Raw genomic sequence first — 144,179 nt, 5'->3', positions numbered from 1 at the left:
TGAAACCCCGTTTCTGAACGTGTGGTGAAGTATGTGGAAAATTTGAAGGCAGAGGATTATCGTATTCAAAAGTCTAGAGCGGGCTTCTACTCCAGGAGAACATGGGAGAGTCTGTGTTGTGTCTGTACAGACGAGTTAAAGGGGAGTAAGGATTGGAATGACAGGAAGATGAACTGTACCTAAGTTTCGGTGGTATTTGTAATTAAGGAGGCTCAGATAGATGAGAGAGACTGTCTGAGTTAGATCCCTTAAGGTTTTCCAACAAACTGGAAAGTGGAGAATAAGGACAAGGAAGCTCAAGGAGATTTAGTCCTTCTCCAAAGGCATAGAGCTGGTAAATGTCATTTCTGAGGACTCGGTATTGAGGTGTGCGGTCAGCCGAAGGTCATCTCATTTCAGGGCTAAAAGGGTACAGTAAAGGCCTAATCGAGAAGACCAGCTCACAGCTTCTCTTTCACACAGGTCCAATGGCTGAAAAAGCCCCTAAGGAAACTGCAAGGGTGAGTGTATACTGACCAATCACAATGTACATACACACACAGAGTCTCTGGGAGTATGATGGTCTGGGACTCGGTCTGATGTTCTTCAGGTCCTTTGGCTTGGGAAACTCTAAGCCCAGGGACCTCAATTTGGTTTAGGATTTTTATACAATAGTTTGAATGTCTAGCATTCAAAAAACCAAATTATTCTAAGCACAGGAAAGATTATTCTAGCCACAGGAAGCATTGTGTCCAAATACGTTCTTAAAGTATTAATTGGGGGTGAACTACAGATGTTCTTAGATGTTCTTTATTTCTGTTCATCAGGAGAATGAGTCAGACTTTGAATGGCAGCCTGTGAAGTGAGATGGTTTTCCGGAGGTGATGGGAGCAGAGAAATAGGAACAAGGTTCCCACTGGCTGCTGTATAGAGAGCAGATTTGGGAGGGGTAAAGGAGGAGGCAGAACGATCAGTGATTAGGCTGCAGCAATAGTCCATGTTTAGTATTAGTAAAAACTAGATCAGCACGGCGGTCAATGGAAGTGGGAGAAGTGGTTTTGTTATCTAAAACTGACTGGATTTTCTAATGTTGAGGAAGAGAGAGAAAAAAGTAGAAGTAGGAATTATCCCCAAGGTTTTAGAAAAAATGAAGGAAAACTATCAATAATTAAAATTATTTAATTTTATTAAATTAAAATTTTAATTTAATTTTAATTTAAAATATTGATAATTTGGGGCTGGAGTGATAGCACAGCGGGTAGGGCATTTGCCTTGCACACAGCCAACCCGGGTTTGAATTCCAGCATCCCATATGGTCCCCTGAGCACTGCCAGGAGTAATTCCTGAGTGAAGAGCCAGGAGTAACCCCTGTGCATCGCTGGGTGTGACCCAAAAAGCAAAATAAAATAAAATATCAATAATTTAATAGGACTCTCAGGAGCTTTGAGCAACATTAAGACTCTGAAATGTTTCAGAGAACACTGAGTGAAAGCACCAAGTAGACTGCTGTACTAATTATGGTCTGGATCTCTGGAGAGTGTTTCAGGGAAGAAATAGCCAAAAGGTGGTGGTTTCATCTACAGTCACATTTAGATCTTCAGATGATGGGGATAATGCTATTACACCAGGAAGGAAAGAAGTTCAACATTGGGTCTTTTGCTTTGTCTACTGCTTAGAGGGTATGATACTCATAAACACAGTAGAGCTAGGGAACTTTCCATGAAAGGAAGTGAGGGGAGAAGTTAGCCAGAGCTTCCAGTGGACATCAAGAGAATATTCAGGCACACTGTGCAATTGAGGAAATAATGACACTGAGACTAGGACTGGTTTATGTGAATATCCCAACAGAGTCACCAGGTTTTCTTAGTGATCGTGGAGAGTTCCAGTCAGATTTGTAGATTCACTCAGGGGAAAGTATTTAGTTGAATTGTTTGCTAAATTGAGGGAGAGAAGCCCTGGGGGTGGGCTTTGAAATAAAGGTTTGAGATAGGATGATTATGATTTTATGAGAGAACACTGAGTGACTACAGAAGGAAAAGAGGACCATTGAGAGTTAACACGGTTTTGAATAGGTACGGTTAACACCAATAACAGAATCAGTCTTTGAAACTTTTTTTTTTTTGGTTTTTGGGTCACACCTGGCCATGCACAGGGGTTACTCCTGGCTCTTCACTCAGGAATTACCCCGGTGGTGCTCAGGGGACCATATGGGATGCTGGGATTAGAACCCGGGTCGGCCACGTGCAAAGCAAACGCCCTACCCGCTGTGCTATCGCTCCAGCCCCAGTCTTTGAAACTTTCTTTGCAGGCTGGAGGCTGCCCCTGGTAGTGAGAATTGAATATCTAGAGGAATATGGAATCCTGTTATTTGAATTTACTAAATACAGTCTTTTGGTGCAATTGTGCCACATCTGGCAATTCTCAGGGCTTAGTCCTGGCTCTATGTTCAGGGATAACTCCTGGTGGGGTTGGGCGACCAACTGGATACCCAAGATCAAACATAGGTCAGCCAGTGCAAGGCAAGTGCTCTACCCACTGTGCTATCGCTCTGGCTCCTAAACATGTTCTTAAAATCATGTGGATAACAAATAAGGAATCTAGGGAGAGACTTCGGCATTGGGCAGGGAGATAGGTGGTAGGTGGCTGCAGGCCTGGAGATAATGAGAGAAGCACAATATAAACAGTGTCATAGGGAGTGAATATGAGAACTGAGGTTACCAGAGCCCTGTTGAGGGGACTTAAGGATGAAGAATAGTCAAAATTGGATTGTGTTTGGAAAATATTGCCTAGAAAACACTGGAAACTGCCTGATAGAATGGGTGAAGCCCTAATGGTGGGCCCAGAGTTAAATTGGCATCTTTGTGTCTACTGGTCTAGTGTTGCAGAAGGCCAGACAGTAACAGAGTCATGAGGAGGAAACAGGCACAAATGACACCAGAATCTGATGTTTAATATAAGTAGTAGAGGGGCTGGAGCGATAGCACAGTGGGGAGGGCGTTTGCCTTGCATGCGGCCGACCCGGGTTCAATTCCCAGCATCCCATATGGTCCTTTGAGCACTGCACAGGAGTAATTCTTGAGGGCAGAGCCAGGAGTAACCCCTGTGCATCGCCGGGTGTGACCCAAAAAGCAAAAAAAAAAACAGTAGACATGGAGAATAATAACAATGCATTGTATTGTGAGGAAATGGATTGGAAGCCCATGGTAAGAGACTGTTCATGGTTTCATCTCTGCATGACAGGGCATTGTGACCTTTGATGATGTGGCCATATACTTCTCCTGGGAGGAATGGGCCCTCCTTAGTGATGATCAGAAACATCTGTACTGCGATGTGATGCTGGAGAACTTTGCACTTATGGCCTCTCTAGGTAAGACTCTAACAGTAATTGTCTTTGGCCTCTCCCTGTGCTAGGAACTGCATGCATTGGCACAGTCATTACTCTTGTGACCTGTTGGCTGTTCTTTCAAGATCTTCCTCTGAGGGTTTTTGGGGTTTTTTTGGCTGGGGTTGCTCTTTGGGTTTTTGTTGTTTGTTTGTTTGTTTGTTTGGGGGAATTGCAGATTTTTTATTTCCATTCCTATCGTCTGTTTCTGAGTTCCTCTGTGCCAATTCTGATCAGGTCTTTTCCTTGGAACTTTCCTCATCCAGAGAACTTGTTCTTTCCCTCATCCAGGATGGGAGAAATAAATTTATGTGCTTTAAGGGTAAACATGACTCCAACTCTGACTCCCAACTACATACAGGTCTCAGAAGAGCCCTGGGCTTATTGAGTAGTATGTTAAAGAATGTGACATTAAGATTTTTTTCAAACCATACTATGAATTTGTTCTGTGTCAAGTTATTTTAGTACCAATAACTATGACTCATTTCTCACTTTTCTTATTTTTAAAACTTTCAACTTGTAATTTTGATTCCAATATTCATTTCAGGAAGAATCCTTAATTCTCTAGATTCCACATCTCTTCTGTTCCCCACATTTCACTTTCACAGTGTTCTCCAACATTTACTGTCATTGTCACTGTCACTGTCATCCCATTGCTTATCGATTTGCTCGAGCAGGCACCAGTAACATCTCCATTGTGAGACTATTTATTACTGTTTTTGGCATATCAAATATGCCCTGGGTAACTTGTCAGGCTCTCCACCATTGCCCCATATAAATTGTGTTTGTAAATGTGCACCTATCCCTAATGGTATTTGAATACAAACTACTTTGATGTATTATGTTCTCTTGAGCCTGCACATAATCTTTTGCACAATACTCAGGTATCATTCAACTAACAAGTACTAGAAATCATTCAGAGTGAGTTGTAGAACCTGTCTCATCTCTTGTACTTCACCCTTCTTTTTGTCTTTCACCTGGTCCTTTGCTGTGCCCTTCATATCACCCATGCTTTAATCCTTAGAGAACCATTAATTCACAGCACCTACTTCATGAACTGTAAGCTGTAGGACTCCAGCAACCTACTCATTGGAATCTGATGGATTCACATAGGTTCATTAATTTATATAGCAGATGCATATTTGTGAAGAAGCTGTCAATTCCCATTTCACCCATTTCAAGTCATTTCACCTGCATTTCTTTGCTTTTAGGTTACTGGCGTGGAACAAAAAATGAGACATCCTCTGAGAAGAGTGTTTCTGTAGAAGGCATGTCACAGGTCAGGACTCCCCAAGCTGGTCCCTTTAACCAGAAATTGCATTCTAATGCAAGTTTTTCAATATTAAAACCAAGTATAGGGACCAGAGTGATACTACAGCAGGTATGGCACTTGCCTTCAGTAAATGTGGAAAATTTTCAGTTAAATGTTCAGCCTAATTTATCACTAATAGCTTGTCAGAAGTTAATATGGGAAATCCTTCAGCCAAAGGTTTCATTTAGTATGAGAAAAGGCCCAGTGGAGAAAGGTGTTTGTAAATGTGCATCTATCCCTAAGTCCGCAGGGTGTGGGAGAACTTTCAGTCAAAAGACTTCTGTGATTAAACACTAAATATTCACCTAATAGGCTTTATGAGTACAGAGAATGAAGTTTTCAACAAAAGTCTGGTTTTATTTGACACCAGCAAGTGTCGTACTTCAGAAAACTTTATGGAAGATCATCTTTGCTCATTCAGTACAACAAAATAAGTATCGTAGAATTGTCACATATATAATGAGTGTGAAATCTTGTTCTGTAATAACATTGGTGGAGAGTCTTTCTCAAGAATGCATCTGCCTGAAGTTGAGCCTTATGGAGACAGCCATATGAGAAGATTCTCCATGAGTTATGACTTTTTGGCAGATCTTCAGGAGCTATCTGTACTTTCTAATTTTCCCAGGGTCATTGTCAAGTTTATGTTGCTGCAAGTTTCTGTTGTAGAGCCAGGACATCTTTACACTTTAGAAGTTCCCACTTTGAATGCCATCTGGTCCAGTCTTTCTCAAAAACAATATGGACAGTCCTTCAAAAACTAGAAATTGAGCTTCCATATGACCCCACAATACCACTTCTGAGAATATATCCCGAGGATGGAAAAAAAGCACAGTAGATATGACATCTGTACCAATATATTCATTGCAGCACTGTTCACAATAGCCAAAATATGGAAACAACCCGAGTGCCCTAAAACAGATGACTGGTTAAAGAAACTTTGGTATATCTACACAATGGAATACTATGCAGCTGTTAGGAGAAATGAAGTCATGAAATGCTTATAAATGGATAAACATGGAGAGTATCATGCTAAGTGAAATGAGTCAGAAAGAGAGGGACAGACATAGAGGGACTGCACTTATTTGTGGAGTATAAAATAACATCACATGAGGCTGACACCCAAGGACAGTAAATACAAGGGCCAGGGGGATATCCCTATAGCTGGAAGACTGCTTCATGAGTGGAGGGGAGAAAGCAGATGGAATAGAGAAGGGATCACTAAGAAAATGATGGCTGGAGGAACCAGATGGGATGGGAGATGCATGCCGAAAGTAGATAATGGACCAAACATGATGACCTCTCAGTGTCTGTGTTGCAAGCAATAATGCCCAAAAGTAGAGAGAGAGTATGCGGAATATTGTCTGCCATAGAGGCAGGGGGAGGGTGGGAAAGCGGGGGGTTATGCCTGGGATATTGGTGGTAGGGAATGTGCAGTGGTGGAGGGATGGGTCTTTGATCATTGTGTGATTGTAACCCAAACATGAAAGCTTGTAACTATCTCACAGTGATTCAATAAAATTTAAAAAATAAATAAATAAAATTTAAAAATAAAAATAAAAAAAGAAGTTCCCACTTGGCCCATTTTAAGATACCAGCGTGATCTCACTGAACAAGGAATGAAAACGGATGCAGGATAGCACATAATTTTTTTCACCATAATTATTGACATAAATAAACCCAAGAACACAGATAATAGTAAATAATTAGAAAGGAGAAGTTTTGAATAATTCTGATTTTTTTCATGGGCCTTCCAACCAGTGCTTAGGGGATCCAAGAGCCACTCCTGGCAATACTCAACCCACTCAAATACTCAAGCCAGGTGATTCAATGCTAGTAACTAGAGATGCAGTGACACGTGAGTCCATTATCCTGGAAGCTTCTGGGGCACCACAGTAGTGCTCAGAGGCTTCCACAGATATGCCCAGTGAGACTCTGGGCATCAAACTTGGGGACCTGTCCTTGAAGGCTTGCACTCCTTCCCATGAGCTATCTTACCAGCCCTTCATTTGGAGGGTGGGGAGATGCTAGTGGTGCTCAGGGCTTACTCTTGACTCTGTGCTCAAGAATCACTCCTGGCAGTGCTCAGGGGACAATAGTTGGTGCTGGGGATTGAACCCAGGTTGGCTGCATGCAAAGCAAACACCTTACCCATTGTACTATGTCTCCGACTCCGCCCCTGATTTTTTTTTTTTAAAAAAAGGTTATTGGGCTGAAACTATAGTACTTCGGGTAGGGCATTTGCCTTGCATGGGGTCTACCTGTATTCCCACATGGTCCCCTGAACACCACCAGGTGTGGTTCCTTAGTGCAGAGCCACAATTAACCCCTGAGCATTACCAGGTGTGGTCCAAAAAACAAAACAAAAAACACCCCAACTTACTGAGCTATAATTGGCTCTGGATAAATTTCACAAAGTGTACAATTTGATACTTTTGGTACATGCTTATATCCTGGGACCAAAACATCTAACTGGAAAGGACTGTGTTAAGAGCCCTGTGAAGTGAAACTTCCATCATTTATTGTGTCATGGCCATTCTTTTTTTTTTTTTTTTGCTTTTTGGGTCACACCCAGCAATGCTCAGGGGTTACTCCTGGCTCTGCACTCAGGAATTACTCCTGGCGGTGCTCAGGGGACCATATGGGATGCTGGGAATTGAACCCGGGTCGGCCGCATGCAAGGCAAACGCCCTACCCACTGTGCTATCGCTCCAACCTCTCATGGCCGTTCTCGATTCATCTATCTCCATATTCATCAGTGAGTTATTTATAATTATATGTACATTATATTTCATTCATAACCTCAATGCATTTTTAAATCCAAAGACTCTTTCTCACAGAAAATAAGATACATTAAAATATCATAAAAGAAGGGCAGAGAGATAGTATAGTGGGTAATGCGCTTATCTTACATGCGGGTTCTATCCTCAGCATCTCACATATTTCCAGAGTCCTGCCAAGAGTAATCCCTGAGCACTGCTGGGTGTGCCCCCCGCCCCTGGCAAAAAGAAAAAATACCATAAAATAATGTTGTCACAGTTTTTCTCAGTAGTTTCTACATATGCTTATTCTTTAAGGTAGATTAGCAGACACCAGTAACGTCTCCATTGTGAGACTTGTTACTGTTTTTGGCATATCAAATACACCATGGGTGCTTGCCAGGCTCTGCTGTGTGGGCGGGATACTCTCGGTAGCTTGCCAGACTCTCTGATAGGGACCGAGGAATTCAACCCGGGTCGGCTGCATGTAAGACAGGTGCCCTACCCACGGTGCTCTTTTGACATATTTTTTAAAATTTGGGCGTGATGCTCAGGGTTTCCTGTCAGGCTTGGGAAACCATTTAGGGTGCCAGAGGTCAAACCCAGATCAGAGGCATGCAAGGCAGATGCCCTACCTGCTGTATTATCTCTCCAGCCCCACCACCACCAAGTAGATTTTGAGCTACTTTGGTGAAATTGCTTGGTCACTTGACCCTTAGAATTTATTGCATTCTAGATTTGGCTTCTCGTACCTTTCTGATCCTTACCCTTTATCCCTATTTCTTGTAAACTTTATATTGATGTGATGGATAATTAACTTCTGCTTCTGGCTGACAGGTATGTAAAGATAATGCTTGAAGTTACATAAATATGACAGTGTGTGATGGTGACACACACACCTGGAAATACATGATGTTATTAGGGATTATCCCTAATAGAAACAATCCAAAAACATTATAAATGTTTTATTTATCATATTTATGGGCGTTAAGAGGCTAAGTGGAGGAGGGAGGAATGTGCCACCGAATAATAATTAGAGGGCTCTTGACACATAAGTGAAGGGATTAGCAGCAGCATTGTAGGTATAAAACAACTTTTTCATTTAGAAGACAGTCCACTGACTCATTTGGGTGCTCAGGTCTTGGAGATAGAGCTGTAGAGAAAATAAAACTAATATCAAAATTAGATAAAATGATTTTGCAGCTATAAATAATGATGCCTCAGTAAAAATATTAAAAAGTTATGGGGTTGGGGCTGGAGCAATAGCACAGCGGGTAGGGCATTTGCCTTGCATGCGGCCGACCCGGGTTCGATTCCCAGTATCCCATATGGTCCCCTGAGCACCGCCAGGGGTGATTCCTGAGTGCAGAGCCAGGAGTAGCCCCTGTGCATCGCTGGGTGTGACCCAAAAAGCAAAAAAAAAAAAAAAAAAAAAAAGTTATGGGGTAAAGACATCTACACTAGCACTAATCAAAAGAGAATGGGAGTAGCTATATTCATAACAAATTTTCAAGTGATAAAGAATGTTCCTAGTAAAGCACAAGTATATGAAGTAATGGGTAAAAATGTATTACCAATAAGGATACAGATGACTCCACTAAAAAATTGTGAAGTGAGCTGAACACAGGGAAAATAAGAATAAGAAAATAGGCATAATGTATCATTGGGAAATTACAAACTAAGATGTTAGTGAGTTAGTCCTACACATCCATTTGATAAACCAAACTTTTAAAACCTGCTGAGCATGTGTCACAACAGAAAATCTCAGTTGTTCCTGGAAATGCAAAAGTGATAGCCATGTAAACACATTGCAAGAAAAAATGTTAAATGACTATCTGAAATCAATATAGAGAACTTTTCACAAGAAAATGTTGTGGCATTTTGGATCTTGAATTTCTATTCTTCAGAAATATGAACTATAAAGAAGAACTTCATATTTGTTGCTTTAACTGTGATATTTTGTTGTGGCAGCCTTAGCAGACTAATATAGTCACTTGTGAGACTGTTGAACAGTTTTTTTAAAAGCTAAACATAGTATTACTGTATGATCCAGCAGTCATGCTCCTATGTTTTGACCTAATGAGATAAAAACTTATTTCTCCAAGCTGAAAGCAATCAAAATGCCATTCTGGATGTTAACAAGAAATAAAAACTGTGGTACATATATATTATGGAATTTAGTGACTTAAAGAAACAAGCTACCAAGGCACAAAGGACATAGAAGAATCATATGAATCAAGTGCCAAGTCAAAGAAATCAGCCTAAAAAGGCAACTGTTATTATTTCAATCATGCGACATTCAGAAATAAAACTATAAAGTAAAATCAGTGGTTGCAGGAAACTGGAGGTAATTTAGAAGGAAGAAATGTGTAAAGCAGGGTGGTTTGTGGCTGGAAAAATAGTCTTGGGACTGGAGAGATAGTACAGCGAGTAAGTCACTTATCTTGTATGTGCCCAACTCAGTTTCAGTCCCCAGCACCCCATATGATCCCGCAAGCACCACCAGGAGTAATTCCTCAGTGCAGAGCCAGGAGAAACTCCTGAGCATCGCTGGGTGTGACCCAAAAAACTAAAAGAAAAAAAAGTGTTAATTAGGCATTTATCAACTCCTGTAAATGATACAAGTGTACTTTAATGAACAAGGGTTAAAACAACAGACTAGGGCACAGAAACGCAGAAAACAATTCAGAAAAGAGACTCAAACAGTTGTGAATAGATGAAAGAAATAATGTCACATAGGGCTGGAGCGATAGCACAGCGATAGGGTGTTCGCCTTTCACGCGGCGGGAACTATGATCTATTCCTCGGCCCCTCTCAGAGAGCCTGGCAAGCTACCGAGAGTATCTGGCCCCACGACAGAATCTAGCAAGCTACCCATGGTGTGTTCGATATGCCAAAAACAGTAACAATAAGTCTCACAATGAGAGACGTTACTGGTGCCCCGCTTGAAAAATCTATGAGCAACGGCATGACAGTGACAGTGACAGGGAGCTGAGTGGAAAGGTGTTGACTAAGTCACTTAGGAAATGAATGAAGTCTAAAGACTGAAGTTACTTTTTTAAAGACAAACACGCATTTTACTTGAGATGATAAAAGTTGTTCCTGCAGCAATGCAGCTTGACAGCTCTGACAGTTTATATGTTAACTAGAATTACACTATTGATGGCAGCTAGGTGGTCGGAGACAAATTTATAAAGTCCCAGTCCCCAGCACCACTGGGTTAGAATGGCACTAACCCGGTGCTACCGGGCCCAGGCACTGAACTCTCAGGTCCACAGAGCCAGGGTGCATATTACCAGGACTATTCTAGAGGACTTCTGCGCCCTCCTTTAGAGGACCCCTCCAAAAAAATAAATAAACAAAACCAGACATTTTTCTAACATTTTTTACAACTGTATGAACTATTGTCTATATGGAGAAGTTGAGGCTCAAAGAAATTATTTGCTCCAGGTCATATGTTTGGTTGGCAAGGTTTGAATTCCTAGAGATGAAAAGTTTGAATATCTGAGTCCAAAACTGGAACTCCTGTGCACTGGTGGAGGGATGGGTGTTTGATCATTGTGTGATTGTAACCCAAACATGAAAGCTTGTAACTATCTCATGGTGATTCAAAAAATTTAAAAAAAAACCTGGAACTTCCACACTGTAACACCATGTGGAACCCCTTATCGGGGTGCCCTTGGGCACGGTGTTCCAATAGCAAGACTCTGGTGTGGCTGCTGTTCCTACTGGAATCTTGGTCACTTGCTTTTTCACTCGAACACGGAGCCCTTCATGTCTTCATTTTACAGTGCTTGTGGGCTTGTCCTGACACTTTCCAATGACTTCTGTTAACAGCATTTCTCTCTCACACAATTGCTTTATGTCTTAGCGTGTCCTGTGTCTCCAGACTGAGCGCAGCACAGAACCCAGGACACTAAATGTGTTTGGTGATTCAGGCCATATAGATCTAATGGCACCTTCCACTGTGACCAAGAATGGAGTCATCCAGCAGTCCTGGGGCTAATGCAGCTGTTTCCATTTGATTTTCCAGGTGTCCAAAACCTTTAGGTACTTGGCCACAACCTTCGATTGGGAGGAGTGGGGAAAAATGGACATGGCCCAGAAAAACCTGTATCGGGAAATAATGCTGGAGATCTGTGGGCTCCTGGTCTCACTTGGTAAGGCACGGCTCCCTCCCATTGGCCCGCATCCACTTCTTTCAGTTCTTCCTCTCGCTCCAAACCTGACTGATAGAAAAGGCTCCTGGAGCTGCCACTTCCCTTCATACCTTCACCTTCTGATGTGTTCTGATGCCAACCTCTCCTCTCCTGGCCTGCCTGAGGGGCAAAAACAAACAGTACCACTGAAAAGCAATCAGAATGAAATCAAGATCTAAGCCTAGGTTTAATTACCAACCTGCACTCTTTTCTCCATTACTTAGACTGATGTCAGTCTGATGTCTATAATTCAGATTCACAACACAAGGAAACAATGGTCAAACTTCATTGGGTTAGATGTCCCTGTAATCTATTAAAGGGAGCTGTAAAAGAGGGGCCATTCTCCAAGTGAGAAACCTGAATTAGGCATCTTTCACAGCATCATTGAAATAATAGTCACTTAGAAGCTATTTTTCATATGAGTAGCCCATGACTATAGCACAGGGAAGGTCACATAACTTGATAGAATTTGCAGCATTGTTTTCATTGCTGTGGGATTTTTGGTTTTGGGGGCAGGATTGGATTTTGGTTGGGGTTTGGGGGTTTTAGGTCACAGCTGGGACTGGTCCAGGCGTATTCCTGGATCTGAGCTCAGGGATCACTTCTGGTGATCTGAGGGGACCATATGGGGTACCAGAGATTGAACCCAGTTGGCTAGGTACAAGATTAGCACCTTCCAGGCTGTACTATCACTCCAGACCCCATTGTTGTGTTTCAATGTTAACCTATCTGTGAAATTAATTTTACCATTTACAAGGGACAATATTCCCTTTCTAAAGAAATTAGCTAAAGTATGCAAAATGTAGATTGTTTCTTTTTTAACTTACAATCTTTTTTTTTTTTTTGGTTTTTTGGTCACACCTGGCAATGCACAGGGGTTACTCCTGGCTCTGCACTCAGGAATTACTCCTGGCGGTGCTCAGGGGACCATATGGGATGCTGGGAATCGAACCCGGGTCAGCCGCGTGCAAGGCAAACGCCCTACCACTGTGCTATTGCTTCAGTCCCACAATCTTTTTGTAGTAGTCAAGCTAACGTCCCCTGAGCATTTATTCCCTGCCAGACCTTTTTCCATGCACTCTGCTAATATACTCATTTAGTATCTCAACCTGTCTTATGAGTCATAGAATTTTCAAGTGCTTTTCCCTTTGGAAAGAAGCTTCCCAAAGATAGTGTAATATTTTTGTTTGGTTGTTTTGTTGTTGTTTAACTTTTTTGGGGTCATGCCTGGTAATGCTCAGGGGTTAGTTCTGGCTCTGAACTCAGGAATTACTCCTGGTAGTGCTCAGGGAACCATATGGGATGCCAGGAATCGAACCAGGACAACTGCATGTAAGGCAAGTGCCTACCTGCTGCACTATCACTCAGGCTTCAACAATGTGATATTTTTGTGCATGACTCATTTTAATCTTGTTAATTTAAGATACAACATCTCCTGTGTCAATTAAATTAAATGGACAGCCCTCAGTGTCCAGCTTGATCCACAAGTTTTTGTTGTTTTGGTTTTGGTTTTTGGGCTACAGCCAGCTGGCAGTGCTCAGGGATTGCTCCTGGCTTTGCACTCAGGAATCACTCCTGGTGAGTTTGGGGGACCATTTAAAGTGCTGGGGATCAAACCTGAGTCTTCCTCATGCAAGATAAGCACCCTACCCCCCATACTATCTCTCCAGCCCCTCCAAAGTTTTCTTTGGAGCTTTTCATATGATTTATATTAACTTATATCTGATCAAGTTATGAAGTTTTGTCCACACCTTGCCCAGCTAGTTCCCTACACATCAGCACTCCAGGCACTACTCAGCTTACTTTCATCCTAAGACACTAAATTGGTATGGGGTTTGTGTGTGTGTGTGTGTGTGTGTGTGTGTGTGTGTGGTGTGTAGTATGTATGTGGTTTTCACACAGCATCTTGTTTGTGAGTTATATGACATAGCATTAATTTTTGTCATGAAGCTGTTGATGTCTCTTGATTCATGCAGATTCCCCTTTACTCTGCACCCTTCACAATCATGCCTCTCAAAAGAGCAGAGACACCTAACATTTCCAAAATAACATACAAAGGTCAGAAATATAGGCATTATTTGGTTTGGACAAGCAATTTTCAGTCCTCATTTGGGATCTGAATCACTCAGACAGCTTTTAGAGTTATTCCTATTCTGTTCTCCTTCCCATGAGATTTGGTTCCATTTGATTCATTGTCAAAACCAGACATCCCCAGGTCTGTTAAATGAGCCTGAGACACTGATTCTCATTAATTAGAAAATACCTTATAGAATAAGGGTGTTACTTTTCTGGGTACCATGACAATGTACAAAGTGAGGGTCTTTGTGTACTGTGTTGGATTTTATAGGAAGATCTAGAGGAATGAGTTTTAAGTAGACTATTTCCCCACCCCTTGCTTATTCCTGCTATCTGGTGACCAATGCCTGATCAGATCGTGTATGTATGTGCTGGAATAACTGGAATTCCCTACCACTGTAGCTTCCTCTCCTGTACAGTGGCCTGAGATGGCCTCTTCATTTTCTTTTTTTTTTTTTTTTTTTTTTTTGCTTTTTGGGTCACACCCAGCGATGCTCAGGGGTTACTCCTGGCTTTGCACTCAGGAATTACTCCTGGCGGTGCTTGGGGGACCATATGGGATGCCGGGGATCGAACCCGGGTCGGCCGCGTGCAAGGCAAACGCCCTACCCGCTGTGCTATCGCTCCGGCCCCTTCATTTTCTTTTTATTTTCTCCCTCCCTCTTTGCTTCCTTCTTGCCCCTCTTTCATGGTTTCCTTCTTATCGGGTCTCACCCTCCTTATTGACCCTGTAACATGAACAGCCACACTCCAAGATTTCATTCTTGCGTTGAAAGCCTTACTAAGTATATTTATAATTAATATTGTGTATTTATCCCTAATCAGGGATAAATATTCCAAAACCAGAATATATTTACCTGCTGGAGAATGAGCAAGATCTGAGCACAGAGAAGAGAGTTATCTCCTAAAGTTCCTGTGCAGGTGAGTTTCAAAACCGAGAAGAGATGGGTCACTATTCCCAGAGGGACCACTAGAAAGCCTCTTATGACCTCCGTGGGGCCTGAGTGTCCACTGAGCTCCTTTAACAGGTCTCCCCACCTACTTACATTCCTTCCACTTGGGTTCTATTAAGTAAATCCCAGGCTGTCAGCTTCCTGTCTTTGGGCTTAACACCATGTTCTGTGCTTCACCAGTCTTGTGACCCTGAGACTATTGCATGGTCTCAGGACTGTTAAAACATGAATTACATTAATATTGATATTTTATCAAAGCAGCTGTAAGTTCAGCACCTCAACACAGGAAGGGTTTTGTTCTTACATTTTTTATTCTTACTCATGCCAAGATTCACATTGCTCAGTGAGGAGTTTTGTGCCCCACAGTTATTCAGGGAACAAGATGCATCTGTTGTCAGCGTAAGTCTTAATTTAAGGCTTTTCTGCATCATCTGTTTAGCAACAGAGAAAAGAGAAAGGAATAAAATACTCATCATTGCCTTTGTTACTCCTTTTATATTCCATTAAATACAATTGGCCTTTTGGCCATACCCGAATTTGTAGAACTCTAAAATGGTTTGGCCATGTGCCCAGGAAGAGGTTTGGTAAAACAGTAAGAGTTTCCGACACCTAGCTTATATGTAGAAAATGATTATAACTGTTTTCTTTGGGGCAAGGGAGGCTTGTTTTTCAGGCCACACCCAGCAATGCTCAGGTGTTATTCATGGCTCTTTACTCAGGAATTACTCCTGGCAGGGAATTGAGGACCATATGGGATGCTAGGGATCAAACCCAGGTTGACCGGGGCAAGGCAAGTGCCCTAACCAATATCCTATCTCTCTGGCCCCTGACCATAACTGTTTTTATGTCATTGAATTGTTTGAGGATGTAATTTGATGGTATGTAGAACTGTATAGGACAGTTTCTGACAGTGGCTTAAAACAATTAAGCTATATTTACTGGTATTGTATATGCAATAACATTAATCATAAATAATAATGGCAATATTGTATGTTTCTGTCTGGGCTCAGATGAAAAGAATCTTTACTCCTCTCTCAATACTCTCTCCGTGGACTCTGAATCCCATCATTTCCCCATTTTTATCCATCTGCTTATTCACATGTCCATGCATTGTTCTGTTTGTCAGATACCGAGATGCAGTCCTTCCCACATGTCCTCCTGCCTGCCCTGCCCTGTATTGTCAAACTTATAGGCATCTGTCAGCAGTATCTGTTATACATGGGTCCTACTGAGGGCACCTGAAGCCGTCACTGTGTTGAGTGGTGCTGCAAGAGAGTGATGGTAAGCATCTCCCTTGCTGTGCAGCTGGATGCGTATTTCTTACCCAACCTCTCTTTAGCTTCTTAAAATTTCTTCCAGAATTATACTTTTCCTCAATCCCTTGTCTCTGTGTGAATTTCTCAAAGGCACCTAAGACTTCAAAGCACTTAAAGGCACTCATCTTGCCTTAAATGGAACTCTTGATTTTACCCATTCCTTCTACCTTCCCAGTTGTAGTGAATGATGCCACCATCCATGAAGTTTAAAAGGAAGGAAACAACCACAAACAACAGTTCAACACCTCTATCACCACCATCAAATCCAAAACTAGCCGTCCCCAAGTCCTATTTATTTTACATCTTACATACTTCTTGAATCTACTTCCATCAATTCAGCTAGTTCTATCACCAACACCGTAGTCCTGGCTGACAACTATTATGTGGTGACATTAATAGGATCTACCTGTAAGTGGGCACTAGTGGAGGGATGGTCACTCAACCATTATATGACTGAAACGCAAGCACAAAAGTTTGTAAGTCTGTAACTGTACCTCATGGTGATTCATTAATAAAAAAATTTTAATAATAATAATAGGATCTAACTGATTTATAAACACATTCTATATTTCTTGTCAGCTCTTTCTACTACATCAGGTCCCCCAGCCAACTTATTTCTTCTCCAGTATCAGTGGAGTCATCCTGGAGTGAAGCTCTGTGAATGCAATGAGTATGAGAAAACCTTTCTGGAGAGGGCACACCCCCCTTAGAATATAGTCTTAACACTAGGGAGAAATTATATGAAGGAGGTCTTCCTCCAGATCACATGTCACAAAGAACCAGCATGTTCACATTGTACGAGAAGCCTCTGGAGGCAGTGAATAATAGTAATACCTTCACAGACCACTCTGATTTTATTCAGTGTGAATAAACTATATAAAGAATACAGTAAAACCTTGTCTATATCTTATAAATCTCTTCCTTCTGTGGATACATGCTGGAAGTAGTCCTACCAATATAAATATCATTCTGATTTTTATCTTGAATCATAGGACTCATATAAGAAATTATCTTGAGCATAAAGAACGTGGAAAAACTTTTTGTGACCATCTATCCTTTACTTGCAAAGTACACATTGGGGAGAAACCTGAGTCAATGAATAGGGGAGAAAATGTAATTTGTAGCTCATCAATTATTAGTCTTCATAATGGAGAGAAACCACAAAGTATACACAATATGGGTAGATTTTTCACGCATGGGCAAACCTCAGTCTACTTGTGAGAACTATTAGGGAATGATCTTTTACAAATAAGCACTGTGGCAGGTCGCTCTGAAAGAATCAACTTATTTAACATCAGAGAATTTATACTGAAGAGAATCCCTGTCCTTCTTCAGGTACAAAATCTTTACTGTAGACACGAATTTACCTGCACATGAACACCTACATTGCAGAAGTAGAGACCCTCTTTCTCGCACAACATGTCTTGATTATTAGTGCCCACACAGAAACCTGAGCCTCAATTTTTTCACAGGATGAATAATGTGCAGACTAGATGAAGGAAGACCCAAGGTCCAGTTCATTCCTTCATTGTTCAGTTCTCCCATTCAGTCTTCTATAACCAGATGTCTACTATGCCTACTTATAAGCAAAGGGTATAAGTCATCCTTAACCCATATTATCACATGTAGTATCCTTTAAACATCACTGATAGGAAAGACATGGGTGGTGAAGATATGCACTTGAACAGGAAAACAACTCACCAGATCACATGGGAAACATGTGAAAACACATGACATTTTTATGGCAAAGGCTATTATCCAGGAGTGTGCTGGTTGTTCAGTATGACAGTATTAAGCTGGTAGGAAGAGTAGCATGTTAGGAAACATGAAAAGAGCATGTATGAATTGAACCCCAAGGAATAACATTTTTTTTGTTTTATTGGGTCATACCCAGCAATGGTCAGGGGTTACTCCTGGCTCTGCACTCAGGAATTACTCTTGGTGGTGTTCAGGAGACCATGTGGAATGCCAGTGATCGAACCTGGGTCAACCACATGCAAGGCAAATGCCCTTGGTAGCTGAGGATGCCATGTAATTCATTGTGTTTTAAATAAAAATTTTAATTCACTGATGAAAATTAAATCCCTGGTGGAAGAGCAATAATATCATGGGTAGCATGTTTTCCTTGCATGCAGCCAACCCAAGTTCAACCCCTGGCACCCTATCTGGTACCCCAAGCCCTGTCTGGAGAGCAGAACCAGGAGTAAGCCCTGAGCACCATTGGGTGTGACTAAGAAGCAAATAAAAAGAAACCTTTAAATCCCTCTGAAAATATTTGAGGTCAAGATCACTGCTAACTTGAACACTTAACTCATACACATATAGTGTAATACCCAATTTATTTACTGGCACTGTCATCCCATTGCTCATCGATTTGTTCGAGCAGGCACCTGTAACGTCTCTCATTGTGAGACTTATTGTTACTGTTTTTGGCATATCCAATACACCACGGGTAGCTTTCCGGGCTCTCCGAGAGGGGCGAAGGAATCAAACACGGGTCAGCCACATGAAAGGCGAACGCCCTACCACTGTGCTATTGCTCCAGCCCCAATTTATTTAGTTTTTAAATATACTCTTTTATGTTATAAATTATACTGCCCCACTTGTCATTTAGGTGTTATTTTTTGTTTGAGGGGATGCAAGTGATTTGCGCTCATGGGTGGTGCTGAAGACTTACTCCTGGTCCTGAACTCAGGGATCACATCTGGCAGTTCTCAGAGACCATATGGTGCCCAGGGAGGCCAAGGCAAGCATCTATCAGGTGCTTGTACTATCATGCTGGCCTTATTTTTTATTTGTTTTGGTGATACAAGATATCAAACCTAAGGCTTCATACATGCAAGGCAAAGGCTCGACCACTGAGGTACATCTCCTGCCCCTTTTAATTTTTTCTTTTTATTGTTAACAGACTGGACGGGAGCAATAGCACAGCGGGTAGAGTGTTTGCCTTGCACGCGGCCAACCCGGGTTCAATTCCTCTGTCCCTCAGAGAGCCCGGCAGAGCTTGGAAAGCTACCCATGGCTTATTCAGTATGCCAAAAACAGTAACAAGTCTCACAATGGAGACGTTACTGGTGCCTACTCGAATAAATCAATGAGCAATGGGATGACAGTGATACAGTGATTGTTAACAGACCACAATTTCTTCTAATTTGAAAATGTATACTCTAACTGGTTAATATTGCTAAAATCACTAACATTTAATAGAACAGTTTTTAATTCTTTTGAACAAATTAAAATATTTTAGACCATTAATTTGTCCCATCTCAATAAGTATGTTATGGCTGCTTTGATGATGATGATGATGATGATGATGATGATGATGATGATGATGATGATGATGATGGCTGCTTTCATAGTAATTTCATTATAACTTCACAATGCATATATATTTTCATCTTACACATAATGAACATTGTTTTTTAATCCACAGGCACATCTCTCCTCGATCCTCATTTCTTCTTTCACTGAAGCTTTCACCTGGGACCACTTTTCATCATTCATCAAGGCATACTTGCATAATAATATCATCTTATGCAGGTCAAAGTTACATTAAATTTCTCATTTTTTTTACTTGACGTGTGCTTAAGGCAGTACTGCTTTGTGTATAGTTAGGTTAGCAGCTATTTCTTCCGCAGTTTAAAGTAGGCCGCCTGTGTCTGTATGTTGGCATGAATTGCAACAGATAACTGATCTTTCTATTCACGGCCTCTGTTTCTGAGATTAAATTAAGAACAGAAATTCTAACACTGAAGTGTAGGAAGTGATAGTATTGGGTTTGGGATTGTTGCATAAAAAGGGGATATAATGGAATCAACGAGTGGATCTGGCTTCAAACTAACGGCGCTCAGCAGTTCCTTTACTCTTTCTGGACATCTAGCATGGATTCCCTTTCATTTCATTTGGTGCTCACTTGCTTGCTTACTGCTTCCTTCAGTGGTGAGCTGATTAAGTCTGGATCGGGCAGTCCCTGCTGCAGGTTGTGCTGTCATGTCAGGGTCAGACATTTGTATCTGGGCATGGCTGCCCTCAGGGTTAGTTAGAAAGAGAGAGGGAGATGAAGTTTCTGAGAGAGAGATAGACAGTGACTTGCCAGCTTCCATAATACACTTGAAATTTTATAAATACACTTCCCCTTCGGCATAAAGGCATTTAAGATGATCTCAGGTGTTGAATCATATGCCTTTAGGAATTCATTAAGAAAAAAAGATCTACCTACAGTTATGAAACCCTCATTAGGAGCCAAGTAACACAAGGTTCTTTGGGTCATGTTGAGTCTAATGATTTAGAGACATCTCCAAGTAAGGTTACAAATAGGCAGAACTAGGTATACAGTTCTGGTGTGATAGGAGGCTATGACTTGGGGGGGGGGATTCAGATTATAAACATCAAAGATGGGTTACCCAGTGTTTAGATGGGTGTGGACAGACATATGGGTTATAATCAGGACACAGAATTTTCTAGTCATGGGGGCAATGTCAGAAAAAAGAGGGTGCGATCCAACTACTGATTATGTTGCAGGAGCTTTCACCCACTGCTCTTTTATCCAGCATAATATGACCCACACTAAAGAAAAGTATTTAAAACTGGTGGGATAACCGTTTTCTGCAGCTTATCCTTATATGATTCATATATGTCAAATCTCAATTATTTCAGTGACTAGTAACTCAATTATTTCCATGGTTGTAGAAAGGCCTTCACTCACCACTCCACTTTTGTTCAGCATAATACCCATACAGGAAAAAGGGTTTCTGTGCAAAATATATGGAAAACCTTTTAGACTCAACTCATCCTCCATTCAACTCATTCAATCACACTGGAGAGATACTGTAAGTGCAGCGAATGTGGAAAGGTCTTTCCTTATCACTCCATGTTTCTCCTGCGTAAGAGGATCCATACTAGATAGAAACACTTTGGGAGCAAAGAATGTGGGAAAACTTTATGGTAGAGGTACAAGAGGATTCACTCTTGTAAGAAGCCCTGTGGATGCAGTGAATGTGGAAAGGCTTTTACACACTTTTTATCTGACATAATAGAATCCACAGTAGAGAAAAATTCAGAGTGTAATAGAATGTGCTAAAACTTTTTATTATAGGGGTCAGAGCCATGATACAGCATACAGGGCATTTGCTTTGCACATGGCCATGCCAGCCTCAATCCCCAGCATCCCATATGGGCCCCTGAATCTGCCAGGAGTGAAAAACAAATTAAAACCTTTTACTTATAACTCTCCTTTGTGCGACACATGGGGATTCATACAGGAGGATCATCCTATGTATTCCAAGAATATGCAAAGGCCTTTACTCAACCTGAAAGTTTTGTGTGACCTAATTGGATACACACTGGGGAGAAAACACCTATGAATGCAAAGAACATGAGATCTATTTTGACAAATGTGCCTTAACAATGAGAACTCATGCCTTGAATATAGTGAAATGTCCTCCAGTCCAACTGTTCTTTCACTCACCATTGAAAGATTCATACAGAGTTTAAAAGGCATGGGAATACATTTTACAAGTGTGCACCCCTCCGTTTAGTGAACTCATACTGGTTAAACACCTTTCCTTTTTTTGTTGTTTTTTTTTTAATTTATTTTATTAAATCACCATGTGGAAAGTTACAAAGTTCTCAGGCTTGGGGCTGGAGTGATAGCATAGTGGGTAGGGCGTTTGCCTTGCATGCGGCCAACCGGGTTCAAATCCCAGCATCCCATATGGTACCCTGAGCATCGCCAGGAGTAATTCCTGACTGCAGAGCCAGGAGTAACCCCTGTGCATCGCCAGGTGTGACCCAAAAACCAAAAAAACAAAACAAAACAAAGTTCTCAGGCTTGTGTCTCAGTTATACAATACTCAAATACCCATCCCTTCACCAGTGCCCAAATTCCACCACCAAAAACCCCAGTATACCTCCCACCCCTGCCCGCATAACTGATAAATTTCACTTCGTTTTCTCTTTACCTTGATTACATTCCATATTTCAACACAAAACTCACTATCGTTCCAGAAACTGCTTGCAGACATGGCTCTAGACTGTGAACTAAGCCATAGCCCCACGCCGGCTGAGGACGGGAAATACCCTTTTTTTCTCATCGGGTGGCATGGCATCAGCCATATTATGAGTACTATTTATTAAGCAGGCATGAACTTGGTGATGCAGGAAGGAGGGAAAAAATTTATGTACCTGAAACAGCAGGACTTCATATCTCTCCATTCTCAGCAATGGAAAACTAATTATCAAATGCTTCCTTGGCAGTAGGGCTGTCTCTCCTGGGGGGAAACTCCAACAATAGTGATTTTTGTGTTGAAATATGGAATGTAATCAAGGTAAAGAGAAAATGAAGTGAAATTTATCAATTACGCAGGTGGGGATGGGGGGGCGGGGGTTGGGAGGTATACTGGGGTTTTTGGTGGTGGAATATGGGCACTGGTGAAGCGATGGGTGTTTGAGTATTGTATAACTGAGACATAAGCCTGAGAACTTTGTAACTTTCCACATGGTGATTCAATAAAATAAACACATTTTTTTAAAAAAGATACTGGGGAGGGGCCGGAGCGATAGCACAGCGGGTAGGGCGTTTGCCTTGCATGCGGCCGACCCGGGTTTGATCCCCGGCATCCCATATGGTCCCCCAAGCACTGCCAGGAGTAATTCCTGAGTGCAAAGCCAGGAGTAACCCCTGAGCATCGCTGGGTGTGACCCAAAAAGAAAAAAAAAATAAAAAAGATACTGGGGAGAACATTGAATTCCGGACCTATGGACACTCTCTTGAACATTTCAGTTCCTCGCATCCTCTTGGAGCGAACAGGAGTGGGGCAGCGTGCTCAGTGCTCGGTGCCCGTGTGCCCGCAGCCCAGCCTGCCTCCCTGCCGGCCCCCACGCTCACCTGAACCCGCGCGGGGTGGGGGGGAGGGGCTCCCTTCCCACCAGGAGCCCGCCAGGGCCCTCTCAGAGCCCCACTGTGGACTGCAGAGCCAGAGTCGCCAGAGCCAACACTGGGCCCCGCCCTCACTGCTCACAGCTCTCTCAGATTCCCAGACCCAGAATCCCCACGCCAGGCCCGAGCCCGCGGCGGTCTGGACCGCCAGCACCGTGCACCTTTTTCTCCCACTGGAGCTCAAGGGTCCCGGCACCTTGCCCAAGCGCGTCCCGAGCGTAGGTTGGGGGGAGGACTACATTTCCCAGCAGCCCCCGCGGCCGCGCGAGAGTCCGGCACATCGCGCGAGACTCGGCCTCGCGCCGCCGTTCCGCAGCGGCGAGTCTCGAGAAAGCAACGGTGGGTCCTGGCCAAATGGACTTGCCAGAACCGACGGCAGCCCCCGCTAACGCTGTGGAGGCCGTGGCGGACGAGCCCCGACACCGCGTCTCGCAGGAAAGCATGCGGCTGCCGAGCCTCTACCGACTGCTCCTCGCGCCCCGCGGAGCCGGGTGGGATCGGGCGTGTGCCGGCGCCCGGTCTCCGGTGGTCCGCAGCCCCTCCGAGGCCGTCCGGCTCTCTTGGGCCTCCGTGTGGGCGCCCCCTCGCCCCGGCCGCGCCGGCGGCTCTCCGGGCCCTCCCCGGCCGCCCCTCCTGGCGCTGTGCGCGGCCCTGGCGGTGCTCGGGCACCCGCTGCCGTGGTGAGCGCGGCGGCGTCCCGGGAGCGCACCGACGGCCCCCGCCCCCGGGCTTGGGGAAGAAGCGCTCCGGGGGACCCGCCCAGCCCGAGCGCTCTGGGTCGGCTCCAGCCACTTGGACGACGGCCCCTTTACTGTTGAAGTTAATTTTAAAAATTAAAAAAAAAATAGTATGAGTGAATCATCTGGTATATGACAAGTGCTTCTGCGCGTAAAAACCACTAGCCAATGCTTCCACCCCAGTTTATCTTGTGACGGGTATTTAATTTCTACAGCAACAAGTTTGGGGTGGGTTTTCCCATGGGGGGGGGAGGGGAGAAGGGGATCACTGCCAGTGATAGCTCAGGGGTTAGTGCAGACTCTGCACTCAGAGATCCCGCCGATCCCGCCTGGTGGTGCAGGAGATGGAACCCTGCAATATTATTTATCTCTCTGATGCTTTTTTTTTGTGGGGGGGGGGATAGGTAACACCCAGCGATGCACAGGAGTTACTCCTGGCTCTGCACTCAGGAATTACCCCTGTCAGTGCTCAGGGGACCATATGGGATGCTGGGAATCCCAAGACGGCCCTATACGGACGTTTCTCAAAAGAAACTAGAAATTGAGCTCTCATTTGACCCAGCAATACCACTTCTGGGAATATTTCCCAGAGATGCAAAAAATACAGTATAAATGACATCTGCATTTGTATGTCTATTGAAGCACTATTTACAATAGCCAGATTTGGGGAAAAAAATAAGTGCCTGAGAACAGATGACTGGTTAAAGAAACTTTGGGATATCTACACAATGGAATACTATGCAGCTGTTAGAAAAAAACATGAAATCATGAAATTTGCATATAAGTGGATGGACATGCTAAGTGAAATGAGTCAGAGAGGGACAGACATAGAAGGACTGCACTCATTTGTGGAGTATAAAATAACAATAAGAGACTAACACCTAAGGATAGTAGAGATAAGGGCCAGGAGGATCCCTCCATGGTTTGGAAGCCGGTCTCATATGCTGGGGGAAAAGGCAGCTGGGATAGAGAAGGGACCACTAAGTAAATGATGGTTGGAAGGCTGGCTATGGGATAGGAGATGCTTGCTGAAAGTAGGCTATGGACCAAACATGATGGCTGCTTAGTACCTGTAATGCAAACCGTAATACCTGAGAGACAGAGTAAAAGGGAATGTGCCTGCTATAGAGGCAGTGGGTGGGAAGGGGTGGGGGTGGCAGGAGGGATACTGGGAACATTGGTGGTGGAGAATGGGCACTGGTGAAGGGATGGGTACTCAAACATTGTATGACTAAAATGCAATCACAAGAGTTTGTAAGTCTGTAAAAAAATTTAAATAAAATTTAAAATATAATATTTACTCCTGGGCATCCATATTTACTTGACTTAAGCCTCAGTTGCCCTTAGTTCCTAGCACTTCAAAAACAGGGTCCTGACAAAGGGATTGGATGGACCCAGGGCAAGCTGTCAAAAGGAGACAAGCTAATAAGTATAATATGCCATAAGTATAATAAGTTGAGAGCATGGTCATGGGACAAATTGTCATGATCCAAAGAAGTAATTGAATAAGGACCCTGCTGGGGTTAGGAAAGACCAACCTGGCCTAAGGACTGTGGTCTGGAATATATAGTGAGATGTCCCCAGGAAGAGCCAAACTTTAAGCTTAATATATATATCTTACTGTGCTCAGACAAAATGACGTTAGAAATATTGTAATAAATATTTTTAATAAATAAATTTATGGGCTGGAGTGATAGTACAGTGGGTAGGGCATTTGCCTTGCATGTAGCCGACCCAGGTTCAATTTCCAGCATCCCATAGGTCCCCCGAGCACCGCCAGGAGTAACTCCTGAGTGCATGAGCCAGGAGTAACCCCTGAGCATCGCCGGGTGTGACCCAAAAAAGAAAAGGAAAAGAAAGAAATTTACTATGATTGTTTAAATGGACTACTAGCTGAGGAAAGGAGAAAGCAATACACTCTGGATGGAATTCCGCCCTTGAGCGGATTTCCTAATAATCTGGAGTGCTGAACCCTCAGATGAGATTTTGTCCTTGAGTTAATCTCCTAAAGGTGTGGCTTTACATCTGTTTGTTGTTATGATAAACTCAACCCCACCTTCGTGTATCCCCACCCTTCACGATTTTATAGAGCTATGCTGTAAGGGCTAAGAAGGGACTAGAAAGTCAACAACTAGAGAATGAGAACTGAAACTTTGGGACTTGGAATACTAGAAAGAGGACTAGATGACAACGATGACTGGAAATAGAGGACTTTGAGGTCTATGAGGAGACTAGGATGATGGAACTCTGATGACTGGAACTATGACCAAAACTACAACTACGATTGCGCCATAAAGGGAGAGATACAAAGACACGGGGGAGGAGAGAGAAATAAACAGTCTACCCAGTCTACCGAACAGCCTGGGGCCCAGTTCCTGTTCCTCCGTTTTCCCGTCCTTCATCCCACCATCCTTCCCTGTCCTCTGGCCTGGGGAGGCCATTCTCGGCCATCAAACACTTGCCAGTCCACACGTGCCCATGCACTTTTTTTCTTGAAACTCACAAGGTCCCAAGCAGTGCTAGGGAGCAAACAAGTCTTTTCATGCGCACACTTCTGACCCCTGAATATCTTCCTGCCCCCTAAATTTTTTTAATTGAATTACCATGTGGAAAGTTACAAAGCTTTCAGGCTTAAGTCTCAGTTATATAATGCTCAAACACCCATCCCTTCACCAGTGCACATATTCCACCACCAAGAACCCCAGTTTACCTCCCCGCCACCTCCCCAAACCCCCCACCCTGCCTGTGTAGCTGATAAATTTCACTTTACTTTCTCTTTACATTGATTACATTCAATATTTCAACAAAAAACTCACTATTATTGTTTGGAGTTTCCCCTCCCCCTCCCAAAGTTGAACCTGCTGAAAAGGAAGCACTTGGTAATTTGTTTTCCATTGCTGAGAATGAAGAGATATGAGGTCGTATGGCCGCAATAATGGCCACGCGGTTTTGAATTTCTGTATTTTAGTATTTTAGTAACTAAGTCCAGAGAAATTTCTGCCAGAAGTTGCATCATTGCAACCTCGTACCTCTCTACTACTTTATATTCCACGTATGAGTGCAATCTTTCTATGTGTCTCTTTCTTTCTGACTCATTTCATTCAACATGATACTTTCCATGTTGATCCACTTATATGCAAATTTCATGACTTCATCTTTTCTAACAGCTGCATAGTATTCAATTGTGTAGATGTACCAAAGTTTCTTTAATCAGTCATCTGTATTTGCTGCCCCCTAAGTTTGATTATTCTGACTTGCTTCTTTTAAATATTTTTGTTTTGAGGTTTCTATGAAGTTTATATAACATAATCAAAGATTCATAAATAAATCTCGAAGGAGATCAACAAGCTGCAGAGATGCCTTCAGACTCCATGCCAGGCTGAGTCTCATCCAGTGCACCCCGGAGGGTGTCCCCAAACATAGCCCCGACAGTCGAAAACCTCCATAACCCAATCTCCAGGGTCTCACAGAGTCAGGGATGGGCAACCTCCCGCCAGTCCCCTGTTCTTCTGGGAGCCTATCAGTCATGCCCATGAACTGCCCGTGGGTGGCATATAAACTCATTAACAAACCATGATCCAGAGACGCATAAATAAATCTCAGAAGAGATCAACAAGCTGCAGAGATGCTTCCAGACCCCAAAGTCACCATCCAGTTAAAAATTGAACTCTAGCTGTATCACCCCATTCGAACTTTAGTATCTCATACTCTACACCGCTGATATACCAGGAGTAGCACACCACATTGTAGGGGATATAAAGTAGAAGGCAACCAATCTTGATTAAGAAAATATTAACACACAAACATGAAAGCTTATAACTATCTCACGGTGATTCAATAAAATTTAAAAAAAATATTAACACACAAGGCTTAACCTGTAACAATATGTTAGTAATCTCTTACATAAGGACTTCATTACTCCTGGGTGAGATACATCAGTCTTCACAAACTTTCTTGCAATGTAATCTTTTTTGATTGCTTTTTAGGAAATTATTCATAACAAGCAATACAAAATAAATTATTTAGGGCCTGCCATTGGGGCAGGTTTGGGTGGTTGTCGGGAAAATTGGAAATAATGGTGGTGGGAAAGTGTAATGGTGATGGAATTGGTGTTGGAATATTGAATGTAATAAATTATCATGAACAACTTTATAAAAATTAAAAGTAATAAATAATAAAGGTAATAATAAACAACCAAAGCTGATAACCTTTTTTAAATTAAAGGCAAGTTAATACTGAGGCCCCAGTCAGTGGCTTAGAAAAACTGTTTTCCAAATATCAGGTCGAGAGACTCATTATAAATCTCTTGGAAGAGAGTATAAAACAACTCGCCATCGCCATGCCGCCAGACCCCACTCCAGGCTGTTTCATTCAGGGCAACCCAGAGAGGGGTGGGTGAGGCCCCTCCCTGCCCCAAGGAGCCAGCTATGGAATCTGAAAACCTCCATAACTCACTGAGGCTCTCCACATGCTCCATCTGAGCCTCACCCACAAGTGAACCTATTCCTGGACCACACAGCTGCATTTGCAGTCTCGAGACATCTCATACCTCACATCACTAATATTCCAAGAGTAGAGCACCACATTTGATGGGATTTAAAGTAGAAAGCAACCAATCTTAGAGGGAAATATATTTTCACACAAGGCTCAACCTTTAACAACATGTTAGCAATCTCTTATAGAAAGGCTTAATGGCCCCTGGATGAAACACAACAATCTTCACACACTTTCCTGTAAGAAAATGTTTGGGATCATTTTCAGTGGTTTATTCGTAACAAACAATACAAGATAAATTATTTCGGTTCCATTTTGGGTCAGGGGTTGGAATTTGGGTTGGAAACATCTGAAATATGGTGGTGGGAAGGTATAATGGTGGTGGGATTGATGTTTGAATATTAAAGGTAATCAGATATTGCGAACTACTTTATAAAAATAAAATTAAAGGGGCTGGAGTGATAGCACAGTGGGTAGGGCGTTTGCCTTGCATGCAGCTGACCCAGTTCAGTTCCCAGTATCCCATACGGTCCCCCAAGCACCGCCAGGAGTGAAGTGCAGACCCAGGAGTAACCCCTTAGCATCACCAGGTGTGGCCCAAAAAGCAAAAAAAAAAAAAAAAGCTTTATTGCCAGACTCACTCTGCAGACAGGAACTAAGGTCTAATAAGACTCTAAGACTCTGGGGCTGGAGCGATAGCACAGCAGGTAGGGCATTTGCCTTGCACACGGCCGACCCAGGTTCAATTCCCAGCATCCCATATGGTCCCCTGAGCACCGCCAGGGGTAATTCCTGAGTGTAGAGCCAGGAGTAACCTCTGTGCATCACCTAATGTGACCCAAAAGCAAAAAAAATAAAATAATAATAATAACCTCTCTCTGGTGCCAATACAGACCCTGAGAAGTCTGAATCCCCAAAGGAGAACCACGAAAAGTTTCGAAGTCTTCATGCAACAGACAGTGCTATGCAACAGACTCTTTTCTAGGTAGAAAGCCCCCTGTGTGAAAAAAACCTATAAAATCAACTTCTCAAAGTCGAGCAGCAGGCCTTCCCATACTTGGATGGGGTGTGTCTCCACCTGAGTGGTGTACTCTTAGCTCTTTCCACCTCTGGAGAAGCCCCTCCCCCTCGCTCTTTCTCTCAGTCTCCAAATAAAGCTTGCTTTCCTCCCCTGTTCAAGTCCTCCTCCAATTCTTTTCTTTGAGGACAGGACAAGAGACTCAAAACACCAGAGTAAGATCTAGGACTTACTTCCCTTTTCTGCAAAGAGCAATTCCTCCCTCCAGCTCGAGTGCACGGCTCCCTGGGAAATCGAGTGGTAGGGAAGGATCACCTCTCACACAGTGCAGAGCAAGTGGGCTTTAGGTGCAGCTTGTTGGCTGCCTCGTGGGGCGGGTGAGACGTGAGGTCTGTACTGTGCAGGGGCTCATCACGGGCTCGCATCAGTCCTAGATTTCACCCAGGTACTTCCTGCGTGACTGTGTGGGTAGATACTCCCTTCTCGAGGCTGCCATTGCTCCCTTCTCCTACTTCACATAAGGCTCCTGCAACAATTTTATTGAAACTTGAGAGTCTTTTTTTTCTGGCAGGAAGGAACATCTTTATATTCTGGAAGAAGCAGGCAAGGGCTTTTAAAGTGCTAGTAGGGTTCTGTTTCTGATGTGTTTTGAAACCTCAAGAGTCTGCTTGGAAATCTTCCCCAGGCAATTTAGAAATTTCTGGTGTGTTCATCTTAGTGCACCAACAGCCCTGGTCCAGAGACACAGCAGCGGATCCTGGAAGATACCACAGTGCCAGAGATCTCTCCGGGTCCCATACCAAGCCAATTTCACTGGGCACCCCAGGTACGCTCCCCCCCACCCACTCCAGATGGAATCACAGCAACCAAAAGCTTCTACAAGCAAGGCCCAGATATATGGGTTCCAGGACTAAATCTCCAGGCCGTATGGTGGCAGAGGACCTGGGCTATCCCTCCCCGGGTCCCCGCCCGCTAGGAACCCTGACTGTCACACCCACAATCTGCCTCCGGGCACCATCTTAGCGCACCAACAGCCCTGGCCCACAGACTCCCAACTGAATCCAAAAATGGATTAGTGCCCTACAGAGATGTCTCTGGAACCCAACCATTTACAATCTTAGAATTCCAGAAGCGTGTGGCCACTTCATAATATTCAAAATGAGCAATGGAAAATAAATTATTTAACATCTGCCCCTGGCAGGCAGGCTTGAATGGTGGTGGGAAAATTCAAGCAAAATATAATGCCCAAAAGGAGAGAGAGAGAGTATTGGGGAAGTTGTCTGCCATAGAGGCAGGGTGAGGACTGGGATGGGGGGGGCGGATATTGGGGACATTGGTGGTGGAAAATGTGCACTGGTGAAGGGACGGGTGTTCGATCATTGTATGGCTGAATCTCAAACATGAAAACTTTGTAACTGTATCTCACGGTGATTCAATTTAAAAAAAAAAAAGAAATTCCTGGTGTGTTTGGGGGCCTTTTGAACATTTGCCCCATCTATTGATGAGAATGAATTCCTCTGTTTTTTCTTTGTTTGTTTTTTTCACTAGGACTGCTGGTATGTAAGAGGGAGGTGTTGGCTGCTCGTGGATAGGGAGAATCAATGTTGTCAAAATGGCAATACTCCCTAAAGCATTATACAGATTCAATGCGATCCCTATAAGTATACCCATGACATTCTTCAAAGAAATGGATCAAGCAATCCTAAATTTCATATGGAATAACAAACGTCCAAGGATAGCTAAAACAATTCTTGGGAAAAAGATGATGGGAGGCATCACCCTCCCCAACCTCAATCTTTACTACAAAGCAGTAACAATTAAAACAGCATGGTACTGGAACAAAGGCAGAGCCGTAGACCAATGGAACAGGGTGGAATATCCCTACACACAACCCCAAATGTATGATCATCTAATCTTTGATAAGGGAGCAAGAGATGTGAAGTGGAGCAAAGAAAGCCTCTTTAACAAATGGTGCTGGCACAACTGGACAACCACATGCAAAAAAATGGGTTTAGACCTTGACCTGACACCATGCACAAAAGTCAGATCAAAATGGATTAAAGACCTCAACATTAGACCACAAACCATAAGGTACATTGAAGACAAAGTCGGCAAAACCCTCCACGATATTGAAGATAAACGTATCTTCAAAGGTGACACGGAACTAAGCAATCTAGTAAAAACAGAGATCAACAAATGGGACTACATTAAACTAAAAAGCTTCTGCACCGCAAGAGATACAGTGACCAGAATACAAAGACTATCCACAGAATGGGAAAGGATATTTACACAATACCCATCAGATAAGGGGTTGATATCAATGGTATATAAAGCACTGGTTGAACTCTACAAGAAGAAAACATCCAACCCCATCAAAAAATGGGGCGAAGAAATGAACAGAAACTTTACCAAGGAAGAAATATGAATGGCCAAAAGGCACATGAAAAAGTGCTCTGCATCACTAATCATCAGAGAGATGCAGATCAAAACAACCATGAGATACCACCTCACACCACAGAGATTAGCACACATCCAAAAGAACAAAAGCAACCGCTGTTGGAGAGGATGTGGGGAGAAAGGGACCCTTCTTCACTGCTGGTGGGAATGCCGACTGGTTCAGCCCTTCTGGAAAACAATTTGGACGATTCTCAAAAAATTAGATATTGAATTCCCATTTGACCCAGCAATACCACTGCTGGGAATATATCCCAGAGAGGCAAAAAAGTACAATCGAAACAACATCTGCACATGTATTTTCATCGCAGCACTGTTTACAATAGCCAGAATCTGGAAAAAACCCGAATGCCCCAAAACGGATGACTGGTTGAGGAAACTTTGGTACATCTATACAATGGAATACTATGCAGCTGTTAGAAAAAAGGAAGTCAAGAATTTTGTAGTTAAGTGGATGGGCATGAAAAGTTTCATGCTGAGTGAAATGAGTCAGAAAGAGAGAGACAGACATAGAAAGACTGCACTCATCTATGGTATATAGAATATCAGAGTGGGAGACTAAAACCCAAGAACTGTAGAAATAAGTACCAGGAGGTTGACCCCATGGCTTCGAGGCTGGCCTCACGTTCCGGGGAAAGGGCAACTCAGAGAAGCGATCACCAACTACATTGTAGTCGAAGGCCATGTGGGGGAAGGGAGTTGCGGGCTGAATGAGGGCTAGAGACTGAGCACAGCGGCCACTCAACACCTTTATTGCAAACCACAACAGCTAATTAGAGAGAGAGAACAGAAGGGAATGCCCTGCCACAGTGGCAGGGTGGGTTGGGGGGGAGATGGGATTGGGGAGGGTGGGAGGGACGCTGGGTTTACGGGTGGTGGAGAATGGGCACTGGTGAAGGAATGGGTTCCCGAACTTTGTATGAGGGAAGTATAAGCACAAAAGTGTATAAATCTGTAACTGTACCCTCACGGTGATTCTCTAATTAAAAATAAATAAATTATTAAAAAAAAAGAGGGAGGGGTTGGATCTCTAGGTTTGTTTGCAAATCAAGTTTACACCTCTGGCTTTGGGACAGCATGAACCCGGATGCCCACTGGTGATTTGTGATCCTCCATGACCTGGAGCAGCTACCATGCTCCTGGGAATTTGCAATCACGAGTTTACTGTACCGGATGTAACCCTAAGATCCAGCAGGCCCGTGTTGCAGCATCTGTCACCCCAAACAGTTCCAACCTCAAATATGGTATTTGCATTTGCTGGCAACTGAAAGTTATATGATATGGTTCAATCTGGCCTGGAGAACATCTGTGATTTTGTCCCAAGCTTAACCATTTTGGATTTGACTGAACAGCCAATATAGTGGTAGGTGGGGCCGGAGCGATAGCACAGCGGGTAGGGCGTTTGCCTTGCACGTGGCCGACCCGGGTTCGATCCCCGGCATCCCATATGGTCCCCCAAGCACTGCCAGGAGTAGTTCCTGAGTGCAAAGCCAGGAGTAACCCCTGAGCATCGCTGGGTGTGACCCAAAAAGCAAAAAAAAAAAAAAAAAAAAAACAGTGGTAGGTATTGTGTGCAGGCAAAGGTGGGTCTGCTGCTAGTTTTCCTTAGTCTAAAGAAAGTCTCCTCTAAACCCACTGCTGTCGGGGACTGGAATGATAGCACAGTGGTAGGGCACTTGCATTGCCTGCAGCAGATCCAGGTTCCACGCTCAGCATCCCCTATTGTCCCTGAAGCCTGCCAGGAGTGATTCCTGAACACAGAACCAGGAGTAACTGCTAAGAACTGCTGGGTGTGCCCCTCTCCAAAACATCCACTGCCTTCTGTTATTCAGATGTGGTTATGGAGAGGGGAACTAGGTAAGGGGTGCAAGGGGCCGATTTTGGGGATGGGGGCGGGCGGTGGCTAATACTGCTCTGCCCTAGCCTTAAGGTAGAGGAAATTGCCCTCAGGCTACTTACCCATTCTAGAGGCGGGCAGGGCTGGTTTGCAAGGAACTTCTGGGGGCATGAATATCTTGCTAGCTCCCTAACCTGCTGCCTGCTCAGATTTGGTTAGAGTGGAAATTTCAGTCTGCGCACCAATTTTTGGCTTGCCCCTCCCTTTTCTCATTGCCAAGTTCTGTGCCTGAAGTTTCTGCACCGCCCCCAAATGTGGTCCTGGTCTCTGAAATCGGTCGCAGCTCCACGCGCTCGGACGCGCTAGGTTCTCCAGTGCCTCTTCTCATTGTGTTCTCACGTGGAATTGTGTTTTGTCAGGCTTAAAGCAGTTTTGTGTCTAGTATCCCCTCCTTTTCTTTAGCCCTCCTGGTGCCACCCTGGACCTTCCATATTATTTTCTGAAATTTGTTAAAACCTTTTTCCGGCAAGATCTACTCTTCATAAAGAGTATTCAACATTGTTGAATTTCAGTGTTGTTGAAAGGATACTAAAGCACTTTATAATAGAGCAGGAGTAATAGTAAGAGGGGGGTAAGGCTTTTGCCTAGCGCTAAGCCCGTTCCCAGCACCCTATATGATCTCAAAGTCAGCCAAGAGTGATCCCTGAGCACTGCTGGTTCTGGCCAAAAGCCAAGAGTAAACAAATACTTTATTTTTTTTTTTTGCTTTTTGGGTCACACTCGGTGATTCACAGGGGTTACTCCTGGCTCTGCACTCAGGAATTACCCCTGGTGGTGCTCAGGGATCACTGGTGGTGTATGGGATGCTAGGAATCGAACCCAGGTCGGCATCGTGCAAGGCAAACACCCTACCTGCTGTGCTATTGCTCCAGCCCCAACAAATACTTTAGTCTTATATTTATTTCTCTCTTCAAATCTGTATTCATTTAATAAATCTAGGTACTCTGATATTGGATACATATACATTTATTATTGTTGTATCCTGTAGATATTGTTGTATTTACAATAAAACGACTCTCTTTGTCTCTTGAAGTCTCTTTTGTCTGTTGCTTTTTGGTTCCCACACTAATGAGCTTTCTTTGACCATCACCTCCCATTGAGTCTGTTTGTGTTGTTCAGGCAAGTTCTCATAGACAGTATCAATTTGGGCCTTGTATTTTTTTCGATTCCTCCATCCCTCTTGGAGAGTCCGGCAAGCTACCAAGAGAATCCCGCATGGCAGAGCCTGGCAAGCTGCCCATGACGTATTCAATATGCCAAAAAACAGTAACAACAAGTCTCATGATGGAGATGTTACCGGTGCCCGCTCGAGCAAATCGATGAACAACGGGAGGACAGTGCTACAGTGCTACATTTTTTAAAAGATTTTTTTATTGACTCACTGTGAGACAGAACTTACAAAGCTGTTCATGATTAGGTTTCAGTCATACAGTTTTCCAACACCCATCCCTCCACCAGTGTACATTTCCCAGAACCAGTGTCCCCAGTTTCCCTCCCATCAACCCCCCATCCTCCTCCAGCCTGCCTCTATGGCAGGCACTTTTCTTCTCTCTCTTTCTCTTTCTCTTCTTTCCTTGAATTGGAAGAGTTAGTTTGCATTTCTGAAATTACTGATAGGTAATGACTTACCCATTCCGAAGGGGGCAGGGCTGGTAGCTTCTCAGCAGTTGTTTTCTAATATATGATTCTTCCTTCCCTTATGCCTTGTGTTGTGAGTTGCTATTTTTCCATAGCATATTGTTCTCTTCATCTTTTTGTAAGTTGTAGATTTTTGCTGTGGTGACTATAAAACTTATATAAGATATCTCATGGCTATAACAGTATCTTAAGCAAATTAGCATCTTGGTTTCATTAAAATTCTCTATCATTCCTACATTTTTTTCACCCTGGATCAAGAGTAAGCAGTGAGGCTCCAAGGTCCAGGTGTAGGGGAGAGGATAGAGGAACAGGCCCTGTCTAACCCATGGGGTGCGTTAATGCAAAAGCTCTCTGAGGGCTTAAGCCCAAGGCCAAGGACAAAAGAAGTCCCGGGGAGGGTCTAGCACATGGCCAAAGACTTATGAAATACAGGTAACTGGGCCACCATGCAAACACAGGGTCCATCTGTGATGGGGGATGGGGAGGGCAGGGGTGGTGGTGGAGGGGTCACCCAGCAGATGGAGAAAGAGCTCCTCCAAATCCCTGCTGACCCGCAACAATAAAAGAAACAAAACCCAAAACAATCACGTAAGGCACTCTCCGACCAGTCGAGACCCAGAGTGGCTGCACACGAATGGCTCCTCTGCTCCTAAAAGACCATGATCCCGGAGGCCCACTAACTACTTTTGGCACCCAGCGCCTTCTTGCAGAAATGCCTCTAGACTGTGAACTGAGCTACGGCCGCATGCCACCCCGGAAGGGGAAAGGTTTTTCTCTCTTGGACTTTCCTTTCGGCAGCGGTGGCATGGCGACCACTATCTTATAGAGCCCACTAACCAGAGGCACAGGCTTTCAGTGACGCGACTTCTAGCAGAAATTTCTCTGGACTTCACACACAATCACAATATCCTGTTAATCACCGATTTCTCGGGCGGGCTCAGTAACATCTCATTTCGTCCTTTCCCTGGGATGTTAGAAGTCTATCTCGACTTGGCCCTCCTAACGATGTTGCACTGGGGGGGCTCTCCAGGGTCAGGGGAATGAGATCCAGCTTGTTCTCATTGGATTTTGCATACGAATACACCATGGGAAGCTTGCAAGGCTGTCCCATGTGGGCAGGAAGCTCTCAGAAGATTGCCAGTTTCTCCCAGAGGGAGAAGTAGGCTACAAGATATCGCTTCTGAGAGCTTGCTTTTAAGTCTCTCTCTGGATGTTGGCCCTTGATGGGATTACACACACCTGGGTTCCTCTGCAGTACCTTCATGCATGAGGCTTGTCCGAACGTGAAGAGAGGAGCCTCCACCATGGCTGCAGCTAGGTTCCGGTGGTCTTCGGCCACCGAGAGCTCTGCTGGGGGTGGGGAGGGAAGCTGGAGCCCATCCCCTCCAAGGGGCCCCGGGGAAGACAGCCAGGCATGCGGGCAAGAGACTCTCTGCATCACTCTCTTCTGAGAGCTTGATTTTAAGTCTCTCTCTGGATGTTGGCCCTTGATGGAATTACACACACCTGGGTTCCTCTGCCGGTACCTTCATGCATGAGGCCTGTCCGAACGTGTAGAGAGGAGCCTCCAGCATGGCTTAACTAGGTTCCGGTGGTCTTCGATCACCAGGAGCTCTGCTCGGGGTGGGGAGGGAATTCTCTGGACTTAATTACTAAAATACAGAAATCCAAAACCGTGCAGCCGCTTTTGCGGCCACGCGACCTCATATACTCTTCATTCTCAGCAATGGAAAACAAATTATCAAATGATACCTTTTTGGCAGGTCTGATTGTTGGGAGGAAATTCCAAATAATAATAGTGAGTTTTTCGTTGAAATATTGAATGTAATCAAAGTGAAGAGAGAGTAAAGTGAAAATCATTAGCCACACAGGCGGGGGGTGGGTGGGATGAGAGGTATACTGGGGTTCTTGGTGGTGGAACATGTGCACTGGTGAAGGGATGGGTGTTTGATCATTGTATGACTGAGACTTAAATCTGAAAGCTTTGTAACTTTTTTCATGGTGATTCAATAAAAAGAAAGTAAAAACAAACAAGCAAACAAACAAACAATCACGTAACCCATAACCGTCCATAGAGAAGAGAAAGAAAAAGTCTATCACTAAGGACAGATATCTGCAAGAAGGAGCCCCCCAAAGGAGATAAAAGGACCCCTGAAAGTGGAGGAGGCGCCAAATAACACTTTCCAAAAAGGACTGGGAGAACAACTGGAGGCGTTCCCTGGCCTCTCCAGGAACAAAGGCTGGCCAAGAAGGATCCCAGGTGGAGAAGAGGGTGTGGGGGAGTGGAAGGGACTCCACCTGGACTCTCCACTTGTCTGAACTTGGGGCTGCAGTGAGGACCCAGAACTCTCTGGAGATTCCAGCCCCGAAGGCCAAGGACAGAGAAATCCATAGGTGGGAAAACACCTACGCTAGGACAACCACCAAAACAAGGCCTAGACCCTGGGAACAGAGGCCAGAAGGGAGCAGCAAGCAGGGCCTGGGAACGGAGGCAGGGATGGGAGGTGGGTCATGATCAGCTGAGCCCCTCCTTCAGGGTGGGTCCTGTAGGGTCCTGTAGGATCCTGCAGGGTGGGGGGTGGGGGAGGGGCCTGTGGCCTTTAATAAGCTCAGGGCCCAGGCTGCTGGGCATGCAGATCCAGCAGAGCAGGACTCAGGATGACCGGACATCCCGATCCTGCATCCTCGTCCTCGGGGTCTCCGGCTGCTGCGCCAGAAGGTGAGTTGGGGGCTGGAGCGATAGCACAGCAGGTAGGGTATTTGCCTTGCACGCGGCCAACCTGAGTTCAAATCCCAGCATCCCATATGGTCCCCTGAGCACTGCCAAGGGTAATTCTTGAGTGCAGAGCCAGGAGTAACCCCTGTGCATTGCCGGGTGTGACCCAAAAAGAAAAAAAAAAAAAAAAGAAGGTGAGTTGGGCCGGCCAGCAGTGAGGGGCCCAGGTCCCCTGGAGGGGTGAGGAGGGGCTCTCCTACCGAAAGTGCTGGGCTGCAGGGGGGCTTGGGTGAATCTGCTCTAGTGGAGCCTGCACCGAAGGGGGCGGGTTCTGCAGAGTCTGGTGAAGCGGAGTCCTTGCCTAGCTGGGCTCACTGAGCCAAGGGGCACTTGGAACTCAAGCCCCCGAGGCGCCACTGGGGGCAGGGACTGGGAGGAGGCAGTGCCGGGGTCCTCCTGGTTCCTGGACCTGGTGTGGTTACAGTGCGCTGAGCAGAGGCCCCCGGGAGAAGCCGCAGAGCCACAGACCAGCCAAGCGCCTGCAACCCCCCCCCCCCCGCCCCCAGAATCAGACCCCTGCCTCCTGCTGTGGGGGAGCCTGGCCCAGAGCCGAGGTGGGAATGTGGGTGGGACAGACTGTGTCGGGGCGGGGCTCAGTAGGCCTTAGCAGGGACCCTGGGCTGGTTTTTTTGTTTTGGTTTGGTTTGGTTTATTTATTTATTTATTTATTTATTGGTTTTTGGGTCACACCCAGCCATGCTCAGGGGTTACTCCTGGCTCTGCACTCGGGAGTTACTCCTGGTGGTGCTTGGGGACCATATGGGATGCTGGGAATCGAACCCTGGTCGGACCACATGCAAGACAAACACCCTATCCGCTGTGCTATCGCTCCAGCCCCGACCCTAGGCTGTTTGTCTGATGTCCTTTGTCCTTCAGCAGGTTTGGCCCAAATGCCCAGCATCCCAATACAGCGACCTCGGATGAACTACAGCTCAGAGCAGCGCCGGCAGCTGCTGGCGTCCTTTGAGAAGAATTCCTATATAGACTACAGAGAGTGCCAGGAACTGGCCAGCAGGACTGGGCTGCACAGGGTCCAGGTGCTGGTAGGTGCCTTCCCTGCCTTCACGGTCCACCCACAGTCCCTGGGGGTGAGGAGTCCAGTCCAGGATGTGTTCCCCATCCCTCAGCGGCCTCAGAGGCCACCCCAGGGGTTGTGGGGGTGGAGGGACTTGGGTTCGAGGACTCCCTGGCACCTCAGGACACCAAGGGCCTCTGAGTGACCTTTCTGTACCTTGTGTCCACAAAGGCGTGGTTCCAGAACCAGCGATCCAGACAATGGCGGGCCAGGAGGAAGGCCCAAGGTAGAGTCGGAGCCGCCCGCAAACAGTGCTCAATCCCTGGAGCCAGCATCCCTGCACCCCAGCCCGTGGGCCCCAAGGTGTCAGAGAAAGCAGGCCTGAGGGGCACTGAAGTGGAGGCTCCGGATCAAGCTGGTGAACACGCTGTGAGCGCCAGGACCCCCGCTCTCATACACCCCGTGAGCGTCTGGACCCCTTCTTTTGTACTCCCCAGCATCTGGATCCCTGCTCCTGCAAACCCCGTGAGCATCTGGACTCTGGCTCCTGCACAGCCTATGAACGCCGGGACCCCCACTCCAGCAAACCCCGTGAGCATGGGGACCCCCGCTCCTACAAACTCCGAGAGCGCCGGGACTCTCGCTCCCCCATACCATGTGAGCTCCGGGACCCCCTCTCCTGCAATCCCAGAGAACGTTGGGACCCCCGCTCCCGCATACCCCGTGAGCATCTGGACCCCGGCTCCTGCAAACCCCATGAGCATCTGGACCCCCACTCCTGCAAACCCCGTGAGCATCTGGACCCCCGCTCCTGCAAATCCCGTGAGCATCTGGACTCCGGCTCCTGCACAGCCTATGAGCTCCAGGACCTCCGCTCCCTCACACACGGTGAGCACCGGGAACTCCACTTCCTAATACCTTGTGAGCTCCGGGACTCCCGCTCCTGCAAACCCTGTGAGCGCTTGGATCCCCGCTCCTGCAAACCCCGTGAGCATCTGGGAACCCACTCCCACACACCCCATGAGTGCCGGAACCTCCTCTCCTGCATACCTGGTGAGCGCTGGGAGTCCCGATCCCGCATACCCCGTGAGCGCTGGGAACCCCGATCCCGCATACCCCATGAGCATCTGGACCCCTGCTCCCGCACATCCAGTGAGCACCTGGATTCCCGCCCCCGCACAGCCCGTGAGCGCTGGGACCCTGCTCCTGCACAGCTGATGAGCGCCAGGACCGCCCCACCCCCACCGCACACCCCATGAGCATCTGGATCCCCGCTCCCGCGAACTCCATGAGCACCGGGACCCCACTCACCAAGTGGCCATCACAATCACGGACTTGGGCTCTCGCCCCCGCATGCCGCTGTTTGCTCAGAGCCAAGCTGGACTCTACCCCTCAGTAACGTTTGCGCTGCCCCCGGCCCGGCATCTGGCTCCAGCTCTCTGGCCCAGCTCTCTGGCCCGCGGGAGAGCCGACCTGGGCCCTGGACCCCGAGTTTTCCCCACCAGTCCAGGACCCAACCTCACACCTGCCAGAGCCCCGACTTGGGTGCCGGCCCGAGATGGAGCCCAAGGACCCGGACAGGCAGGCGGGAGGCATTGCGGCGCAACCCGGGAGACCCCTGCGTCCCCCTATTTCCAAATGAGCAGGCTGGGACAGTGAGGGAGCCCCTTGTGGGTAGCTCACACCTGAGTCCTCCGACTGTCCAGTGGACTCCGCTTTCGGCCCGGGAAGCCCCCAACGTGGCAACCCCACAGCACCCCATCCCCCGGTTCCCCTGCAGCCGGGCCCCCATCTATGACCAGGGCTTCTCCCTGGAGCCGTGGGTCAGCGAGGACTTCACCATGGAGACCCCCCTCGAGCACACGTCCTGCGACTAGGCCACGTCCAGCTTCCCAGAGGACCCTGACTGTGTCCATTAAAGAAACCCATGCCCCCAGGGGCCTGGAACAGCTTCCAAATGACAGTGGCTCCTTCAGTGACCAGGAGTGGACCGTACCTCCTTCCATGCCAGGACATGGGGTCAGCTCCTTGCCACCACCAGGTCAGGGAGGGTCTAGCAGGACCCTCAGCCTGGGCTCCCACTGACCCCTCCCTCCTCCAGGCAGCACTGGATGCTTCTCACCATCGAAGGCCTGGATATCTATGGCTCACCCCGCCTCGTCTCACCCCTGCAAACATCACCATCGCCATCGCCTCCACAGTAGACCTGGACCATCTGCATGTCTGGACTGTGGCTTCTGTGTCCCAAGCTTGACCATTGTCCCTTCCTGCACCTCGCCACAGGGTCACTCTCTAGTCTACCTATGTTAGACATTTGGGAACATGGACAATCAGCTGCTGGGGACCCCAGAGGATTTAGAGGACACAGCCCTGCCCTTCACACCACCCCTGGCTACAAGGTAATCCTAGGACTCTGTGCAGAGTGCTCTTCCTGCCGAGGTCCTCCCTCGGGTGTGTGTGTTTGTGTATCTTTCCTCCATGCTGCTCCAACAATGCTGTCACACCAACCATGAATAAATGAACACCGAGCAGCCCTCAGACGCCTCCTAGTGTTCTCTGTTCTTCCTCCCCCGCCTGCATTGCTGATGATTGATCTGGGAAGAAGGTGCCAGATTGGGGGATGAGGCTCCTGTGCTCTAGCCAGGCCCCCTACAGCACCAGAGGGGGAAAGAAGACAAAATGGAGGTGCCAGGGGCGGGATGCAGGGTCCAAGAAGGGAAGCGGCAGCACAACCAGCACAGCCTCCTCCTTGAAGTCAGATCATGTCAGGGCAGACTTAGAGGGACACGGAGGGGACAGCTCCACAGACAGGGGCAGTGGGAGGGAAGTCAGGGGGAGCCCCTGATGGGCCTGAGAGGGCTGGGCGGAGGGAGAAATGCAGTGGGGGGTAATGAGTGAGAGGAGGGCTTCGAGAGCAGAGTGGGGTTGGAGAATGTCCTGAGAGGAGGGAGGTCTGGGGGATCGGGGTATCTAAGGGCCATCCGTCAGCATCCCTGAGGGGAGACTCCTCATTCCAGACACTGGGTGGGGGTGTCCATGAGCATCTGTTGCTGCAGTGCCCAGCACTGAGGGTTGGGGGTCTGTCCTGTTCTCGGGGAGGACATGGCGCTGGTGTTGTCTGTCCGGATCAGCTCCAGAGGCCCGTGGTTGGGCAGGAGAGCAGTGCCCGTCTCATTCATCGTGTTCCTGGGAGGCTGCTGGAATTGCAGAGTCACCCCGGGCACTCCTGGGAGCTCCCCCGGGCACCAAGCGTTGGCCCTGAGTGAGGCCCAGACACCAACCACAAACCTGCCAACGACTCAATATGGTAGAGCAGATTTCATAGTCCCCACATGGCAGGGATGGATCCTGACCATGGGTGTTGGAAGACGCCCTGAGCACCTTGAGATGGTGACTTGGGGCTGAACTCAGGTCTGGAAATTGACTGCAGAAGCACAGTCATTGGGGACAAGGAACGCCTTGTGCTTTCCAGACCTGGGAAGGGCCCCAGACTTGTGTCTCTAGGTTGGCACCTTGGTGCATTATGGTAGTTAACAAGTTAACTAGTAAGTGATTATACATGATTGATGATAAAGGAGGAAATGTGCTACATGATTTATAGTAATAGGATAATTGCCTTTATTAGTAGTAGAAAATTGTTTTTCTTTCTTTTCTTTTTCTTTTTGGGTCACACCTGGCAATGCACAGGGGTTACTCCTGGTTCTACACTCAGGACTTACTCCTGGTGGTGCTCAGGGGACCATATAGGATGCTGGGATTCGAACCCAGGTCAGCCACGTGCAAGGCAAACACCCTACCTTCTGTGCTATCGCTCCAGCCCCAGGAAATTGTTTTTCTAATCATGGAAAGTATATAGCCACTGATGGTTTGCAATAAAGACACTGCATGCTGGACGTGTAGTCATCTGTCCCTTCCTGAGTGCACTGCATCGTCCCAGGTCCCATGTCTTCTTGAGATACGACACACGGGAGAGAGTTAGCGGAAACCAGAACACACAGTGAGAGAGAGAGAGAGAGAGAGAGAGAGAGAGAGAGAGAGAAGTGTTCTTCATTCATAGAGGCGGGGGTGCTGGGGGTGGAGGGATGGGTATTGGAACATTATATGACTGAAACCTATTCCTGGAGGTTTTGTAACTATCTAATGAGGATTCAATTTAAAAAATCATAAAATAAAATAAAATGAACTCTGAGCAACCACAGATGCCTCCTGAGTGCTTCTTTGCCCGCCCTCTGCATTTATGATGATTGATCTGGGAAGGAGTCAGATTGGAAATGAGACTCCAGTGCTCTCAGTCAGGCTCCGCTCAGCGCCAGATAGGAAGAAGGAGAGGGATGGGTATGAGCTGTGGCCGGAGTGCCTTGCCTGCAGCCATTCCCCGGGCTAGCTGGGGAATTCTCCACTGTGGGGTGTGCAATGCCCTGTGCTAGCTGTGCAGAGACAGAGTCTCCCCCACGGGTGTGAGAGAGGTAACATGGGGGTCCTCGAGGTTCTGAGACACAGAGATGTGGCTCATATATATATATTTTTTTAATTTTTTTAATGAGGCAGAATCTCCTGCCCCCATGCCAGGATGTCCACCACCGGGGCCCCCTTGGAGGGGTTAGGTTGAGTTTCCCTCCCCGCCCCAAGCAGAGCCCCGGCAACTAAAAACCTCCAGAACCCAGCCACAGCCATGCTCTGGGCCACTCTCCACATGCTCAGACGAGCCTCACCCATGAAGGAACCGACAGAGGAACCCAGGTATGTGGGCCCTGTGACTGAGATCTTCAAGCCTGCTTGGATCGGGACTGGGCCTCCTGTACCCAAATCCCCCATTTTCCAGTAGCTTGGCAGTCACACCCACAAATCCCACCCCCCTGCCGTATAACCTCATCAATGGCCAAGATCCAGAGACTATAAAACAAAGGTCCCAGAGAGAGCGATACAATTCTTCCTGGAGTGACCTCTTGATTTTTTTTTATTTATTTATTTTCCCTGCATGGCAGAGCCTGGCATGCTACCTGTGACATATTTCATATGCCAAAAACAGTAACAACAACTTGCTCTTCGTGTTTCTGGAGTGAGCAGACACCATTGGGCTACACTAGCACGCGACAGAGACAAATGAAGATGTTACTGGCACCTTCTGCTCAAGCAAATCAATGAACAATGGGATGACAGTGATACAGTGATTTTTAATGAATCACCGTGGAGTACAGTTACAGAGTTATAAACTTTCATGATTACATTCCAGTCATACAATGTGGCTCGTGTATTTATAAATAATGTTTCATTTTAATGATTACTTCAAAAAAGAAAAAAAATTAAAATTTAAAAATTTAAAAAGGAGCTGAAGTGATAGCACAGTGGGTAGGGCGTTTGCCTTGCACGCAGCCAACCCGGGTTCTAATCCCAGCATCCCATATGGTCCCCTGAGCACCGCCAAGGGTAATTCCTGAGTGCAGAGCCAGGAGTAACCCCTGTGCATCGCCAGGTGTGACCCAAAAAGAAAAAAAAAATAATGATTACTTCACCTCAGATTCATTTATATCTCAAAGATTAAGAAAGGAATTTTTGTGGAAAACTTTTGATCTGGGAAAGAGTGAATTGCAGCAGTGAATTTGAAGAGCAAAATCCATAACAAGATTCTGAAAGTTCCTTTTGTTCAACTTTAGTACTAATAAAAAGTGGAATACATGCTTCCTTTTGAAAAAAAGTGAAAATCCAGGATTTACATCATTAATGACAAGTATCCCTGAGTACAGAGCCAGATGTCAGCCCTGAGCAAAGATGGTGTGTTCCAAACACAACAACACAACAGAAAGGACAGGTTCTTGTAGTAAACCGGACTCATAATTTCCTTTTTCCTTTCTTCCTCCTTCTCCTCCTCCTCCTTTTCTCCTTTTCTCCTCCTCCCTCTCTCCTCTTCCTCCTCTTCCTCCTCATCTATTCTGAGCCAGGAGGGACGCTCCTGCTCTCTGATGGGATCGGATTTTGCTCCCGGGGATTATCAGGGAACCGTGCAGTTCCTAGGAATCAACCCAGACCTCTGACATGAGACGCATTCCCTCAGTCTCTTGAGCTCTCCGTCCCCTTCACTTTTTCTCCTTAAGTTGTTAGCTCAATATTAAAATTCTCAATTTTCTTCTTATCTAGAGATCAACACATAAGAATTATTCTAGATTGCACAGGGCCAGAAAGCAAGCGGGTAGGGCGCTTGCTTTGCATGCAGCTGACCTGGGTTCAATCCTCAGCATCCCATATAGAGCCCCGAGCACCAGCAGGAGGGATTCCTGAATTTCTGAGTGCAGAGCCAGGAGTAACCCCTGAGCATAGTCAGGCATGCTGGCCCACCCCCACCACCAAGCAAAGAAAAAAAAAACATAATTCCGAAGAGCAAAAGTCTAATTGCCTGACCACCCTTCTTTTTTCCCTGGAATATAGATGTGATGGCTAAAGAGCCATTCTATCATTATGAGGTTGAAAATTATGAACAAAGTGCAGAGATACAGGCTTTTTTTTTATTATTCTGGAGAAGCTCATGTTCCCTCTTAAACATACATTCCTTTCTATCATACATTCAATCATACATATCAAACATACATTCCTTTCTCCCATGTCTAAGTTCCATTCAATAAAAACTACCTTGCTTCACAAAAAAAAAAAAAAAAAAAAAAAAAAAAAGTACAGTGGTACAGAAACAGGAAGAAAAAGAGCCTCTTAGAGAGTTAAGTCAGCACCAGTTCTGCATGGGCTTAGCCCTGGAACCGTTTTTTTGGTGTTTTTTTTTTCTTTTTGAGTCACACCCGGCGATGCACAGGGATTACTCCTGGCTCTGAACTCAGGAATTACTCCTGGCGGGTGCTCAGGGGACCATATGGGATGCTGGGAATCGAAACTGGGTTGGCCTTTTGCAAGGCAAACGCCCTACCCTCTGTGCGATCACTCCAGCCCCAAACCCCTCATTTTTATTTATTTATTTATTTTTGTTTGTTTGTTTTTGGGTCACACCCGGCGATGCACAGGGGTTACTCCTGGCTTTTCACTCAGGAATTACCCCTGGCGGTGCTCAGGGGACCATAGAGGATGCTGGGGTTAGAACCCGGGGTCGGCCATGTGCAAGGCAAACGCCCTACCCGCTGTGCTATTGCTCCAGCCCCTCCCTCATTTTTAAAATGCATAAAATTAACAGGAATTTTTTTAATTTTTTAAAAAATGTATTTTATTTCTATAGTTGTTCACAATAATTCATTACATTTACTATTTAAACACCAATCCCACCACCATTGCATCTTCCCACCACCATAAAAGGAAAGTGTGTGAAGATTGTTGTAGTTCATCCTGGGGCCATTAAGCTCCTGTGTAAAAGATTGCAAACATGTATGTTAGACACAAACAAATGTGTGCTACTCTTGGTACATCAGTGGTATAGAATATGAGAGGTCGCATGACCGCATATGCAGCTGCACACTCCAGGAATTCTGAAATTTAGATACGAATAGAGAGCAGATTTACTCATGGGTGAGGCCTATGGTGTTCTCTTGCCAGAGCTTTATTTCTGAGTCTCTGGATCTTGGCTGTTGATGAGATTACATGGTTCCAGGAGCAGTTTGTGGAAGTGACTGTCAAGCTACTGGAAAACTTGGGAGCAGGGGAGGAGGAGGCTCAGTCCTACTCTGAGCAAACTTGGAAATTTCAGTCACGGGTCCTACATACCTGGGTTCTTCTGCGGGTTCCCTTGTCCATACCCCTCTTGTTGAGCTCTGCGCCCCTCAGGGTCACAGAGTGGGGCTGGACACTCCATGGCCATGCTGGATCATGGGCTCACATGCAGGTCACTGGGGATTCTGTGCATCTCTGGCTCCCTTTCGGGATTAGACATCAGGCCCTTGGGCACCTCCTACCCGGCACCCTCCACACCCAGGTGAGTGACCCAGACTGATGTGGGCCCCCTGTGGCCACAGAGAGGAACAGCAGGCAGTCCACAGGGTCACTGGCATAAGTGGAGTCAGGAACCCTCAAATGAAAGGTGATTTATTGGGAGCGTCTGGAATCTCAGAGCCCCTCCAAGCCTACATACCTTGGGGATGGTCCTTCTTTGACTTCCTCTCTCTGGCTCACAGCAGACCTGAGCTGCCATCTCTGGTCCCCACAAGGTCATGTTGGACCTGAAATCCTGAGTCCCAGCATAGACACACCCTGCTTCCTGCTGCCTCTGCCCAGTGCACCCCTCACCCCCACCCACCAAGCCCCTTCCTCTGTGTGGATACTGCTGCAGGGCTGTGTCTGGCTTTGTGGACTACTGTTACAGGCATCTCCAGAGATACAGCCAGCAGTTTTAGGGGCCATGTGCCGCCTCTCCAGGATCAAGCCAAGGTCAGAGAAGGAAAAAAAAACACCGGAACCTCTGTATTCTCTCTCCAGTCCCAGCACAAGGATTTTATTTTATTTATTTATTTATTTTTGGGTCACACCCGGTGATGCACAGGGGTTACTCCTGGCTGTACACTCAGGAATTATTCCTGGTGGTGCTCAGGGGACCATATGGGATGCTGGGAATCGAACCCGGGTTGCTTTTGGGTCATGACAGAGTTTGTTCATGACTGTGCTCATAAGCTATAGTTAAGTATTATGGCACTTGGTCTGGCCCATTTTGATGCAAGGGTAGCTCACAGCTTGCCCTGGGTCCATCCAGTCCCTTATCAGGACCCTGCTTTTGGGGTGCTAGGAACTAAGGGCATATCTGAGGCTTACATCAAATAAATATGAATGCCCAGGAGTAAATATTATTTTGAAGTCAATTGACTCCCATGTTTCAAAGCATAGCATGAACTGTCTTCCTGTGTCTAGACACAAAAGGACATTGTTAAATAACCCATGCAAACAACATAAAGGAAAGAGAAAAGCAATATAGGATTATTAGTGCTTGATGGAATTGGGTGTGCCTCAGGGGCACTGTTGTGGGAGTAGCTCAATAAACCTTGAGCTCCTTGGGGGAGGAGCAAGGACAACCCAATGTTATCCAACAAAGTTTGGGAAGCTTGTCCCCTCCCAACCCTGATGTTCCTGAGACCTCAGTTCAGGCCCGGCGTGACCTGACCATAGACAGGGGTGGCTGGACCCCGGTGTTCCCTGCCCCAAATCGAGATGTCGAGAGGCATTTGCGGACATCCCTGTTGATATCACGAACCCACAGCTGACAGAATCTGTTTGGAGCTTAAGTGCAGGGGATCTAAACTCTCAGCTCTAGGGAGACGGTTGCTGCGCATGGTTCTCTGAGAGGAGTCGGGGACTTGCGCTCTCTGCGTGGTGCTTGGACTCCACACATGGCTCGCGTGGCTACTGTGACCCCGGGGCACTTCACCTCCTCCTGCCAGTCACCTCCGGACCCTGTCAGCACCACAGGCCCCACGCCAGGAGAGAGGCAAGCCTCCTGCTATTGCAGGCTTGATCAGTGTGGGGACCCCACCACCACCCCCAAACAGCTGTGACCTCGGCAGCTCCCCTGTGGCAAATGAAAGGACCGGGACACGTTTCACCAGGTCAGGGTGGAGCTGATGGGGGGCCGTGTGAGGTGAGGGGTTGGACTGGAGTGAAACTCAAAGCCACAGAGGACATCAGGAAGGGCCGCTAAGGAGCAAATCAGGCTGAAGGTTCCCACAAACTCCCCTGAGAGCAGCTTCTTAGGGGTCATGGAACTGGGTGCATTCCTGGGCTCCAGCTGAGGGACGGGGTGCCAAGACCAACGGCATGGCCAGGCCACCTCTCACTCTCCCCCTCCTCTGGCCTGGAGCCCACCTCAACAGCCTCAGAAGGATGCATACGTGGAGACAATCCAGGCCCCTGGGTCAGGTACCTGTGGACACATTTTTGTTTTGTTTTTTGTTTTGGAGCCATACCCCAGAGATGCTCAGAGGTTACTCCTGGCTCTGTTTTCAGGGATCACTCCCAGTGGTGCTCAGGGGACCAATATGAGATGCCAGGGATCAAACCCAGGTCAGCCATGTGCAAGGCAGATGTCCTACTCAATGTTCTATCTCTCCGTCCCCTTCTGTGGACGCTTTGAAGATTGCAAACAGGAATGAAGACGTGGGGTTCCCAGGGATATGGAATTCTGGTTACACACCTGCTCCCTGCCAGAGGCAGCCTGAAGCGCCATCACCCTGTGACACAGAATCAGTTCCAGGGCCGGAGAGATCACACGGGGTGCAGCCAACTCCAGCTAAATCCCAGGCACCGGGATTGTGCCCTGAGCAGCACTAAGTGCACCCCTGGGGGACCCCAAACACCTCTGTGTGTGGTCATGGCGGCCCCCAGCAGCGTCTGCGTGGTGTGGGTGACCCCTGACACGGCAGGGCCTGAGCAGCTCTGCATTCTCAGTCCGAGTCTTGACGTACCAGCCTTGCTACCCGAGAACCTCCGGGAATGTTCCCGGGGCCCCCCTGAGCGCTGCTCTGCACACCCCAGAATGGAAGAAGAGTCAGCAACAGAGGAACAGAGTCAGATGCCATGGAAGACGAGCCCACATGTGTCTCAGGGGGTCCCACATCCCTACATGACTGCGTACCGCACAGCATCTGGAACAAGCTGGCAAGCGCCTCTTGAGATGCACATGTTACCGCGTCTCCAGGGTCTCCGGCGTGACTCAAGGCCCGTGTCTCTGGGAGGCTGCAGGGAAGGTGTCCAGGGAGCACAAGCTTGCTCTCCCACATGCAACCAGGCCTCCAGTTGTGTCCAAGGCACAAAGGTGACACGGATTGGTGAAGCCAGAGACGCTCAAAGGGAGAGTCCTGAGCTTTCGGTATTGCTGCTGAGATGCGGAAGATCCCACACGTGCTCAGGCCACGGAGTTATTTTCTTTTTTTTTTTTTCTTTTTGGGTCCACCTGGCAATGCACAGGGGTTACTCCTGGCTCTGCACTCAGGGGACCATATGGGATGCTAGGAATCGAACCCGGGCTGGCTGTGTAGAAGGCAAACGCCCTACCCACTGTGCTATCACTCCAGCCCCTATTGTTGATTTTTTTTTTTATTATTTTTTTTCCAGCCCTAGGCCACGGAGTTCTGTGAGTATTCACACGTTTGGAAAATTAATTGAGTGTTCTCGGTGCTCGGTGGGGGAGGGCGGCTTTCATCTGAAGCATGGACCGAGGTGGTGAGCATAGGGAGAACGGGGGTGATGCGTCCTGGGCAACTCCTGGCACACAGGAGGGGTTTCTGGGTCTCTGTGACTAGAGGAAGAGATCCATTTCCACGTCACCTTTTCTTTCTTTCTTTCTTTCTTTTTTTTTTTTGCTTTTTGGGTCACACCCGGCAATGCTCAGGGCTGACTCCTGGCTCTGCACTCAGGAATCACTCCTGGCAGTGCTCAGGGGACCATATGGGGTGCTGGGAATCGAACCCAGGTCCGCCACGTGCAAGGCAAACGCCCTACCCGCTGTACTATCGCTCCAGCCCCTCCATGTCACCTTTTCTGAAAGGGCTTAGCCACCAGGAAGCAGACACTGACCAGGAGGAGCCTCCAGCCAGTGAGAAAAAGCACTGAGCATAGCAACATTCTAGAAATCACCACAAGGGGTGGTGATATAGCAGGGAGGGCACTTGCCTTGCATGCGCCCAACCCACATTCTATCTCCAGCATCCCATATGGTCCCCCGAGCACCGCCAGGCGTAATTTCTGAGTGCGGAGCCAGGAGTAACCCCTGAGCATTGCCAGGTATGACCCAAATTTTTTTTTATAAAAACACCAGAGGTCACTGTATGAAATCCAGCTGCTGCTTCCAAAAAGGCGGGTGGGCAATAGTGTCCAGAGGCTGGAAGAGAGGCTTCCTGGGCTGTGATTTGGGCAGAGGAGATGTGTAAAGCAGGCCCGGCTTGCATGGGATCAACATTTCTCCACCCTTACTGATCTCACTTTTGCTGATCGGTCCTCGGTGATCTCGTGCTGAGGCCCAGTCCCTCACAAAATGGGAATTCATGCACAGACACAGCTGAACACGCCCAGCCCTGATCATTGTTCATTTTTAAATGAGTTTGTTCTGTTATCATGGCTGGGACACAAATGTGATTATCATACTCTATTGATAATAATTTTATTTTACACCAGTAATATAATATTTTATATTACATCAGTAATATATTTTATATTTATTATAATATTTTGTCATGGTTTTGTTTGTTTCATGTAACTCAAGTTTATTCATTTTACAATTCTTAATATCAGTGAATTAGATCACAACAATCCTTTTTTTTTTTTTTGCTTTCTTCACTTTTTGGTGGTCACACCAGGTGATGCACAGGGCTACTCCTGACTCATGCACTCAGGAATTACTCCTGGCGGTGCTCAGGGGACCATATGGGATGCTGGGAATCGAACCCAGGTCAGCCGTGTGTAAGGCAAATGCCCTATCCGCTGTTCTATTGCTCCAGCCCCTTTTCTTAGGCTTTGGGGAAGATAACATAATAAAATTTGGAGCATAAATTTTGAATTATTCCACAATAATTTTTAAATAAACAAAAGCCTTTTATTTTTTTTCAATTTTTCTGGGCATCCAGAAGTTCATGACAGCATTTTTTTTTTTTTTTTTTGCTTTTTGGGTCGCATCTGGCGATGCTCAGGCATCACTCCTGCTTCTGAACTCAGGAATTACTCCTGGTGGTGCTCGGGGGACCATATGAGATGCTGGGAATCGAACCCGGGTCGGCCCCGTGCAAGGCAAACGCCCTACCCGCTCTGCTATCACTCCAGCCCCATAACAGCATTATTTAACCAGATATGTTTCCAAGTATGAATGGGATCTTTATATGCGATCACCTAATTTTTTACCTGTCCCAGTGTACAACTTAAAACTGGAAATAACATTTACCTCAATATATTGTGCTCAGAGAGTCTCTTATTGTGCTCAGAGAGTCTCTTACCCGCACGCCTGGCTGTCTTCCCCGGGGCCTCTCAGAGGGGGTGGGCTCCAGCTTCCCTCCTCACCCCGAGCAGAGCTCCCAGCAGCCGAAGACCACCGGAACCCAGCTACAGCCATGCTCGAGGCCCCTCTCCACACGTTCGGACAGGCCTCATGCATGAAGGTACCGGCAGAAGAACCCAGGTGTGTGTAATCCCATCAACGGCCAACATCCAGAGAGAGACTTAAAAGCAAGCTCTCAGAAGCGATATCTTGTAGCCTACTTCTCCCTCTGGGAGAAACTGGCAAGCTCCTGAGAGTTTCCTGCCCACATGGGACAGCCTTGCAAGCTTCCCATGGTGTATTCATATGCTAAATCCAGTAACAAGCTGGATCTCATTCCCCTGACCCTGAAAGAGCCCCCAGTGGGACATTGTTAGGAGGGCCTACTCAAGATGGACTTCTAAGATCTCAGAGAAAGGACGAAATGAGATGTTACTGAGCCCGCTCGAGAAATCGGTGATTAACAGGATTTCCTGATCGTGATAGTGTGCTCCCATCCATCTTTTTTTCTTTTAATTCTTTTTTAATTGAATCACAGTGAGGTGGAAGGAAAACTAGGGACATTGGTGATAAGAAATGTATATTGGCGGGGTGGAGCTATACTGGGATTCTTGGTGGTGGAATATGAGCACTGGTGAAGGGATGGGTATTCGAGCATTGTATAACTGAGATTTAAACCTGAAAACTTTGTAACTTTCCACATGGTGACTCAATAAAAAATTTTAAAAAAATGTATATTGGCGAAGGGGAAAATTGAATGTCAGGACATATTTTGAAACAATTTCTAAAGTTCAGCTGGACATTTTCTCTTCCCAAATAGTACTGTAAGATTGGACACCCCCTCACCCTGGCCTTGGTGATGCTCCTCAAACCAGAGGGTGATAACAACCTTTCTGGGAAGAGTTGATTGTGAAACATAAAGAGGCGGTGGAGGGCTGGAGCGATAGTACATCGGGGAGGGCGTTTGCCTTGCGTGTGGCCAGCCCAGGTTCAATCCCTGACATCTCATATGGTCCCCTGAGCAGTGCCAGGAGTAATTCCTGAGTGCAGAGCCAGAAGTAATCCCTGTGCATCGCCAGGTATGACTCAAAAAGCAAATAAATAAAGAAATAAATAAGAAGAAGAGGCATGGGGTGCTCCAACTCCAGCTCCCCACCCATGCCTTCCCTCTCCCTCTCCTTCCCTTGCTCCCAAGCCTGCCCTCTGAACAGGAAACCTGACTTGGTGCTCCAGACCGGACACGGTGGTATTTGGAGCAGCCCCCAAGAAACAGGTGGTCTGTAGGAACCCGCCTTATCTCATCCGTGTTTGTGCAGCGTCCAGAGTTTACAGAGCATGAGAGCTTCCCTAGGACCCGCCCAGGTGGGTACTAGTCACCTGGCCTGACACCCAAGCCTCCTAAGGAGCCCTTTCCCCGCCCCCCTCAGTGAGCCAGAGAAAAAATCGAGGGTCTTCAGGGGATCTGCCTACTCGAGGCTCCTGCCTGTGTCTGTTCCCTACTGTGCCCAGGACCAGCCCTCCTCAGGCTCCTGGGGAGCAAGTGAGCAAAATCCCTGCAGGAATGCTCGTGAAAGGCGTGTGAGAAGCCGCCGGGGTCAGGCCAGAGCACCCGGGGAAGGAGTTGGGCTTTGCATACATGGGACCCTGGCTCCATCCATGAACCATCCCTGAGAACCACTGTGGGGAGCCCCGGAGGCCTGCAGCCCCCATGCTCAAGCCTCAGCATTGAACCATCAGGCTAGGTTGGCTGAGTGCTGCCAGGAATGGCCCCCCTGGGCAGAGGCTGGAGACTCCCCAAATAAATAAACAATGCAACAGAAGCCTGCTGAGCAGTCAGCACACAAGTGCCTCTATGTAATAACTGGGGGCTGCTCCCAGCACCACCGTGTCGGTCCAGAGCACCAAGTCAGGGGCTCCTGGACAAAGGCAGGGAGAACCAAGTTCTACCCACACGTTCTCTGGCCCCGTGAACGCCTGTGTGGTCTAATGGTGGAGCCAGGAGGCGGGCGGGGGGGGGGGGCTGTACCCTGATAGTGAAGGTTGGTATCTGGGTTGATATCAAATTGCCAGTTCGGGCACATAGCATGAGTCTCCCCGACATACAGTCAGAGCCCGTGGGCCCCTATGACTGGCCCCCGCTTCTGAGAGAGAAGACCACACCCCCCCATGTGCTATGGGCTGAGGGTGCTTTCTAAAGCCCCTGAAACGGGCTGCAGGGAGGTCGAGCTGACTGCAGCTCCGGGCCTGGGGTTGCTCCACATAGGAAGGAGCTGGACCCCGATAACCCGAGCCAGGATGGCGCCACACCTTGGTGGCTTGGGGAAGTGCAGGACTAAACCCACCTCCCAGAGACCTTGCCAGACCTCAGGCTGTGCCCTCAGCCCCTTTGCTCGGGACCCTACCCAGTGTCCCCTCAAGGGCTGTGACGATGAATCCCTGAGCATCTGGATGGTCCGCTGGACACTGGGGGACCAGGAGGTTCAGGTATGTGCGACCCTCCAGCAAAGTAAGCAGGACAGCGAAGGGGGCTGATGGCATGGTGGGTCGGGCAGTTGCCTTGCAAGCAGCCAACCCAGGTTCAATCCCCAGCACCCCAGATGATTCCTAAAGCCCTGCCTGGAGTGATCCCGAGCACAAAGCCAGGAGTAAGCCCTGAGTACCTTTGGAGTATGCCCTCCCTTCTGCAAAAAAAAAAATTCTTTTTTTTTTGCTTTTTGGGTCACACCCGGCGATGCACAGGGGTTATTCCTGGCTCTGCACTCAGGAATTACCCCTGACAGTGCTCAGGGGACCATATGGGATACTGGGAATCGGACCTGGGTTGGCCGCGTGCAAGGCAAACGCCCTACCCGCTGTGCTATGGCTCGAGCCCCCCCCGCCCCCCCATCTGTAAAATTTTTTTAAAAGTCCAGTGAGGGGCTCCTGGGACCCTGCATCACAGTCTGTGGTCAGGCACCAGGACCTCAGGGCTGGGGACACTGAGTGAAGGGGCAGGAGAGGGGGAGCTCTCGGCTCACACTGAGTGAAGGGGGGACTGGCTGATGCCATCTTTGGGGACAGTGTACGGAGGTGGGGTTCAAGTCCACCAGACACTGGTCCAGCCTGCCCGCTAGTACAGGAAGGCCTTCGCAGTCCAGTATGGGGGGGGGGCACTGGACCAGGAGCACTTCCCCCCAACCCAACACAGACAGCAGGAGAGGTCCAGGGACCCCAAGGCATAGGGTTGGGGTCACAGGACCTCCGCTGAAGGGAGCCAGCAGTGGTGGGGGATGGAGGAACCCGGGTGTTCACATGGGGCCACGTCCCCAGGATCCAGGGATAGGAAGGGACACCAGAGTCCAGAGAGAGAGAGAGAGAGAGAGAGAGAGAGAGAGAGAGAGAGAGAGAGAGAGAGAGAGAGAGAGGGAGGGAGGGAGAGAGGGAAGGGACAGAGAAGGGCTGCTCCAGGGCCCCTGGGACCCCCTTGTCGTCAGGAGAGGTCCCGAAGGGGAGCTGGGGACCACGCCGCAGGGAGATGGGACTCTCCTGTGACAGAAACTCACACCGCGCAGGTGTCAGAGATGCGTCCCCGAGCCTCGATGTGCGAGCTCTTATCACGCCGCTGTCAATATTGAGGTATGCCTAATCTCATGAGAGCAAACAGCGGCGGCTGCGGGCAGTGGTTCCTGTTGGCGAAGCGGGCCAGGCCTGACAGATGGGAGTCGGGGCGAGCCACGGGCCCTCCCAAGGAGCACTGCCCGGTCCCTCCTTCCTTGGGCAGCACTGTGGATCAGCCCAAGGCTCCTTCCTCCACCGGACACGTGACCCCTCCCATCCCCGGCACCCCCCTCCCCCCCACTCTGCCTTCAGGACAGCCCACTACAGGGAGGGGCACTGAGGCAGGGGTGGCCGCACCTTTAAAGACAGGCACGGCCTCGCAGCTGCACCTCTGCAAAAGAAGGGGCTCCGTGCGGGCGTGGGGGGACCGGCAGAAACTCTGTGGCAGTGGTGGGACGGCGGAGAGCCTCGTGCTTCAGATCCGACTGGACACCGGTGCCGGGCCGAGATGGTAGCTCAGGTGTGGGGTGGCCAGAGGGAGGAGGGGGCAGGGGAGGACAACCCCCTGGTGTGTGGAGGGCTGGAGGAGGGAGCTCCCCCCATGTTCCAGAAGACCCCATTCCCTTGAGAGGGTGGAGTAAGGTGGGAAGGAGGGGGAGGATGGCCCAGCTCGTGACCCTGCCTGTCCTGTCCCCTCAGGGGTCCCTGTTCCTGCCCACCTGCCTGCTGTGCCTCTCCATCGCCACCACAGTGGGGGGCTCAGGTGAGTTCCCCGGCAGCTCACCAGCTGAGGGCCAGGGTGGGGGCGCACAAAGAGGGGCATCAGAGATGACCGGAAGCCACGGTGCCCCCGAGGGTGAGCCTAGCCGTAGAGCTGGGGGTTCACGCTGTGTCCCCAAAGGGCTGAGACCTCAGCAAGGGAGGACTGGGAGCGGATTTGGGGTGGCGACTGCACCGCGGACCCTGGGACTTGGGCTCAGACCCAGGGGGCCTCCTCAAGGCGCCTCAGGGATGGGGTCGTCGTCGTCGGGCATTAGGGGAGGGACGGGTTGGGGCAGCCTGTCTGGAAGGGGTCGCAGAGCCAGAGGGAACGGGCAAATGCAGGACTGGGCGTGGTGGGACCGGGTTTCTCGGCACCCGCTAGAGAGAATGATTCTGTTTCCATAGCAGCCGTCCCAGAGGTGGTCTGCAAAGCCAGAGGCTGTGCCTCATCCCTTTCCTCCCTGCCTCGGAGCTGCAGCGAAATCTGAAAGGAACACCCCAGCGCACAGGGTCAGTACGAACCCCACTATCGGCCAGGAGACCCCGTGGACACTGGGGCGAGCCAGCATCCCTTCTGCTCAGGCTCAGCTGAACCCAGGGGATTCAATTCAGGAGGGAATAAAGCTTGGGGACCCCATGACAGCAGACGTGCCCCTCTGCACAGTGTCCCCGGGGTGCTCAGGGGGGCACTGGGCCCAGGAGACACCAGGGATCTTTTAGGATATTTGCCCAGCAGGGTAATGGCAGAGGGGATGGGCACAGGGCAGGGGACAGCTCCATGCCCACACTCCGACGTGACCCCAGGGAGCACCTCAGAGGGACAAGGTGCCGCTAGCCGTGCTGGACCCTCCTGGTCTGCCTGGTGACGAGAGCTCTTGGCCGGGGTCTCTGGGGTGTCCCCTTGCAGATGGGCTGTACCTGCTCCGCACGGAGAAGGGGCTCGTCTACCAGAACTTCTGTGACATGACCACGAACGGGGGCGGCTGGACGCTGGTGGCCAGTGTGCACGAGAACTACCTGGCGGGAAAGTGCACGGCGGGGGACCGCTGGTCCAGCCAGCAGGGCAACCGGGCCGACTACCCGGAGGGGGATGGCAACTGGGCCAACTACAACACCTTCGGGTCCGCAGAGGCGGCCACCAGTGATGACTACAAGGTGGCACCCCGGGCCGGGCCTCGCAGCAGGAGCAGTGGGCGGGCGGAGCTCCTGGCACGCGGTGGGAGGGTGGGTGTGGACAGCGCGAACCCTCTCTCCTGAGCGACAGGACCCCGGGTCAGGTGGGGTCCTGCTCTGAGGGGTTGGGGTGCCATTGCTGCCCCCATCCGCCCCCTGCATGTGTGTGGCTCCGGCTTCACCGAGGCTGTGTGGGGAGCAGACGTGAGCTCACGCGGTGCCACGGGCTGTGTGTGCGCAGAACCCCGGCTACTACGACATCCAGGCCCTGGACCTGGGCATCTGGCATGTGCCCAACAAGACGCCCCTGGACTCCTGGAGGAACAGCTCCCTGCTGAGGTACCACACCTTCTCGGGCTTCTTCCAGAGACTCGGACACAATCTCTTTGGCCTCTACCAGGTACCCGGGGTGATGGGCCACTCGGGGGGGGGGGCATGGGTCTGTCTGTCTCCCCCGAGGCGCCGTGACCTCTCTGCCTGGTCACTCAGGAGCTGAGCCAAGCGTGGGGGAGAGGAGGGAGCCTCAGGGAGACCGAGAGCAGATACCGAGGGAGAAGGGCCAGGGGCTGCATGGGGAGAGACCCCTCTCCATGCAGAGGGCCCCCCTCAGGACTCCCTTCTCCGTGGGTCTCCTGGGGGAGCCTGTCCACCTGCTGTGGTGGCCGTGCTCTCACCCGGCCGGCCACGGGTCTTGCAGAGCTACCCAGTGAAATACGGCATCGGCAAGTGTTGGACGGACAATGGCCCAGCCATTCCTGTGGAGTATGACTACGGAGACGCCCAAAAGACCGCCTCGTACTACTCCCCGCAGGGCCAGAGTGAGTAGAAACCCCTTCCATCCCTCTCCCTCCCCCACCCCCACCAGTAGAAAAGAGCCTGCTGTGGTCGCTGGTCTAGGGACCTGCTCTGCCTTCTGCCCCTTTTGCTATCAGGAGAATTTGATGGAATTAGTTTTTTTTTTTTTGCTTTTTGGGTCACACCCGGCGATGCTCAGGGGTTACTCCTGGCTCTGCACTCAGGAATTAGTCCTGGCGGTGCTCAGGGGACAATAGGGGATGCTGGGAATCAAACCCGGGTCGGCCGCATGCAAGGCAAACGCCCTACCCGCTGTGCTATCGCTCCAGCCCCCTGAGCTTGAAACGTTTAAACGTTCCCTGAAACTTTTAAACTTACCTGTCTCTGCTCTTCTTTCCCAGAGGAGTTTGAGGCCGGGTTCATCCAGTTCCGGGTGTTCAATAACGAGAAAGCAGCCAACGCTCTGTGTGCCGGGATGAGAGTCACAGGATGCAACACAGAATATGTGAGTCGGGAGGGGAACGGTCTGTGCAGGCATGAAGCATGTGTGCATGCATGTGTGTGTGTTGCATGTGTTCATGTGTGTGTGTGCACACGGGGTGAGGGGGGTGTTCCTAACCACTTCCTCCATGGTTCCTGGGTCTCCCACTATTCCAGAGTGAGTCCTTAGTCACACACCTTCACGCGTGTGATCCTGCATGTATGTCCTGTCCCCTCGGCGGTCCCTGCTCCTGCCTGGCTGCCTGCTGTGCCTCTCCATCGCCACCACAGCGATGGAGCCCTGTTTTGGGTGTCCCTAAATACACACAAAACAGGGCTCACGCCTGCAGGGATGGGAGTTGCTCTGTGATGGTCATCCGGGCACTCAGACAGGGACAGCATGGCCAGTGCATCAGAGAACATCACAGGAAGGAGTGGTGACCATGTCTCGGGACAAACAAGCCACTGATCTGTGTAGGCCTGAGTTCAGCCAGGAGCTACCAGCTCTACCAAGGAGACAAATGGGATTTCCGAGAATGTGACAGTCGTGTTGAGTGTCAGGAGATACATAAGTGGGGCTGGAGAGATAGGACCGTGGGTAAGGTGCTTGCCTTGCACACAGCCAACCCGGGTTCAACCTCCCACATCCCATATGGTCTCCCCAGTTTTGCCAGAAGTGATTCCTAAGTGCAGAGTCCCAAGCAACTCCTGACCATTGCCAGGTGTGACCCAGAAACAAACAAAAATAATAATAATAATAAATTTTTTAAAAGGAGAGCCAGAGCAATAGCACAGTGGGAAGGGTATTTGCCTTGCACATGGCCAACTCAGGTTCAATTCCCCCCATCCCATATGGTCACCCAAGAACCACCAGGAGTAACCCTTGACCATCACCCGGTGTGATCCAAAATGCAAAAAAAAAAAAAAAGCATAGATGTCCAAGAAGGACCTGGAGAGATTAGAGCATTTGCAGGATGAAACCCAACGTGTTCAAAATACCAGTGCTGGAGGGGATGTGGTCTCGGGAGGATCAGGAAACTTTGACTTCAAGAATGAGCTACTTGCTGGTAGAAGCTAGAGCAGTGATTGAAAAAAACAGGACGTGGCATTCTGGAGAAGGTTCAGTGGGCAAAGCTGGGTCAAGGCCATGTCGGCGATGGTCAGGGACTTGTGGGTCACAGTGCAGGGGGGGTGATGGATCTGGGAGAGAGAGGACCAAATTAAGGGCATGGAGGGAATGGGACAAGGGCAGGGTGGTGATAGATGAGGGATATGGTCATGGACTGGGGACCCATTTGCCACAGTGGAGGGGAAAACTGCCGAGGGGTGAGGACATGTTGGTGAGGAATGAGGAACATGTTGATGATTATCAAGAAATGTTGGGGGGCTGGAGTGATAGCACAGCGGGTAGGGCATTTGCCTTGCACATGGCCGACCCAGGTTCGATTCCCAGCATCCCATATGATCCCCCAAGCACGGTCAGGAGTAATTCCTAAGCACATAAGCCAGAAGTAACCCCTGTGTATTGCCGGGTGTGACCCAAAAAGAAAAAAAGATATTGAGGCTGAAGCCATAGCACAGTGGGTAGGGCAATACCCTTGCACACGGTCAACCCAAGTTTGACTTCTGGCATCCCATGCGCTCCCTCAAGCACAGCTAAGAGTGATACTCCTGAGTGCAAATCCAGGAGTAACCCCTGAGCACCACCAGATGTGACACCCCCCCCAAAAAAAAAATGTTGGTGATGAATGAAGGGTATGTGTTGCGGATGGGTCAGGTCACACTGGTGATAAGGGATATGGTCATGGGTCAGGTCCATGTGAGACCAACACTCTGGACACTCTGTGACATGGGCAATGGTAGTGATGGGCACTAAAATGGGATTCGATCGTCCTGGAAGATTGACTGCTATCCAAGTAAGACAAGGTGGGGCCCAAGAGAGAGTACGGCAGGAAGCACACCTGCCTGGCATGCATCAACTGGATTCCATCTCCAGCTCACCAGGAGTGATCCCTGAGTGCACAGCCAGGAGGAACCCCTGAGCATCACCAGGTGTTACCACACACACACACACACACACACACACACACACACACACACACACAGAGTGACAAGATGACAAAAAGAGGAGCAGGGTTGGGGGCAGAGGGAACAGGATTCCTTTGCTTCTGCCCAGACGTCTGTGAGCTCGAAGGACCCCTAGGGGCATGGGATAAGGGTGCCAGCGGACTTCGGGCAGTATGGAGGGGCTGAGAGCACAGAGGGGCCTGAGAACAGCTCAAGTCAAGGAGCCTCCATGGGAGCAATACAGACTGAGCCCTGAGGAGGCCATGTAGGGGCTGGCGCAGGCAGGAGAGGGCTATGAGGGGGTGGGGAGGGGGCTGGGAGGAGGCAGGCAGGAAGCCCGGAGGAGCCCCACTCTCAGAGGGCTTCAGGGGGAAGGTCCAGCCTAGGAGGTGGGGAGCAGAGTCAAGAATGTGGCCGGGGGACTGGCGTGATAGCACAGCGGGTAGGGCGTTTGCCTTGCACGCGGCCGACCCGGGTTCAAATCCCAGCATCCCATATGGTCCCCTGAGCACCGCCAGGGGTGATTCCTGAGTGCATGAGCCAGGAGTGACCCCTGTGCATTGGTGGGTGTGACCCAAAAAGCAAAAAAAAAAAAAAAAAGAATGTGGCCGGGAGGTGTGCGCGGGTGCGAGGTGGCACGTGCCTCACTGGGTCCTTCTGCTTCCAGCACTGCATCGGGGGAGGAGGCTACTTCCCGGAGGGGGTCAGGCAGTGCGGGGACTTCTCTGCTTTTGACTGGAATGGATACGGGACCCACTACTGGTACAGCAGCAGCCGGGAGATCACGGAGGCGGCCGTGCTGCTGTTCTACCGCTGAGAGCTCAGAGCTGGAGACCCAGAGCCTGAGCCACGTGCCAGCGACAGAAGGACAACGGTCACCCCTGCGCACAAAAGAATAAACTGCACTGTGGCCAGTGTGAGAGCACCGCGGGTAGGGCGCTTGTCTTGCACACGGCCAACCCAGGTTCAAACTTGGCTCAGTTTGAACCACCTCTGGTCCCCTCGTCAGGAGTGATCCCCTAGCACCGCTGGGTGTGGCCCCAAAGCAAAACAAAACAAGAGAATAAAGTGCATCCATTCACCACTCTGGGTTTCTCGGGCTTCTTCCATTGAGCTGAACCCTGAAGGGGAATGTAGTTCAGTGATAGCATCCTCATGGATTTTTATCTCCAGCATCCTGAGTGGGAATCACGTCTCTGGGACTCCGGAACACTCTCCTCTGGGCACCCCGTGTGAGAGTGAAGGGCGGGAGGCAAGATCCCCTTCTTTTTTTCTTTTTTTTCTTTTTTTGCTTTTTTGGGTCACACCCAGCGATGCTCAGGGGTTACTCCTGGATTTGCACTAAGGAATTACTCCTGGCAGTGCTTGGGGGACCATATGGGATGCCGGGGATCGAACCCGGGTCGGCCGCATGCAAGGCAAACGCCCTACCCGCTGTGCTATCGCTCCGGCCCAAGATCCCCTTCTTGTCCCCAGCTCCTGCAGTGATATCAGAGGCTACCTGAGCTACCAACTCACAGGCTGGTCGCTAGGCGATGTGGAAACAGGGGGCCAGAGTGACGGCATCGTGGGCAGAGCCCTTGCTTTGCATGCGACTGACCCGGGCTCCATCCCCAGCGCCGCATATAGTCCCCCGAGTCCTGCCAGGAGTGATCTCTGAGTGCAGAGCCAGGAGCAAGCCCTGAGCACCTCAAAAACCAAAGAGAAAAGGAAAGAAATAGCGGCCCAGCCGCTGCTGCCAGCGTCATTCCCGCTCGGGGCGGCAGGAGAGTCCCCCTGCATGGGTTCTGGTGCCACTCCTGCTGGGGGCCTGTGTCTCCCAGGGACAGTGGCTAGCTGCAGACCTGAGTGGGCAGGGCTGGGCAACTGCCCCGGTGGCCGCACCCCAGCTTTGGTGCCTTGGCTCCCCACACAGTTCCCTTCAAGGTGAAGGAGCACGGCAGGCTGCAGGCTGTCCCCCCTCTCCGTGGAGGGGGGCCGGAAACCCCAGCCCACTGGGAACCAGCCCTCCATGGGACAGGAGGGCAGATGAGGGGAGGGGGCTGGGCCTGGGGGGCAAATGGGGAGGCAGGAGTGGAGGGGCCACCAGGGGGCACAATAATGGGTCCTAGAAGGTGCCACCCACTGGGGTGTGCACCCCAAAGCGGTACATGCACAGGGTGATGGTCAGAGTGGGGGGTAGAGAGGAGGGAGGAAGTGGTTGGGGAGGAAGAGAAGACGGAAGAGATGGAGGAGGAGGAGGAAGAGGAGGAGGAGGAGGAAGAGGAGGAGGATGAGGAGGAAGAGCGGGAGGAGGGGGAGGAGGACAGTCCCCCCACCCCACCCCTGGCCCTGTGAGGGGCTGAGAGGAGACCGTGCAGGGGCCCTGGAGGACCCCGAGGTTCCCCTGCACCACCCTCTCCCCGCACCCTCTCGTGTCTCTCCAGCTCTAGGGTCTTCTGTGGGGCGGGGGGTGGGAGGGACCAGACACTGGGTACTCCCGAGGTGAGGATGTTCAGGCTCAGGGCACAGGGAGCACCCGAAAATGAGGCAGGGGACCCCGAGTGAGTGGGGTCAGGCTTGAGTCAAAGCCAGAGGAGCGGCCGGTCACTTCTCACCCCTGAACATCACTGTCAGAGGGACGCGTCACCCCACTCCCATGGGGGGAACTTCCCAGTAAAGAGCCTGACAGTCCCGGGGGTGGAAATGCCCCCTCAGAGCCCTCTCCCTCTCTGCCTCCCCGTGAGGAAAGGATGTTGCCACCTGAAAGCCAGCCCTGAGGCTCACTGCCTGGGGTGGCAGGTGGGGGCTCACTTCTCTGCAGCACAGGTGCTGCTCCGTGAATGCAGGAGGTTTAATTGTTTTCTTTTTGGGTCACACCCAGCGACGCTCAGGGGTTACTCCTGGCTCTGCACTCAGGAATTACTTTTAGCAGTGCTCGGAGGACTATATGGGATGCTGGAGAATTGAACCCAGGTCGACCGCATGCAAAGTAAATGCCATCCCCGCTGTACTGTCGCTCCGGCCCCAATAAGTGCGGGAGGTTTGAAGGGGATCCCCGGCCCCTGGTTGGCTGTGCGGGCTGAGGCAGACTGAGCAGCCCGCTGCTCACCCAGGGCCTCACATCTGCACCATCCCCAGTGCCAGAGAGCTTTGTGGAAGACACCTCCGCCCCGTACAACCCCGCCCCAGTTCCTGGGGCCTGGGTCTGTGGCTCTGGCCCCAAAGATCAGAACTGAGGTCTGGAACAACAGTGCAGTGGGAAGGGCCTTTTGCCTTGCAGCGGCCGACCAGGGTTCAATCCCCAGCACCTCATCTGATTCCCCGCGTAACGCCAGGAGTGACCTCTGAGCTTAGAGCCAGGAGTTAAGTCCTGAGCAGTGTGACCCAAACCCTAAAGAAATAAAGTGTCGGGGGCTGGAGCGATAGCACAGCAGGTAGGGCGTTTGCCTTGCACGCGGCCAACCCAGGTTCGATTCCCAGCATCCCATATGGTCCCCTGAGCACTGCCAGGGGTAATTCCTGAGTGCAGTGCAGAGCCAGGAGTGACACCTGTGCATTGCCAGGTGTGACCCAAAAAGCAAAAAAAGAAAAGAAATAAAGTGTCCTTGTGTTGACCTCAGCATCACCTGTGAAATCTGCCCCAGTGTTTCCTTGGGCAGTGGGGTCCTCCCCAGCCCCTGCCCTAGCCAGCAGCTGGGGACATGGCAGGTTTGTTCATCTCCAAGCGTGGCACAAGTTCCTGTGTCCCGTTCGCTCCGTGACGTCGAGCAGACAGGAAGAACAGACAGAAGCATATGAAAGGACCGTTTCTCTGAAATCCAGAGAAGGCAGAACGGCCGCTCCATCCACTACAGCAGCACCTCTCTGCCAGCACCCGGGTCATTTACAGATCCCCCACCCCTCATCCACCCCCTACCCACCCTCTCCAACCCCGGGGTCAGTTTGAGCAGCAGTCTTCAACCGTTGGACCACAGCCACGCCAGTGTGCAGGTGTAGATGGGCTGAGGAACTAGGAGCGCAAGAATTCAGGAGGAGCCCATCTGCGAGTGCCCCCTGGTGGCCGCAGTGAGGAACTGCAGGACACCATGGGGGTCCTTGGGCTCAGCGCAGAACTGGTGGGTTATTTATCCCGGTAACTTGGGGTCCCAAACAATGACACAGCAAAGGTCCTCACAGGATGGGTGGTCTGAGATTCCATCACAGCATCTGGAGATACCGGAGCCGCCACACAGATCTTGAAGCAATCCTGTAGTCTAATCTAATGCGGGATATCACGGAGCTCCACGCTTACCAGCCCGTGGACCCCTGCCTCGCTCCTGTCAATCACCCCAGGAGACACCAGAGGAGATCTTTCCTCAGGGATGCAATTCTGGGGCTCCCACATGCCAAGCATTCTCTCCAGTCATCTCCCCAGCCTTCATGCAGCCAGAAGACTAGAGACCTTGTCCTGGAGGGGGTCTCATTTCTGGATCTCCAGCGTGCTGGGGGCACACAGTGTTGAGGATCAAACAATGCCCCACACATGCTAGGGATGAACTCCACCTGTGAGAGCTCTCCGGAGAGCTGGGAGACATATTGTAACAGCACAACAAGTAGGGTTTCTGAGTTGCTGATAGAAAAATAAACACGTAATACTGCAGTGGGCTGGAGCGATAGCACAGCGTGCAGGGTGTTTGCCTTGCATGCAGCCAACCTGGATTCGATTCCTCCATCCCTCTCAGAGAGCCCGGCAAGCTACCAAGAGTACCCCGCCCACACGGCAGAGCCTGACAAGCTCCCCGTGGCAAATTCGATATGCCAAAAACAGTGGAGACGTTACTGGTGCACACTCGAGCAAATCGATGAACTGTAGGACAACAGTACTGGAGTGGTGAAAATAGTTCCTGCATTATAGATAGTATAAAATATATTCTACATCCATAATTTGACATAGTAACCTCACAAAATTGATTCCTGTTCTTAAAAATTGCCTTACAGGGGCTGGAGCAATAGCACAGCGGGTAGGGCATTTGCCTCGCACGCATCCGACCCAGGTTTCAGTTCCAGCATCCCATACGGTCCCCTGAGCACCTTCAGGGGTAATTCCTGAGTGCAGAGCCAGGAGTAACACCTGAGCATCGTCGGGTGTGACCCAAAAAGAAAAAAAAATTGCATCACTGGGGGAGCAGAGAGTTGGACAGCACGTTTGAGATGGTAAAGCCATTTGCCTTGCATGTGGCTGACCCAGGTTTGATCCCCAGTATCCCATTTGGTCCCTCCAAGAATCACTAGAAGTTGCTGAGTGCAGAGCCAGAAGTAACCCCTGAGTATTGCCAGGTGCGGCACAAAAACAAACAAAAATTAAATAAAGTGGCTTTAGTAGGGGCTGGGGAGATAACTGGAGAGAACAGTTGGCACATGGTGGCCCAGACATGCATGATAGCCTGAGTAATGCTAGGTGCGCCCCTCACGAAAGATTGGTTTTTGCTTTGTTCTGGTTTGGCTTACAGACCACACCCACTGTGTGTCTAATGCTCGGGGCTTACCCCTGGCTCTGTGCTCAGGAGTCACTCCTAAAGGTGCTCCGGAGACCATATACAATGCCGAGGATTGAGCTGTTGGGATCAGCTGTGTGCAAGGCAAGTGCATTACCGAAGTCCTGCCAGGAGTAACCCCTCATTACAGCTGAGTGTGGCCCAAACACAGACACAAAAATGAAATCCATGGGGCTGGAACAATAGCACGGCAGGTAGGGCGTTTGCCTTGCAGGGTTTGATTCCCAGCATCCCATATGGTCTCCCGAGCACCGCCAGGAGTGATTCCTGAGTTCAGAGCCAGGAATAACCCCTGTGCATCGCTGGGTGTGACCCAAAAAAGAAAAAAAAAAAAAGGAAATCCAATGGGAATAAGCTGCACCTCTCCCCCTGAGAACACACACATTCACACACATGCTTACACATTCTCAGCTACTGTCACACACTGTCAAACGCTCACACGCACGCGCAGAGTTGGAGGCCCTTTTTTTGCGGGGGCGGGGGCGGGGCTGGACCCACACCTCATGATGCTTAGGGATCACTCCTGCAGGTGCTCGGAAGGACTATATGGGGGACCGGGAATCAAGCCCAGGTCAGCCACATGCAAGGCAAACGCCCCACCTGCTGTACTATCACTCCGACCCCTTGTGGAGATGTCTAGAATGTTACTGTGCACAGTGCTTTTTCTCACTGGCCAGCGACCGGCTGGAGATTCAGGAAAGCCCTGTTAGCACGCTGGAAGATGGATCCCCTCCTTGGGAGGAGGCAATTGGCCCCCACACTGCCCTACCCTCAGTGTCCACCAGGGGGCACTGGCGGCCCAGGCGCTGTCAAAGGAACTCTCAGAGGGTCTGGGACTGGGGACAGACAGATGATAGACAGCGGGGCAGGTACATGTGGCACTGCCTGCAGGTGTGAGGTGTGAGGAGCAAGCCCTGGGAAGAGGTGAGTGACAGGCACACCCCTGAGTGCAGCAGTCCGAGTGGTCACCTGGCCCTGAGTGCCGTAGGCTCCATGTCCCTGGGCAGGACAGGACAGGGTCTGACGGGCATGTCCAGGCTGGAGGGGCCGCCAGCAGGAGGGTGGAGAGGGCTCCCGTCTTCCACTCCCCCTCCCCCAGCCCCTTGCCCTGCTTCCTGCTGCCAGGATGGCTGTGGCTGCCCATCTCACTGCACAGGGGTCCTCCCCGCCCTGTCCCCAACGGTACATGACACCCACCCACAGGCCCCAGAGCTGTGCAGACGGGGTTATGGGGCCCCGCAAGCTCCCTCCCTCCCTCCCAGGCCTGAACTCAGAGACCAGCTCTAGGTGCTCCTCGAGCTCCCGACCAGACGAGCCCATCAGGATGGGTCTGCCCCACCAGCCCCCCGCTCCTGCACCGTGGGGTCTGATGGCAGCAGGGCAGCGAGCCCCAGCGAAGACTTCCAGACCACCTGGCTGTGGGGGCACCAGGATCCTGGGAAAGGTTCCCACATTCGGAAAGCCCCCCTCGTTCTTGCTCCCCAGCATTCTCTAGCTCCATTTATGAAGTTCTCGACTGACCCCCATCACACACACACACACACACACAGACACACACACACACAGAGGACCAGTCTCTGCAATACTGCCTGAGTTAGTGCCGTGCACAGCATCCTTCTAGAACCTCCCTTCTAGAACCTTCTTGGTCCCCCTGTAGTTCCTTGGTGGCAGCAAATCAGCTGGCAGTAGGCTCAAGGCTCAGAGCCCACTTTACTCGGTGGACAGTGAGTGAGAGCATGCAGCCGGCCAGGGAGCAGGGAAGGGGCTGCCACTGTCACCACTCTGACACCCACACCTCCCACAATGATCTCGACACTTCCCCAGACACGCCTCCGAGCTGACTGATGCTGCTTTGGAAAACACGGCAGGAGGGAAGGGCCCCAAACTCTGGGTCTGTGGCACACACCCTGGGGGCTGGCTGGTTTGTACAGTTGAGACCTGAGTGAAGCATCTGAGCCGGAATTCAGGTGCTGCTTGCAGGGAGCAAATCAGAAGGTCGGTGCGTGCAAGGGCCCTGTGGTCAGAGGCTAAGGTGGAAGACAGGTGGCACCTGGGGGACCAGAGAGGAAGGGCCGAGTATGGCCTGGGATAATGCCAAGGCCCCATGAGGTCATGCATCCCCTTGACCTCCTCTTCTGGGGTGCTTCACACTGTGGTGACTCAGCGAGACTCGGGGAGAGGACATGGTGACCCCCACAGTGCTGGAATCAGGGGCCACCTCCACAGCAGAGACAAAGAAAATGTGCTGAGCTTGCAGCAAGGAGAGGGGGGCAGAAGCACACGATGCATCTCTGACCAGGGAGCAAAGCGGCCCGGCTCTGGCAGGCAGACCAGCCTCGAACACCGCCAGCCCGCACCTCAGCACCAAACCTCCCATCGCTTGCTGCCGTGGCCCACCCTGCCCTCCACTGTGATCTCCCTGAGCCCTGGGAACAAGATTCGGGTTGTGTCCTGACCCCAGCCGCAGACCCGTGACCACTAGCCGGGGAAGGAGGACGGGAGCAGTGGACAGAGGGAGCTGGTTCTGGGTCTCTGAGAAACAAACAGACTGAAGTTAAAATGCGCCAGGGCCCGGGTGTGGCTTGGAGGTACTGTGAGACCTTGAGTTCGATCCCCAGCACCACTACGTTATGACCCAAAATACAAACTAAGGGGCTGGAGCGATAGCACAGCGGATAGGGCATTTGCCTTGCACACAGCCAAGCCGGGTTCGATTCCCAGCATCCCATTTGGTCCCCTGAGCACCGCCAGGAGTAATTGCTGAGTGCAGAGCCAGGAGTAATACCCCTGAGCATCGCTGGGCATGACCCAAAAAGCAAAAAGAAACGAATAAATAAATAAACTCCCAAACTATTCTGTGAAGCCCACTGTGAGAGTTTGCAGCACAGAGGAGAGTTCCAAGGCGTCCCTCTGAAAAAGTTACCCCACACTTCCCCACATTCCCTGAGGCCACTGCCTCAACAGCGGGCAGGCTGTCCCCAATGGCAGCTAGAGGCCTGGACCCTACAACGCCGAGACAAACAAGACCCCGCACTACTTCAAAGTCTGAAAGGCAGACACATTTTTGAGATATTTTTTGTTTTCCTTTTTTTTAAAGAGAAATTTATACAAAAATAGTTCAGCTACAATGTTTTTATCCCCCTGAAAACAAGCTCCCCCGTGATCTACTAATGGACATTTGGTTTCTTGGAACTTCACTCTAAGAAATAACAACTGTGAACCACACTTTTAGAAGAAAACTATATTCTTTTAAAGAAAATGAAAATACTCTCAAAGGAAAAACTTAATTTAAGTCAACTCAGATCCTTTGGTCGTGGAGCCTGGTACACAGTGCTTGCCCGCAGCCGCTGTTCTCCCGCCCGCCCCCCGCCCCGCGCGTGGGCTACTCCCGGGGCCCCTCTGAACCCCAGAAGGTTCTCCCCTCCACCCCCTTCCTGGCTGAGGCGGGCGAGGTGAGAGGGGCACGGAGTGTGGGGACCAGATGGGGACCCGGGGTGGGGAGTGTGGCTGACAGCTGCCAAACGCAGACCCCTCGAGGGCCACGTTCCTCACTGTGACCCACCCTCACACAGCGCCTTCCTGCCCAGGCAGAAACACACGAGCCCCCACCACCCCGCCAGGCCCCGCCCTCGGCCTCTGGCGCCCACCCTGCACCAACCACACGGTCTGGGAGCCTGCCCCCAGGGGCTGGGGGAGGAGGGCCCGGGACAGAGGCGCGGAGGGCGGGGAGCAGGTGCGAGCCAGAGGGCGGCGGGGCTGGAGGAGGCACGGACGGTGAATAAATAGAAGTAGCTTCTCGCGGGGCCGGCCCCTGCGGACAGCAGCTCGGTGGCAGGGGTGGGGAGGGCAAAGGGAGGCAGCGCTGACCTGGGGCACGCACACACAAACACACCACTCACACCACACACCCCTCGGCCTCACAATCCACACACACACACACACACACACACACCCTCACACCAAACCCATTATTCCCCACACACACACACCCCTCACACCACACACCCCTCATACCACACATACCCCTCACACCATACACACCCCTCATACCACACACACCCCTCACACCATACACACCCCTCATACCACACACCCCTCACACCACACACACCCCTCACACCATACACACCCCTCATACCACACACCCCTCACACCACACACACCCCTCACACCATACACACCCCTCATACCACACACCCCTCACACCACACACTCCCCTCACACCACACACCCCTCATACCACACACACCCCTCACACCATACACACCCCTCACACCACACACACCCCTCACACCATACACACCCCTCACACCACACACTCCCCTCACACCACACACTCCCCTCACACCACAAACACACTCCTCACAGAGCAACCCATCACACCCCTCACACCACACAAACCCATTACTCTCCACACACACCCCTCACACCACACGAATCCATCACATACCCCTCAGATCTCACAAATCCATTCACATTCGACATACACCCTTCGTACCACACAAACATACATACCTCATAAACCCATCACTCTCCACACACACACCTCACACCACACACACACCTCACACACTACACACACACCTCACAGCACACCCATTACTCTCCACACACACCTCACACCACATACCCACCCACAGACACACACAGACACACATTTCACACCACACAAACCCATCTCACACACACACATACCACACAAACTCATCACACACCCCTAACACCACAACGCCCGTCATACACACCCCACACACATCCCACATCCCTCACATTTCTCACGCAGACACACAGGCCCCAGGCCGGCCGCCCTGCTCAGAGCTCCGTGACCTGCACAGTGGGGGAGGGGAGTGGGCCTGGCCGGAGGCGCCGGAGGTGGCAGCGGCGACACAGCAGGTGACCCTCCAGGGGGTAGCAACGGCGTCCATCATCTCCGCTCAGCTGCAGCCCGCAGTCCTAGGGAGGAACAGAGCCCCAGAGGTTACTGACAGAGGTCAGGGGGGTAGGCGGCACTACCCGACCTCAAGAACTGCTGTCACTCTGGGCACAGGTGCCCCGGAGACATCTGCCAGGGTCAGTAACGGGCTTTGAGGCTGGGTCGTGGCAGAGGACCGAGCAGTGACAGTGATGGACCCTGCTGGGATTCAGGGCCGGAGCCATAGTACAGCGGGGAGGCCTCTTGCCTTGCATGCGGCCAACACCAGTTCCATCTCCAGAACCCCGTAAGGCCCCCCGAGCACCGCCAGGAGTGATCCTGGAGCACAGAGCTAGGAGTCAGCCTGAGTACCCCATAGGTGGGGGATTTTCTGGAGCTCCCTCCAGCGGTGCTGGCTCACACTCGGGCACACAAGCCTTGTGTATCACACTCAGGCACACAAGGCTTGTGTTTTACACTCACACAAGGCTTGTGTATCACACTCACACGAGGCTTGTGTTCCACACTCTGGGCACACGAGGCTTGTGTATCACACTAGCAGCACTCCACAGCCTCACACAGGTGGTCTGTAACCACGAAACCTGTCACACCTGCAGGGCGCACAGTAAGGGGCACCCACAGGCAGCGGGCCAGCCCCGTGAGGTGGGAAGAGTCACCTCTGCCCCCACCTGTGCCATCCCTGATTCCATCCCAGGCACCACATATGGTCCCCTGAGCACCTGCCACCGAAAGTGACCCTGAAGCACTGCCAGGTGTGACCCCCCACAAAAAAGAAAAAAATGAAATAAAATAAAAACAGACCTGGGGAAACCCATGAAACAAGGACCCTGGGTCGGCACCGGGGACGGCTGGCTGGGGGAGCCCTGGGCTGGGGCACGACGGCCAGTGAGTGAGGATGCGCCATGGCCAGTCCCTGCCGCCCGGACCCCCCGCCACAGGAGGGACGCATCTCCCGCCGGCTCCGCCCCACCCCCACTCCCTGCGGGGTCCCCCTTGCTCCTGGGCCCTCCCCAGCCCCTCGCCCTCGCTTCCTGCCGGCCCCGCTCACTCGCCTGACTCCCCGGGCCTGCCCGCCTCGGGCCCAGCCCTCACTCTCGTCTCCCACTCACCGTCTCCACAATGACCAGTGCTCCCTCGAGTCCCCAGCTGAGCCTCCTCCACCCAGACAGGGAAAGGCCCCAGCCCCACCCCCGACACACCACGGAGTGTCAGTCCTGGCCCGTCGGCACTCGCTCCTCCACACCTGAGAACATCAAATTCCACTGCCCAGCCTGATGCCTCCCTATATATATATATTTTTTTTGGCGGGGGAAGGTGTGATGGCAATCTGAGCCACACCTGGCGGTACTCAGGGCTGGCTCTGTGCTCAGGAGTCACTTCTAGCAGGGCTCTGATAACCATACGTCATGCCTAGTACTGATCCTCAGACAGCTGTGTATAAGGCAAGAGCCCTACCCCCTCACTGTACTACCTCTCTCCACCCACCACCCCCATTCCTCCCTCACGCCCCCACACCAGCTCTTATTCCAGCTTTCAAATTTTAACTTGATTGCCACCTCCTCCAGAAAGCCATGCCTGATTTTCCTACGCCACCGCTGTGCTCTGACAACTCGCTCTGACAGCGATGCTCACCCTCGTGGGTGCTGTCTGGGCACTGTCTCTCCCCGAGCACAGGGCCCATCTTCACCCCTGCACCTCCCCAGCAGCCCATGGCGCGAATCCTCAGATCGGCACGAGGAGAATGAGAAACGAGTGGGAAGAAAGGAGAGGACCCATGGGGAGAGGCGGGAGAGAGGTGCTGGGGCCCCCGACTCTGCGGGGACACGGCTCGGCTCACCTCGCAGTGGTAGCACTCCACGTGGTAGTCCCTGTCCATGGACACCACCCGGATGGTCGTCTCGCAGCCCTGTGGGGGGGAGGCGAGGGCTCAGCCTGGAGCTTGGCACTCCCCACGCAGCCGGCCTGGTCCAAGCCTGGCATGGTGGCGGCACTGCCCCAGGGCCTGTCCTTGGCTCTGCAGGCAGGGGCCCACCCAGGGGCCTGAGAGCAGCTCTGTCCCTCGTGCACAGGAAGGAGTCGGGGGCGCTGGCGGGGAGCAGCAGATGGGCCCCAGTGCTCTGGAGAGAGCAGGGCGCCGCGCCACCGGGGGATGGGGGGTGGTCCTGCCAGCCAGCAGAGCTCAGGGCCCCCGGAGAGCTGCAGGGCGCCAGCCAGCAGAGGGGCCCATCTCCCTGTAGTTCGAGCAGGCCCCCTGGGCAGGTACCTACCTGGGCAGGGAGGATGGGGCGGGCGCAGGAGGCACACTTCGGTGCAAAGACCCTGGGGGGAAGAAGGGAGCAGCTGTGACCGGGGGCGTGGGGGTGGGACACGACACCCAGACCCCAGCACCCAGGAGACCCTCAGGCCCCTCCCCTTGAGCTGGGTGGGGCAGCCTCTGCCCAGCTCCCTGTGGGCGCCCTGTTCCCCCCCCCACCTGCAGGGGCAGCTCTGCCCCGCTCCCTGTGGGTGCCCTGTTTCCCCACCCCACCTGCAGGGGCAGCCTCTGCCCAGCTCCCTGTGGGTGCCCTGTTCCCCCCCACCCACCTGCAGGGGCAGCTCTGCCCAGCTCCCTGTGGGTGCCCTGTTCCCCCCCACCCACCTGCAGGGGCAGCTCTGCCCAGCTCCCTGTGGGTGCCCTGTTCCCCCCCACCCACCTGCAGGGGCAGCTCTGCCCAGCTCCCTGTGGGCGCCCTGTTCCCCCCCACCCACCTGCAGGGGCAGCTCTGCCCCGCTCCTTGTGGGTGCCCTGTTCCCCCACACCCACCTGCAGGGGCAGCTCTGCCCCGATCCCTGTGGGTGCCCTGTTTCCCCCCCCCCACCTGCAGGGGCAGCCTCTGCCCAGCTCCCTGTGGGCGCCCTGTTCCCCCACCACCACCTGCAGGGGCAGCTCTGCCCAGCTCCCTGTGGGCGCCCTGTTCCCCCCCACCTACAGGGGCAGCTCTGCCCCGCTCCCTGTGGGCGCCCTGTTTCCCCCAACCCACCTGCAGGGGCAGCTCTGCCCCGCTCCCTGTGGGTGTCCTGTCCCCCCAGCAGGACAGTGCCGAGTCTGTGCTCTTGGGCTTCTAGTGACTTCACTGCGGGGTTCCCCCCAGCCCCGAGATGAAGCCCCTAAATGCCTGACATGCGAGGAACCAAGCCCAGCAGCACAGAACCAGCACCCCGGGCTGGGCTGGGCCCACAGTGAGGCAGCATGGAGTCCCAGGCAGGAAAGACTCGGCAGAGCCCCCAGCCCGGAGCCCCCACCGCAGGAGTACGGGTGCACGGGTGCAGGCTGGGGGGGGAGGGTGCATCCCTGTGTGTGTGGGCAGGGGGGGGTGGACAGAGCCAGAAGAGAAGCAGAAACAGCTTCGGGGGGCGCGAGACATAGCACGGGGAGGAAGGCGTTTGTCGTGCACCTCCCCACCCTGTTCCTTCGCCATCACCGCCTACCCTGGGGAAGAAAGAAAAAAGCACCAGCCGAGTTCCCAGGGGAGGCAGAGGAGGGGCGGCACCCACTCACGTGTGGTAGTCTCGCACGCAGTAGATGTTGTTCTCCACGTCCACCGTGAAGGGCACCCCGTCCAGGCACTCGTTGCACACCGAGCACCGGAAGCAGCCTGGGTGGTAGGACTTGCCAAGGGCCTGCAGGATCTGGGGGTGGGAGTGCCGAGGGGTCAGTGCGGGTGGGCGGCTCAGCACAGCTGCGGCAGGGCTGCAAAGGATAGGGGGCCCCGGGAGGCAGGGGAGGGTGCGGGGCGGGGGGTCTCACCATCTCCATGATGAGGTGACCACACACGCTGCACTTGTCGGCCGTTTGCTGGAACCCAGAGTACTGTGGAGGACAAGGGCGTCAGGGCGTCACGTCACAGCGGGCAGGGGTGGGGGTGGGCAGAGGCGGCCCAGGGCCCACGCGGCCACGCGGCCCTGACTCACCAGGAAGTCCTCCCGGCAGTACACCTTCTCGCCCACATTGTAGAACGCCTTCCCGCGGAGCCGTCTCCCTGCAACGGGAAGGGGACGGTCCCTGGGCTGCTGGCAACCGCTTCCCTCCTCAGCACCTTGCTTTTGTCCGCTTAGGGGCCCTCGGGGAGCTGTGAGGGGCATCCCCCAGCTCAGCACTGCCGGGGACAAGCCTGAGCCGCCTCCTGCCCTTGGAGGCATCCCAGCACCTCCTTCCAACAGACGACACGCAAATGACAGTCCACGTTCCCGTTACGGCTAGCTAATACTGTCTTGTGTTTTCCTTTAATTTTGCTAGGAACTGAACCTGGAGCCTCAACACAGGGCTTTGGGGCTTCACCTGACTGCTCAGGGCTTCCTCCTGGCTCTGTGCTCAAGGATCGTTCCTGGCAGTGCGCAAGGAGCTACGTGTGATGCCAGGGATTGAACTGCGGTTGGCAGTAAGCAAGGCAAGCGCCTGACTCACTAAACATTCTATCTACAGCCAAAATATACGTGGGCCACGGCGCAGGGCTGACTCCACACTCAGGAATCACCCCAGGTGGGCTCAGGGACTGTGAGGGGTGCTGCGGATTGAACCCGGATCAGCCCTGTGCGAGACAAGCGCCCTGCCCACTGGACTCTCTCTCCGGCGCCCAGACACTCATTGTGGTTGAGCTGGAGAGACGGCTCAAGGGGCTGAGCACACAGTCTGCACAGGAGCGCCAGGCGCGACCCACAACACACGGTTCTGCTGGCAACGCCAGAAGGGACCCCAAGCACAGAGCCGGGAGGGACTCCCAAGCAACACTTTTCGCACGGCCCAAAGAACACAGAAAACTTAACTGAAGGTCCAGGGATGGCTCCGTAGCAGAGCGCCTCCCTGAAGGCGTGAAGCTGTGAGTCTGATTTAGTTCTTGGCCGAAAAAGACCTTATTTTTTGGTTTTTGGACCACACCCAACAGCGCTTGGGGCTTACTCCTGGCTCTGCCCTCGGATCATTCCTGGTGGTACTTGAGGGACACACAGGGTTCCAAGGATTGAACCCAAGTCAGCCACTTGCAAGGCAAGTATTCTTTCTCCAACCTCCAACAAGACATTTTTAATCAAAGAAAACAATCAGCATTTTTTATTTTTTTGCTTTTTGGGTCACACCCGGCAATGCACAGGGGTCACTCCTGGTTCATGCACTCAGGAATCACCCCTGGCGGTGCTCAGGGGACCATATGGGATGCTGGGATTCGAACCTGGGTCGGCCACGTGCAAGGCAAATGCCCTACCCACTGTGCTATCACTCCAGCCCCTCAGCATATTTTTTAATTAACAAATAGCAATGGTATAGCAGGTAGAGTGCCTGCCTTGCACACGGCTGACCCAGGCCTCTCCCCAGAACTCCTAAGGTCCCCTCAGCCTGCCAGGAGTGATCCTTGCACATACAGCCAGGAGAGAGCCCTGAGCACTGCCAGGTATGGTATGGCCCAAAAAGCAAAATAATAATGATAATTTTTTGAATATCAAATATTTCCCCAAAAGGGAGTCCTTAAGGGCTAGGGAGACAGCTGGAAGGGCTCTGCATGCCAGGGGCCTGCGTCTGACCTGTGAGACTATGAACCCTCACCATCCATTCGGGCATGGCACCACAATAAAACTTAATTTTTTGGGCTTCTCGGGGTCACACCCATCGATGCTCGGGGGTTATCCTGGCTCTGCACTCAAGAATTACTCCTGGCGGTATTCAGCGAACCACATGGGATGTCGGGAATCTAACCGGGCTCAGCCTCGTGCAAGGCAAACACCCTCCCCACTGTGCTATCGCTCTGGCTCCAACAAAACATTTTGAAATCATCCTTTTAAAAAATAAAAGTTTGGTTTTTCAGCCCACCTGGCTCTACTCCCAGGTAGTGCTCAGGGGGTGTTTCCCGAGCTGTGAGGATCCACCCTGGGCCTCCTGCTTGTACCCCAGTGCTCTGAGCTATCTCCCCAGCCCCAAACTTTTTCCGATTTTAAAAATCACATTAGAGAGGCTGGAGAGCTAGTCCAGTGGGTAGGCCACCAGCCTTGCCTGAAACTGGCCTGGGTTCAATGCCTGGCAACACACAGGGGCCCCAAGGCCTGCCAGGAGTGATCCCGGAATCCTGAGCACCACTGGGTGTGGCCCCCCACCAAAAATATATATATATATATATATATATATATATATATATATATAGGTGTCACACTAGAAGGAAATATTCAGAGCTTATATGCAATCTCAAAATTTAAAACTCTGAGAAAGATTTCAAACAGAATTCACGAAAGATGATCCACGGCCAACAAGCAGATAAAAAGACATCAAACTCTGAATCATCAGAGAAACACAAATTAAAACAGTGAAAAAACCACTTCATATCCATGTGAACAGAGAAAATGAAAACCACTAAAATACGCACTGCTGGCAAACAGAATAACCTTTCTTATTTGCTGGTGGGAATTTAAAAATGACTCAATCCCTTTGGAAACGAAAAGCAATTTGGCGACCTCTTACGATTACACATCCACGTTAGCCCATGACCTAGAAATTCCACTCCTTGGAATCTACCCAAGAGAAACGAACACCTCTGCCCACAAACAACCTGTCAAGAACATTCGTAGCGCACTGGGACGGCTCTCAACAGTTAAACGGGTAAATAAACCGTGATAGAGTAACACAGCGGAACCCTACTCAGCAGTAAAACTGAGCTGCTGACACACACTGCAGGGAGGTAAACAAGAAATGCTTAGCAAAAAAAAAAAAAAAAAAAATAGTATAGACCGAAGGACTGCACTGATTCTACTATTCTAAAACAGACAAAACTAAATGCCTAGGCCAAAGCGATTAGAAAGTGGGTAGGCCGATTCCCAGGCACGCAGCTAACCCAGGTTTGATCTCTGGCACCCCATATGGTCTCCCAAACCCCAAGAGAAGTGATCCCTGAGCACAGGGCCAGGAGTAAGTCCTGGGCACCTCTGCGAGTGCTCCAAAATCAGGCCAAGAAATTAAAAAATGAAAACAAACCGAGAAATCAGCCAGAGGGAGAGGAGTAGACTCGGAATAACTCCTCAGGTGAGGGGGAGAAAGCGGCCTCGGAGGGGAGTATCAAATGCCCAATGGCAATGGGAATGAAGAGCAGGAGAACTAGTCTTACTGGTCTTCAGTGGGAAGCATGGCACTGGGGCAGGGTTGGCAGGGGGGATAAGTTAGGGAAGGGACCACTGGGACAATGGGGTAGGGGAAAGTGACTGCCACAGAGGCAGGCTGGGGGGTTGGAGGGAGACTGGGGACACTGGCGGAGGGCAGTGGGCACTGGGGAAGGGACTGGTGTTGGGACAATATGCGTGAGACTCAATCACAAATACCTCTGTAACTTCATAATTCACAGTGATTCAGTTCACACACACACACACACACACACACACACTCCCCTAAGGAAGGCAGAAATCTGAAGACTGGTTGCACTGAGGCAAGTGTGGCTCAGCCACAGGACACAAGCTTCAGGCCTGGGTGCAGTCCCCAACACAGGAACAAATTAGGAGCCATAATGGTAGGGCAGGGACTACGGAGAAACACAAGGACCACCTGAAAGAGGACAAGGTGCAGCCCCTCCGAGCACGCCTGAGGGGCTGGGCACGTGCTCTGCATGTGGGGGCCTGGACTCCGTCCCTGAGCCTGAATGAAGTGCACCTTGAGCACAGAGCCAGAGTGACCGGAGTCCCCGAGGAGGGACGCCGCTCCCAGCACTGCCAGGTGTGGCCCCAACACAACCAAAGGACCAGACAAGGCCCCATGCTGTGGCTCAGAGGTGGGAGGCCTGGGCTCCGGGCCTGGCCCCCGCCCCAGACTGAGAGCCTGGGCGTCTACACCGAGTGTGTGTGAGCACAACTGAGGGATGTGCATGCACAGAGCCCAGTGTGCAAGCAGCACGCCCAGGTGTGAGCATGACAAACATGATTTCCTGTGTGTCTGCCCCTGACCAGGCGTGTGGCACAGCAACAACAGCAAAGGGAAGGAGGAACAGATAACTTTAAAATGTTTGGTTTGGGGGCTGGAGCAATAGTACAGCAGAGAGGGCTTTTGCCTTACACATAGCCAACCTGGGTTCGATCCCTGGCATCCACCTGGTCCCCCAAGCACTACCAGGAGTAATTCCTGTGTGCAGAGCCAGGAGTAACCCAGGAGCATCACTGGGTGTGATCCCTCCCCCCAAAATTGGTTATTAAAACACAGTATGAGGGGGCTGGAGCAATAGCACATCGGGTAGGGCATTTGCCTTGCATGCAGCCCACCCGGGTTTGATTCCCAGCATCCCATATGGTCCCCTGAGTACTGCCTGGGGTGATTTCTGAGTGCATGAGCCAGGAGTAACCCGTGCATAGCCAGGTGTGACCCAAAAAGCAAAGCAAAAAAAAAAAAAAAAAAACCAACATAGTATGAGACTAATACTCAAGGATAGTAGAAACGAGGTCCAGGAGGACTGGTTCACAGTTGGAAGCCTTGACTCAAGTACTGGGGGAAAAGGCAGTTGAGATAGATAGAGAAGGGACCACTATGACAATGATAGTTGGAAATGATCACTGTACGTTAAGAACTGTGTGCTGAAAGTAGGTAAAGGAACAAACGTGATAACCTCTCAGTACCTGTACTATACTACAAACCATAAAGAAGAAAAAGATGGAAAGTATCTGCCATAGAGGCAGGCTCGGTGGGGTGTACATTTATTTAAAAAAAAAAATTGTTTGGGGGCCGGAGCGATAGCACAGCGGGTAGGGCGTTTGCCTTGCACGCGGCCGACCCGGGTTCGATCCCCGGCATCCCATATGGTCCCCCAAGCACCGCCAGGAGTAATTCCTGAGTGCAAAGCCAGGAGTAACCCCTGAGGATCGCTGGGTGTGACCCAAAAAGCAAAAAAAAAAAAAAGAAAAAAATTGTTTGGGGTCAGGCCAGTGTGCCAGCACAGGTGGTAAGAGACATGCAGCTGACCGAGTTTGATCCATGGCACCGTATTATCCCCCATCAGTACCTGGAGTAGCCCCTGAACACCACGAGTGTGGCCCCCAAACAAAAACAAACACCAAAAGTGCAGAGACAGTGTACAGGGGTTAAGGTGTCTGCCTTGCACACGACCAAGCCACTTAGATCCCCTCGCTGCCAGGAGTGACCCCTGAGCACAGTGCCAGGAGGAAGCCGTAAGCACTGCAGGGTGCTAACCCAATCCCTACCACCACCACCATCAAGAAAAAGGCTGGGATGTGGCTCAGTGGCAGCAGCTTCATTTCCGGCAAACAAAGACAAAAATCAAATGAAAATAAAACAAAACCAGGAACCTCTTATGCCCGAGTCAAGACGTCCTCAGACTGATGGGGACACCCAGCGGAAGGGCTAACACAACGGAACAGATGGGAGACAATTTGTGCGCTCAAAGGAATCCTGGTGGGGATCAGGAAGAGAGCTGGGGGTCTCAGTGCAAATACCTTGCAAGCACGAGGCCCTGAGATCAGTCCCTGGCCCCATTGTGCCCCCCTGAGCATCGCTGGTATAGCCCTGGTGGGCCCTGAGCACAGCTGGAGCGGGCCTTGTTCAGCACCCAGACGCGTCCTGCACCTCACTGGCAGGGTGCAATGTTGCACAGCCCAGCCCAGCTGGCAGAGTGTCACCAGGGACGGACCCAGGCTGGACCCCAGCCCTGGAGCACTGTTCGACAGTGCAGAGGTTTAGGCCCATTCCTGGCCTGAGATGGGCCCTAGTTTAAATCCTGAGCACTGCATCTGGTCCCCCAAGCACCAGCAGGAGTCGCTTCTGAGCAGGGGCCCAGGAATATCCCTCGAGTGCCACTGGGTATGGCCCAACTACCCTTGCCCTCCAATCCCAATCCCAACTGCACACTCTGCGGGGTGTCTCCTTGCACACGGAGACACTCAGCGAACACGTCCAGAGAAGGGTCTGGAAGGGCTGCAGGGACAGCGCAGGTGTTCTCTCTCCACCCACCTCAAATGAACCCCCGGTGGCCACAAACTTCCAGAAGAAAAACCCAGCTACACGGGACCAGGAGCTGAAGATGCCAGGCCACGTGGCAGCGGGGACGTGCAGTCCCTTCCCTTCTCCCCGGCCCTTCGGGGTCCCAGCTGTCATGCCCACGAACTGCCTCTGGGTGCCATTTCAGAGCGTCAGTAACCTTGATCCGGACACTCACAAATGATTCTCGGAATGGATTAGCTCGATACAGAGATGTCTCCAGACCTCAATCATTCACAATCTTAGAATTCCAGGAGTGCGAGGCTGCTTTCACGGCTGCGTGACCTCTCATGATAGTCATAATAAGCAATGGAAAATAAAATTATCTAGCATCTGCCTGTGGCAGGCAGGCAGGCTTGAGTGGTGGTGGGAAAATTCAAAATAATGGTGGTGGGAAGGTCTAATGATGGTAGGATTAGTGTTGAAATTTTGAATGCAATCAATTAATATGAACAACCTTATGAAAATAAAATTTAAAAATTTTTTTAAAAATTGAAAGGGCTGCAGCACACACCTGGCATGGGGAGGTTCAGGAGTGCCCCCAGGACTGCGTGCTCCCCCAGGGCACAGCTGAGAGTGACTCTGCGCTAGATTACTCTGGATTACTCTCAGCAGTAATCCAGCTAGCACACAGGGCGGGCAACTCACTGCAAACTAAAAGTACCACATTCCACTATGAAACTTAGTCTTCGCACAAAGTTTTTAGAACGTTCCCGGAGAAGACCGCCTTCAACACAGACCTCAACAAATTCCCTGCGGAGGCCGCCACTGTCAAAACTCAACATGTGCCCTAGCCAAGTGTTAGGAAAAACATAAGGAATAGAAGTGGGACTTGCAGAGATGACAAGAGTCAGTGCTAGGACCATTAGATACAAAGTTAAGTACGCTTCATATGCTCATAAAATAAAACCAGATGTCTAAAACAGAAGCTTGCAAAGATTTTTTGGATAGGACATTAAAAAGCAGTAACTACAAACAAACAAACAAAAAAGATCAAACAGATCGTAATTAAGAATTTCATCAGGGGGCTGGAGCAATAGCACAGTGGGTAGGGCATTTGCCCTGCACGCGGCTGACCCGGGTTCAATTCCCAGCATCCTATATGGTCCCCTGAGCACCGCCAGGAGTAATTCCTGAGTGCACACGAACCAGGAGTAACCTCTGTGCATGGACGAGTGTGACCCAAAAAAGAAAAAAAATAAAGAATTTCATCAGGCTAGGCACTCACTCCAGATTCCAGTGAGAGGGAGGAATTCTGCCATGTCCCTGCAGCCCCAGAACTATTAAATTTCTTCTGGAACTGAAGTAGAATTTTTTTTTGGAGGGGGCAAGGGACGGGAAATGACTCACACCCAGTAATGCTCAGGGGTCGCCCCTGGCTCTGCATTCAGGAATCAACCTTGGTGATGCCTGGGGGGACCATATGGGATGCCGGGAATCAAAAGCAGGCTGTCCGAGTGCAAGGAAATACACTGTCCACTGCATATCGCTCTAGCCTCTGGAGCAGAATTTCTTAAGAACACAACAGATGCAGGAAAGAAAACCTACAGTGGCTATGAAGGCCCCAAAGCTGTGTTTGCCAAATCAATACCCTCTGCCGGCCACGAGTTCACTGTAAAAGGAAAACATGCTTGAACCTCGGGAACAGAGGTCAGCTTGCTGGAAACGAAAGCAGGGAGGTCAGTGCCAGAGGCCCTGCCTTCACACGCGCCACCCAGAGCACGGGGCACTTCACCGACACACAAGGCTCCTCACACTGACAGCTCGGCCAGCTGAGCTTCCTGAGACCCCAACTGCACCTGAAACTGCACCCGGAAACTGAGGTGACCTAGATTGCTAAATAAAATAAATTACAATACATTGTTGCCTTTCTTCAATTGAAAAAAAAATTTTTTTCCTGAAAAGTCCATTTAGAAAGTAACAAGGGGCCCAGTGAATGGTTCTGTGGATAAAAGCACCTGCCGTACATATATGAGGCCCCGAGCGGGATCCCCTCTGAGTCGAGTGGGGCCCCGGCAGCTCTGCTATGTGGCACCCCCTCAGCGCCCCAACAGTGTGTGAGATCTCTGGCACCCAGCCAGGTATGGGCACTCACCATCAGTTAGGCCTGTGGCCTTGGTGAGCCTCCCCCCACCAGAACATGCATCAGAATGCACAACTAAAGGAGTCTGACCCCAAAAAGCACGTACCCAGGCCTGGGAGCGCCGTGCCATGGGCGTGCACCTCCTGACCATCACAACGGAGGGAAGGGAGGGGGGCCAGAGCGACAGCAAGGCAGGGAGGGGGCTCCATCCCATGGTCATACGGTCCCGTCACAGAGCCAGGAGTAATCCCTGAGCACTACCTGGTATGGACAAAGGGGTGGGAGGAGGGGCAAGTGAGGGGAACAGGAAACAAGCAGCCTATGACCTTATTTCTTATTTATCACAGCAAAAAATAAACAGGCTATGTCTGAAACTGACACAGAAGAAACAGAATGGGGGACGGAGTGATAGTACAGTGAGGACCTGATGGAATGCAGTCAGCCTGGGCATCCCCGGCACCACGCAGAGGACCTGGGCACTGCCAGCAGTAGGGGCCTGAGCACAGAGCTAAGGAGGAAGCCCTAAGCACAGCTGGGTCCCCCACCCCACCTAAAGAACAAAACAAAGAAACAGCGGGCTGGAGAGGACAAGATTAAGGCCCTGCACTTGGCCCACCAGGTCCCCTCCTCAGCAGGGCTGAGTCCTAGTGCTCCATGAGGTGCCGAGCAGGGGGGACTCGTTGCCTCGGGGAAACGGGAGCCTGAGTAGGGGGCTAGCTCTCCTCTCTCCCACCCTCTTGCTGCTGGCTGCTGCAATGACCAGGACACACACACACCCACTCAGCTACAGGATGCTCATCTTCTGGGTGCAATGCTCACACACACACACACACACACACACACACACACACACACACACTCAGCTGCAGGATGCTCGTCTTCTGGGAGCAATGCTCGCTCGCGCGTGCACGCACGCATACACACACACACACACACACACACACACACACACACACACACACACACACACCCCCTAGTGGTGGGCACACTCTTGGGGCTGTGCCAGGGCCATGGAAAGACCAGGCTGCCTGCAGCTCTGGCATGCAGGGCAGTGCTGGGTACCCAGCTGGCGCCTCACGCCTACAGGCAAGAACCCCACCACCAGGGCACCCCTGGCCCCTGGCTCATTTTCGCCATTGCTGGAATAGTTTCTCAGGACGAGCTGACTTCACACACGCTGCATTACACACTTGTGGAGAAACTTGTGGAGTTTTGTGTAAACACGTAGAAGATGCCGTGTCAGGACAGCGCCCGGACACAGAGTGGGAGACTGCAAAGGGCAGCTGGATTACCTTGGCTGGAGTATAGTTATATTTCTCTCCCTCTGCAACTTTCCCAGGTTAAATAATAGCATTTATAGTTTATGCAGGATTTTAACTGGGAGGGGGGGGCAAGGGGGCATGGTCCATGCCTGGAAGTGCTCAGGGATCAAACCCAGGTCTCCTACATGCAAAGCACATGTTCCAGCCCTCTGAAACAGCTCTACATGATGTTTCGTGTGGGGTGCCACAGCTTATAGCTGAGACAGAGACTAACTGCAGGGAAGAGGCACTGACCCCAAATCCGGGTAGTCAGAGGGTCCCTCCCTGACTGTCCTCCCCAAGGGAAGCAGGAGACCCAGAGGCCAGGCCAAGGGTAGAAGCCCAAAGCCCAGGGGGAGAGCGTCAGCTAAGGCTCCTCCCTGACCCCCTTCCTCCCCGAGGCCCCCACAGATGTGCTAAGGCCCAACCCTCTCCATCAAACAGGCGGGGGGTGGGGGAGGGACCACACAGTGCCAGCCTCCTTGTCCACCGTCCAGGCTGGACCGGCACACACGGCCACGGGGAAGAGATGACCTACCGCAGGAGTCACAGATGAAGCAGTCGGTGTGATACAGGCCACCCATCGCCTGGCAGGCCTGCCGTGCTCCGTAGATGCCGAGCCCACACTTGATGCAGATGCCTGCGGGGAGAGAGGCAGGGGAGAGCAGGGTCAGCAGGGGACGCGGAGCTGGGGGTCCAGTTCCCACTCCCAGAGATACCGCTGCTCACCCGCCTGGCCTCAGGCCTGTGTGCCCGGGTCTCTAACTGAACCAGGGGCAACCGGGGAGCCCGCCTCTCGGGATCTGTGAGCTCAGTGTTCATTATCACCATACTAGCTTGGGGCCCACAGCTGGTGATGCTCAGGGCTTCCTCCTGGCTCGGCACTCAGGGATCACTCCTGGAGACTGGGGGACCATCTGGGGTTCGGGAGACTGAATCCACTCTGGCCATGGTGGAAAGCGGCCTACCCACTGTGCTATTGCACCAGCCCTCAGAACTCAGAGTTTAGCCAGGCGGCGCCAAGCACACACAAACATGCCCTCACCCTCACCGAGATTCTGACGTGCTTGTTTAGGAAGTCCCCCAAAAACCTGCCATGGGGCTGAAGTTAAGGGCCCAAAAGATCCAAAAGATTAGCCCCCACCCCCAGGCACGTCTGGGCAGTCACCCGCCAGCCATACACCCTGAGTCTGCACTGAAGGTTTGCTCCTTCCCGGGCTCAGTCAGCACAGGAACACAGCGCTCTCTCTCTCTCTCTCTCTCTCTCTCTCTCTCTCTCTCACACACACACACACACACACACACACTCACACACTCTCAATACACTCACACACTCTCATACACACACACATACACTCACACACATTCACACTCTCTCTCACACACACACAAGCCCCGCCCTCTTCAGGGGACTACCTCCCCGCAGGAAGGACGAGACCCCAGCAGAGAATCAATATTTGAGGTGAAACAGGGAAAGGAAGTATGTGTGAGGGTCACGGAATGCCCAAAGGCTGACCACAATGTGGGAGCTGAGGTCTGATCCCTGACCTCACCACGTAAGGTCCCCCCAGCCATGCCAAGTATGATCCCTGAGCACCAAGCAGGAGCAGCAGCCTCTGCGTATGCCCCAGATACAAAAACAAACAACAAAGGGACAGAGCGAAGGTCCAAAGGAAGAGAAGGAAGGGGGGGGCTCTGGGTATACTGGATGGAACCGGGGGCCACCGCTCAGCAAGCAGGGCAGGCCGGGAGGACGACCAGCTGGGTGAAGCCCGGCTCCTGCCGAAGGGCCTCCCTGCACAGACCTAGGCAGGCCCCTCACAGTCACCGAGGCTCTGCTGTGCCCCAGAGAGAAGGGGACTGGGCACCGGTGCCCGCCAGGCTCAATCGCTTGGCTTCTCTAGGTCAGGGATGGCATGTTTCCGCCTGGGAGACACCCCTGGCAGTTCTGGGCTTGGACTTTGCTCCCAAGGTGCTCAGTGCTCTGGGGACCACAGGAAGGACCACAAATCCAACAAACAGGGTGTCCCACAAGGCATGTGCTCAGCCCTCTGCCAGCCCTCTAGCTCAGCTTCTGTTGTTGTGTTGGGGGCTTAGGGTTTTTAGTGTGGGTTTTATTTTGAGAGGGAAGGTCCATATCCTGCGGCGCTCAGAGCTTACTCCTGCCTCTGCACTCAGGAGTTACTCCTGACAAGTTCAGGGGACCATGTGGGGTGCCGGGGATTGAACCGGGGTCAGCTGTTTGCGAGGCAAGTGCTGTGCCTGCAGTACCAATCGCCCCACCCACACCAGAGCATTTTTATTGCCAAGTTTCTGTGATTTCCAATGCTGTTAATGATGGTTTCCCGTGCACGTAATTCCACACCACTACGTCAGAGGGTCTTCAAGCTTTTCCCCTTTCCACCCGGGAGGAGCAACACGGGCGAGCACCGCCAGCCCCACGTGGCAGATTCTGAATGGTCACTGCACATTCAGAAGCCTTCCCTGTTGCCGGGCCGCTCGTGACCCCCTCACAGACGCTGGGCTCTGGGCGTGGCGCCCTCCCCGCTCCTCCACTTCCTGCCACATTCCTTTGTACTGCTCAACCGGGCGAAGCATCTGCCACCTCAAGACACCCTCCCCCAGCTGCCACCCTGTGTCCCCTCCCCGCAGCCAGCCAGGTCTCCACCCGGCCCTTCCTGACGGCCGAGCCTTCCTCTCCTGTCCCGCCGTGGGGAGGGCAGCCCCGCTGCCTGCGGCCTCCAGGTCACCGCCTGCACCTGGCTTCCTGGCTGTCTCCCAGGGCCGTTGAAGGCCCTCAGAACGTGAAGGTGGCTGGAGGGGTCCCTGAAGGCTCCTGGAGGGGGCTACACCTCTGGCCCCCACTGACAGCTGCTGGGCGAAAGCAGGCCTAGCATGGCTAAGGCGTCTTTTTAAGAAAAGCTAGAAGCCTCGACCCGTGGGTGCAACGTTCCTGTGCTCAAAGGACTGACTTCAGTGTCTGGAAATGCAGGCGCCGACCCGCCTTGGCTGAGGGGCCCACCTGTGGCTCTGTCCCGTGGCCCATCGCTCTCAGCTGTTTAGCCCTGCTCCGGGCGGGCGCCCTGCCCAGGCCCAGCTCCTGACTCACCCCTCCTCCAGGCTCCCCACGGAACTCCCCAGACCATCAGGTGCCTGCTCAGGACACTGCACTTGGGGGAAGGCCAGGCCCCGGGGCGACCCTTGTTCAAACCCCAACTCTGAATCGAGGTTCCCTATCTTCGACCTCCCTCGCTCTCAATAATGCAGCTAGCTGCACACTGCAGCCAGGCAGCTCTACAGTGAAGAGCTAGAACGTGCTCCTTTAAACTTGCCCATCCACTTGGTCACTGCCCTGAAGACTCAGAGTGAAGACACTTGGGACAGAGAGCAGGGAGTCCAGCTAGCAGGACTCAGGATGGCTGGCAGGCGAGAGGGAAGGCTCTGGCCTCCTCCTACTTTCTGGTTCTGTTTGATTTTCTTCCCTAACTATGTACGTGTGAATCAACATACGGAGAAGGAGCAGAACCCCCCTCAGAAATACAGGGACTCCAGAGCCCCCGAGAGAGCACAGCAGGTAAGCTTTGCCCACGTCGACCCAGGTTCAATCCCCAGCACCCCATATGGTCCCGAGCCTTGCCAGGAGTGACCCCGGAGCGCAGAGGGAGCAGGAGTAAGGCCTGGGCACGGCCAGGTGTGGCCTTCCCACAAAAAAGAAAAAAAATACAAGGACTGTCTGAGGTATGAGGTCGCACTAACCCACACAGACAGGCCTGGCAGCCGCGGGCTGGGGTGGGGCTGGGGGCCAGGCGTGCTGTGCCCAGCCTCGACCAGCACACCACCACACCCACCAGCCACTGCTGGACAAGAGCTGGAAAGACTGACCGGACTGTGGCCCTGGAGGTTTAGGGCTTTTTGTTTTTATTTCTTAATCAAAGCGACACCCGTGGGTGCTTGGGGGGGAAGGGGATACCCCGTGCTAGGGAGCTACCTCCGGGACGCACACAGGACAGACAGACATGAGCTCTACTAACTGAGACCCTCCCCAGTTTCAGCTTTTTGTTTTGGAGGCCACCAGGCAGTGCTCAGGGGACGAGGGGAGACTAAACCCAGGCCTTCAGTGTGCCCAGATGTGCTCAGCCCAGGAGCTCTCCCTTGGGCTCCTTTAGTCCTTTTATTGAGATGCCAGAAACCAAATCCAGGACCTCACGCCTGCAAGCCCGCACCAACCCTGACCAGGGTTGTTGGTTTACGTATTGTTTGGGGGTTAAATCCAGCTAATGCTCACAGGCTTCCTGGCTCAGTGCTGAGAGGACCACATGGTGCCAGGGATCAAACCCGCGGAACTCACTCTCAGGCCTGAGTTTCCTATTTTACATAAAGCCTTGGTATCTATTGCTAAGGAAGAAAAAAGGCCAGTGGAAAAAAGCGAAGCTGAGACGGAAGAGGCTGAGCCTGGAGATGGAAAGACCCTTACTCTCAGCGGGGGCACGGACTGGAAAGCCTTCGGGTAAGAACAGGAAGGGACAACGGGGCTGCACTGACAGGACAACGAGAGTGCACTTGCCTTGCAGGTGGCCAACCCAGGCTCTATCCCGGACACCACATTTGGTCCCCCGAGCCCACCAAGATTGATCCCTGAGCACAGAAGTCAGGAGTAAGCCCTGAACAGCACTTGGTCACTCCCCTGGAGACTCAGACAGTGGCGGGGGGGGAGGGCGGGGGGGGGGTCCAGGAAGGAATGAGAACAGAGTGCTGAGTTCCACATTCATTATTTTTTTCTTCAGCCAGCACTGCCAGAGATCATGTGGGGTGAGGGATCAAATCTGAGGCTCCTACATACATTTGAGCCATCAACCTGGCCTCGGTTCTCAATATACTTGGCAAAGTAGATAGTAAGGCAGGAGCTGAGGCGACAGGGAGCTTGCTGGGGGGAATGAAAGAGGAAAGGACAGCCGTGCGAGGGGCAGGTGGTGTGAAAGACCAAACAGGAGCGAGAGCGATGGCGTAGCAGGCAGGGCACTTGCCTTGCCTGGGACTGACCCAGGTTCTGTCCCTGTTACCATATATGGTCACCTGAGCCCCACCAGGAGTGATCCTTGAGCACAGCTAGGTGTGGCGCCAAAGCCAAAACCAAACAAAAAAGTCAGCCCTGCTACTCGTACATATCACAGGAGTAGGTGGGGCAGGCCAGGAGCAGGCGTCTGCAAAGCAGACAGCAGTGAGGAATCAGGCCCACAGGAGGCACAAGGAAGTCAGAGGCTGGGGGTGTAGCTCAGTAGTCTGGCATGGGTTTTGCATGTACCAAGTCCTGAGACTGGGAGCTGGTGCCTTGTTTGCGCAAGGCCCTGGGCTCCATACCCAGTCCTGCATAGTCCTCTGAGAAACGCTGGGCATGGCTCCCAAGACTCTAAGTATAGACCCCACAACAACAGCCAAAACAAAGGTCCCTGGCTTTTATCCTTCACTGTATCACCGTCTTCCCGTTGCTCATCGATTTGCTCGAGCAGGCACTCGAGTAACGTCTCCATTGTTACTGTTTCTGGCATATCGAATATGCTATGGGTAGCTTGCCAGGCTCTGCTGTGTGGGTGAGATACTCTTGGTAGCTTGCCAGGCTCTCTGAGAAGGACGAAGGAATTGAACCCGGGTCGGCTGCGTGCAAGACAAACGCCCTACCCACTGTGCTATTGCTCCAGCCCAGCTATTTATCCTTAGTACCATAAAAAGAAAAAAGGGAAAAAAAAGATGCAGCATGTCATTTTTATAGAGCTCCAAAAGGTCAGCTGAAGCAAACAGTTGTCCTTATTTTTAAAAACCTGGGTAATGAGGGCCCAGAGTGACTGTACAATGGGTAGGGTGCTTGCCTTGCACGCAGCCAACCTGGGTTCAATCCCTGACATCCTATATGTTGCCCTGAGCACTGCCAGGTGTGGCCCAAAAAGCAAATAAATTAAGTACGTAAATAAAATTTTTTAAAAAAGAAAACATTGAAAAAAAAAAAAAAAACCTGGGTAACGTTACCTAAATCTGAGTTCTCTTAAAAACAACCAACTAGTCCGTACGGGGATTAAGACCTTGCTTGTGGCCAGCCCTGTTTGAATCCCTAGGATCATGTGTGATCCCCAAATCCACCAGGGGTCACCCCTGAGCACAGAGCCAGGAATAGTCCATAGGCACTGCTGGGTGTGGCCCAAAAAGGGGGGAGGGGCACGGAAATCATTCCCGGCTCCCTTCCCTCTCAGACCTCCCTTCCTGGGAACAGACATGGGCATGCCACCCACACATCCACACACCCCCGCCCCGGTCTCTACCCCTAGCCCTTCAAGTGGGCACACACCCACACACAGCAGAAACCAGCAGTGGGCACACACCCACACACCCGTCCTTTCCCTTAGCCCTTCAAGTGGGCATGCGTGTGCACACACACACCCTGTCAGGGACCAGCAGTAGGCACACACACATGTACACACACAGACACCCACCCTGTCAGGCACCAGCAGTGGGCACACATATGTACACATATACACAGACACATACCCTGTCAGGGACCAGCTGTTGGCACACACATGTATACACACACAGACACACACCCTGTCAGGGACCAGCAGTGGGCACACACACGTACGTACACACACACACACACACACACACACACACACACACGCGCGCGCGCGCTGTCTTTTCCCTTAAGTCCTTCTCTCCTCCCCTCACCAGTCTGGATCTTCCCGACTTCATCTTGCCACACACTCCCCCAGCTCTCCTTCCCCGGACCAGGGCCAAGGCCTGCAGCGTGTGGGGTGGGGGAAGTGCAGTGTCTCCTCAGAGGACTGAGAAGTTCTCTTCAGAAGACAGTGCGGGCATGCCAGGCATGCACTCAGCCCAGGTTCCACACCCTGCATTACACTACACGGTCCCCTGAGCATCACCAGGTACAACCCCGGGAGGCCCAAGCACCACCAAAATGGCCTGGAGAACCTCCTTGCACGTCCTTGGTCCTGTGGCTCTGGGCTTCCTGAGCATCACATCACTCCGAAAGCCCCCACCCTCTGCCCCCCTCAAAAGAGGAGGCTGCCCTGGCTCCCCCACCAGGCCCAGCACGGAAGGCCAGTTTCCCAGCCCACCTCCCTGCTTCCTGAACAGCCTGCAGCAGCCACAGCCAGGCCAAGCACAAAGCCCCCCAGTGCCACAGAAGAGCTGGGGGAAGGGTCCCTCTCCCTAAAGGGAGGCGGCCATCTAAGGGAGGGGGGCTAGAGGGGAGTCTGCAACAGTTGGGGGCTAGAAAGACCCTGCACCCTGACCCCCTCCTTTATCCCACATCCTCCCCGCTGGAATGCCCCCATCCAGCCTCTTCCTGTCTCCAGACACAGAGCTCAGGCAGTCTGAGCGGCCAGCAGGAAGGAATAAACCCCCCAGGACAGTCTCCTCCCAAAAGGCTCCGCTTTCAGCTCTTCAGGGGGCACCGAGCCCCTTACCCCAGGTCGCGATTGTTTTTGGTCTCCTGGCGGGGTTCGGAGGACCCTATGGGGAGCTGGAGGCAGAACCTGGGTTGCCCTCCCCGCTGCCTCTCTCTCCCACCCGTCCAGGTCTTCTAAATCTTCACGCCCGCCCGAGTTTGTTCCAGGATGAGGGGGACGACGGCCAGTCTGGGCAATGCCAGCGAGTGGGATTCCCTGCCAGCTAGCTCAGAGATGTCAGCCCAGTGGAGGGGACTCACGCGACGCCCCCCCGCCCCGTATCAGGGTGGGCGTCCCCTCGGGCCCCCGGAGTGTCGGCAGGGTGGCCGGGCCACTCAACGTCTCCCACACGGCTGGGGAAGGGAAGGAAAGACGCGACAGAAGGTCCGGACCAGCTCCTCCCGACCCAGGAGGAGGAGCGGAGAGGACAGCACACCGGACGGCTCGTGGGCTCCAGGGCACGTGTGGGAGCCCAGATTCGGTGCCGGGCACCCGCAGGAGCGACCCCCGAGGCACTGAGCCGAGAGTGGCCGAAACAACACCCTCCCCCCCAAAAAAAATAATAATAAGAGGACGACGGATAGGAAAGTGACCTATCTCTGCCCAGAGCGTGGCTTTCTGCGCGTGCAGCCTCTGCAGGAGCTTCGCGGCGCCGCCGCTGCCTGCCCCCAACCCCGTGCGCCGAGAACCGTGGGCGGCGCCCCCCAGCCCGGCCCGGCCCGGCCCGGCCCCGACGGCGCAGGCCGGCGCCCCCGCGGGCTCACCGAAGTAGTCCCGCGCCGAGCGCGCCTCCAGCGCCCGCTCCAGCTCCCGGGTGAGCGCCTCGAGCCGCCGCTCCGCCGAGCTGGGGCCGGCCTCGCGGCCCGGGGGCAGCGGGAGCGACGGCAGCGGGAAGGGCGTCCCCGGGCCGCCGGGCTCCGGGGAGCGCGCGGGCGCCAGCAGGTCGGCGTACGCGCCGGCCGAGCCGCGGGAGCCCAGGCTGGACACGCTGGAGCGCGCGCTGCCCCCCGACGGCGGCCCGGGGCCCGGGCGCAGGTCCGAGCGGCCGGAGCGCGGGCTGCCGTGGCGCTGGTCGTAGCCCAGGCTGATGCCGCTGGAGCGGGCGCTGCCGTCCGAGCCCGCCAGGCTGGCCCGGGGGCTGCTGGCGGGCGGCGCGCCGAGCTCGGGGGCGGCCGCGCGCCGCGGGCCTCGCTCGCCGCGGCTCAGTCCGTCGGCGCCGGCCTCGGGGCCGCCGCCCTGGCCTCTGCGGCCCAGCGTCGCCGCCGCCGCCGCCTCGTCGCCCGGCCCGGGCCGCGGCCCCCGCCGGCCACGGCCCGGAGAGTCGCCCCCGCCGCCGCCGCCGCCGCCGCCGCCGGGCTCGAGCTCCCGCAGGCCCAGCCCGGCCAGGAGCAGAGCCGCCTCGTCCGCGGCCGCCCGCGAGCGCTGCATGGCCCGGCCCGCCGGCCGGAGCGCGTCACCTCCGCCTCCGCTTCCCGCCGCCGCTCCGGCCGCGCCGCCGCATCGTCCGCCCGAGGCCCGGAGCCCGCCCCGGGACCCCTGGGCGCGGGGCGGGGCGGGGCCGGCGCCCGGCCGGGGTCGCTGCGCCGGCCACGCGCGGACGGGCCGGGGGCCGCGGCGCTGCTGGCGGCTGCGGCGGCGGCGGCGGCGGCGGCGCGCGCGGCGGAGGAATGTGCGCTCGGCCGCCCCGGGCCGCGCCCCCTGCCCGCGCGGCCGCCGGCCGGAGGGACTCCTTTGTGGGGGCAGGAATGCGAGGAAGGAGACGGCGCTGCGGCCGCTGGAATGCGGCGGGGGTGGCGGCGCCGCCGGGTCCGCGCTGCGCCCCGAGCTCGCAGGGACTGCGGCCCCGCGCTGCGCCGTCGGGAAGTCCCGGGGGGCGGCGGGCTGGGCGGGAGGCAGCTCCCCGCAATCCGGTCCCGGGAAGTGGGAGCAGCTGACAACGTTTCCCACCTCCTCCCCCAGCGGACTCCCCGGCGCCGCCGCGGTTTCGGGGCGCTGGGCCCCCCGCGACGGCGACTGTGGGCCAGGCAGCGCCCAGCAAGGCGGTGCAGGACGCTGCGGGACCTACGGGGCGGCCAGGCGGATGCGGCCCCCTACGTCCTCCCACAAGCCTCTCGCGTGACCCCAGGAGCCCCGTCCCTGCGTCGGTAGACAGCGTACTGGTTCTGGGCACCCCATCTGAGCCCCAGGAGCACTGCGACCCAAAACTAAGGCTCAGCGGGAAGCTGGTCCCCCATGCCAGGCTCGGCCGGAAACAGGCCTCTGGCTGAGCTGCTGCGTGGGTGCGCGTCAACCGCGTCTCCCCACTGGCAGTCAAGAGGAGAGAACCCCCTTTTCCAGCACCTTGCCTACAGTGATGTGCAGAGCCGGGACTTGGCGCTGGGTCTTGGCGCCGAATGTAGAGTCGGGGCACAAAGGCCCTTGGGCCACAAGCCACAAAGCTCTTGTCATACTTTCCAAAGAACTGGGGGGTCTGGATCCTGGTGCATCCAGAACATGGAGTGGATGAGTCCTCTTTCCCACTTCTCTCTTTCCAAGTCTCCAGGGGGAGGGGCGCAGGCATAAGTGGGGGCAAGTGCTTTGGGGCCCAACTATCTATCTAAAGAAGCCTCCTAGAAATGATGTTGCTCAGAGAAAAACCTCAGCCCGCAATAAGCCATTGCATTCCACTGATCACATTACTACCATTGGAAAGCAGAAACACTGGCCAGACCAGGTGAAAAGGTTGCGCTGAAGTTTTCCAGGAAGTGCAATTTGATCGATATTAACACTTCAAAGACAATAACATGCTTATAACAGCAATCCTCTTTCTAAGAATCTGTTTCCAGGGACGTTCTAAGAATCTGCTCCGGGTGGGGGACGTGTTCCAGAGTGCAAATTACATGTGAGCAAAGAATTATGTATCACATTATCATCTCAGTGTCCCAAAAACTGCATAATATGAGATAGGGGAGTACTGGATCTAACCAATGGGTCAGTAGTAGCCTCAGTAGGCCAAATAAGTTTGGAAACCTCTGATCTGATAGATTTCCATCCACTCAGTTCTTGTATTGTTTGGGGATCACGTCCAGTGGTGCTCAGGGCTGCTCCTGGTTTGGTGATCAGGAGAACACGGTGCCAGGATGGAACCTGGGCCTCCATCATGGAAAGCATGCACTCGGCCCTCTAAAGTTATCCCTCTTCAGAGCTGGAGCAATAGCACAATGGGTAGGGCATATGCCTTGCACGTGGCCAACCCAGGTTTGAATCCCAGCATCTCATATGGTCCCCTGAGCACCGCCAGGTAATATCCTGAGTGCAGAGCCAGGAGTAACCCCTGTGCATCACCGGGTGTGACCCAAAAAGAAAAAAAAATAATAAGCTATCCCTCTAGCCCCATCAGCCACGTTCTTAAATAACTCAGTGTGGGACCAGACTCTGTCATGTCTGTACTGTCAGGACCCCCATTATGAACACAATAGGACACAATACCTTTTCATCTTAGGACACACTCAGATGTCAAGCAGATGTGGCTGAGAACTTGGATTACAAAGGAAGAGGGAGTGGGCATGCAGTCAGACTATCACATAAAGGAATGAATCCATTCTTCCTTCGAATCCACCCTTTTCTCCACTTAGCCTGAAGTGGTTACTCACCTGAATGAGCACTGCAGTTGCTCTTCTAGGGAAACTGTGAGCCAGAACACATGCCTGCCTCTCTCCCTCAGCTCCTCCATACACCACACAGCACCACAGCCAGGCTGTGCCCTTATACACTGAGGAGCTATGTCTACTGCACAGAACCCAGGGCCTCCTGCATTCGAGGCTCGAGGCACGTGCTCCACCACGGAGCCATAGCACACACTGAGGTTCAGTTCTTTGAATCAGATCAACCGGCTTCCTCTGATCCTGGGGTGTGTCTTAGCTCTCTTGGGGCACTTATCTGCAGCCCTGGATAGACATTTCCAGTCTTAAAAGTTAGAATCTGACAACAGTTGCTTTCTTCATCAGGAACCAGCTGAGACCTTTGCCTTCTTGCCCTGAAACCTCACCCTGCGCTCAGAAATGGGATGTATGCCCAAACTTTGTACACAGCAAGAGACCAGGCAGCCAAAGGCTCGGCTCCGTGGGGAGGAGCTATTTGTAGCTCCAGATTTGGTAGCCCAGATTCCTACAGCTTTTTTATAATCACATTTCTGAGCAGGACGGTAGCTTTCACAATTTTCACTGCAGCGGGAAGTGGCCCCTGGGAAACTTGGTAGAACAAAAGATGTGGGTGCTCGGACGCTCAACCCACCACCTATGACGGTGCTACTGCAAAAAAAGACGGGTTTATGTACATGCTAGCACTCATGTCCTACCTACCACATTGAGAGACTTCCCCCACATTGCCCCTGTGCTGGCCAGGTTGGCAAAGTTTTCCAAGAAACACAGCATAGTGCCAGTCAGGTATGCTATCCATGCTCGCAGAATCATGTGAATGTCAGGACATGCCCAATGCCTTAAGTTTCTCTAAAGTTTCAGGAATTAGTTCTGAATCTTCGCTCAGGGATCAGCCCTGGCAGGGCAGGGCAAGTGCCCTAACCACTGTACTCTCTCTCCAGTCCCTCAAATCCTTCTTCATTTTAAGGTTATAAAAGAAAAGGTCCAACTTCCTTGGCTATAGAGCAAATCCACTTCAAATATATGTGCCACCAGTGGATAATTGTCAGAAACAGTATATATTATGAAGCAAATGCTCTCTGGGCAGTGTTAAGTGCCCATATATCTCCTGGGAAACACTTGGCTCTCTACTCAGTTCCTTAAGATTCTGATGAAAAGAATTCTTCATAAGTCACAACCTAGCATGCTGCAGGATGGGTGTAGCTAACTGCAGCAGTGTTGGACCCAGGAATAACCGTAATACTTTCTCATTCCGAATTTTATTGGGCATTTGGGACAGGCATGTTCACAGTGTTCAAGGAACTGCATGCAAAGCATGCACTTTGCCCTCTGAGCCATCTTTCCTCTCTCCAAGTTTAACTTTCAATCTCTTTATTGATTTTGATTTTAAGCATAGGAAATACTCATGCTCAATTTTTCCCCCAGTACAGAATGTAAAAGTCACATAGGTGAAAAAACAGTACAGAGGGCAAAGCAATTGTTTCACACCATCCAACCCGGGTTCAATTACTGGCACCCAGTATGGTCTCCTGAGCCCTGAACCAGGAGTGATCCCTGAGTGCAGAGCTAGGAGTTACTTGGTAAGGGGCCTCCCAAGCAGTACTCAGGGGACCCAAGGACCACTTCTTGCAATTTTTGGCCATTTGGTTGCTGCTGTACAGATTAAATGGGCCCCTCTGCCCATTCAAATGTGAAGGAAAACAAAGATGAAATGCCAGAACACAATGTTGATAATTGTCTTAAGAGGCAGGGTGTGGTTTTAAGGAATGGAATTTCAAAAATTCTAACTCCTGGAGCTAGAGAGATAGCGGAACACTTGCCTTCCACGCAACCAACCTGAGTTCAATTCCCAAATCCCACCCAGTTATCACAGAGTGCAGGGATAGAAGCCCCAAGTACCACCAGATGTGGTACCACTCCCCCATATTCCTAACTTCTGGACTCAGGGTGGAGTGCATGCTTTAGTCAGTACTTACCTCCATGCCCCAGTACTGATGGATGACCCAATACCCTCCCCGCCAAAACAATGTTTAAAATTCAAGTTTCTGGAGCTTTTCTGAATTCAAAATTGATCATCAGTAAACAGCAAACCAAACTTATTTCTATAAGGGGATATTGCAAAGTTGTGTCAGGGATTGAATGCAGGGCCTCATACATCCAAGGCAAATGTTCTTTATGAAACCAGTGAGTCACCAGAGTTCTTTCTGGTTTGGGTGTGGGTGGGGAGGGGTTGGTTTTTTTTTTGGGGGGGGAACACATAGTGGTGAGGGAAGAGGAGTATTTAATATTTGGCTGTTACATAGTTCTGTAATTTTGAATATTTTACCCAGAATAATATGAAAGCATCTTCTAAAATCCCGAGAAAAATAGCACATTCGGTAGGTAGGGTGCTTGCCTTGCATGTGACCAACCCGGGTTCCATCCGAACATCCCACATGGACCCCTGAGAAATGCCAAAAGTAATTCCTGAGTGCGGAGCCCAAAGTTCCTGAGCATCACTGGGTGTGATCCACCCCCAAAAAACCAAAAATCAGTAAAATCCTGAGACTGGGAATTGGGAGAGCAGACTCAGGCTGAGAGTAAGGCAGCTACAAAGGAGACACGAAGTCAAATGCTCCTGAAAGCTCTTTTCCCACATCTTTCTGAAGTTTTGCTAACATTCTAGATTCAGAACACAAAACCAGAAGTTAATGGCAGATGGCAGGGAAGGAGATAGTCCAGGAGGGAAGGCATTTGCCTTTCAGCCAGTTCCTGCTGCTGTGACTCTGGCTGAAATCCCAGGTACCACAGTGTCCCTTGAGCAGTGTCACGTCTTTTTTTAATTTTGGGGCTATACCCAACTGTGCTCAGGACTTCACTTCCTGGCCAGGTTCAGGAGTTGGACAGGCATGCAGGGACACTCAGGATAATTTCTGAGCAGAGCCAGGAAAAGCCTCTGAGAACCTTAACATGTGGCTCCATATCAAAACATAAAAGGATGAGTGGCAAAGAAACTGTTGCCTGGGGTCTAAAACAAAGGTGTTGCAGCTGACATGTGCAGGGGGAGAGGTGGGCAACTCTGAGTTTGCTACTTTCCTCTCCATCCACCTGTCACCAGGGGAAGAATTCAGGACCCATGGAAATCCATACTTATCTTACGGTACAAACCAAATGCCTCGCCAACAGCTCCACACCGCAGATGTTTCGCTGTAACAGTCACACTTGTTTTACCCAGTGGGGAAGTGATCGCAGGCACCTTATTTCTTGGGCAGCTGTGGAACTTAGGCTGGACTGAGAAATCCCTCATTGCAGGAAAGTAAGGTTTTTACCCACGTTTCCCAGGAACAGGAGCAAGTAAAATTTTGTTCAGAATTATGAACATAGAGAAATCTACTCAAGAACGAACGTGGGCTTCTCCAGAAAGGCGGAAGCCCCTAAAAATGGGCCAAAGCCTTGCTAGCCTTTGCAGTTGGTTTTCTCCCAAACTGCTCCCTTGCTAGGGTGTAGTCAAGGGAAAGAGGTTAGAACCTCTGATGGCCCACCTTTATCTTACCACTTTTACTCCTGCTGAATCTTCTCTCTGGAGGGTGCTTTAGCCTTCTCTGGGCTGGTACTGGCATGTCTTACCAGACCTCAATTCTAAGCAACTGGGTTTACTTTAATGCCGTTAGATTACTTCACGGCTAGTAACAGTAACTTCTATGAATCTTATTTTATTACTCCCCAAGAACTCATTGCTAGGACCTACCCCACCTCTCAAACTATCTGCCTGTTTCAAAGGCAAGATACTGAATGAGGTAAAACTCAAAGCACATTTGTGCATATTTGCCTGGGTCTTCTGAGATGGCTATCAGTAGTGTTTTAGTCTTGCCATACCTTAGGTTGAAGTTAGGCTATGTCACTTGGCACAAAGTCAGGAGTAAGCCCTGACTACAGCAAAGTGTGGCTCCAATACCCATTTTCTCCCTCCTCCAAAAGGCCACCCAGATTCAACAAACACGTTTCCACTATGATTTTTCACCTATGACAAATGAAGATTTTAAATAAAAATAATAAAATAAAATTTTTTGAGTTGTACTTGGCTGTGCTGAGAGTTCATTCCTGGCAGTGGCTCAGAGTTTGGGACCACATGGTCTACTCTACTTGGAGATCAAAATGTGTGTGTGTGTGTGTGTGGGTGGGGAGGGGGTCTGCGTTCGAGGTAAGCAACTTAATCCTTTTAATTTTCTTTCCAGCCCCACCAGAGATCTTTTCAAGGTCCTATCTATTATAAATGTTATACGTGCACACGTAAATAGGTACTATTTTGGAAGGTGGGGAGGAGGTGCCACAGTAAGAAGTGCTCAGAGGTCTTTTCTCTGTGCTGAGTGACTCCTGGTGATGCCCGAGTTACAATCAGAGGTTCAAAATAGATTTAGCTACACAGGTTCCTTACACTCCAGCCCACTTTTAAATTATATTTTTAAAAAAACTAACACATTGACATTGAACAAACATCAAAATATAAATTCAAGAAAACAGAAGAAGGGGCTGGAGCAATAGCACAGCAGGTAGGGTGTTTGCCTTGCATGCGGCCGACCCGGGTATCCCATATAGTCCCCTGAGCACCGCCAGGTGTGACCCAAAAAACAAAAACAGAAACAGGAGAAACAAGATCAGAGCAGCCGCGTGTAACAAAGTATGCAGATGCCATTTATTTGGTCCATAGTATAGCTGTATCTGAGTCTTACAAAACATGGAATATAAATAACCTGAAACTTTAACAATACACAAAAATTGGCCTCTTACATAGACATACCAGGCAGTACAAGCTGAAAACTTGAGGGAATTAACATTGTTTTACATTAATATACATAGTGCTAGATAACATTCTTAGAAACAAGTTTCAATGCATAGCACTTGATACTTCTTTTAATCTGTTTCAGTCAGTTTAGAGTATGAAAATGGTTAGATCTAGGCTAAAAATAATTCTTCTTCTAACCAAAAATAAAGGCATAATATTTATAACCAGGTATCAACTTTACTAAACCACAATATTTTAAAACTATTAAATGATACCGAAGGGTATTTACATTAGAAAGGCAACAACATGCACTGCATTGTTTCATCTCGTCATGACTGGTTATGCACACTTGCTCAAAGGGCTTTAAAACTATCCTACTTGCAAACATACCGCAATGTTTCTAATGGGTCTAGCAAAATGAATGCTTTCAAAGGGAGCAGAATCCTCTTCAAGTCACTGGTATCAATTTTTTCCCCTTTGGAACAAAGGATTTAAACAAATAACCTGGCTCTGCCCCAATGGCCGAGTGCAGTGAAAGGACAGCTGTGAGGCACTGCTCACGGCTCTTTAATCCAATGCAATAATATCTTCACCTTCCTCTGGCTGCTCTGTGCGGGACTTCTTCGCACTGACATTCTCTTTCTCTTCTAATTTTCTCTTTCGAGTTCTCTCTTCTTCACTCATGTCAGCATTATTGGAAGGACCTTCTTCATCTGAATTAACAAGGAGCACATCATCTTGCTCTTGTGCTTAGTTCAGAAAAAAGAGGAAAAAACTGGTTTAAAATGAAGCAAGTTATTAATAGCTCACTACTACTTAACAGTTAAATTTTCACTGGTTTTTGAGCCATTCCCGATGGTGTTTAGGGGTCACTCCTGGAGATGCTTGGGAGACCTTAGGTGCTGCTGAGGATCAAATTGGGATTAGCAGGGCTAAAGCAATAGTACAATCGGTAGGGCACTTGCCATGCATGTGGCAGACTCAGGTTTGATCCCCATACTACCCCAACCACCAGGAATAACCCTGAGTACTGCAGAGTGTGACTCCAAAATAGAAACAAAACAAATGTCAGGTCAGCTACGTGCAAGGTCAAGTGCCTTATTCCTAGTACTATCTCTCCAGACTGTTTTAATGTTTCATATTAATAAGCATCCATTTCATTTCTAATCAAGACATTGATTAGACATTATATATGCAAGGGAATCACTAGATTTCTTTGTTACTAATTTCCCCAACGGAAAAAGGGAAGATGGTGGTAACTACAAACAATAGTAATATTAAACAATAACAAAAACATATATATAGCACTTACAATGTGCCAGGAACTGTTCTGAGCACTTTGCATATAACAACTCATTTAATCATCTCAACAACCCTATAAAGAAGATAACATCATTATCCGTCTTCCAGAAAAGGTAAGTAAAGTCAAGAGACTGACTTGCCCAGGTCACAGTAGCAGAGGAAGAGTTGAGGACTTAGACCAAGCAGAGTATATACTCTTAAACCTTACACTAAAGGTTGTTTTGTATGTGCTTACCAGTTCCCTCCCCCAAATCAAAGGCTATTTACTCTACAGTCCTCACTGTTAAGTCTTTGAAACCTGCACACTTCAAATCATCACCGTGCCCAACCTGGATCTGATTTCCAGTACTCCATATGGTGCTCTGAGCTCTGCCAGGAGTGATTCCCTCAGCATAGAGAACAGTGCATGTGACCCAATAAATAAAACAAATTTTAAAAAATAATCTGAGAGCTGGAGAGCTTGTTCAAAGGCTAGAGCACACTCTGTCTGTGGGAATCCCTGCTTCTTCAAGCACTGTCAGGAGCCTGACCCTGAGCACGATGAATGTGCTGCCTCCAGAACAGGAGAAAACAGACCCAGCAAACACACCCCAGCACTACTAATTAGGGTTGGAGAGTAGGCTCAAATACAAACCTTATACTCAGGAGCCCTGAATCTGAGCCTTGGTGCCACATGGTCCCCCAAACCATGACAGGACTAGCACCCAAGCACTGTAAGGTATAACCCCCCAAATAATAATAATAATAATAATAATAATAATAATAATAATAATAATTCTTCCCTACCGAACAAAATAAAATTCTGAGTGTGCGCTAGGGAGGTAACTCAAGGGGCTGGAGAATATGCTTCATACTGTGGTTTAATCCCTTGAGCACCACTGAGCCCCCAAACAAAAATTCTCTTCGGAATCAAAACTACAGGGGCTGGAGTCATAGTACAGCAGGTAGGGCATTTGCCTTGCATGTGGCCAACCCGAGTTTGATTCCCAGCATCCCATATGGTTCCCTGAGCACCGGAGTAACCCTTGTGTACCACTGGGTGTGACCCAAAAAGAGAAAAGAATCAAAACTACAAAGAACACTAAAGACACAGGAAAGTACAACAAAGACATACACAAAAAAGGAAACAAAGAAGTAAAGACCCAGGGAACTTTCAATACTAAAAAGTACTGAAAGTACTAAAAGGGAATGGGAGGAGTGAGGTTGACAGGGCGTGACAGATCAGAGCCTGGTTAAGCATCCAGGACCAGTACCCAAATGAACCCCAGGGGAACACAGCCTCTGTTGCACCTTACTAAAGTCCTAGTCCTGAAAAACGAACAACTAAAACTCTATTCCTTCCTTACCAAGCATCTCTTAAAATACTCATATGCACTGAATTGTTGCCCCAAATAAAACAGGCATACAAAATTTGAAGTACAGAACATCTTTATGGTTAATCAACTGACTAAAGTATTTCTATTTTCCACAAGAATCCCCCCTATCTATCTGCATGGCACACACATTCAAAATTCTGCCAAGACTTCTGCCAAACCACCATATACCTCTCCTTGGTTCTATGGCTGACATAATCCATGGTTAATGTTCCTAGAACAATGGCTCATTTCTATGGAGTCTACCTTAGCTTGTACTGAAAACCTGCTGGCTGGGACGATGACTCACCTGTGGATGTTGAAGGCTGAGCTCCATCATCACTGCCATTGGTTATGCTTTTGGAAGTATCTTCAGCTTGCTTGGGCCCCACTTTTTCTGGGGCATCACCAACAACTTCAAATTCAACATCCTTTCCCAGGTCTTCACTGTAAGAGAACCACACAACACTGTACAACTAGAAAACTGCTACCACAATCACAAAAGCAAAGGTGTACCAGAAAGAAACTTTCTCAAAGCATAAAATACACACCAAGTACATGGTTTGGTAATCTGAAAGACCATGCACAAAGTTTTATGCTAAATAATTCACCGAAATGGCAATACCACTGCATTTCAAATCAGGGAAAGGTTTTTTTTGAAACACTAAGACTCCCCTCTTAAATACCTTATTTCTACTTTATTTCTTTTTTGGTTTTGGCTACTTCCTGATGGATGTTCTCAGGTGGCACTCCTGGCTCTTATACTCAGCAATCACTCCTGTTGGGCATTCCATATGAAATGATAGGATCAAACCCAGGATGGCCATACGCCATTAAGTGCCTCACCTGCTATACAATTGCTCTGGTCCCTTATTTTCAATTTATATTTCCTTTCATCTTTTTTTTTCTATCATGACTGATGTATGAATCTTTTAATATATATTACATTTACCTTATTACTGACTGGAGCCATAGCACAGCAAGTAGGGCATTTGCCTTGCATGCGGCCGACCCGGGTTCAATTCTTTCATACCTCTCGGAGAGCCCAGTAAGCTACTAAGAGTGTCCCGCCCACACGGCAGAGCCTGGCAAACTACCCATGGCATACTCAATATGCCAAAACAGTAACAAGTTTCACAATGGAGAGGTTACTGGTACCCGCTCGAGCAAATCGATGATCAACAGGATGACAGTGATACAGTACAGTGATCATGACCGAACAAACACAAGCATACAACTGACAATTAAACAGAAGTCAACCTAAAGCTAGAAATCATTTTTTGAAGGGTGGGATTGAGAGGCGGTGCGGCACATTCAGTAGTGCCCAGGGCTTGCACCTGGTGAGGCTCCAGAATCCTCATGTGGTGACTGAGATTGAACCCAGATTGCCATACACCTTACCTAGGTATTACTTCTCCAATCCTGGCTCTTTTCTTAAAAATAAATAAATAAATAAATTTTGCTTTCTGGGCCACACCTGGGATGCTAGGGATTGAACCCAAGTTGGTATCATGAGCCTTACCCCTATACTGCTTTGACCAACTCCAGAAATATTTTTATTAAAAAAAAAATTCTACTAGATCTTTAAAATTAATTAAAAATTTTTACTCTATCAAATCTAATTAGTGAACACTGATTAAAGTAATTGGTAAATCTCCCCTGCCCCCAATGCTCCCAGCAGTGCTCAGGGGCCACTTGGGCACTGCACGTACAAGGCACATACTCATGTCCAGCACTCTTCAACCACTGTCTGTGGACTGGTGCAGGCCTGCAAGTGTGAAAGGTTGAAAAACACTGCCCTAGTGCTTTGAGCTAATTTCCAGGCCCCTAACCTATTATTTTGCTTCTTTCTCTATCTCTAAATTCCCAGATTTTTCTTGGGAGCTAATTAGCCAATATGAACAAATAAGCTATGCAGTTTCAAATGAAGAGTAGGACTTATGGGTAAAAAACTGTTTTCTACTCTTTCCACTTTGTATCAAAATTCAAATAAAGGGGCTGGAGCGATAGCACAGCGGGTAGGGCGTTTGCCTTGCACGCAGCCGACCCAGGTTCGATTCCCAGCATCCCATATGGTCCCCTGAGCACCGCCAGGGGTGATTCCTGAGTGCATGAGCCAGGAGTAACCTCTGTGCATTGCCAGGTGTGACCCAAAAAGCAAAAAAAAAAAAAAAAAAAAAACCCTGAAAATTCTTATTTGGAATATTTAAACATTTCCTAATACTTAAATGTTAGTACTTCTTACCTATGAAGAATATTGATCAATAAAGTGTAGTCTTGAAGGAAGTCATCTGCTTGAAGCCGGCTCCCATTTCTAATTCCAAAATCGGATAATTTCTTGTGATTGTTACCTAAGATATTTGAAGGAAAGTTTCAATACTTGTTACAAGTACTTGAAATCAAGTATTAAACTTACATGTTTTAAAATTCTGCTTCAAGCTGAACGGCCACCCCAAAACTCATGTTAAAACGCTATCCAGCAAAGAACCTCAAGGAAAATCAGATCTATGGATATCAGATCTTAAGAGACTTCTAATCTTCGAACTAATGAGAAAATACAAGTAACTGTTGTCCATGTATTTTGATACAGCAGCAAATTAATCCACTATAAAATAAGGCACCCAGGAATTCAAGTCTGACACTCAAAGCACCAAAAATCATTTCAAGTGCTCCAGAGTGAAATTCTGAGAATATTCTCCCACCGAAGCCTGAAATACTAAATATAATTTCTAGATTTGCTTAAAATATTCTACTTGTAAAGAGGTTATTCAACCAACTTTTTGGGGGCCACATCTGGTGGAGCTAAGGGGCTACTGCTGGCTGTGTTCTCAGGGCAACTGTCTTTTGTTTTTTATTTCTTTCTTTTTGGGTCACACCCGGCAACACATAGGGGTTATTCCTGGCTCTGCACTCAGGAATTACCCAGGCAATGCTCAGGAGACCATATGGGATGCTGGGAATCAACCCAGGACAGCCGCATGCAAGGCATATGCCCTACCCGCTGTACTATTGCTCCAGCCCCATCAGGGCAACTGTCTTTGGGGGGTGGGGTAGGTGGGAGGGATGGGGTGGTAGGCCACACGTAGCAGTACTCAGGGCTTAGTCCTGGATTTGCAATCAGGGATCACTCTTCATAGGCTCAGGGAACCATATGGAATCCTGGATGACTGAACCCCAGACATCCCTGTGCAAGACAATCACCCTAAAACACTGTACTTTTATCACTCCAGTTCCAGGACAAGTGCCTTAACCCTAAATCTCTAAATCTTAATCTGTGGCTCCCCAAAAATGTTTGTTTTGGATGACTAGGGGCACACCAAGCAGTGCTCATAGGTGTCTCCTGGCTCTGCACTCAGGAATTATTCCTGATGGTGGTTGGGGGACTGTATGGGATGCCAGTGATTGAATCCAGGTTGGTTGCATGAAAGATTAGCACCCTTTCACTGTACTATTGTTCGACTGCAGTGCCTTAATCCTTCTCTTTTATCTCTTAACTCCCAACAAAAAATTTTAAAGAAATTGACAATTCAGACGCACAAGTAATCTTAAATGAACTTGAATTTTTCAACATAATTTTCAAGATTTCCCAATGAAGAAACTTCCCTTAAATTACTCCAACCTAATTCTGTCCCATGTCATACTGCCTCACTCAAGTTATGTCCTGCAATGCAGCAGAGCTTTAAACCTATGAGCACTCAGCACACACTGTGGGAAGCAGCAATTTCAAACTTCTGGAATTAGCTTACACTAATGTAATGTTTCATCCTCTCTCTAGCCCATTTCAAATCTTTATTGGCCAGAAATGCACTGTCACAAAACTGTGTATCTTGCCCCCATTTATAATTCCTCTTTCATGACACTCAATTCACATTTAAATTCATGCAATTTTCCTATAAGCTAAGAGCTTTCCCTACTTTTGCTTTTTTTTTTTGTTTTTGAGTCACACCCGGCGTTGCACAGGGGTTACTCCTGGCTCATGCACTCAGAAATTACTCCTGGCGGTGTTCGGGGGACCATATGGGATGCTGGGAATCAACCCGGGTTGGCCATGTGCAAGGCAGACGCCCTACCCACTGTGCTATCACTCCAGCCCCGAGCTTTCCCTATTTTTTATATAGACAACCCATGGAAATGCTCAGACCTCTGCCCAACCCAGAGAGATGCTTAGTGCCCCTAGGAGAAATCTAGCAGTGCTCATGAAGTTATGTGATTAAGGAGGTTGAACCAAGAGCCCAACAATTGCTGGGTGTGTGCTCTACCACTTGAACCATTTCCCTGGCCCAACTTTTCTTCCTTAGTTATTTCATTCACTGCTTATAAGTGAATGTTTGAAAAGACCCTCCCTAGCTTAATCTCAAAAACACAAGAAATTACCATCAGTTTTCTTGTTTGTAGCTGTCTGGTTTGGTTTGGATTTAGAGCCCTACCTGGACTAACTCCTGATGACTCCCGGGGCAGGTTCCTGAGATCAAACCAGTATACACACTAGCCCTTATTTTTCTATCATTTGCTTATATTCCTTAGTGTTCTTTAAGGGTATGACATGTTTGTACCTGCAATTCTTTGATTCCCCAAGTCCTTTCACACATTTTCCCACTCACTACACACTCCATAAACCCAATTACTGTGCATTCTATGTTGGTGAATTAAGGCCAGGGAGATAAATAGTACTACTTCCTCTTTGTGGCCAAGCCTGGTTCAATTCCCAACACCACATGTGCGTACCTTGAGTACTGCTGGGAGTAATCCCCAAGTATTACTGGGTGTGGCTCAGCCCCTCACCCCTATGTTCATATTCTGGCAAATTAACATCACCAGTGAAGCCACAGTCCTCACAACACTCCCATTCACAGACCCAACAAAGCTTCTTCTCCCTAGCATGTGCTCTCAATTCTAACTTTGCAAACCTCAGAGTGGTCACCAGCTTTTGCCTTGAAAATCACCCCCTCTACCTGCCTCTACTCTCACTCCCCCTTAGGTCACCTTTCTGGAGATCATGAGAAAGTAACTAAATCTTGCTACTCAACCCTTGTAGGAGGAAGTCACTGCGTCTGGGACTGCATGTTTGACATAGAAACTCCATCTCAGGGTGGAGTGATAGCACAGTGGGTAGGGCATTTGCCTTGCACGTGGCCGACCCGGGTTCAATTCCCAGCATCCCACATGGTCCCTTGAGCACTGCCAGGAGAAATTCCTGAGTGCATGAGCCAGAAGTAACCCCTGTGCATTGCTGGGTGTGACCCAAAAAGCAAAATAAATAAATAATTAAAAGAAAAAAAACACTCCATCTCACTACTGCCAATCTCACATACAAATCTTTCAGAAAAACAATGACTGGCTACATACAGGTTTTCACGTTATTTTCTAAGTTCGGATCTTTGTAGATATTGCTTAATTTGTTGAAATGCTCCCTCTTCTCTGATTAGTCCTTATTTCAACAACTGTCTCTTCACAAAGCTCCAATTCAAACCAGGTACATTCTTTCTATGATACTATTTAGACTACACTAAAAATACTTGGTGATGTCCTCTTCTGGCTATAAAATGCTTCAAAACAGGCATTACAGTATCCTTGGATTATGAACACCTGTGACTATTTCCAGAATACCCAAGGACACCACATAATTTGGATAAATACCTTCAGTATCATGTGTTTAAATATTATTGGAAGACACCCAGCAATGCTCACAAGTTGCTCCTGGCAGTGCTCAAGATGCAAGTACTCAGGGAGCAAATCAAGGCTTCCCGTTTACTTCGTATGCAGGCTTTCTGTCACAGTCTGGTTCCCTAAGCACCACTAGCTATAACCAAAACTAAATAAAGCATAAGCGTCAGCTACCACTCAAAAACAACAACAAAACGAAACAAAAAAACAGCATTTCTTTTACACCACTGAAACTCTTAAGCCATTTTTTAAGGTTCTACAAGGCTAAAAATAAGAGGAAAATTAAATTTTCTCAGTATGTAAAGACAGCTGGTCTGAGAGAGACTTAAACGTAGTGCTCCTAAAATAGACTACCCAGTCAAAACAAGGTCTCCAATTACTTATGACCTAGTATCTCAGACAATTTAAGAGAATGTCAGTGAAAAACTCTTGAGTGTCTTTTAAAAAGGTTGACACTGAATCCCATTTGGGCATACTTAGACTATTAAGGCTCTTGGACGAACCACCAAATGGTTTCATACTACCCTAAGAGCACCTTCTCATAACTAATTTCTTGGGAAGGAATGGGGGGTGAGAACAGTGGCGAGTGGGCCACATCCATTATTGCTCAGAGGTGATCCCTAGAGATGATAGGCGCTAGGGCTTAAACCAGGGTCAGCAGTAACAGAGGCAAGCACCTTAACCCCGCTCATAACTAATTTAGCTTCTGGAACCCATATACCACGGCAATTATCTGCAAGTGGACAAGAGCAGAGTGATCAATGAACTGATGCACTGAGTTACTGTAGTGACCCCAGGAATGCCAGCCTAGGAGAGTTCCTCAATGATCGAATTATCAATCCTTTCAGTCATGATCCTGAGTGACATACTTAGCTAATGTATAAACAAATATGTAATACTTTAACACTGTTCCTATTCAAACAATTGGAATGAATAAATGCAGTTTTCAATACCTTCTGTCTCTCCCTCTTCTGAAGATATTAAGATTGTTCCTTTCCCATCTTCAATCTGGACATCTGGTGCTACCATAGCAAACTTTTCTTTCACTATCTGCAACAAAGATATTCGTTCATAGAATCAATATAAAGATAAAGACTATTTAGGAAAAGCCAGATTGGGGCTAGAGAGGATAGAGGGTAAGGATATTGCTGCCTTGCATGTTGCCTGATCTGGATTCAATGCCCAACACCATACAGTCACCCAAGCCCTGCCACAGTGATTCCCTGAGTGCAGAACCAGGAATAAGCCCTGAGCACTGCTGTATATGCCCCCACCCTCAGATTCAAAAGTAAATACACCTGAACACAAAAACTAGATAAAATGCTTTTCCTAAAGGCAAGCAGTATGCTCAGCCCAATGAGTTATCTCTCTAGTTATGTCAAGTCTTGCTGCCTCCCCATCCAAAACTTAAGTTCAAATCAAGTGATCTGTATAATGATCTGTATAACTGGTTCTGGGAGAAAAGTCATTCATTTTGAAGGTGCTCTGTGCTCGAAAATGGTGTTTAAGGAGCCCTAAGAGGGCTACTGCAGTGATTTCAGCCTCTCAGGTCAGTCTGATTAAATGGCAGGGGACAGGGATACAGTGCTACTTGAGTTCTACGTATGAGGAACAGCTGGGTCAGACCTGGCAGTGCTTGAGGGCCTTCAAGGCTATATACCTGGGGATTTTTCGCTTGTGTGTGTTCCTGTGGTGCTTGAAAGTGAATCGTGGTTGGGCATATGCAAGACACTGCATCACCCTTACCCTCTTTTACTGTCTCCCCAGACTGACCAATGGTTTTTAGAATACAGGCCACACCTGGCAGTGCAAAATTTCATGGAGTATGCTCAGAGGGTCACCTGATGCTCAAGTTTAAACTCATGGCCTTGCGCATGAGTTTAAACTAGACATGTGCTCGGCCACTTGAGCCGGGTCCCTGGCCCCAGTCTCTTAAGCACCCTTTATGACCATGAGGCTTACTTCCCTTTGTTAATGCCACCATGAACATACTTAAAAGGTACAATGTAAAATGAACCCCAAAGTGGGAAATAGCGCGAATATAGGCTATTCCCAAAATCTTCCTTGATCAAGAAACTGATTTGTCAAATTTAGGAGCAACCAAAATACAAAAGGACAAAAGACAGACCATATCACAAATCCTCATTTCCCTCATTATAGTCCTATGGAAAAATTCAGGTGTTCAAATGCTATATCACGTCAGGAAATAACACACCAGCTGTCACAGGATGATTATAACCATTTCTGGATTTTTGTGTGTGCCAAAGTATAGAATGTATGCACTATGTGCTAAACAAAGAGCAACAGAATTGCCAGCAGGACCCTAGACACTAGTTTTTCATAGTAATCAGCCTCTTGCTTATTACTGCAGTACTAAAAAAGGCAAACGATAACTTTAAAAAAAAAAAACCCTCCTTGTCCCCTGTGCATGGCAGTGTGACCCAAAAAGGTTAAAAAAAAAAAAAAAAAACCTCCTTGCAAACAAACGGCCCCAATACTTACCTTATCTTGCAAAGTAAGAACAGTCACCTGATGAACATTCAGCCTCACAGTCACCTCTGGTTTGCTGGCACACACGTAACAATTAGCATTGGGAGGATCCAGAGCACAAGGCACAAGGAGTTTTTTTCTTGGGTTTGGTTGTTTATTCAAAAATATCTTTGAGTAGAGGAAAAAATAAAACACAAGCAGGAATCAGAAATTTGCACCACAATTGTGTATGACATAGAATCGCAAAATGTTTATTTTTACTGTATGCTCAATAAAAAGTGACTTAAACACATTCTTTTAAGTCACTTAACTAAAAATACAAAATTATTACCTAAAAAAAATCAAGATTTCCCAAATTCCAGATATGCAACTCTTAAAAGTTGAATTTACAAGAAATCTACAAGGGGCTGGAACAATAGTACAGCCCCTTGTAGCATTTGCCTTCCATGCAGCAGACCGAAAAGCCACAGTACAGTGGGTAAAGTGCTTTTCTTGCATGTGGTCAACCCGGATTTTATCCCTGGTATCCCATAGGATCCCCTGAACACTGCCAGGAATAATTCCAGAGTGCAGAGCCAGGGATAACCCCTGAGCATTGCTGGATATGGCCCAAACAAAAACTAGAGGGGGGGAAAAAAAGGCCAATATAAACATAACAAATACCAGAACACTAAGGACTGCAGAGCGAAAGCCAGGAGTAACCCCTAAGCATTGCTGGGTTTGTCTGCCCACCAAATAAATAAAGCATTTAAAAAACTGAAATAAAAATGAGTAGCAAGACTATAAAATGAACAAACTTTGGGGCCGGAGCGCTAGTGGTCAGAGCATTTGCCTTTAACACGGCCAACCGGGGTTCAGTTCCCAGCATCCCATATGGTCACTCAAGCACCGCCGGGAATGATTCCTGAGTGTAGAGCCAGGACTAACCCCTGAGCACCGACGGTATGACCCAAACACAAACAAACAAAAAAAATGTAAACAGGAGCTGGAGCGATAGCACAGCAGGTAGGGCATTTGCCTTGCACGCGGCCGACCCGAGTTCGATTCCCAGCATCCCATATGGTCCCCTGAGCACTGCCAGGAGTAATTCCTGAGTGCAAAGCCAGAAGTAACCCCTATGCATCGCCGAGTGTGACCCAAAAAGAAAAAAAAAACAGTAAGTAAATGAAGAAACTAAAGTATTTGAGAGAGGCTGGAGAGAGAGAACTGGAAGATAAGTGTTTGCCTTACTGATCCCTGAGGAATCAATCGCCAGTACCGCATATAATTCTATGCACTACCAGGAGTGATCCCTGAACACTGCTGGGAAAAGCCCAAACCCCCCCCCCTTTACAAAAATTAAAAATGTAATCAAGTATGTTTTGCATGTGGGTAACCCCAGTTCAATACCCAGCACCATTGTACAGTCCCCAAAGCTTTGCCAGCCCTGAAGATCCCTGCAAGGGCTTGTCCAGGTCATTCCCAGCACTATATCTTCAGACCCTAGAACTGAATAGCTCATAGGAAGGCTGAGAATTGCCATGAGTGATCCCCTCACCCCGTCTCTGGGCTCGTTTAGCACCATTTGGGAGGCTGAATAAAAACTTCATACCCCCACAAATAAAAAGAGAACTTAGATAAACTGCGTAATTTATTTGAGGGACCCACACAATATATTCTCCAGCCTCTGCTTTCATTTTATACAAAAACAAGAGAAGCAAGAGTCCTGAGATAACTCAACGAGCTGGAGCACATTCTTTACATGCTAGAGCCCTTTTGATCACTGATGTGTATGTAGGCCTCAAGCATCCCACCCCAATAAAAATTTAAAAGTGCAAGGGGCTGGAACAATAGTACAGCAGATAGGGCATCTGCCTTGCATGCAGCAGATTCAGGTTCAATCCCAGGCAACCCACACGGCCCTCCAAACCTGTCAGGAAGTGATCCCTCAACACAGAGAAAGGAATAAGCTCTAAGTACTGCCAGGTGTGACCCAAAACCCAAAAGAAAACCCCCAAAATAAACAATTTTTTTAAAATACAAAGTGTCTTTTAGGTGGGTGCAATTTGCAGAAATGTTAAACAACAGGCCTTAACAAGGTAACTAGAACTGCTTTCCCACTGTTTCAAGTTTCACTATTTTTTGGAGTGGAGGTGAGGGAGCCACCACAAGAGTATAGTCTCTACTCCACTCAATGATCAGATACCATGTGCTCTAACCATCTAAACTATCTCTCTGGTCCCCAATGTACTTAATTTCCTTTTGTCTCTAGGCCACACCCAGAGACCCTAGTGGTAATTGTGGAATTGAATGCAGTGTCAAAGACTGAAATGAGTGGGCCACATGCAAGGCAAGCACTCCTGTACAATCTTTCTAGTCCCACAAAAGCGCTTTAAAGGGGGGGAAAAAAAAAAGGCGGGGGCCAGTGAGATAGTAGGTATTTGCCTTGCATGCAGTCAAACTGGATTTGATCCCTGGCAGCCCACTATGATCCCCTGCGCTCAGAGCCAGGAGTAAGCACTAAGCAATACCAGAATACCAGGTGTGTACCAAAAACAAGAAACAAAAGCTGCTTTACCAGAAAAAAAAAAAAAAAAAGAACATGCCAGAGCCATAGTACAGTGACACCAGAGTTCAGTGATACACATTTCCCTCATAGGTGGCTGACCCGGGTTTGATCCCCAGCAACCCATATGGTCCTTCAAGCCTGCCAGGACTGATTCCTGAGTACAGAGCCAGGAAAAAGTCCCGAGTACAGCTGGTTTTCCCCCAAAACAAATAAAGACATTGGATACAAACAGAAATACTCACAGTTTTACACTGGTCTATTTTTCCTGATAAAATCTTCAATCCTTCCAATACTATCAACCCAGCAATCACTGCATTAGTAGTAGCAATAGCAGGAATAATATTCCCTGCCATTGCTGGAGAGAAAAAAACAAATTAATTTTTTAAGTAGTTTTTAAAAATAACCTGAAATTTTATACATTTCAGTACAAAAAAACTTACATTTTATATCAAATCTGCTCTTCATATTCATACTGAAAATATGCATTCTGAGATTTGCAGCAGAGGTGACAAAATCCATTGCAGATGGATCATCCTGCCAACAACACAATTAAACAAGTCTGCCCACAAATTCACTATTGTGACAAACAGTAATTAGATCATAGCTCTGAGGGAACTTAAGTAGGTACTCCTCCAATAGTCCGCCTCTAATAAGAGGGGATTAGATGAGTAGAGGCTTCTCTCACCCAGAGGAAGAGTCTTAACAAAAATGCCAAGAGCCACTCTGAGGATCCTAAGAATGCATTCCATTCTTAGGATGTTCTAGCAGAGGCCAGAACATCAATTTTATTAAGTGATCCTAACAATCTTTTCGTAGGTTCATCATTTAGTAATGAGAAGGTTCCTGACAAGCAGGAAGACTGTTTTCAGGAAGCTGATTCATGAATCACCTAGACTGTATCAGCTTTTCTTTTCTCTTCACATACATAACTTTCCTATATTTGCTGTTCCTTTACAATTTAAATCCTCCCGAGACTTATCTTCTAGCCTCTTTAATTAGATTTCAGCAAATTTCTGGCTCTGAACTATGAAGACAGTAACCCAAGCCTCTAATTCAAAGCACCAAAATACAAAATGAAAACATGTTTTGTTTCTGGGCCACATCCAACGATGCTCAGGGGTTCTCCTGGCTCTCCTCTCAGTTAACACTGCTGGTAGTGGTCGGGGGACTATATGCCAGAGATTGAACCTGGGTTGGCCGTGTGCAAGGCAAATACCCTACCCACTATACAATTGCTCTGGCCCAGTGAATTCCTTTATATTTATCAGCTAGCTGCATAACCTGAAATAAATGAACCTTCCTGACCTATAATTTCACTAGTATAGCCCAAAAGCAAAAATTAAAATAAGGAAAATTAGCTTTTTATTTTACATATGGTTCAGTCCCAGAATTTGCAATTAGATATCCACAATCATCTAATACACATCATTAATTTGTAAAAATTACAATTGTTGAGGCCAGATAAACAATACAGCAGGTAATATGCCTGCCTTGCAGAGAGCCAACCCAGGTTCAATCCTTGGCACCCCAAGCGGTCACGTGAACCCCACAGAAAGAGATCCCTGTGCACAAGATGTGGACTAAAAAAAAAAAAAAAAAACACAAAACTAGAATTCATTTTTGTATTGGAACATCTAAGACCTCTAAAATAGTTTTAAAAGAGCTGTTTTAATAGAAAGGAAATTTTATCACTTTCAAAGCCAAATAGCTACCTCCAAATCTATTTATGACTTCCTTAACAAATATGTAAATTTTTCATCTCCTCTTATGTAGGGGCCACCCCCCAGTGAAGCTGAGGGGTTCATGTGGTGCTAAGGACTGAACTTAGAGCCCTCCATACCATAGTCATGTACTCAACACATTTCATTTGGTTTTTGAGCCACACCTGGCTGTGGTGCATGACTTATTCCTGGCTCTGCCTGGGATTAAACCTGGATCAGTTGCACGCAAATGCAAACATCTTACCCGATGTTTTATCTTTCTAAACCAAGGAACAAGTTTTCTTAAGTCATCCCTAGAACCTAAAACGCTTTATACAGATTTAGTGTATAGAAATTCAGTTAAATGTAACATGAAATAAAAATGTAATAATGTGGGGGCTGGAGCGATAGCACATTGAGTAGGGCGTTTGCCTTGTACACGGCTGACCCGGGTTCGAATCCCAGCAACCCATATGGTCCCCTGAGCACCACCAGGAGTTAATTTCTGAGTGTAGAACCAGGAGTAACCCCTGTGCATTGCCGGGTATGACCCAAAAAGCAAAAAAAAAAGTAATATTGAAGGATCTTCAAAATCTGGTAGAAAACACAAATTTCTAAGAGTTACTGGGGCCAGAGGTAGGATTCAAAGGGCTCAAAGGGCTAGTGCACTAGCACTCTGCCAAGCAGGCGGCCTAGTTCAATCCCCAGCACCACACTGAGTACCTAAGAACAGCACTGTGCATGGCCTATCCAAAAACAAAAGAATGAACAGTTTCAGTTTCATTGAAAGAACTTGACATACATTTGATAAGCAATGGCTATATTTTAAAAACAAACCTTGTCCCATATGAGCTCAGCTCCATCCCCTTTTTCAGCTAAGTGAACTCTCAAAGTTTCAATACTCTTTGAAAACAGACAAGCATAGCTCTTTACATCCAGAACCTGCTGGTCTTTCAGTCCTAACTGCGGCTGCTCATTTTGTTGATCTGATGCATTGGTTTCTTCTCCTGAAAAAAAATATTAGAAATTTCACTAAACATTCCTCAAACCTTGTTTTATTATGCATGACCAAATTCTATTAAAATAACCTTCATGATACATGTATTTATGAAAAAAACTGCTAACATATATATATCCTAGCGTTAATAAATTCTGATAACCCACTACCATTTCGCCTTTCATGAGGCCAACCCGTGTTCGATTCCTCCGCCCCTCTCAGAGAGCCCGGCAAGCTACTGAGAGTATGGAGCCCACACGGCAGAGCCTGGCAAACTACCCGTGCATACTGGATATGCCAAAAACAGTAACAATAAGTCTCTCAATGAGAGACGTTACTGGTGCCCGCTCAAACAAATTGATGAGCAACAGGATGACAGTGATTACAGTGATATATATATATACACACACAGACACAAACATATATATATATAAATGCAGGTAAGATGAAAAGCACTATAACCAGTGCATATTTAGCACTCATGAATTATGAAAGAATTGTCTGTTAAAATACTCATTACTATAGAGATATGCTCCCAAGTAAGTTCCAAATATTCTGATCATTGCTATTCACTAACTGCAACACAACTCAAACAAAAAAGTGTTCGATGGGACTTGTATTAAGTTACACTACCAGATTTTTCACATTTAAAATTATATATTCTGGAGCTGGAGCAATAACACAGCGGGTAGGGCATTTGCCTTACACACGGCCAACCTGGGTTCGATTCCCAGCATCCCATATGGTCCCCTGAGCACCACCAGGGGTGATTCCTGAGTGCAGAGCCAGGACTAACCCCTGTGCATCGCTGAGTTTGACCCCAAAAAAGCAAAAAAAATAAATAAACAAAAAAATAAAAAAATTATATATTCCCTACCAAGCTGAATAGAGTTAGTCAGAGGACGAGAAATCAACACAAAATGATCTTTCTCCTTAAAGCAAGTGTAAGAAAAAGTGTAAGGAAGTGGAATAATGAATGCCCCAGACACTGTAAATAACATGAGAACTGTATTCAATAAGAAAACATGCCACCTGTGAGGGCTCTGCTGAGGCAGGACAGAAAAGGGACAACTATGGTGGACGGAAGCATTCAATCTGGAAAAGGTGGTGCTAAAAAAGTGGTGAAGTATTATGTATGGAACCCCATCAACAGCAGTATTGCAAACCACAGAGCAGAAACATAAATTATGCATTTAAAATAGTGCCCCTGGGGCCAGAGTGATAGTATAGTGGGTAGGGCGTTCGCCTTGTACACGGCCAACCTGGGTTCAATCCCCAGCATCCCATATGGTCCCCCACGCACTGCCAGGAGTTAATTCCTGAGTGCAAAGCCAGGAGTAACCCGAGCATCACTAGCTGTGACCCAAAAAAAGGGGAAAAAAAGTGCCCCTGGTTGGTAGGAGACCTATGAAGGAGTGGGGGAAATGGGTGGAGGGAAGGAGGTGCTGATGAAAGAATTTGGTGTCAAAACAATACATGTCCGAAACCGAAACAAGAATAACTTTGCAATCTGTGACTAAAGATCATTAAAAAAAAAATTATAAACTCCGAAATTGTATCTTGAATAGCACGCAAAAGTACAAATATATATATATAATATATATATATATAAACATTCACAGCAACACTTTATTTCATGGAAAATGACACAAGTACATGCTGACAAGAGACTGAATACTAATTAAAATAAGTAAGTTAAATAGCACAACTGGGGCTGGAGCAATAGCACAGCGGGTTGGGCTTTTGCCTTGCACACTGCCAACCCGGGTTCAATTCTCAGCATCCCATATGGTCCCCCAAGCACTGACAGGAGTAATTCCTGAGTGCATGAGCCAGGAGTAACCTCTGTGCACTGCTGGGTGTGACCCAAAAAGCAAAAAATAAATAGCACAACTATGTATGTTAAGTGCATATATAACTGCATAAATTATATGCATAGTTAAGACAGTCTCTAAAATGTGGATGCCTCTGTAAGATTTCCAGTGGTTCTCTTATTTTTCTCAACTGTTTGAACTTATCATGAACAGATACTACTGTCAAGATACACAATTTACTGACTTTTCATATTTTGTCCCAAAGACTAACAATGCTTCTTTACCTTGACTTTGTACTTCAGCCCAGTCCAATGGAACTGGAGGTTTTCTTTTCCGCCACAGTTTGTCCATTGTTAAGAGATATCTAATATCATCTTTGAAAAGCTTAAAAAAAAAAAAAAGACAAATTCCATTAACCTTACAGTGCTTATACAGACAAAACTCCACTAATCAAATAATAATCTATGAAAGCATTTGACTTAAACTAAGATAGGGACTGGGGCTGGAGTGATAGCACAGCAGGTAGGGCGTTTGCCTTGCACTCGGCAGATCCGTGTTCGATTCCCAGCACCCCATTTGGTCCTCCAAGCACCAACAGGAGTAATTCCTGAGTGCATGAGCCAGGAATAACTCCTGTGCATCGCTGGGTGTGAGCCAAAAAGCCAAAAAAAAAAAAAACCTTAAGGTAGGGACTGGAGAGATAGCTCCTACAGGTAGAACATGTTCTGCAGGGGCTAGAGCGATAGCACAGAGCAGGTAGGGTGTTTGCCTTGCATGCAGCCAATCCAGGTCACCTGAGCACCACCAAGAGTAATTCCTGAGTGCATGAGCCAGGAGTGACCCCTGTGTATCGCCGGGTGTGACCCAAAAAAAGAAAAAAAGAAAAAAAAAACATGTTTGCAAATGTTAGGCCTAGAAGTTGGTCCAGGGTGCTAGTAGATGTGGCACTGATGAACTACAACACAGATGGGCGAGAGCCCTTGCTCTCAGTACTGTATAGCCAGGAAAAGGATTGCCAGGAGTGACTTCTGAATCCTGGAACACTGCTCTACACACCACGAATATAAGAGAGGGGAAAAAAAAAATCCCCAAACACAATTTCTTTATCATCAAAGTATCTGTGAAATGGGTCTCCTGGGAACTTAAAAACAGAAGGGTCTTGGGGCCGGAGCGATAGCACAGCAGGTAGGGCGTTTGCCTTGCACATGGCCGACCTGGGTTCAATCCCTGGCATCCCATATGGTCCCCCAAGCACTGCCAGGAGTAATTCCTGAGCGCAAAGCCAGTAGTAACCCCTGAGCATCGCTGGGTGTGACCCCCCCAAAAAAAAAGTCTTTACCCACTTTAAAAAAGCACTACTTCAAAACTTTAAATAAAACGTTACCACAGGTATAGAGACAATCATATAAACTGCACCATAGTATACAATAATAACATTTGATTTTTCTACCTTTGTTTTTCCCTTCACTACATTCTCTATTAGTTCAGTCAACATTATAATTACATAAATACAAATTCAAATATACAAAAACTAAACAATTTGTATTTAATTAAGTTTATCAAAAAACTTGCCTTGGATCCCTTAAGACCCCAGTTTGATTTCCAGCATCACATACCACAAGTGGTCACTTCTAAGCATACAGCAAATCAAATTACAAATGGTGTATTTGAGAAAGGGATTGTTTTGTGTGCCCTCCCATAATCTAACTTCCTGGACTCCATTTAGTCTTGCTAAGAATCACCTTCAGGGCCTGGAGACACAGTACAGCAGGCAGAGTACTTGCCTGGCATGTGCACCTCCATACAGTCCCCTGAGCCCCACTAGGATTGATCCCAGAGTACAGATCCGGGAGCAAGCCCCTGTGCACTATCAGGTATGGCCCAAAAACAAAAAATAGGGAGTTGCCTGCAAAACTCATAAGGTAGGATGAGTCTTAGACCCGAAGCACTAAGGTCAAGGATGGAGGCATCCAGTTTAGTAGATGGGACAATGGACTACTGGCACTCTGGTGTAAATGTGGTGTGTAACATTTCACTTTGAATGTTTAAACCCTATAGACAATTTAGTCTTGTGAACCAATGTTACCTCAACAGAAAACAAGAGGCTGGGAGATCTCAGTCCTCAGGACAGAAGCAATCATGCACCAGGACCAGTACTCAAACCATCACAGCAGGTCCTCACTCCTCCAGCTTTCCCATGTTTAGTGCAAAGGCCCCCAAGCCCCACCAGGTGTGGTCCAGGCAACTCAAGGATCCAGCAACTCCAAATACTGAAGCCCTCACATTGAGCCACCTGACCTGGTTTACCAAGTATCACTGAGAATGGCTCTAAGGATCCAAGAGCATCACTTGGGAGGACCACTTTTCCCCACTCCCCCACCCAAAACTGTTAAAAACAAAAAGAGATTAAAAATGATAAGGGTGAGGGGCTGGTGAAATAGCACAGCGGGTAGGGCGTTTGCCTTGCACTCGGCCGACCCGGGTTCGATTCCCAGCATTCCATATGGTCTCCAGAGCACCGCCAGGGGTAATTCCTGAGTGCAGAGCCAGGAGTAAAACCTGCGTGTTGCCGGGTGTGACCCAAAAAGCAAAAAAAAAAAAAAAAAAAAAAAAGATAAGGGTGTATAAGGCAAAAGAAGAAACCAGGAAAAACAATGTAAGGAAAGACAACCAACAGAATATATAAGGAAGTCTCTTAATTCCTATGAAGATGTTATATACTGATTTATGTGCTAAATTTTAATGCTTGCTCATCCTACTTATCAAACAACCTATCTACATAAGGGACAAAGAAAAGGCACATGGTTAAGATATATTCAACCTCCTGAGTATTGACCTTAGGCAAAAAAAATACATAAATAGCTTAATTTAATATAAATAGTATCAAGCTTATTCATAATTATTAAGTAAGCTCAACCTTAGTAAAGAGTTTAACTGGGTCATATCCAGTTGATTTGGCCCATTCCTTAGTGGAGATACGTTTAATTTCACCATCTTCATTAGATGCTCTGGCTCTGGCTTCAGCTTCCATGGGTTCCCCTACAAAATATACACCATTTTTATTTGAACTCAAATAATTTCAAACAAGCTTTTCATTCTTCTTTTGGGGAAAATTTGTCACAGATAAATGCTATGTGAGACACATTCTGAGTTCACGGACAAGAGAAAATAATATCTTCATCACCATCTCTTTTTTTCTACCTCAGTCTCTAAAGACTACATGCAGAGAATTCATAGGACAATTGTAATCAGACCAAAGAAGAACTCCCTTTATTACCAGATTTGTGGATATTCCCTGCATCTTAATTTCCTCATCAAGAACCAAACTACCCATTTTAAAAATTACTGTCTGGGGGTGGGTGAGGCGCCCACCACTCACCCCAACAGCCCTGGCAGCCAGAAAAAATTCCATAATCCAATCGCTGACATGCTCATGGGCTGGACCCCACAGACTCAGGACAAGCCTCATCCACAAATGAATCTGTTGAAAAACTCAGGTATGTGGGTTTTGTAACTGAAATCTCCAGGCTCTCATGTAGTCAAGGATGGGCTCCACCATCTCCCTGTTCCTGCCAGAGCCCGGCAGTCACATCCACGAACTGTCTCTGAGATCCATATAAGCTCATTAACCAGCCATGATCCAGAGACTCATGAATAAATCTCAAGAGATCAACAAGCTGCGTGGATATTTCCGGATTCTAAAGTCAGCATCCAGTAAAAAAGTTAACTCTAGGGGTGGGGCGGGAAAAAAAATTTAACTCCAGCTATATCACTCCACTTAAAATTTTAGAATTCCTGGAGAGACATCTCTAACTCTACACCATTGATATCCTAGGACCAGCACACACCACACTGGCTGGGATATAAAGTAGAAGGCAATCAATCTTGATTAACACACAAGGCTTAATGTGTTAACACATCAACACACAAGGCTTAATCTTGTGCGTTAGTAATCTCTTATATAAGTGTTTAAATAGCTCAAGGTGAAATACAACAATCTCCACACACTTTCTTCTAAGAAAATCTTTTTTGACCATTTTTAGCAAGTTATTAATAAAAAGCAATACAAAATAAATCACTTAGAGCCTGCTATTGGGGCAGACTTGGATGGTGGTTGGGTCAACTGGAAATCATGGTGGTTGGAAGGTTTATACCTTTCAACTGTGGTGGGGTTGGTGTTGGAATATTGAATCTAGTAAACCATCATAAACTTTATAAAAATAAAAGCATTTTTTTTTAAATGTCAGCGAGAAAGAAATAAAATAAAATACATTGTTTAGGGGCTAGATAGCTTTGTCTGTGAATATGCTTGTTCAACGCCAGGCACCAACCACTACACTTAGTATGAGTACTGCTAGGGGTCACTCTAGGTAGAGTCAGGAAAACCTCCAGAACACCAGACTGTGGACCACATGCTTCCCCAGACACAAACATTTAAACCAAAAACTCCCATTATTTTAACATGTAATGATGCCATCAAAAGAACTTAACATATGTAATAGATTATTTTCTGTTATGCTGCAAGTATTAAACTGGCAAAATATAGATTTTACTCAAAGAAAACCAATTCCAAATACAAATTTACTCACAGGAAGCCTCAGGATCAGCTCGGTCAGGTGATACTTCTTGATCCGCATCTTCTTCCCCAAACAACTGGCTATAAAATAGTAAGTATTTTATGGAATAATATTCTGAATAATGTATGTATGCCCTTCCTATTTTCTTAAAAACTGATTTAGGATACCCCAAATCTTTAGTAGAGATTATCATATTCAACCAAAATATCAGACCAAGCTACTTAGGTAGACTGTACTCTAACTTCAACCATGAACAAACTCAACTGCTCTATCACTGAGCCACATTCTAGGCCCCTAATACTTATCTCTACAGTTATACTATTGTCTCAATTTCTGTGCTAATCTAAATTTTATAAAGTGGTGGAGGGAGGGCGAAAGGGAGGGGGGCATGCTATGCCTGCATATAAGACCATAAGAACCAGGTCATGTGTGCTGTGCCCAAGACCCAGGTTCTCTCTATAACTGATACTACTAGGTATAGAGACAGGACTCAGGTCCATATGGGGTGCTGGAAATTGCACCCAGGTTGGGTGGCATTCAAGAGAAGTACCATACCCACTATGTCTCCTATCCCTCTCTTATTTTACAGAGAATGTCATGAAAGGGTATTCGCTAAATTTTACAAAATGCTCTTTATTTAATACTTTTGTTCATTTTTTTGTTTGTTTTTGGGTCACACCCGGCAATGAACAGGGGTTACCCCTGGCTCTTCACTCAGGAATTACCCCTGGCGGTGCTCAGGGGACCATATGGGATGCTGGGATTAGAACCGAATGCCCTACCCCCTGTGCTATCACTCCAGCCCCTACTTTTATTCATTTTAAAATGAAGTACATGGGGCTGGAGTGATAGCACAGCAGGTACAGCGCTTGCCTTGCACAGGCTGACCCGGGTTAAAGATTCCCAGCATCCCATCCCTGAGCACCGCCAGGAATAACTCCTGAGGGCACGAACCAGTAATGACTCCTGTGCATCGCCCAGTGTGACCCAAAAACCAAAAAAATAAATAAATAAAATGAAGTATAGAACTTTCATACTTAAAAAATAAAAATAAATATTGACTCATTTTTGCAATTCTGAAATACAAACAACCCAACCATGCTAAACGTTTTATTTTATGTAATACCAGATTCACAGGAAAATATTTCATACAAAATTTAAAATCTAGGGGCTGGAGCGATAGCATAGCGGGTCGGGCGTTTGCCTTGCACGTGGCCAACCCAGGTTCGATTCCCAGCATTCTGTATGATCCCCTGAGCACTGCCAGGAGTAATTCCTGAGTGCAGAGCCACGAGTAATCCCTGTGCATCGCCAGATGTAACCCAAAAAAGCAAAAGAAAAAAAAAATTAATCTGTGAGTGAAAATGCTGTGTTTTTTTTGGTAAGTTGGATCTTACTTCCACTTAATACTCACATTTCTTTATATAGTCGCCTAGGTTGGGTTTAATTACTAGTACCACATGGTCCTCTGGGAATGACTGTATATAGCCTTGGAGATACAAGTAGCACTGGGTTGGTCCAGGTGATCCCCAGCACCACAGGACCCTAGCAATACCACATCCTCAGAACCTCACATTGAACTGCTGGCCTGTTGGATGATTATCTCTGGGAGTGGTCCCATGGGTTCCCCTGAGCACCAAAACCAAAGGCCTTCAGAAACTAGGGGTATAGCTTAGTGATAAAGTACTTATCTTGTATCGGTAATGACCTGAGCTCTGATCCTAGGAACCACCAAAAGGGGGAAAAAAAGGACTCTCAACTTTATCATCAATACTGAAAATATGAAGAGAAATATATTCTTACTTGAACAAATACTTTGCCCAAACAATGCAATGAATAGGTTCTGAAGGTGTGTTACGAATTGTACAGCCAGGAAATGTTCTCTGGGTTGGTTTGGGATGGCATTCATAGCACTCAGTCACACCCTGCAAAATCAGCACAAGGAAAACAATTATTCCGTAATTAAGGTTTTTCAACATCTTAAGGTAATATAAACACTTCCTTCAGTCATCTAGATCTAAGTAATTACTACATATAAAACAAAACTTTGGGGCTGGGGTGATAGCACAGCGGGTAGGGCAAAGTTTGCCTTGCACGCGCCGACCCGGGTTCAATTCCCAGCATCCCATATGGTCCCCTGAGTACCACCCTGGGGTTATTCCTGAGTGCAGAGCCATGAATAACCCCTGAGCATCACCAGGTGTGACCCAAAAAGAAAAAGAAAAAAAAAAAAAAAACTTTATCCTTATATTATACAAGTTCTATTTAAAAGCAGATGGCCAGAGACAGTAAGGAGGTAATTCTCTGCTGCAACTGTGGTTCAAATCTCAGTCACCAAATGTAACATCACCAGGTGTGACCAGAGGTCACACGGAGCACAGAGCTAGGAATAGCTCCCGAACATAGCCATGCATGACCCCCCCCCCACCAAAAAAAACCCAACCAAACAAAAAGCTGAATTGCCAGAGAAATAGTATAGGAGGCTAAAGATTGACTTAGTTAACTGAAACAATCATAGGTAACAGCTGAATTTAATCCAGGAAAATCTTAAGACATGTGACCCATAAACCTGTATGTCAATAAAAATTCTGTCAAACAGAAAACCTTGGATACATTAAAGAACTCCTGAGCATCACTGCTGTGACCCAAAAACCTTAAAAATAGAAAATCTGCTATAAACACAACCTTCCAACACTGTAATATTGTGAAACATTTGTTAAATAATTTTTAAAAATAGAGCAACAGAGCCGAAGGATACTGTAGTGGGTACAGCACTTGTCTTACACACAGCTGACCATGTTTGATATCCAGCACTCTGGGTCTCTACCAGGAGTGATCCCTGAGGATGAGCATTAAACCCAGAGTACCACTGGGTGTGGTCCAAAAAATAAACAGTAACAAAGAGTCAGAGCAATATTGTAAGTATAGCAGGTAAGGAATATGCTCACATATGGCCAACCCAGGTTCAATCCCTGACATCCCATATAGGTCCCCCAGCACCACCGAGTGGCTCCGAAGTACAAACTGAAAATTAAGTCCTGAGCATCATGTGGTGTGACCCCAAAACTAAAACACAAGTTTTTTGTAGCATGACTTTATAATCTCCTTAAAATTAGTGGACTAGAATTCCCAATGGGGAAAAGACAAAGTCTTCCCTCTAAAATCAGGGACAAGAATGCCTACGCTCACCACTTCTATTCAGTATAGTACTGGAAACAATGGAGTACTACTATACAGCTATTAGGAAAAAATGAAGTCATGAATTTGCCTAAAAAAATGGATGGACATGCAGAGTATCATGCTGAGTGAAATGAGTCAGGAGGAGATGTAGAATGATTATATTCATTTGTGATATATAAAGTACATATACTGAAAGACTAATATCCATGGCCAGGGAAAACAGGGGCTAGGAGATTGATCAATGGTTTAAATCAACCACGAGTGTGTGAGGCAGAGGGTAGGTAAGATAGAAAAGGGACCAGAATGATAATAATAGCTGGAAATGATCTTGTTGGACAATAACTGTTAAAAAGGCAGGTAAAGGGGTATTCCTAAAAACCTTTCATTATCTGTATTGCAAACCACAATGCCCAAGAGGGAGAGAGAGGGGGAGGGAGAGAGGGAGAAAGGAGGGAAGGAAGGGAGGGGAAGAGGGGTAGAGAGGGGAGAGGAGGAAGAGAGGTGGGGGGGAGGGAGAAGAAAGGGCCTGGGGTGATAAGAGGGAAACTGGGGACACTGGTGCTGGGAAATAAACTGAGGACTGATGAGTGTTAAAACACTCTATGCTGTAACCTAAAAGCAATGTACAGAGATCACAGGGCACATAGAAGGTCAAGGTTTAATCCCCCAGTATCACAAATAATCCACTGAGTACCTCCAAGGAGCAATTCCCATCAACAACTGAGAATTGCACCTGAGCATACAGAATGTGTGTCCAAAAACCAAAATAAAGTTACACAGTAAGAGGGATGGGAAAAAGCCCTGGGGTCAACAGACCAAAATAAACAAAAATTATACTGTAAGAAATTCCTTTTTAAAAGTCTCCAGAGAAGTTTCAACCACTTTTCCAATTATCAAATTAATTTTTTCACTTCAGCAATTCTCAACTTCAGTCTTTTGTTTTGTTTTGTCTTTTGTTTTTGGGTCACACCTGGCGATGCACAGGGGTTACTCCTGGCTCTTCACTCAGGAATTACCCCTGGCGGTACTCAGGGGACCATAATGGGATGTTGGGATTAGAACCCGGGTCGGCCACGTGCAAGGCAAACGCCCTACCCGCTGTGCTATCGCTCCAGCCCCTCAACTTCAGTCTTAATACACACAAATCTCTCAGGAACATAGTAGTGAAGTATATAAAAAGCGATATTGGGGCTGAACAGTATTATAGCAAATAGGGTGTCTGCCTTGTACATGGCTGACCCAGGTTCCATCCCCCACACCACATACGGTCCCCTGCACACTGCCAGGAGTAATCCCTAAGCTCAGAGTCCAGAAGCATCATCAGGTATGGCCCAAAATAACAAAAGAGGAATGTCTTGGAGGCTGAGCAATAGTATAGCAGATAGGACATACGCGGCAGACCTAGGTTTGATCCCCAGCATCACACATGGTCCTGAGCACCACTAGGAGTAATTATTGAGTGCAGAACCAGGGGTAACATTGACAAGTATGACCCAATACCCCCCCAAAAAAAATAGAAGTGTCTTTCAAATAATGGTTTGATAGTTTTAAAAGATTGCCTATTTGTTATAAACTAGTGAGTAATCATTTTTCTCCATAATATCATGATAGCACTGATCCCTGTATCACAAAAAATTACTGCCCTTGACCTTTCAAAACAGTATTACAACAGCACAAAACTTACTGATAATTTGATGTCCCCAAAATTAATTTTTTTCTTTTGGGTGGTCACACCCAGCAAAGCTCAGGGGTTACTACTGGGGGTGCTGGGAGGGCAAAAACAGAACGTCAAGAATCAAATCCGAGTCAGCTGTGTGGAAGGCAAACGCCCTACCCACTATGCTTCTGCTCCAGCCCCAAACTAATCCCAAAAGTCCAGAGCCAGGAGTAAGCCCTGAGCATCACTGAGTGTACCCCCACCCCAAAAGAAGAGGCTCAAGAGAGGATACAGCAGAAAAGATATTTATGCTGCAGGTGACTGTCCCAGGTCCAATCCTCAGCTTCACATATGGTCCTGAGCCAGCCTGGAAGGAGCCATGAGTGCAGTTAAGAGTAAGCCCTGAGGACAGCCAGGCGTGCGAATCCCCCCACCCACCAAGAGATGTATAGATGTAAATGGTAGATGTAATTTCTTCAGGGGTTACATGCAGTGCGGGGGAACACATGGCGAGGCAGCACACAGGTAAAGATTGTATCTGCCAAATGTATGGCAAGTGTTTATAACCTCTGTACTAGCTTTCTGGCCCACGTGTAGTTTTGTTTGTGAGAAACTTGGTAATGCTCAGCAATCACTCCTTGCAGTGCTCAGGGATCACATGGATGCTGGGGATTGAACCAGTTACCACTTGCCAGGGCAAGCACCTTAAACCACTGTACTCTCTCAAGCCCAAGTATAATTACTTTTAGCTTTCAAAACCTGCAACGTAATTTCCTTTTCTTCATGTAATGGTAGTTACCCAGTGCCAGAGATTGAACTCAAGGCCTTCCATATGTTAGGCATATACTATTACCTGACTCATATTCCTGACCCACTGAAATTTTAAGTTATTTTCTTGAGAGAAGGGGTGTGTTGAACCACACTTGGTGGTACTCAGGGGATGTTATTAGCTCTATGCTAAGTGAATCTATGTGGTACCTGCTATTTTAATCAGGGTCTGCCTGATTTTAGGCAAAGAAAATTATACTATCTATCTCCCTGGGCCGTATTTAAAATTTTGATTTTGTGGCTTGTCTTTCTTATCTCTATGTCCTTTTGCATGCTTTCTCCACTTTGGAGAAGCCCTTGTTCTTTTTTTCCTGGTTTTTGGGCCACACCTGGCAGTACTCAGGGGTTACTCTTGGCCATACTCAGTGGACTATATGGGATGCCAGGGATCAAATCCAGGTCAGCGTGTGTAAGGCAAACGCCCTACCCACTATACTAAGGCTCCAGCTCTGGAGAAGCCCTTGTTCTCTAGAACAGGTACTTCTTCACTTACTCTCACCTTACATCTTGTTTTATTTTGGGATCATATCCGGTGGTACTCTGGGTTACTCCTGGTTCTACTCAAGAATTAGTCCTGGTGGTTCTCCGGGAACATTATGGGATGCTGGGATCAAACCTGGATTGGCCACACAAGGCAAACACCCTATTTGCTGTACTATTGCTGACCCCTCCCCTTATATCATTCTAAGTAAGTTTCATTCAATAACTATCCTGCTTCAGTGGAAAACTAAATTAAATTCTGTTCTTGAACCACATCCAGAGGTGCCTGGGTATTCCTGGCTCTGCACTCAGGGATAACTACTGGAAGGGCTTGGAGGAACAGAAGAATCAAAACTGCAGAGAAACAAACTTGGTTCAGCCACACACAAAGCAAGCACTTTACCTGCTGTATTACCCCTCTGGCCCCTACTCTTAATTTCTTAAAAGAACTAGAAGACAGGGGCCAGAAAAATAGTACATTGAGTTCCAGCCCTAGCATCTCATATGGTGCCCTGAGACCCACCAGGAGTGATCCCTGAGCATTGCCAGGTATGGCCGCAAAAACCAACCAAAACAAAACAAAAACAAACAACCTGAAAGGAAAAAAAACCCATAGCTCAGAGATAGAGTGCTTGCCTTGCATGTATAAGGATCCAGGACTCAAACTATAGATCTAGGGAGAAAAAAACTGAACAGCAAACATATGACGATGTTGATACTTTACAAAAACAGCTTTTTATAAGTCTTATTCACCACGTATCATCTACAAGATGAATTGTAGATTTACAGCTACTAAGAACTGTATTTTGGCTTCTATGCCATACAAAGTATTACTCCTGAAGTGGCGCTGTGTCACAGATTAAACACGGGGCTCCCAAATGCAAAACATGTATTCCAAACCCTCGAGTTATCTTCCTAGCTGTCCTCTTATCAAATTTTTAAAGCAAATTTCTTACGTACACCTAAATACAAGTAAATGTAAGTAAATCACAAATATTTGAGAAGATTAAAAAAAAAACTTTACCTTTTTGATAGTAGTTACTTGCCCAAGATAACCAGCAGTTCCACTCTCAATAAGAGGGACATCAGCTGCCAGACACATTCTATTAACATGGTTTCGAGCAGCTGAAAGAAAAAACACTACGTTAAGAAAAAAAACCACCACCACCAGGGAAACAAAAAACATTACATTACTATTACATTTACTCAATCTACTTTATAGTTTTCATTTTGCCAATAATTTTCCTTTAGCTATACCCAGAGTAATACAACTATTAATCATTATGAACTTTGAGACAATCACTAAGAAAAATCTAATTTTTCCCCCCGAAACTTGAGGGAGGGGGGGAGAAGTAGCAGCTAGAGAGTGTATACTGGGCAAGGAACTTGCCTTACATGCTGCTTAACCAAGGTTCCATCCTGACAACCTCATATGGGCCTGAACCCTGCTCCTCTCCATCTCCTGAAAAAGAGAGGGCTTGAAAGAGAGAGTGCGTTTCAAAAGCACACACATAGGCCTGCTCCTTTCTTTTGCCTCATTGTCTCTAAGCAAGCAAGATAGGTCACCCGCATCTCTACTGGAGCCATCTGAGAAAATATGGCCAGGGGTCAAGCTCTTGACACGTCTGCTCCAATCGGCACAGCCTGATCCGGAAATATGGCCTCAATATGTGCCACCAGTGTTTCCACCAGTACTCTAAGGACATGAGCTTCATCAAGTTGGGCTAAGTGAACTTCTGGAGTTGGTCATCAGACATCTATCTGGCAGCAGAAACAATGCTAGCTCTTTGTACATAAAATAGTGACTTCAATTAAAAAAAGAGAAAAAGAAAGAGTAGAGTCCTTGCCTTGCAAGAAGTGACCAGAGTTCAACTCCTAGCCTGCCACAGGCTCCCATAAACCTGTCAGAAGGAATCCCTGAGAGGACCAAGCCCAGAGTACTGCCGAGTATGGCCCCAAAAATATATACATATTTATTTCTCCAATCTCATACAACAAATTCATAGTACAAATTTTTTTTAACTTTTTTTTTTCTTGCTTTTTAGGTCACACCCAGCAATGCTCAGGGGTCACTCCTGGCTCTGCACTCAGGAATTACCCCTGGCCGTGCTCAGGGGACCATATGGGATGCTGGGAATCGAACCCGGGTCGGCCGCGTGCAAGGCCAACACCCTACCCACTGTGCTATCACTCCAGCCCCATTCATAGTACAAATTTAAGTAAAATTCCCATGTTAAAAAATATAAACAACTGGAGCCAGAGCAATAGTACAGCAGAAAGGCCACCGCCACCTGCCTTGCATGCAGCTCACCTGGGCTTGATCCCTAGCACCCCACATGATCTCACAAACCCCATCAGGAGTGATCCCTGAGCAAAGCCAGGAGTAAGCCCTGGGCACAGAACTTCACACCTTTATTCTACATACAAATTTGTTAACAATGATGGTTACATATATAGTACCTGTTCCTCACCTCCGAGAATGAAACACTTTAATACTTTAAAAGGTCCATATGCAATAGAATACTGACCTTTTTGTTTTTATTGCTGCCACACAGCAAAGGAGGTAAAGGCCATTTCTTATGCTAAAGGGACAAAGTGGTACCAGGGTGCAAACCAGGGCTTTCCCACTTGAGCCGCATCTCTGGCACTCGGTCTGATATAGTATGGCACCAGATTCACCTATAGTTCTTCAAGAGCCCAAGCTTCTATACTTTGTCATCTTGCTGCCTGATTCTCAAAGTAGTGGGTTTTCAGCTGTAACTGTACTTTAGAATCATCTGAGAAGCTTTGTTTAGGCTCCATTCGGTCAGATTAGAAATCTAAACACAAATATTTAAAAAAATTTCCAGGGGTAAAAGAGTAGATAAGACATTTGCTTTGCATGGGCTGACCCAGGTTTCATTCCATGTCCAGCATCGCATATGGTCCCTTGAACACCACCCAAGATGTTCCTGAGTGCAAGTCAATAGTAACCCCTGAGCATTGGTAGGTATGGCCAAAAACAATAATAAACAAAACAATCTCCACATAAAAGGTAAGCTGTATTTCAGTACAAGGATAATCTGAAGCAAATGTAAAACATATCCTATGTATTAATCCTATTTAATGACTATCGCCCATTTTCTTATCTTTTCGAAAGAGCATATAAAAGCTCAATTTTACTTTTGAACATGCTCTAATTAAAATTGCAATCATTGGGGGCTGGAGCAATAGCACAGCGGGTAGGGCGTTTGCCTTGCACTCGGCAGACCCGGGTTTGATTCCCAGCATCCCATATGGTCCCCTGAGCACGGCCAGGGGTAATTCCTGAGTGCAGAGCCAGGAGTGACCCCTGTGCATCGCCAGGTATGACCCAAAAAGCAAAAAAACAAAATAAAATAAAATAAAATTTCAATCATTGGCAAGGTTTATGAATCTAGAAACCTGACTGCCTTGCATATAGCTGACCCAGTTCAATCCCTGACACCCTATATCCCCAGAGGACTGCCAGAAATTATAGAAATAACACCCCCCCACCCCCAAGTAGAGAGCCAGGATTGAAGTCCTGAGCACAGCTGAGTATGGCATAAAAGCAAAAATTAAAATTTCAAAACAAAGCTGAATCTAACTCAGAAGTAAACATATCGGGTTTGTTTTTTAGTGTTACTGATTGAACCATTGTATTTATATCCCTAGTCTAAGAAATATTTAATTGAAACTAGACAAGTAAATAGTTTTTTAAAAATGAAGCACAGGAAAAATAAAATATAGAATAAAAAATTAAAATAATCTCACCTCTGTTATCTAAAGCATTCATAACCAATATAAATTGTCGGAAAAATTCCACATTATAGTCAGGGCTAAAAAATAAAACAAAACAGAAGTCACCAAAACTTGCCTTGTACATGATCTTCATAGTATAACAAAGAACTCTAAAAAGCATGCTAAAATACTGAAGTGTAAGAATTACTAACGTAAGGAATCTGTTATCGTAAATAAGGCTTTGATTTTTCCCAACCACACCCAAATTTTGGGTTATTTCCCAGGGCTGCTAGAGTTCATTTGGGCTAGTTATGTCTGCGTAAAAGCAGGACCTCAAACTGGCATAAAGTTGGTATGATTTAACTAATCCCAACAGGCCTTCTCTGGGCAACAAGTGCCTGGGAACATACAAAGACCACATTCCCAGGATCTGCCTGCCCTCGGATTTCACCTCACATGGTTAGGAACAGAGTTCAGTCCCCTTGAGTGGCTACTTTTAGAAGCACTGGGAAAGCAACAGAATAAGGGGGGCATAAGGCTAGAGAGGCTTGTACAGCAACTATCCAGAGAATAGAAAAATTAGATTAAAAATTCCCTGAGAAAGTAAAAGACTAATTTCAGTCCTCAAACAAGAACTCACTCCTTTTTAGTTATCATTTGCTTTTGAGCTAGACGACAATTATAGATAAAAAGTAATTTAGGAGGCCAGAGCACACTAGGTAGGGTGTTTGCCTTGCATGCGGCAGACACGGGTTCAATCCCTGGCAACCCATATGGTTCCTCGGGCTGTGCCAGAAGTGTTTCCTGAGTACAAAGCCAGAGCCAGGGGTAAGCCCTGAACACAACCAGGCCCAAAACCCATACCCCTCAATAAGTAATTTAGGCCCAAAATGCCTTGCCCCCAACATGCCTTAAAAAGACTGGGGCTGGAGTGATAGCACAGCAGGTAGACCATATGCCTTGTACTCAGGCTGACCTGAGTTCAATTCCCAGCATCCCATACGGTCCCCTTAGCACCGCCAGGGGTAATTCCTGAGAGCAGAGCCAGGTGTGACCCAAATAGCCAGGGAAAAAAGAATAAAGACCAGGAATAAAATCAGGGGCTCACACATCCAAGATAAGCACTTTATCATTGAATCTCGTTCTGAGCCCTACACCTCCGAAATATTGTATTTAGTCTTTACTAAGAATAAAGCATTTATGTACTCTGGAAATTGCTGCCCCATCGTAATTTCCCACTGTTGTTTTACACTAAGTACAAAAGTCAGTCCTAACAAATTATTCTGGGAGGGTTCTATTAAGTACCCACAGCTGAAATCAATCCATTGGAACTCCAAGAGCACTGTATAAAAGTTTAATTACATAAAGGGTTTTGGGTTTTTTTTTGTTTTTTTTTTTTTGAGGAGGGTCCTGCACTACTCGGCTATGCTCAGGGTTTACTCCTGACTCTGAGCTCAGATACCACTTCTGGCAGGTTCAGGGGCTATATAGGGTGCCAGAGATTGAAACTAGGTCAACCACATGCAAGGTACCTTACCCACTGTACTACCTCTGACCCCTACATAAGAATTTTTCAGGGTCAGAGCAGTAGTATAATGGGTAGGGTACTTGTCACATACGTGGCCAACACAGGTTCCTCTGGCACTCCACATGGCCCCCAAACTCCCCAGGAGACCACTCCCCTTCGATTCACTGGGTAAAGCATTAAAAAAAAAAAAAGTCCAGTGCTTAAAAATCAAACCCACAGCTTCATACATGCAAAACACATGCTTTATTACTGATCCAAGTCCCTGGGTCCTAGACCATATCTATAATATGGAACATTATTATACGGGTGTTGGCTATGAGTATAGCAGGTAGGGTGCTTGGCTTGCATGTGGCCAACCCAAGTTCAATACCTGGCACCCCATATGGACCCCCAGGCACTGCCAGAAGTGATTCCTCAGTGCAGAGCCAAGAGAAACCACTGAACATTACCAGGGTACGGCCCCCTCTGCCCTCACAGAAGATTAAAGGCAGAGAATGATAGGACAGGATCTATGCGGCCGCCCCAAGTATCTCAGTACCCCAAGACTGGGGAGCAGCCCCCAACACTACTGGGTGTGACCCACCCCTCCCCACCCTCAAGTTTTATAATAAAAACTTTGCAACATAATAATAAATGCATACTTCATGATGCTGTCATGATAGGCTACAATATTAGCTTTCGGATAAAACTGCAGCACACTTTCTTTGGCAACCTGGAAGAACAAAAACACTGAATTACTGTTGTTCATCTGTACTTAAAATCTACTTATGGCAGCCCTGCTGTTTCACCTTACATTTTGTATTGAAAAGTACAAAAATAACAAATAATGTATTTTCATTAACTTGTAAACAAGTTTATGAAATACTCGAATAAGGAATTGTAAGCTTCAACAAAAATACTGAAGTTTCAATCATTTAACAAATACTTTTATGAGTATATTCTATATACCAAGACATGATTAAGGCACTTGGTGAGCAAGTCACATTATCCAAATAACCATTTATATCAGTTTTTTCCAATGTGTGCACTACCCTGAGGAGAACTACAACAATCCTGGGAGGTAGTAATAGCCACAGATGTAACTGGAAGGTTTAACTGGAAGGTTTCTATCTGCTCACTTGAAGAAGGTGTGGTCAAAAATAAAAAAGTATGGGCCGGAGCGATAGCACAGCAGGTAGGGCGTTTGCCTTGCACGCGGCCGACCCGGGTTCGATCCCCGGCATCCCATATGGTCCCCCCAAGCACTGCCAGGAGCAATTCCTGAGTGCAAAGCCAGGAGTAACCCCTGAGCATCGCTGGGTGTGACCCAAAAAGCAAAAATAAATAAATAAATAAATTAATTAATTAAAAAATAAATAAATAAAATTAAAAAGTATGGTCAGAGACAACACAGGGTCGAGGTATGTCTTGCACGCAGACGAACCCAGTTAGACCCTGACAGACCACACTTGGAAAAATGAGAGGTTGTTGTGAGAGGAAGATCTGAATTAGGTTAAGTTTAAGAAAGGGATCAGAGGGCTGAGGGGAATCCTTTGCATGCTGGAGGCCTAGGGTTTATTCTCAGCACCGCATGGTTCTGAGCACTGGAGGTGTAGCCCAAAATCCTCCCTCAGAAACACTATTTCCAGCAAAAGAATTTTTTTAAAAAAATGACAAACTGACAAAGAGCAAAGAGTAAAAGTTGCCAGAAAGGCTAGGAAGAAAACACAGGGAAAAAATTTCACCGAGTCTGGAGAGAAAATTTAAGGAATCAAAGGCAGGCCAGAGTGGCTAGACCCTCAGGGGATACAGAGTTCTCAAAGAAACAAAACAGACTGGCTTATGTCCCAAATATGGCAACAGCCATTTCTTTAGGAATGCAGGAACACAGGGTTGATCTGAAGTAATGAAAAATAGAAATACTAAGAGAACACCATTTACTAGTTTGGGCAGAGCACTTTTCAACCCAGAAACAGGGGTCAGAGTTTTTAGTTCTTTACTTCAGCCCTATTTTTATTCTTTACAATCATTTGGCTAAAAAGAGATGGCTCCACCCCTGTACTCCCTCCTACTAGAGAATGAGATCATCTGATGCCAAAAATAGAATATTCATCAAAGAAAAAAATATAACCAAGTCAATAAAAATAGTATGAGAAATAATTACCTGGGCCTTTGATCTTCCAACATGTTTCTTTTGAAACAAAAACTGCCTGTTCAGGTTGCTGACATCAATAGTATCCAGATCAATCTATAAATGCATAAACCCCAGATAAATTACAAATCCCCCGTAATTTAATTTTGTAAACTAAAATTACAAATTACAATATTATGTAATATTGCTGTCCCTCAGCATCCGCCCCCCCCCCCAACTTTTGCTTCACTGGGAAGAAAAAGCTTTTCAGAAAATCCATACCAAAATTCGATTTAAAAGAATCAACACACATTGGGGCTAGAGCAATAGTACAGTGGGTAGGGCGTTTGCCTTGCACACGGCCGACCTGGGTTCGATTCCCAGCATCCCATATGGTCCCCTAAGCACTGCCAGGAGTGATTCCTGAGTGCAGAACCAGGAGTAACCCCAAAAAGCAAAAAACAAAAAAAAAAAACCTAACAAAAAGAGACTTGAGGGAGCCTGAGCCATGGGGTAGTACAATGGTTAGGCACTTGTCTTGCACTGGCCAACACGGGATGAGCTGGATTGGATCTCTGGTATTCCACGGTCCTCAGAGAACTGGCAGGAAAACAGCCTGTCTACTGCTGGGCAGATGAAGCTCCAAAACAAAACAAAAAAGAGGCCTGAGGCCTGAGAAATAGGGTTAAGGCACCTGCCTCTGCTGTATACAGCTAATTGGATATTCAGCGGATCCTCAGAGCACAACTTCGAGTTATCCTTGACCCTAGACCCATAAGAAAGCCCTGAATACTATTGATGTGGACCAAAAGAGGCTTGAAAACATCAGACCTTCTTTCTCAAAAAATATTTTAAAGGGGCTGGAGCAATAGCACAGCGAATAGGGTGTTTTCCTTGCACGCAGCCGACCAGGGTTCGATTCCCAGAATCCCATATGGTCCCGAGTACTGCCAGGAGTGATTCTTGAGTGCAGAGCCAGGAGTAACCCCTGTACATCGCCAGGTGTGACCCAAAAAGGAAAAAAAAAAATCAAAAATATTTTAGCAGTATTTTGCAGTTTATTCTAATTTTAAAATTCTTAAATGAGGGGCAGGAGCAATAGCACAGCGGGTAGGGCATTTGCCTTACATGTGGCCGACCCTGGTTCGATTCCCAGCATCCCATATGGTCCCCTGAGCACGGCCAGGGGGTAATTCCTGAGTGCGAGCCAGGAGTGACCCCTGAGCATCAATGGGTGTGATCCAAAAAGGAAAAAAAATTCTAAAATGGAACAAAATGCTATCTGCTGAAAATGAATTGTAGAATTTTTCTGTCACTGTCATCCCGTTGTTCATCGATTTGCTCGAGTGAGCACCAGTAACGTCTCCATTGTGAGACTTGTTACTGTTTTTGGCATACCGAAATTGTCACAGGTAGCTTGCCAGCGCGGGTGCGGGTGGAATACTCTCGGTAGCTTGCAGGGATCTCCAAGAGGGACAGAGGAATGGAACTGGTCGACCACTTGCAAGGCAAACGCCCTACTCTCTGTGCTATCCTTCCAGCCCTATCAATCTATTTTAAAAACCAAATTGGGCCCAGCGATAGTAAAGCAGGTAGGGCGTTTGCCTTGCAGAGGCCGACCAGGGTTCTATTCCGGGCATTCCGTCATGATCCCCTGAGCAACGCCAGGAATAATTTCTGACTGCAGACCCAGGAGTAACCCCTTGAGCATCACCGGCTGTGACACCTCCAAACCCCCCCCCCAAAAAAAAAATTCTCACAGATATATACTTAACTGTGCCTGTTTTCTTTCTTACAAAACATGAGACAATTTTTTTTTTGCTTTCTTTAAATCAAAGTTCTCCACCAGCATGGTTTATTACCTAAAGGCTGTGAAGGGAAACTATACAATTTTTAAAAAAACTGCACATGCTTCTTAAAAATATAAGTGCACAAAAGAATGGCAAAAGCCATTCTGTCACTCCATTTCAATAAAGTTCTATGAAAAGTAGTAAAAAGGTCGTAACTGTGAAACATCCCAAGTGCTTGGTTACAGTTTTCTGAAAATTACGGAGACGTGTAGAAACCTAATCGGTTTTTATTTGCATTTAGCAAGTGTACTGCAAAAGTTAAAGAAAAATCCAAAAATCTGGCTTAGCCCCCCCCCCCCGCCGGAAGCAAATTTACGGCCTGCTTTACCAAAAACGCGCGTCTTTTAAACAGTATTAGTAGTTACCAGCCACCGCACACTCGTATTTGGTTGTAGCTGGTAAGAACTTCATCCTTATAACGCCCAAAGGGAAGCGTTAGTTCTCCCCTGCACCCTCAACCAGCCACCTCAAGCACTTTTTTTCATGACACACGTTTCCACTGAAATACTCGGAACTCACTTCCCCAAGTTAACGCCTCCCATCCCTAAACTAAACTTTAAAACAAAACCTGAAAAAAGGAAGAAAAAAAAAAATTACAGCCACTTCCCGCAATAACGCAAAGCTCCAAACTCCAGCCAATCGCTCCCGCGAGAAAACTACGATTCGACAACCAGGGCTGCCGCGCGGCGCGGTACCCAGAAGGATCCCCTGCTCCGCGACTCCCGAGTCCCTCAAGTTACTGAAAAAAACCCCTAAGGCAGGTCCCGTCCGTCGGTTTAAAAAAAAAAAAAAACAAGTGGAGGGGGAGGAGAAAAAACGGCGCCGGGGAGCGCTGGGCAGCGCCGGGCGCTCAGGGATGCTTCGACCGCCCCCCTGCGCTCCGGAGCGTTACCCGAGCCCAGGGCGAGCTCCCCACGGAGTCACCACACCCACCGGGCCGTGCGCGCCTCCTGCCACCGCCGGAGCCGAGAGCCGCGCGCGGGCCGCGGCGCCAGGCCGCCTCCCGGCTCTCCGGCCGCGCCGACCGGGCGCCTGAGGGGCGGCGGGGGGCGGCGGCCGCGCCGCGGGGCGCCCGGAAACCGCGGACTCGCGGCCTCCTCAGCGTCCGGCGCGGGCCCCGCCGCCGGCCTCCGCGACGCGGGCGGCCGCCGCCGCCACCACAGAGGCTTCTTCTTTCGCGTGGGGCTTTTTTTATTTTTGGTTGGTTGTTTCGTTTTGGTTTTTGGCGGTTCGCTCCCCTCAAGCTCCTCCCGCAAGTCCCGGCCCCGAGCCCCCCGCGGCCCCCGGCATCACGGCCCGCCATTCAAGCCCGCGCGCCGCTCGGGCCTCACCAGGTCGATGTGGGAAAAGCCGGTGAGCACGAGGTTCTTGAGGAGCTCGCAGCCGATGCCGCCCGCGCCCACCACCAGCACCCGGCCCCCGGCCACGGCCTCGGCCAGCTCCCGGGGCAGCCCCCGCGACAGCGCCATGGCGGGACAACCACGAGCCGCGGCGGAGGCGGGAGAACTGAGGGGCGACCGGAAGCGGTTGGGGGAAGGGCGCCCCGGCTTCCGGTCCTGCGCACTAACGGCGCGCCGGGCGTGCGGCGCGGGGCGGCGCCACCTGGCCGGGCGAGGGTCTGCTACCCCCCCACCCCACCCCACCCTCTGCGCCGTGCTTCCCGTGAGGCTTGCGCAGCTGCTCTGGGGGCCTCGGGGCTTCTGGAAGCTCGAGAGCCTGGTGTTGCGACTTGCCACCCAGACTTCTTACAGGTTGGGAGCCGGATGTCCCCGCAGGCTAAGGGCTTGTACAAATTCAAAACAAAACATGATACTCTCCAGGGGGCTGGAGAGGTAGTCTAGCTTAAGGTAAAGCGCTTGAAAAACACAGCAATAACTACACGAAGAAGAAAACAAATGCTACTCTCTTAATTTAGAAAAAAAAAAAAATTGAAGGGCCTGAGCTATAGTACAGCAAGTAGGACGTTTGCCTTGCACGAGGCGAATCCGGATTCGATCCTCGGGCATCCCGTATGGCCCACCGATCACCGTCGGGTGTGACCCAAAAAGCAAAAAAAAAATAATTTTGGGTCCCGCAAGGTAGTAGAGCGGGGTAGGGTTATTGCCTTTCACGCGGTTGACTCGGGTTTGATCCCCAGCACCCCATATGGTCTCTGAGCATCGCCGGGTGTGGTCCTCCCACCCCCCCCCAATAAAAAAACTAAGCAAACACAACTAAAATTTGGACTTTAATAATATGCATATCAAAATCCAATAAAAAGGGTCGAGAGGGGTTGAAGTGATAGCAACAGCCGGTAGGGCGTTTGTCTTGCACTCCGCCGAGCCAGGTTCGATTCCCAGCATTCCATATGGTCCCCTAAGCACCGCCAGGGGTAATTCCTGAGTGCAGAGCCAGGAGTGACCCCTGTTCATCGCCGGGTGTGACCCCCAAAGAAGCAAAAAAAGGGCCGGAGAGAAAGTACCACTTATGGTCCCCCGAACTTCACCTGGAGTGGCCCCTGCGCATTGAACCGGAGGCTGGAGTAAGCCCTGAACTCAGCTGCGTGTAGCCCAAAATCATAAATTCGTTAATTAAATCCAATCAAAGGCAAATAGTTATTATAGCCTATTTAAACTGTCAGAAGTAGTATTAAACTCTGTTGTAAAGCACTCCTGTACTCTGCTGTTAAGAACTATAAACACAGAGCTAGAGCGATAGTACAGCGGGTAGAACGTTTACCTTGCACCGCTGACAACCACAGTTCTATCCCGGGCATTGCATATGGTCCCCTGAACACTGCCAGGAGTAATTCCTGAGTGCAGAGCTAGGAGTAGCCAGGAGTAACCCCTGAGTATCGCTGGGTATGACCCAAAAAGCCACCATATACATATACAGTTCCTGAGCACGGAGCCAGGAATAAGCACCAGCATAGCCCAGGTGTTGGCCCCAAAACAAAACCCCAAAAATCCTGTAGGGAGCCAGAGAGATAACTCAATGGGCTAGAGCACATCCCTTGTATATGGAGGCCAGAGTTGGGTCCCCAAAACTGCATGGTCCCTGTGTCAACAAACATATAAACATAATCAGGGAGTTGGCCCCTCAGCACGAGAGTTTGGCCCAAAAGCCAAAAACAGAGAGAAAGAAATACTGAGATTTCAGAAAGGCTCAAGCATATTGGTCAACAGCTTCTTAATATTAAAACAGATAGGGGGCTTGAGACATAGCACAGCGGGTAGGGCGTTTGCCTTGCATGTGACTGACCCGGATTCGATTCCCAGCATCCCATATGGTCCCACAAGCACCGCCAGGAGTAATTTCTGAGTGCATGAGCCAGGAGTAACCCCTGAGCATTGCTGGGTGTGACACCCCCCAAAAAAAAAAAACAAAAAATAAATAAAATAAAATAGGTAGATAGGTGAGGAGCATGACAATGAGTGTTTTGGAAGTAAGAAAATTAACATGTTGATTAAAGAAGTGTCTCCAGCCCAAAAGATGCCCAAAAACATAAGGGCCAGAGACTCACTCAGCTGCAGAAATGAGGCCAGCTAACACTCTGTTTCTGAGACAGACTAGTCTGCCTCAAGAGAGAAGAAACTTCAGAAGGTCGTGATAAGAACATAACTGAAGACCACCAATATTCCCAGTTCGTGGCCAGTTATAGACCAGCTGCAGGGATTAAGGCAAGCAGCTAAACCTGGTTTTGATTCCCTGGTAAGATATATGGTTCCCCAAACCCTGCCAGGAATGATCACTAAGAACAGAGCTAAACCCTGAGCATTGCCATTGGAACCAAAAAATGGAAAAAAATACTGTGAGCATGAAGTCTTTGTTTAGATTTGCAGATGCAGTGGAGCAACCTGCAGCCCGACTTCTCTGAAGGTGTGCTTCCCAGTAGGTAGGGTGCTTGCCTTGCACACAGTATATTCAGGTTCCATTTCCAGGTTCCCCATATGGTCTCCTGAGCACTGCTAAGAGTAATTCCTGAGTGCAGGGCCAGGAGTAACCCTTGAGCATTGCCAGGTGTTCCCTGCCAAACAACAACTGTATCACTGTATCACTGTCATCCCGTTGTTCATTAATTTGCTTGAGCGGGCACCAGTAATGTCTCCATTATAAGACTTTTTTTGTAACTGTTTTTGGCATATTGAATACGCCAAGGGTAGCTTGCCACGTGGGCTCTGCCATGCGAATGGGATACTCTTGGTAGCTTGCCGGGCTCTCCAAGAAGGACAGAGGAATCAAACCTGGGTCGGCCATGTGCAGGGCAAATGCCCTACCTGCTGTACTATCACTACAGCCCCAAATAGCAACAACGACAGAAAAAAAAAAAAACACAAAACAGCCATTTTCCCTGTTCTTTCTCTGTAAAAATCACTCCATGGCCATGACTTTGAAGATGCAAGTCCACCGTCTTTCAGCCTGTGGGCTTTTTCTTGGGGCCAGAGTGAAAGTAGTGTGGGTAGTGCATTTGACTTGCACGCGGCTGAACCGGGTTCAGTCCCTGGCATCCCATATGATCTTCCAAGCTCGCCAGGACTGACCCCTGCGCACAGAGACAGGAGTAAGCATGAGCACTGCCAGGTGTGTCCCTGCCTCCCCTCCAAAATAATCTCAGGGCCAGAGTGATATAGTACAACCGGTAGGGCTCTTGTCTTACATGTGGCCAACCCCAGGTCCTACCCCCAGCATGCCATAGGATCCCCCCGAGCACCGCCAGGAGTCATTCTTAAGTGCAGAGTCAAGTGAAACTCCTGAACATCACTGATGTAGCCCCAAAACCATAAACCAAAAAAAGAAAACACAACCTAAAATTACAGTTTTTGACTTACTCATTCCAATTCTAGAATCTATTCTAGGGCAGTGATCAATGATTAAAAAAATGAAATATTTTTATTTATGGAGAAGTAGTAGAGCCAGGAGCAGCTATAAGCCACTCCAAAATTGTTTTTAGCCATAGATATTTATCATGGAAACAAAAATAGGAAAGAAAGAATAGCAAGGGCCAGGACGAGTCAAAGGGCTGTGGTGCTGCTTTGTATGCAGAAGCCCTGGGTTCAATTTCTATACCAAACTGGGAGTGACCCCTGAGCACTGAGCCAGGAGTAGACCCTGAGCACCACTAGCTGTGGCCTCCAAGCAAAAACAGACAAAACCCAACTAATACCACTTTTTAGCCAGGTGTTGGTTTTTGTTTGTTTTAGTTTGGAGGTCACATCTTGTAGTGCTCAGGGGGTTCCTCCTATTATGTTGCTCAGTGGGCCATGCTGTGCCAGGGATTGAACCCAGTCAAGTGTAGTCCCTGTATACTGGTGGTGCTCAAGACTTACTGCTAGGTCTGTGCTCACTCAGGAATCATGGGATGGAGGGGACCATATATGGGGTGCCATGGATGAAACCTGGGTTGACGCATGCAAGGCACCTTATCCACTGAACTATCTCTTTGTCACTTATATTTTTATTTTTTTTTTCTTGTGTTGATTTTGGGTTTTTGGCCAGTCCGTCTGTGTTCAGGCTTACTCTTGGCTCTGTGCTCAGGGATCACTCCTGGTGGTGCTAGAAACTTTTTTTTCTTACCTTTTTTTTAAGCTTTTATTTTATTTTTTTATTTTTAAATTTGAATTAATTTTTTAATGGCATCAGAATGAGATACACAGTTACAACGTTGCTCATGATTGGGTTTCAGTTTTCGTACTCTTTTTTTTTTTTTTGCTGTTGTTTTTGAGGCACACCAGCTATGTTCAGGACTGGACTCCAAGTTCTGTGCTCATGGATCACTCCTGACAGGATTCAAGGTACTGTATAGGGTGCTGGGTCAGCTGCATGCAAGGTAAGCGCCCTGTGCATTATAGTAGCTCTCCAGTCTCAGGGGCTAGTTTTGGCTCAAGTTTGGGGGTCAATGCTAGTGATGCTCAAGGGGACTGTTTGCACCAGCCACTTGAGCTATTTCTCCTGCTATTCATGCATATTAAAAACAACAATAACACAAAATAATTAACTTAAGGGGCTGGAGAGAATAAAGC

General features: G+C 48.8%; 3 protein-coding genes and 1 pseudogene across 3 annotated transcripts; 2 read left to right on the top strand and 2 right to left on the bottom strand.

Moving 5' to 3' along the window:
• Positions 1-41,261: 41,261 nt before the first annotated feature.
• Positions 41,262-61,507, top strand: LOC101554702 (intelectin-1-like). The gene is given in 9 exon segments (XM_055145710.1): positions 41,262-41,338; positions 54,258-54,360; positions 56,113-56,176; positions 56,581-56,685; positions 57,083-57,330; positions 57,590-57,748; positions 58,046-58,166; positions 58,545-58,648; positions 61,358-61,507. Coding segments are annotated over 9 exon segments (1,131 nt in total).
• Positions 61,508-70,486: 8,979 nt separating this feature from the next.
• On the bottom strand, positions 70,487-93,483 carry WTIP (WT1 interacting protein). The gene is made up of 8 exons (XM_055145852.1): positions 92,727-93,483; positions 85,047-85,148; positions 75,091-75,158; positions 74,927-74,989; positions 74,678-74,808; positions 73,407-73,458; positions 72,977-73,045; positions 70,487-71,159 (listed from the first exon to the last, which is right to left on the bottom strand). The coding sequence occupies exons 1-8, from the start codon at positions 93,388-93,390 to the stop codon at positions 71,019-71,021; spliced, it is 1,290 nt and encodes a 429-aa protein (XP_055001827.1). The 5' UTR covers positions 93,391-93,483; the 3' UTR covers positions 70,487-71,018.
• A 6,767-nt stretch (positions 93,484-100,250) lies between these two features.
• On the bottom strand, positions 100,251-139,695 carry UBA2 (ubiquitin like modifier activating enzyme 2). The gene is made up of 17 exons (XM_004600714.2): positions 139,512-139,695; positions 136,364-136,447; positions 134,862-134,932; positions 132,726-132,790; positions 129,976-130,076; positions 124,610-124,731; positions 122,819-122,886; positions 121,147-121,268; positions 118,514-118,613; positions 116,256-116,425; positions 114,159-114,252; positions 113,961-114,073; positions 111,183-111,338; positions 109,634-109,730; positions 105,262-105,367; positions 103,327-103,463; positions 100,251-101,111 (listed from the first exon to the last, which is right to left on the bottom strand). The coding sequence occupies exons 1-17, from the start codon at positions 139,647-139,649 to the stop codon at positions 100,930-100,932; spliced, it is 1,926 nt and encodes a 641-aa protein (XP_004600771.1). The 5' UTR covers positions 139,650-139,695; the 3' UTR covers positions 100,251-100,929.
• On the top strand, positions 130,347-130,679 carry LOC129406774 (40S ribosomal protein S29-like; annotated as a pseudogene).
• Positions 139,696-144,179: the final 4,484 nt, after the last annotated feature.

The sequence above is a fragment of the Sorex araneus genome, chromosome 8, assembly GCF_027595985.1.
Source record: "Sorex araneus isolate mSorAra2 chromosome 8, mSorAra2.pri, whole genome shotgun sequence".
Classification (NCBI taxonomy): domain Eukaryota; kingdom Metazoa; phylum Chordata; class Mammalia; order Eulipotyphla; family Soricidae; genus Sorex; species Sorex araneus.
Note: the sequence above shows the minus strand (reverse complement) of the source record. Positions and strands in the feature narration are given on the sequence as shown.

Excerpts from the sequence above, each read along its gene's own strand:
- WTIP (XM_055145852.1), bottom strand. The coding sequence starts at position 93,390 with ATGCAGCGCTCGCGGGCGGCCGCGGACGAGGCGGCTCTGCTCCTGGCC. Across the intron at positions 85,149-92,726 it reads CTCGGCGCGGGACTACTTCG|GCATCTGCATCAAGTGTGGG; the intron begins GTGAGCCCGCGG and ends CTCTCCCCGCAG. Across the intron at positions 73,459-74,677 it reads TGCGTGCGAGACTACCACAC|GGTCTTTGCACCGAAGTGTG; the intron begins GTGAGTGGGTGC and ends TCTTCCCCCCAG.
- UBA2 (XM_004600714.2), bottom strand. The coding sequence starts at position 139,649 with ATGGCGCTGTCGCGGGGGCTGCCCCGGGAGCTGGCCGAGGCCGTGGCC. Across the intron at positions 121,269-122,818 it reads AGCTGATCCTGAGGCTTCCT|GGGAACCCATGGAAGCTGAA; the intron begins GTGAGTAAATTT and ends TATATTTTGTAG. Across the intron at positions 118,614-121,146 it reads CAGTTAAACTCTTTACTAAG|CTTTTCAAAGATGATATTAG; the intron begins GTTGAGCTTACT and ends TTTTTTTTTAAG.